The sequence below is a fragment of the Sitophilus oryzae genome, unplaced genomic scaffold, assembly GCF_002938485.1.
Source record: "Sitophilus oryzae breed Bouriz unplaced genomic scaffold, Soryzae_2.0 scaffold_149_pilon_pilon, whole genome shotgun sequence".
Lineage (NCBI taxonomy): Eukaryota > Metazoa > Arthropoda > Insecta > Coleoptera > Curculionidae > Sitophilus > Sitophilus oryzae.
Genome location: NW_022146169.1, coordinates 1569141 through 1713319, shown reverse-complemented (window position 1 = coordinate 1713319; position 144179 = coordinate 1569141). Strand labels below are relative to the sequence as shown.

The window sequence follows — 144179 nt, the reverse complement described above, 5'->3', positions numbered from 1 at the left end:
ATACCTCGGGAAATACTATCAGAGCCTGCATACTATCGATACAGAAGCTGAAAATTTGACTTGAGCCATTCAATTTGAAAAATCCAAACAATCAGAGCAAACAAATTCGTATTCAAATAAAAAAATTAGAAAATCAAGAAAAAAATGATTGAAACCAAAGCAATCAAAACTCAGTCGTGCAACTTTATGTTGATTATGACAATTCCCTGATAGTGGTTATATGCTTTTATGGGTTTTGAGCTTAAGAATAAAGGCAGATATTTTTATTTAAATGCCTCTGTTTAGTTATTATTTATTTATTCCTTGTAATATTAAGATGAGCGAATCAATTTAAATTTGAAGGATATGCATATGTCTCTGATTCAATATTCTTAAAAATTTTATTTGTTCCAACTTTCACCAACGCCCTCCATATTTTACAATAGAACGAGTTAGTCCTTACTACTTAGTAAATTTTACTGTCACTAGCAACTGCTAACAATTATTGGTAATTGTTAACAATACAACGTTTCGTTAAATACGACAATCGCAGTGCTAATGCGTAATTGTTATAGTAGGTATGGGGACACTTGAGCCAGACAGCAGACTTCTACTGATTTTGTTGTCTGCTTTACTGTTTTGTTGTCTGTTTTAATATTTTTACTGCCTGTTTTATATTGTTGGCCGTCTGTTTTACTATTTTTAATGTTTCTTTTGCCGTTTTGGCTATCTGCTTTACTGATTTTATGCTGTCAGCTTTTATACCTCTATAAATAGAGAGCCAAAACCACAAAAGAAACATTAAAAATAGTAAAACAGAAGGTCAAAAATATGAAGCAGGCAGTAAAAACATTAAAACAGACAACAAAACAGTAAAGCAGACAGCAAAATCGGTAGAAGTCTGCTGTCTGGCTCAAAGTGTCCCCATACCTATTTGTTATGCATTTCGTAATGATTGTTAACATTATATTTTCGAATTTCACTATAACATAACAGAAAAATAACGCTACGAAATCCTTTTTAATATATATTTCTTTGCATTAGCTATTTTGGTTCGACGAGCACAAAGGTAATTTTACCTTCTCTTTGTCGGTTTTTTGCATTCTTTTTTTACGTTATTTGATACCCTATACATCGATACCGACAAAAGAGAAATGTATACAATGAATGGAAGCTGTGGAGTGGATATCGATCTGTTTTCGGTGAAGGAGGACAAATGAGCGAAAGAAATAAAGTCAAGCATGCATATGTCTCTGTTTTAAAGATAGCACAGCTTAAAATAAAGATTATTTCAGGACAAATATGTATTACAATATGAAACTAAAAGAATTTCGGACATCCATTGTCTTTGTTATTTTTGATTAACACAACGTTTCGGTCAGAAGGATTATAGACCGTTATCAAGTGTAAGCTAAACTAATTCTTAAAACTACTAAGTGTGAGGTTATCCACTTAGAGTTCCTGCATAGGTGCGTTTTATGAGTGGTTGCCATATCGCAGATATTTCCGTACTAGGATTGCTAAAGATGTTGTTATTGTTTGCCCTCTTTAAATTTACGCTTTTTCCAAATAGGTCACTGTCGACAACCATAGCTTCTGACTATTTATATTGTGCTGTTTTGACCAAACTTTTTTTTTGTTTCGATAGTCAAGCAGTATTAAACGCGATCAATTCAGTAAACATCAATTCGAAAGGCAAAGAAAATAATAAGTCCTCTTACTATGGATACCAGCTCACCTAGGGATAGAATGCAATGGAAAAGCAAACGATCTAGCTATAAAAGGTGCGAACATGCGGCTAACTGGACCAGAATCGTTCTGCTTTCCAAGTAGAAACCAACTCACAGCGGAACTCAAGAACCTGGAAGACTCCATCCGTAACCTGGAATCATAATCCTTCAACGGTCTAAGAAACTCGAGGAAATTTCTGGCAACTTGCGGCCGAGAAAAATCAAAGATTTTCATAGATTTAAGTAAGAACAATCTTAGGATTGTCACGGGGTTTTTAACAGGATACTGTCTCTTCAACGAACACCTTAGTAGAATGCTACTTAAGAAACAATGGCGAATGCAGATTCTGTGGGGAAAGTGGGGAAACACCAAAACACCTCATCACACTGACTGCGCCGACATGGCAACTATTCGTGCCATTTGATAATAATAATAACAATATTCTTTATTCTCTAACAGATTACAAAAGCCAAGTACAAGACAATATTAACTCAAATAGATAATGCAGAGTATAGAAAAACTAAGCTAGATTAAATCACATTGGATTAAACCAAATTAAATCAAATTAAATTACAATAAATTCAAATTAATAGAAATAATAAACAACATATCTAGATGTTCCACCCAACAAAATATCAGTAAAAATAAAATAAACTTATATCAGAAACTAACACCCTAATGAGGAATCTCAAGATTTCCAACCCTTACCGCTCTTTTAAGTGAGACCAATGAGTAATTATGCAGATCTATACTATTATTATTATTATAATTTGCTAAGTTGTTCAATAGGAAGCAAGAACGGTATATGGGCGCCTTCTGCTGCAGATTTGATGTCGCCAATGACTGGTTCACGACACTGTCGAGTAGTAGCAATCGGGACCGCAAAGATTACTTTGTTTAACAATTGAGTACAATCTGGCAAGTTATATATTATAATATACACACATCAGGTTCAAATTATTGCATATATCGTTTAAAAATATACGGAAAGGAAGATTTTTTTTATACATAGATTTGATAATCTGTAATAAACATTTTTTTGTTAAAATGGATTTGGTAAACAATGTTTATCGTTCAGACCCAATAATATTACAAATTCTTGCACATTTCGATTTGTGGTCTCTTGAGCTTCAGAAGATATTTGATCATTGTTTTGGCCTTAAAATGCATAGAAACATTATTTCACAGTTTATAGAGTCAGAATAGTAACACTGTCTCAACAGGGCTACTGGCACGTTGTAATAGCTGAAACTGTAGGAGTTAACCAAAGCGATGTTTTGCGAATATTAAAAAAAATCAGGGAAACAAACGAGGTTACAGACCGGCTTGGAAGAGGTAGAAAGAGAGTTACTACTGCTGTGCAAGACCGTCAAATATCCCTAATTGCACGACGCAATCCCCTGCTTTCTAGTACTGCTATTAAAAATGAGTTAGCTCGCCTTGAAGAAGTAAATGTTTCAAGAAAGACCATAGCAAGAAGACTCCATGAGGATTACGTTTAAGGAGGCCTCTACGTGTCCCGAAGCTTAATTTACAGCACAAAATGACGCGACTACAATGGGCTGAAGAGATGAGAGCAAATGGACCTAATTGGAATTTCGTCATGTTTAGTGATGAAACAAGAATAGGCCTAATGTTAGACTCGCGACGAACTTTGGTCTGGAAAACATCTAGAAGACGGCACCTCATATACTAGAGACGTTTTAGAGCCTATTGTGCGTCCATTTCGAGGGTCAGTGGGGGATGAATTTGTTTACATGGACGATAATGCTCCTCCCCATCGCATTTTTGCGGTTTGCGACTTTTGTGAGGAAGAGGGTATAAGAAAACTGGGGTGGCCACCGATGTCTCCAGATATGAATGTGATCGAGCATGCTTGGGACATGCTAAAACGCCATATTTACAAAAGGAATGATCCCCCCGTACCTTAAATGAATTGAAAATTGCTGCGCGCGAAACATGGGAAGCCATTCCTCAACATCTTCTGGACAACTTAATTGAGAGCATGCCACGGCGTCTCACAGCTTGCATTGAGGCTCGAGGAGGCAATACAGACTATTAGTTGTGAGAAATAATTAAAATTTTCTTCAATATTTTCTGTTTAAAATGAAATTTGTTTTTGTTGATTTTCACTCATTATGAAATAAAATTATAATAACAGCCTAGTTGCCCTAAGATTTTTAATTTTATATTAGATAGTCGTGCAGTAAGCCAATATGCCCAAAAATATAAAAAGAATCATATTAGGTCCAAAATAAAAAAAAATATCGTTATATGCAATAATTTTGGCCATCTGTAATTTTGGCCATAGTATATTATGTTTATTTTTGTTGCATGATAGTAATTTAAAATCAAAAAGCAAAGTACAAAAAAACGAAACTTTTTTTTTCACATGGTAATATAAAAGCGATCATAGATAATAATATCAAAACAAGCTTTATCTCGTCGCCTGTATTATTAAATCCGCCAAAATATCTTTGTCGTGGGCGTTGTAAACACGGTTAAAATGTATGAGCAGCTGTCGCCAAAACGGCCATCGTTAAATTGAACGGTTCGAAGTGTGAGCTGCGAGGGTGTTTTAATGAGAGATAACCGGATATGGCTTTTATAACGGATTTAAACCGAAACTTTAGTACGATTTGCTGTTTTAACGAGGACGTATTAAGTTCCGATAACTTATCGATTCGTTAAAGTAAATTATACAGTAGGAAATTTGAATTATACATATCTTTATTTTCTACTAGCATGTACCCGCGACTTCGTTCACGTCGAATTAATCATTTGTAATTTGTAATGGTGATATGATAAAGCAAAGCAAGAATTTCCATTAACATACAAACTGGAGCAGAATCGTGGTTAATCAATTACCTAATTTTTTGGAACACCCTGTATGATTTTTTACAAAAATTTCAAAATATGTAAAAAAACAAAATAAATTATACGTGTCCAAGCGTTTTCCCGAAAGACTAACCGTTTTTTAAATAACAAATATTGTAATATTTGAGGGGCGTTTTCACCCTGTTGGAATTTGAGATTCGAGAAACCCCTCCTTATCGAACCTCTACACCCCACAGTCAATCCGTTTGCCAAAATCAGCTTTAAACGTCAAGCAGTTTAAGCAGAATCGTGATTACTCAATGGTTCTATTTTATGAAACACCTTGTACAAATTTTTAAAAAATTTTAAAGTATGTAAAACAACAAAATAAAATATACGTGTTTAAGAGTTTTTCCGAAAAACTCACCGGATTTTAAATAAAATATATTCTAATATTTGAGGGGTGGTTTCACCCCCTTAGAATTCGAGTTTGGAAAAATCCCCTCTTATCGAACCTCTACACGCTAAAGTCAATCCGTTTTCCAAAAATTAGCTTTTTACGTCAAGCGCTTTAAGCATGATCGTGATTAATCAATGACCAGATTTTTCAAAACACCCTGTATACATTTTTAAAAATCTTAAAATATGTAATAAAAACAAAATAAAATATACGTGTTCAAGCGTTTTTTCGGAAACTTGATCGTTTTTTAAATAAAAAATATGGTAATACTTGCGGGGTGGTTTCACCCCCTTGGAACTGGGATTTCGAAAAATCCCTTCCTATCGAACCACTACACCTTAGAATCAACCTGTATGCCAAAATTGAGCTTCTTACGTTGAGTGGTTTGAGCAGGATCGTGATTAATCAGTGAGTCACTTAAGAATTTTATATATTAGTATAGATTATTTGGGGGGCGTTTTCACCCTCTTGGAATCGAACCTCTACACCCCACAGTCAATCCGTTTGCCAAAAATCAGCTTTAAACGTCAAGCAGTTTAAGCAGAATCGTGATTACTCAATGACCATATTTTATGAAACACCCTGTATACATTTTTAAAAAATCTTAAAATATGTAAAACAACAAAATAAAATAAACGTGTTTAAGAGTTTTTCGGAAAAACTCACCGGTTTTTAAATAAAAATATTCTAATATTTAAGGGGTGGTTTCACCCCCTTAGAATTCGAGTTTCGAAAAATTCTTTCTTATCGAACCTCTACACCCTAAAGTCAATCCGTTTTCCAAAAATCAGCTTTTTAAGTCAAGCGCTTTATGCAGGATCGTGATTAATCATTGACCAGATTTTTCGAAACACCCTGTATACATTTTTAAAAAATCTTAAAATATGTAAAAAAGAAAATAAAATATACGTGTTTAAGCGTTTTTCGGAAACTTGACCGTTTTTTAAATAAAAAATATTGTAATATTCCACCCCCCTTTTTACCCCCTTAGGGGATGAATTTTAAAAAATCCTTTCTTATCTCACGTAAACATCATAAAAGGAACCCCTGTGCAAAATTTCAGCTTTCTAGGGTCAAGGGTTTGGTCTGGGCGTTGATGAGTCAGTATCAGTCAGGACAGTCAGATTTATATATATAGATATTTTGTTCGATAACCAGTTACTTGGAACTTGGAAAAACCTATATATAATATAGTAAAAGCTGGCAAAGGTTAGTCTTGGGTCGAGATTTCCCTATGTAAGAAGAGTACAATGCCGTTCATAATGTACTAAACAAAGAGAGAACAGTAAAAACGTTGCCAAACGTATGAAATAAACCGAGAAACTGTGCACGTTGCAAAGAGACGTGGAAGGGGATATAACAGATTCGTCACGGTCGACCCGGTCGACCGGTCGACCCAATCAGTACTTAAAACTCTAGAAAAGTGTGTGAAATTATTGTGAAGTGAAATTATTTAGGAAACATCGTGCAACCTCACGATTTAATTACGTCTCGTGATACTTTATGTGTTTATTAATTAACGAGTCGTAATTTTACCTAGAACTTGTACATTTTTAAGCGCAAGTTAGAAACACTAGCACTTTTGGTAAAAATAAGTGGAATTGAGTTGTTGTTCGACAGTGGTCGCGCTATTAGAACTGTGAATTCAAAAATCGCCGATATCTCGAAATCCATTTGAAACAATTGATTGTAGTTTTTTAGCCGACCATGCCAATAGGTATGGTAGGCAAAAAAAAAGTTTTTTTAAAATGAGTTATTTGGGTCATAAATGACCTAAATACAAAATATTTTCATGGTGTCTGTCTGTCTGTCTGTCCGTCTGTAACACGATAACTCAAAAACCGCTAAACCAATTTTAACCAAATTTGGCACAAAAATACTGTGCCACCCGAGAATCTGACCATTAGTTTTGGTGGGGGTGGGGGTTTGGTCAGGGGGTATGGGAGGGGGTTAAAAATTTTAACAAATCGTAACTTCAAAATTACAGTACTGTAGCTAGTGAAACGCGGTTTTCAATTTAAGATTATGCAACAAAATTTGTATTAACAAGAAAATCAGTCAAAGTCGCAGTTTTTGAAATAAAAAAAAAATGAAAAAAATCCTTTATATGACGCGCGCATGGCTTTTGGTTGTTACATCTCTGGAGATTCCTTTCTAGGATCAGTAACAGAAGGAAGAGAAAACTTTGCAGCCATCTCAAAACTGGACCAAAATAACCGCGAGTGGAATGGGAGACCTCCAACGGTCTAAGACACTTGAAAAAGTTCCTCAGAAGTTATGACCGAGAAAGATCAAGGATTTTTTTTGATTTAAGTAATAACAATCTTCGGATGTCACGGTCTCATTAACGAACACCTCAGTAGGCTGAAGCTGAGGAACAACGGCGAATGCAGATTCTGTGGGGAAAATGGGGAAACAGAACTCCTTATCCCTGAGTGAACCGAGACGACGACCGTTCGTGCCATGAACTTTGGTACGGCTGATGTCGAGGATAAAGAGCTCGCCTCTGTGAAGCCGTCTCAGATACTGGCTTTTGTTAAAGCTCTTAGACTAAATGATGAGTTATAACTCGTTATAACTCAAGAAAAGAGCACACACAATAGATATGTAAAGTCGCGGTGATTAACTCCCCTCCTAAACATACTACATTCTACTAGCGGCGAAATACAGCAAAGAGCAGAGTTAATTAAAGGAAAAAAAAAACATTCCCGCTTCCACTTTAGGAGATGCGCCCGGCGGGTCTAGGTAGTAGGAGTAAGGGGTGAGGTTGTAGTGGGTATTGTCCTCCAGTCAGCCTAACGAGCGAGTGAGTTCCACCAAAAAAATTTGCGAAAAGCTCAATTGCTAACTGTTATAGAAACTAGCATTTTTTAAAATTGTAATATAGCTCTTTATGTAACAAGTTGCGAAGAATGTGTTTTAAGCACGGGACGAATTTCATACAAGATTTTTTGTGAAAGCGGATAATTTGAGATTTTCATGCTATTATTATTATTTATTTTTAAACATTTTTTTAAAATGTTCTTGTAATCGGTTTCTAAGACATTGTTTATGCATTGTTTAATGACAAAGTTCTGTCAGGTTCAAACGTCGCCGTATTTCCTGTAAGTTTTGTGAAAAAATTAGTGATAATGACGAGTCTTTGGATATTCAACAAGTTGCTGAAACTGCGCTATCCACGTTAGTGCCCGGGAAGTCGAAAAACTTAAACGAGACCACCTACAACAACTTTGAAACCTGGGTCGAAGAAAAAAATGTTGAGAATTTTGCAGAAAATGTATTGCTAACCTATTTCCTGAAGTTATCCACTGCCTTAAAGCCGTCAACTCTGTGAAGTAAATATTCGATGCTCTCCGCACCATGATATATCTGAACAGAAACGCAGATATTAGCAAATTCACAAACCTTATTGCATTTTTAAAAAGAAAAGTTTCCGGATATCACGCAAAGAAATCAAAAGTATTTACAAAACTAGTATTTTACAATATTTTCATTGTTTCTAACGTTTCATTTTTTACTTTGAGATACTAGTGCCTAAAGGAATGTCATTTCGAATCTCAAATACATATAAAAAACTGTCAATTTCGAAACGCTTTCACAAAAAATATTTTTTCAAATATATTTTTGTATATGAGCCTTGTAAAATGTAATAAAAAATATACAAGAAACATATTCTTTTATGTTTTTTACTGAAATATCCGTTTAATACATAATTCAAGAATGTGTCAGGAAAGTGGTGATATATGTGTACAAAATGAAATGTAATAAGATTTACAACTGTGAAAATTATATATTGGAAAACGCTTCTTCTTGAATATAAAAACTAATCCTGCTGGCATAAAATATTTTGACAAAACAGGTTGAGATAATAAATTAGAAGATTTAAGCTCTTGTCAGATATGGGATTAACAATAACCCAACTTGACCTAATACAGGAAGTACCGGGTGGCCAACAATGGACGCCGGCTGTATCTCAGAAACTACTTATCGTATAACTTTGGGAAAAAAATTCTAATAAGTAAATCGATCAAGAGAAATTGCTGCAAATTGCTGGCTATGAAAGTTCGAAAAATGTCCGCGCAGGAGGCGTTTCTCTGATAGCCAATCAGAAAACAGGGGGTTTCCCAAAAATATGCAGGTATTTTAAATATTACTATTGTAATCATCGAGAAATTTGCAATTTTTTTGATATAGAGTATTTTGCTCTATCTCATAAAATAAAGTGGTGGGGGAAGTTTAAACTTGCTTTTAATAAAATAAGGACAACTTCGGTTTGGGTTACCCGATTTAAACAAACTAGGGCTCGTTTAAAAGAGCTTTTCTTCCTTAATGATCTCCAGTATAAATTTCGTTTCCATAATTTTTTTCGTGGTAGCTAGAGGCGCTGTTTGACATCATAACAGATATTGCGCTTTTGCGTAAACAATTTAAATAGGAGGCTATATATCTCTTTACACAGTTAAATAGAGCACAAAATTTCCAAAATATCAGCGCAAACCGCAACTTTCTCTCTTCTCTCTAACCGGAGATATTAAGAGAACAATTCATGTTAGGCTGCCGCTTAGGATTTATATGGTCTAAAAATTATAGTAGTAGGCTAGGAACCAAAAGAGGTAAATTGGTTACGTTAAAATATTAAAAAATATATTTTAATTTCATTTTAATACCATTTAATTGTTATTTATCCATGTTCGTTCTTGATTCGACCCCATAAATTAAGACCAGGCATATTGAATTCGATGACCTAGCTGGCCATTGAAATATGCCGCTCCAGCGTCTCTATCTACTAAAGTAAGTGGTGTGCAAGAAGCCCCACACATTCATAGCAAAATAAGCGGCACAACTGCATCATCATGTTGATGACATTGCAACAAATGCAATTTCATCAAGATGGATCCCCTAACAAAATTGGCAATTAATTTCTTAGAAATTATGGATTGTTCATTTCATTCAGATATTTAAAAAAGTCCATTTATTCGCCATCCACTTGCATCAAGGGTAGATTTGGACCAGTATATATTTCGTATGGCAGCAAAGGATACTATTCACAATATAAACAATAATAAAATATACATACAACCACACACACACGTGTTGTCATCAAACATGAAGTCCAAACAAGAACAATACAATGTAAAAACAAAAAATATATGTACATATAAAAATTACAAAATAAAATAAAATTTGATGAAGTGACTGTGGTGGATTAAAGGTGGATGTCTAGAGCCTTCATCTAGTCAACTACCTCCTCGGAAGCTTCATGTACGTCAGACATTGTTCCCGGAAATTTTCGCAAGGGGCATTCTGTGACAATATGAAATGTTGTTTGTTGTTGGTGCCCGCAATCACAGCTAGCATCCTCTGATATTCCCCACTTGTGCTTCATATACTGGCATCTTCCGTGACCAGTACGTATACGGTTAAGGGTCGTCCATGTTCTTCTGGGAGGTTGAAACCCGGGCTTGTGTGACGGATCGATAATTAAATTTGCCGAGTCGGGGTTTGACGTAAACCATTCATTCTGCCAGGCTGTTTGAGGTAAAAAGTCTTCACGGATTAGTCTTTCGCCCAGTTTCCAAGAAGGTCTCCTAGACTTTAGCCTTTGCCTTTGGTTATCTAGGCAATCCTGGTGTAATGGTAAGTCAGGATCTGTAGAACATTTTCCCCATTCTTTTTTTAGTGCTGCTTGGCGACGTATTTCCGGGGGCTCAATATTTGACAGAACAGGCAACCATTGTGTCGGTGTAGACTTCACTGTGCCTGATATAGTCCTCATAGCTTCGTTGAGCTGTGTGTCAATAATATTTGTGTGAGCACTATTGGCCCACACAGGACAGCAGTACTCAGCGACTGAGTATACGAGTGAAAGCCCTGTAGTTTTTAGGACTGGTGCGTTTGCTCCCCGACTTGTTCCAGATAGTTTGTGAAGTACGTTGTTTCTAGTTTTCAACTTGGAGGCCATTTTATTTAGATGTTGTTTATATGTTAGGGAGCGATCCAATGTCACGCCAAGATATTTTGGGAGATGGTTGTATTGCAGTACATGATTTCTGAATTCAATCTGCGGCCTGTAGTTCGCATATTTATTGCTTAGATGAAACGTAGTAGATTCTGTTTTATTTACGTTGATCTTGAGCCTCCATGTATGTAGAAACGTTTCTAGCATTTGCAAATCACTAGTGAGCACTGCCTCCGAACTGTTAAAATCATTCGATTGGGTCACTAGGGCTATGTCATCGGCGTAAATAAACTTTCGTGCTCTCGTTTCCGGTAGGTCAGAAATGTATAAATTGAAAAGTAGCGGGACCAGTACTGATCCTTGTGGTAATCCGTCATTTAAATTTTATAGCTTGCTTACATTTCCATTTAGGTGAACTTGGAACTTCCGGCTAGACAGCATGCTATTTAGTAGTTGTGCAATTAGCTTACATGGTATCACCTTTATGAATTTTAGAACCATTCCCTTTCGCCATACCGTATCGTACGCCGATGTTAGATCGATGAACACAGCCACAAACTTCTTCTCTTGAAATCCCCTCTCTATATGAGTTGCTAGCGCTAGAACTTGGTCGCTGCAACTTCGGTTTGGTCTGAAACCGGCCTGTTCCATAGGAATCTGTTCTAAGATAGTTGGTGCTAGTCTATTATACAGAAGTCTCTCCAGCAATTTGTAGCAAACATTCATGAGTGCAATGGGCCTGTAATCCTCAGCGTTGTGTCCAGGTTTAGATGGCTTTAAAATGGCTACTACCTTTGTCCTTTTAAATAGCTTCGGGAGCCTGCTTGTTTTTATTATTTCGTTGAACAGTTCGGCCAGCCACTGCACAACATTAGGGCCAGCATACTTGAGAAACTCGGGGTAAATGCCGTCAAAACCAGCTGCTTTACCTAATTTTATATCACGTATGGCTAAGCGTATTTCTTCTGAACAGATCTCTCTTGAAAGTTCGGATGGCTGCGCTTGTAGCATTTTGGATAGCTACCACGAAAAAAATTATGGAACCAAAATTTGTACTGGAGATCATTAAGAAAAAAAGACTCTTTTAAACGAGCCCTAGTTTGTTTAAATCGGGTAACCTAAACCAGAGTTATCCTTATTTTAATAAAAGTTTAAACTTCTCCCACCACTTTATTTTATGAGATAGAGCAAAATACTCTATATCAAAAAAATTAGAAATTCCTCGATTATTAGGTATAATAATATTTAAAATACCTGTTCACCTGCATATTTTTGAGAAAAACCCTGTTTTTTGATTGGCTATCAGAGAAACAGTCACTAGCGGACATTTTTCCAAATTGAAAATAATTTCCAGCGATTTCTCTTGGTCGATTTACTTATTAGAATTTTTTTCTCCAAAGTTATACGATAAGTACTTTATGAGATAAAGCCAGCGTCCATTCTTAGTTGGCCACCCGGTACATTTTATAAGAAACTTAATCAAATTTTGCTGTTTGGAGATAAATGGTTAGGTCCAGGGTGTTTCAAAAAACATATGGTACATCCTTGGTGAATATGTTGGCATTTTTTTATATATTAAAATATGTAGCACTTATAATAACCTTCACCCTCAAAATTTAATACCAATCACTAAAAGTTGGAAGAAAATCTTAAAATATAGAAAAAATTAAAACTTTAACCTTCTGTAGATACCAATCAACGCAGAATCGGATCTCTGTTAATATCAAAAATAAATCTTATTTGTGGGTGAGGAATCTCTCCACTTTTGAAATACCCTGTATAAGTATTTGTGTGATATTTTTAAAAATAACGATATGAATTATTTTAAACACAACTGGAAAAATCACTCTGAAAATACTCTGATACTTTTTCAAATACTTTCCAGAGTTGATATTATTTGAAGTTGATATGTCGTATCGCGGTAAAACATAAAACTTGTTTCTTATCTCTACTTCTCGATGGAAAATATTGAATTTCTGCCAGAGAAATCTTTATTCGCTCCATTACCGGTTGCCTTTCCGATGTCTATCAGAGAAGTACGTTCGAAAAAAAAATTAATTTATTTTCTTTCTGGCTTGTTCTCCATCACTTATTTTCCGATTTTTCAGGATTCTGTCGTTTGACACACTGATGTTTTAGTCATTTTTTTACTGAAGATGTATTATACAGAGACTGAGGACTTATATTTAAAAATATTTCTTCCAACATATTTGGAATATCGAAAAGTTATTATTACCAACCAAAGGTATTTAAACTGAAGAGATACAATTGTTTACCTTTTTCCTTCATCGGCCATTATTCTATATTTATTATCCCATTTCTCTTTCCCATTCACCGAAAACATTTGCCAGATTTATCTGTATATTGGTATTAGTATTCGATTAAATACCACAACCAGTTATGAAGTAATAAATAATTTCGTTATATTTCTATAATATATCAAGTACATTCATTTGCTAACGTCAATATTTTCATTTAATGCTTAACTGCTTAACTATTTTAAATTTTATAATGGAATAAAAATATCATGGTCGTGTTTCTTTTAATAATAAAAAGAAGTTTGACAACGTCTGTTTTAGAAATATGCCGGCGTAGTACAACGGATTTCGAGGATGAATGAAAATTCCTAGATTCTACTGTTGCGATGTTGCTATGCCGCCGTTCAAGCTCCGTATTCTTTATTTGCAGTATTATAGTATTTTTGCGTTATTTTGTGTATTATGTTAAAAATTAAATTTAAGTTCTATAAACCGCCTGTAATTTATAAAATTACGAACATCTATTTTCGAAAAACCGTACTTTCTTATAAGAATATATCTAATCTAGGTACCTACTTGGGTTTAACAAACCATTACCTACCTTTTGTGAATATTTTATTGGGGTGTATCAAAAATGGAATTTTGCAGCCTTACTTTTCTGTTGCCATTACAATTTTATACCGTTTTCGTTTTAAATCTTTTGACATAAATAAAATTAATATACTTATTACATGAATTTTATGACTTCTTATATTTTGTTGTATTTTTACACTTTATTGTATTGAAATTCTTTGCACATGCACTTTTTATTATTAATAAACAATATGAATTTACCTTTGCAAACAAGAGAAAAAAAATAAATATTTTTTAAAACTAAGGGAAGAACCGTTTACTAAACAATTACTATTTTATTTTATTTATGATTTTGTAAATTATCGCTAGACTTTTCTGATGACTGTATTATAATATCAAATAATTTTGTATAGATATACACATATGATATACATATTATATTTTGAGTTCTGATTCACTGTGTTTGGAACATCTTTAAAATGAAAGTTAAGGTATGAAAGTAATGTTAAAATAAATGTTGAATTTTCTTATTTCTTATTTCCTCATTACTGAACAATTGTGAACTAATAAAAATTATAAGGCACATTTTAAATTTTATTCACTGTTTTTTATTGTGCAAAATTCATATATATAATAAATATACATATAATAATAAAGTTTTTTTCAAAAATATGTGAACTCTACAAATATTAATTTTTGGTAAAATATTGTGTTACTAGGTTAAAATAATTATTTTATTTTGTTATTACTAATAGAGTCTCATTCGCCGGAGACGAACAAGGTCTGGAACAAGATATTGGAATTGCATTTACTAATACACAATACTAAAATTTGATATTTTATTTAATAAAATAAAATAAAAAAACACTTAATGCTTTTAAAAATTCTTATGTAAAAAGCCATCTTGTAATAAAAAATTTTGCCGGTTTTTATTTATTTTACTATCCTCCCTCAACTTACTTTTTTACAATGCGACAAATATGTTTTACTATTTTTTCTTAATTTATTCAATAAATTATTTGAATTTCCTTAAAATACTGTCGGTCCATCGGAACGCCACCTCGAACGTCTAATCTTTGTACACACCTACATTGTTGTCATCACGCAGATGCCCTATTTCCTTCTCTATCCATTCTCTCTCGCACTCGCTGATTTTCGCAAACCAATGTGTGATGAAGTTTTACAGCGTTTTATGAATGGATCATTGTATCTCCCGGGTTTAAATATCTTTGTTACCAACTTAATATTTCTATTTACTTATTGAAAGAAATACCTAAGGAGGCAATACAGAAAGAGACATATATCCTCTATTTATAGATCCGGCACAATACCGATATCAGGTCTAGGAAGAGTCCAAGTTAAAGAAGTGGAAAAAATGAAGACTAATCCTCCAGCCTCCTCCTCATCCGACACACGCCGACCACCAGAACACCAGGTCGGTAAGGTCTTTAGAAGATTTTTTAACCCTCTCAAAAAAAATCCTCCAGCCTCCACCTCAAGGGTATCTCAGCCGGAGACTATACTATATTTTAGACCTTTTTTTTTATGAATTGCTAAACAACTACTTTCCTTTAATTATTCAGTTCTTCTTACTATTTACGTGCTTAAAAATAACATTAGCTTATTTATTTCTGTTTATTTTTGTATTAAATTTAACACCTAAGAAATTTATTGATAATTGTCAGAAACAAAATATCAGATATATTTGTTTAAATTAATTGATGTGTTTGGATTTCAACATTACTGAAACTAAATTCAGCTTTAAATGTATTAACTTTTGGACCCTACGCATTCTACGCACATACCATCAAATAAATTCTATATCGTCAGTCTTTCCATAAATGCTTCTCTTTAATTTTAATCAAATTGACCAAAAAATATTTTTCTATTTTTCTTTATATTTTTTCTTATTCTTTTTTTTTGGTCAATTAGATTCTTAAAATATATATTTTGTACTTATATTTATACAGATTATGTTACAATAAATCTTATAGGAAAGTAAATTATAGCTACATTTGGTTTTATTAACTTTTAAACTATATGCGAGGAAAAATATTACTAAACGATCATAACAATTGACAATACTAAATGAATAAAAATACTGAATTAAAATATTATATGATTGGTTATATTAAAATTTATATTTGGATGATATAAAAAATTCAAAAATATTATGTCAGTGAATACTGTTATATTTGTAATACTTTTATGTAAACTACTTTCTGAAAGAATAATGCCAAAAAGAGGGCTGTATATGTTTGCTTGATACTAAACTATTCAACTAACTTATTTTTTTGATTAACCGGTAAAATATTTTCAATGTATGCATTTCATGCACTGTGCATTTTTACTGTGTATTTTTAATTATTCTTGTATTATACAGTATGTCCCCGGATTGTCTTTACAAGAGGAAAAAACTTTTTATTATCGATATTTTGAGAAAAATATACTTCATCATTCTAAAACAGTATGGAAATTTGGGAAAATGTAGACCGGGGGGATTAACCATTTGTATGTTGTGGGATTAACCATTTTAGAACAAGCAAACATTTCTATGAAGAATGCATTTTTCTCAAAATTTCAATAATAATAAAGTTTTTCCTGTTGTAAAGACAATTCAGTGACATATTGTGTATACAGAACTTAATATTTTTGTTAAAAAATATTCTTTACCAGAAAACGTTTACCTACTGGCTTTCCTACAAGACTTATTATAATAGTAGGTATATTATTAAATATTAATCCCTACAGTTTAAAAGTTAACAAAATCATATTATTTACATACGTATTGAATAACACTACTGAATACACGTGTGACTTAATATCAGAGCTCAAAATGGAGTAATTTAGCTTTAATACAAATAATTTTGTTGATTTATACGATTCGCTTGCCGGCGTTTGACAAAAATCCAATGGGATAAAATAAATTCTACAAATGGAAATGTTCAATTCTATCAGTTATATAGGATTACTATACATTTACAATGGAATTGAATAGAACTACTAAACGTTGTCTTGTATTCAAGTTATAAAACGATAGAAACGAAGTGTTAATTACATATTATGTGCGATTTAATTGATTAGGACTAATTTAGGTTAAAACATCTAATTTAGTTTAATTGATTTAAATACAATACAATACTTTTTATTATCCATATTTTATATTTATTTTTAACAGAACGTCAACGATTTCTTGAAGACGTATCTGTTTTAAAAAGTAAAGTGTTCTCGAATAGTTCAATTCTAAATAGTTTAAATAGTTTTTTTCTTGATTCTTTATATTTTTTTGCTTCCGACGACGGAAAGAGAAAACTTTCCGAAACGTTAAGCATTTTTTTCTTTGTTAGGCAAATTTTTATTACTGTAAACACAACTTCTGACAAGCAGCGTCCGTTTAGGTTTAACGCAGAAGTGTTTACAAAAAATAACTATTTTATTTTGTAGATTTTTCTTGCAGTGCAGTGGCGAAAAACCCATAAGGATTTTTTTGGATAAGTTATACAGGGTGAGTTTTTTACGATGTTCTCTATGGATATCTCGGAAACTACTGAAACTAGACAGTCGGTCAAACGAGAGAAGGATTGCAGTTTTGTGAGGAATGAGGACAAACATATGCCCCTTTCGGATTTTTGAAAAAGTTTCTGGCTTACTAGATATTTCAACCAAGGCAAATTTCGGCTATTTTAAAATGCTCCCTAATTCTATTATAATCTTTTTTAAACAAAAAAATTTCAGATAAGACATTTGACATTTGACACAAACATATTTTTTTAAATGGAAACTATAGTTGACCATGACTTTATAAAAAAAGCGCCATTTTTTAAGATTTTCGTCGATATAAGCTATAATATATTATTTGCGATTTTTTATGCGATATGGTTAACAACAAGGTTTACAAGAGAACTTATGAATCAAGAGAGGCGCTTGAAGAGGCGGTACGGGAGAAGTTTGATAATGTGAACAGCTGTTCTGGGAGAAAAGCTTGTAACTATTAATAAGCAGTTTAAAAAAACGCATTTTATATACTCAAAACAATGTAATGGAGGATATTTTGAAAAAAATAACTTAAAGCGTTTGTAGTGATATAGTTTTTTTTTTAAGAAAGTTTAATGTAGGTATATTATAAAGTACCGTTTAATAAAATATTCTGTCTTTTTCTTAAATATAAATCATAAGAAGGGTATACAATTAAGAAGCTTAATAACCAATACCATGCCAACTAAGTGAAATTAGTAAAAAAAGATAAGAATAAGCTATAATTCATTCATTTTTCGAAAAAAAAAACTGAGAAGCTTAAAAAATGGTACTTTTTATGAAGTCATGGCCAGCTATGGTTTTCATTAAAAAACACGTTTTTTTTAAATAATAATTAATAATAATTTCTTTAAATAATACCGTATGATCGAAAAAAAACGGCGTCCAGTTGGCTGGGAAATGAACATCAATGACATTTCCCATATAAATTTACATTTAAAATGACAGCGATCTTCATTCCATAGCCATCGCTGACGCCGTTTTTTCTCGATCATCCTGTACAATCTCATTAAGGATGGAGGATGTGATTATCTACAACTTTTATCTGAAAACTTTTTCTCTAAAATAGATTAAAATGGAATTAGGGAGCTGGTAAGCCCCAAACTTTTTCAAAAATCTGACAGGCTCATATTTTTTACCTCACAAAACAGCAATTCTTTCCCAATTTAACCGACTCTCTATCTTCAATAATTTCCGAGATACCCATAGAGAACATCGTAGGAAACTCACTCTATTGCTTTGTGTTTCAAAAAAGGGGGGACGTGCATATGGGTTATCACTGGTGCGCCGCTGCTTTTTTTTATTTAAGTAGGCCGTCTAATGCCAATTAGAAGTTATCTTTTGATATTTTGTCGAATTCAGCCTCCTTGATGAGACAAACACAATTTTATTAATAACATTTGACAAAATTAAAATAAAATAAAATTAATAAATTATATACCGGGTGCGTCTCAAAAGTGGCTCACCAATTTTTTTATTTTTTCAGTTAAAAAAACGAGATTTTGTCTGTTAGTATATGACATAAATTAGGATTGATTGACGTATTCAATTGTTTTTGGTCACTTCCTGTTTCACCGGAAATGACTACAACTTTTGATTTTTAAATGGCACCTTGGTACTTTTTTACTTTATTCGAAAGAAAATAACACTCTGAATAGAATGACATATCATATGTCAACTTTTGACATTCTGGCATATGGTATATTTAAAATTATAACTTGCGGTTCGTAACGAAAATTTGACTCGAAATACGACATGTGTGGTATCTAATTATTCGTAAAAAATGCTTTTCCGAAATATGCTAATTAGCCACCCTCGTTCTATTTGAAAAAATTGAGATATGATTAAAAATACGATTTCAGCATTTTCTAACTGGCCAGGACAAGCCACTAAAAATATTAAACGATCCAATCTATTTTTCCAAGGCTCCTTGATTAAGAATTAGTGTTTTTAACATAACCATAGCACTCTAGATTGAAATTTAAAATTCGTTTTAAGCGAAAATGTCAAAAGTTGATATATGATATGTCATTATATTCAGAATGTCATTTTCTAACGAATAAAGTAAAAAAATACCGAGGGTGTCATTTAAAAATCAAAAGTTGTAGTCATTTCCGGTGAAAAAGGAAGTGACCAAAAACAATTGAATACGTCAATCAATCCTAATTTATGTCATATACTAACATACCAAATCTCGTTTTTTTTTATCTGAAGAAACACAAAAGTTATAGGGGTGAGCCACGTATGAGACGCACTCGGTAAATTGCCTAATTTATTATTAAATATTATTACTATTAGTTATGATTACTAACCCCCAACCTACATCAATTCCAGATAAAAAAAATAATAGTATATAAAGTAATTAAGATAATAACAGAAAAAAACTTTTAAAAAGTTTTAACATCCTGTAATTCTAAAACAATGCGTTTCCATGCCCCTGTTTAATGGAACTTTTCTTCATATTTTTTGACGAGGAATCAATGAGTACTTATTTAAAACTTTCGCAAGTTAAAGATATTAAACTTTTTTGAAGGTTGTCATTAGAAAATTGCGTTTATGTTATTCTTACTTCTTAAGGTGCGTATTCATTATCCGCACGAACGAACGAACGAACGAACGAACGTACGCTAGTGGTATGGACGGGGACCGCACGATAGGACCGCACGAGAAGACCGCACGCATTTCTTCATTCGCGCGCCAGTTCAAATCGTCAAGATATTGTTATAAACCTGTTTTTTTTTTGTTTATATACCGTCATTGAATTATCGCTAAGCAAGTTACTATGGAGCAGTGCATAAGGAGTCGGGCTAGGAATCGAGAGACCGGAGTTCGAATCTCGGCCGGAACATCACTTTTTATTTTTTTTTAAATACTGTTGTATTCTATAGTTTATTTTTGTAGTATAAGAAAAAGAACTATTTATTCTGTTATTTTTTAATCTCCGTTATTAATATAAATTGATTGTTAGTACAATACCTCATTTAATATAAAATAATATTCTACTTTTTGAAATGTATCGGGCCCTAATTGTACCTAAAAGTAATATATTTATAGTGATTTATATATTATATTTTTAGTGATATACCATATTGTAAACTATTTAATATTTCAGTCGCTTAAAAGTTAATTTGCATTGAATAATTGCCTACCATTAAAGGAAATTTGAGCTATATAACCCTTGATGGGCATATTCTGGGTATGCAAATACTTCCTTTAAATTTTGGGTGTGGTTCAACCGATTTATTCTCAAAACCAGAAACATCTACATATAAAAAGAAGCACAGGTCACTAATTATAATAAACTTCACCCTTGGTATTACTTCCACTAATTATAATAAACTTCACCCTTTGGAATTACTTCTATCACAATTACAATACGTTCATCTGCATTGGCATTTTCTACTTTTCGATGGGAAACAATAAACTTCCCAACATTTTTTAAATGATGTAACAATTCCTCTTGTGGTTACTTTTCCATAGATATCCTCATCTCTGTTCTCATGTGAATTCAGAGGCAATAAAATGAAAATTATTTACCATAAACATCGCAAACTAAAAACCTAATTAACAATTTTATACCGAATATAGAAATAAATTTAGTATTTTTACCTATTATCGTCCAAATCCATGTTAATAGATAATTATTATTTTTAAATATATTTTTGGAACTGCTGGTTTTAGTAATTATTAAATTAAACGAACTAAAAAGTCTTAAAAATAAACAATTCTTAACCATAACCTCAAAAATGCAGATCTCCTGTCAACTTTCTTTATTTTTTATTTATTCATTATTTTCCTAGTGACGTCACAGGTGGTGGGCGCGAACTGAACGAAATTGGAGCCGCTATCGATCATACCTTGTATTCTTTGTACCTTGACGTCTAAACGCCTTTGATGTACCGACTCGAAGCGGATGGTCGAGCGCACGAACGAACGAACGGCCGCATGCGTTCGGTCCCCGTCTAAATATACCGCACTTTCATTCGTTCGTTCGTTCGTTCGTTCGTTCGGTCGTTCGTTCGGATAATGAATACGCACCTTAAATCTGAAAGCGCACGCAGGCGAACGCCTTTGATGTACGGACTCGAAGCGGATGGTCGAGCGCACGACCGAACGAACGGCCGCATGCGTTCGGTCCCCGTCTAAATATACCGCACTTTCATTCGTTCGTTCGTTCGTTCGTTCGTTCGTGCGGATAATGAATACGCACCTTTACAGTGCCATACTCTATACAGAGCGTCGGCTACCTCTCGCATGTACCTGTGATGTGTGTCATCAGTGTTTCACAAGTATACGGCACCTACATTTTTTTACCTACGTTTATCGCCGAACCCGAACGGCACTATTTAAGAGGCTGTACAAGGCAAATATACTCAAGGTGGTTTGCCATTGCCTTCCTTGAGGTGGCGGCTCGCTGGTCGGTCTATTTAGATAAATAAATATTTTTATTTAAATAAATAAAGCGACCGTACTGGCTGAGGATCGAACCCAGTACCATCCCATCTCTCACACCGCAAATCGACACACTACTGCTTGCACTACGGCCGACCTTCATCTCATTAAGGAGGCCTAAATCGACAAAAAATCAAGAGACCACTTTAATCGGCATTAAACTGCTTACTCTATTTCGCTAACAAGAGAAAAATGTAAGTGGCGTACATGCTTTTTTTAAGAAAAATATTCCAGTGATAACCCATATGCACGTCCCTGATGAATATGTCGACACTTTTTTAGCGATAAAATAAGTCGCATTTATAGTTTACCCTCAAAATTTCATTCGAAACGCTAAAAGAACTTGGAAGGACATTATAATAAATCGAAAAAATATTAAGATTTTAACACCCTGTAGCTACGAAACAAAGCAGAATCGGACCTATGTTGATATGAAAAATAAATCTTATTTTTACGTGAGGAATTTGCCCACGAGAGATGGCATATGTGTTTTGAAACAACCTGTATAAAAAAGCTTTATAATAAAGGGTGTATTCCGTTGCTTATCTTGGTTATGGTTTTATGTTCCGTTTCTATCGGTTTCCTGAAAGTTTTCTTATTACGGAACACGGTTCCTGAAAAATTCGGCTATAACTGTCATCAAACTAACCAGCGCGAGAAGGCTGGTTTTTCTGGTTTTGTGTGTCAATCAATGTCATTTATGTGACAGAAATCAAGCAAATATTGAAAGTTCGAGTGAAATTCTCATTTAATTTCTAAGATTTGTAATAATATTTTGTATTTATATCCGAAAGCACTGGAGGTAGGCAGTTAAATAAATTTCATTAACTAAATAGAATGACTTTTTAGGACCATTTAAATTTATCAAGCAGCCATTGTTTATTAAAGTAAGGAACATTTAAAGAAAACATGAAAAACAAGACAACAAGTAATCGTGAATGTTTTGTAAGCTATAAAAATATAAATATTGATTAGATTTGTTTATTTATTATTGATCCGTTTTAAGCTACATTCTAAATCAATTCGTTGGCCGAGTCGTACTTTGGCACGCAAGCTTATCTTATGTACTTCAGTGTACTCATTCACAACAAAATTCGACGCCAGAGTGCAAGTTGAAGCTGGATTGAAAGCTTGCAAGCTGCAAACTTCCACTTCAGCACGGAATTTTCGTTTGACAATTATGACAAATTTGACATTTAAATCCTGTGAAAAGTAAATAATTATTAAAAGAAAAATGAGTGAAGGACGCTATTCTTATTTTCTTAGGACTTGTGGCTTTGCTGTTAAAAAAAACGGCTATTATTGTTGCAGCTCAATAATTAGCTTGACCGAAAACCAAGGGGTTTACCAAAACCCAAAAAATGGGGTGTCCGACCCATATTAATGGCGAGAAAAAGTTTTCGGTGCTTGAGACACATTTTAGAAAAAAATCATCAATAAATGACGTTTTTGTTTCCATTTTTCTAAACATAAAAACTTGGAAAACTTAATTAACAACTGTCCCGGATTTTGACTCTTCCAAAATCAAAACCAACAACTAACCTAAAAAATGCCAGGAGAACGTTTAAACACGCATGCGCAAAATTCGAATTGAAATTTGTTGTGAATGGTTAATTTCGTGCCGACTTTAACGTCGAAGTGCCACTCGGCCAGCGAATTGATTTCGAATGTAGCTTTAATATTGGACCTGCAAATCTTCACTTGAGCTGTCTAAAGAGTTTAACAGTTTATTAATAAAAAGTACTGTTCACTATTAAACTCCATTGAAAATAAAAAGCAAACGTAAAAGGAGAGAATAGGTACATTAAAAATGCATAAAAGATAAATTTTATAATAGAGGTATTGAAATTTAGAAAACGTCAACATTTGACGTTTCCAGTATTTTACCAAACCATTCCGTATCAAACGGACGTTTTTCAGAAACCGCTCTTTACCGTAGTTTACCGGTCTGGTTCGCCTGGTTTTGGAACGGAATACAGCAAAAGTGATTATTAACTCTGACAACTGATTGACATTATTATGTTAAATCATTAATATTCGGAATATAAAATACGATAAATATTTCCAAAACAAAAATTAACGTTAAAACTTATTGGTTCATATTTATTTTTAATACCATAAGCTCTAGAAAATGTTTAACATTTTCTAGATTTTTATGATTAATAATAATCCTTATCATTTAAATCAGCGAATATTGAAATGGAAGAATAAACCCTACATCTATCACTACCTACGAAATCAGTCTGATCTAAACAGCAGTCGCCCTACACCATAGTGTCCTGCAGGTGGTCGTAGTCCTGTCAAATGTCGTTGATGTCATCGCCCAGAACGTCGGCCGCCGAATTGACCCTCGTCTGCCTCACCGATTCGCAGCTCAAATGTTCGCTGGAAAATTCACCGAACGAACCGTTCCGCCTCGCGTTCACCACCAGCGTTTTCGTGCCGTAATCGGTGACGAACTTCTCGTTATTGATGGCCACCGATTGGTAGCCGCACTTGCACCACTCCGGGTACTTGGCGGTGAGGATGCGCTTGAACGCCTCCCGGAACTCGGTGTTGAAGATGGAGTAGATGATGGGATTGAAGGCGGAGTTGGAGTAGCCGAGCCAGGTGAGGATTTTGAAGGTGATGTCGGGGATGCAGGTCTTGCAGAAGGCGGCTACGATGTTTATGCAGAAGAAAGGGACCTGGAAATATTAGTTTGTATAAACAATATTTTTAATTATAATAAATATACATTTGAGTCAACGTTGTGTCACCACTATTTTTTTAGTTTTAAATAATAGTATGTTGTAAGTAAAGTAAAGATTTCAGTTAACGTCTCCTTTTTGCTGCCAGGGCTAATCTGGACGGGGCGAAGATTACTACGAAAGGGGAAAGATGTAGAAACAAAATATTTTATGGATATATGTGGGGAGAAAATGTGCACAATTTAAACTTATTTTGAAATATACAGGGTCTTTCAGAACTAAGATCCATACCAAAGTTATATTTTTTCTTATGGAACACCCGGTATTTTATTTCATTTTTGGATTCTTGGGCCCAAAAAAAGGCATTTACTATAAGGGTTAAATATGTTTAAAATCTTCAGTTTTTGAGATATTTAAACATATTTAAATTTGCATGCTAAAATAGAATAGACTATTACCACCCTGTACATTACTTTCCAGAATTAATTTTTATGCTGAGTTTAATGGTAGAAAAATAAAGTTTACTGAAAAATGGTATTGGTTCCTTAAATTTATACAGGGCTATGAAAAGTTGCTGATCTATTTTAAGGATATATTTTATAAAAAAACTTCGTTATTTCAAATACAACGCCCTGTATTTTTTTAGATAAATCGAAGCAGATTCAAATGCTCTTTCAAACTGTATTAGGGTTTCCTATACCTATCTAGCTCAGATTTTGAATAAAAAGCGATTTTTAAATAAAATTGCAATCAAGATGGCTGGTGTGATTTTCTAGTGACAGTTAGTAACTATTTTCAAAGTCGACATTAGTTTATGGACATTATTATTTATAATTTATAACAGTTTACTTAAATTTACCTACAATAGTTTAATAACTAAGTATCCATTATTTTATCAAGAAAAATAAAGCAGTATCTGCTGACGGAACGAATAGATATGTTACTAGTGATATTATTTTGTGAGGAAAATTGCTCAAGGGTTTATGCTCAAAGATATCCAAATAGGAATATTCCTGATAAGCGTTTCTTTGAAAAACTTCTTGTCCTATTTCGCAGAGCTGGTAGTGTGGTTTATAAAAAAACTTATTAGATTCGGCAGAGACCTGTCGTTGGAAGTGAATAAAATGAATTTGCCGTAATTGGCTATTTTATAGAAAATCCATATATCTACAAGTCAACGTAAAATAATTCAAAGAACTACTTCTTCGTTTTTCTTGATAGAATAATATACAAATATTTAATAAATACTATTTATTAAACTACTGTAGGTAAATTAAATAAAAGTAAACTGGTATAAATTTAAATAAGTCCATAAACTAATTCCGATTTTGAAAATAGCTACTAACTGTCACTAGAAACTTGCCATGACAATACTAGCCATCTTGATTACAATTTTATTGAAAAATCCATTTTTATTCAAAATCTGGGCCAGATAGGTATAGGAAACCCTAATATAGTTTGAAAGAGCATTTAAATCTGCTTCGACCTATTTAAAAAAAACATAGTGTTGCATTTGATATAACGAAGTTTTTATGTAAAGTGAATATTTAAAATAGACCAGCAATTTTTGATATCACTGTATACATTTAAGGAAGGAATAACATTTTTCTGTAAGTTTATTTCTCTACCTTTAAACTCAGCACAAGAACTAATTCTGAAAAGTAATGTACAGGGTGTCAATAATCTATTTTATTGTAGCATGCAAATTTAAATATCTTTAAATATCTCAAAAACCAAAGATTTTAAACATATTTAACCCTTATAATAAATACCTTTTTTGGGTCCAAGAATCCAAAAATGAAATAAAATACCAGGTGTTCAATAAGAAAAAATATAACTTTGGTATGGATCTTAGTTCTGAAACACCCTGTCCATTTCAAAATAATTTTAAATTGGGCACATTACCTCCCCACATATCCCCATAAAATATTTTGTTTCTACATCTTTCCGTTTTCGTATAATCAACCGAGGCGAATGAGGTGCGCCACCCTGTATATATACCACTATACAAAAGTGCTTTGTTTCTTCGTTAGAGGGCATCAAACTTAAAAAAAATAAACACATTTTTTAATATATTTTAAGAATCGATATTCTGATTTGAATGATATTTGGGATGCCTATGTTTTGATAAGTGCTCTAACATTTGACTTTCATAAAAATCAAGAAAAATTAGAGATAGATGAGAATTTGTGACGTAGTAAGCTTCTCAGCAAAGCAAAAATATATTCTTAGCGCTAAAAATAATTTAAATACACTTTACGGTGCTACGTTGCCTTTTATGATTAAAATTGCGTTATGATTATAAATGGTAGGAGGTACTTAACATTTTATATGAAAAATTATATTAGAATTATTTTAATTTCCAAAGTATTATAAAACTTTTGGTCAGACGGTAATTATTAAAGAAAAGTATTTAAAATTAAGTAGACTTCTAGAAATTTTTCTTACCCAACAAACTAGAAATACTCCCATAATGATTCCCACTGTGACTGCTGCTTTGTGATCGCTGACATGATACGGCGAACTCTGATGATTGTGCAAGTGAATATGAAGAGCCTTGTTCTTCTGTTTGATGCTCTTCTTTTTGGTCGTTGAATTTGGTAAGTCTATGGGCCTAGTCACTGCCCTGATGCTTTTCACGTGTTTTTGAGCATAACAATATAATCTACAATATATACCTGCAACAAAAACAGTTTACTGAACTAATAATATTTTTTTGTAGACGGTACATGGAATACATGTTGAGATTAATAAGTGATATTAAAAAAAATTGGCGCCGGGAGGCACGTACAGCCGTCCATACTAAAAAAATGTTAATAAAAAGTTGGTAGGCAGTTCTTTTAGTTAGTAAAGTAAAGGAATTTCTCCAATTTTTTTTATCTCAAAAACTGCGACCTTGACTGATTTTGATGTTATTACAAATTTTGTTGCAAATATTATTTCTAATCTTAAATTGAAAACCGCGTTTCGCTAGCTGCTGTAATTTTGGAGTTACGATTTTTTAAAATTTTTAACCCCCTTCCATACGCTCCCCACCCCCACCAAAAACTAGAGACAGACACCATGAAAATATTTTGTGTTTAGGTCATTTATGACCCAAATAACTCATTTTGAGTGATTTTGCCTATCTTGATAGCCTACCATACCTATTGGTATGGTTGGCTAAAATATAAATATGAAACTTCAGTTCTATATCTTATAAATGTCCTAAAATTATTATGTCAATATAATTTTTCAGTGCAATATAACGACAACCAGAAAGAAGCTCAAATAAGCTAATTTATTTTAATTTATACCTCGATTCGGTGGTTAAAATATTAGTAGATATTAAATTAACATTTTATTTATAACTAGAAAAACAATATTTTTTCTTTTATGTTAACTATAGTGTTATAATAACAAAAAAAACATTGATCTTGACAATCTCTATTGATAGAAAATGATTTTAAATAATGATATTCTTGCTTTTGTTGTCGATGTTAATTAATTATTGTTATTGTTGCAATTATTAGAGAAAATGTTAATCATATAATACTAAGTTATGGTAGTAAATTTGATTTTGAAAATTTATGGGATAAAAAAATTAGCATAATAAATAAGAATGAACATAGACAGAATGGACATTTGCCATATAATTTATTGTTTAATACATTGGTTTTAATAATACCAATTAATTACAAAAAAACGCATGGAAAACGATTTGAACACAAACTTCAAGAATTGTTATTAAGTAGTTATTACAATTATTACTTACTTAAGTAGTATAAGTTCTTCTTTATAGTCAATAAACCAATAGCGATACTCAACCTAATTATTTGTGACAAACGAGTTTTTAATCCTTATTAAATAATACATTCTATACACACACAATAATTATTGTTTTCTAAATGAAATTTTAATTGTCAATTTACGAGTACCTAATCTATGTTATTTACCTATAACTACCAATATCAAACTTTAAGAATATTAGTAACTTTAATCATAGAGACACTTTTCTTTAAATTTAATATTTTAAATTAATTACCAAAATAAAATATTTTGACTTTATCTTATACATAGTTATTTTAATATAATATGTTTTTCTTTCTCATGAAAAAATGTGAATCCTACGTTATTAAATTATGCTAAGTTATGGTTTTCAAAGCAAGAGTAATGATATACAAGGTGTCCCAGAAATAAGGGCAAGTATTTTAACTGGTGTATGGTTCAACCCCAGAAACACGCTAGTTATTTTAATATATGTTTTTCTTTCATCTTCTCTTTAATTAATATTTTTCACTTTCAGTGTATTTTACATTGAAATACAATGTAGTATGTTTAATTTTCTGGTAATTATACAGGGTGAGCTCTAAATAAGTACAAATAATATGATTGCGAGGTTTTCTACTCTGGAAAATTTGGAATTTTTTGGAATTTTTTTAGTTTTTTTTAACAAATATAATTTTTTTATAATATGGCAACATAGGTAGTAGATTAAACTTACAAGAAAGAAAACCCAGAAATGATCTAGTATTTGTCAAAATTAAAAAAAAATTATTTTTATAGGAAATTTTCAAAATAACTGGTTCATTTTGGACTTATTTGATAAACGGTACAGAGAAATAATGTTTTTAACCGAGATCTACCAACCCTAAAAATATTTGCACTTATATAAAACTCACACTGTATAATAATAAACAACAATATTTTTAGTGCCGCTTTTTATTTTTGTATATTTCCAATTATATTCCTTTTAAAAGCAAAATCAATTAGCATAATAAGTATGTACAGGGTGGGTCAAATTCGACGCTTTTAAATGGAAACAACCTTTTCTATAGGAGATAGGCAAAAACTAATATCGGTGTCTGGAGCTCAATTTTTGTGAAAAACATGATGGTGAAAACCGCATATCTGTTACCGTTTCGGAGTTACGGGGTACAATCTGTTACCGTTTCGGAGTTGGTGGTGTTTTTCAAAAATATGTATTTTTAACAAATCGCTGTAACTTTTTTGCTATGGAAAATTTTGTATTTTTATGCAAACATTTCCAAAGCACATTTTTACGTAGAATTTAATGGTTTAAATATAATTTTTTTAAAATTAATAATTTAAGAATTATCAACGGAAAATTTGATATTTTATATGGGACACCCTGTATATTTTTAATTAGCTTAAAAGAATTTAAAATTACCTTTCCAAAAATATAGCACACTTGATATTTTGTTATAATCCCCTTCGAAATACAGATTTTTTAAAAGTTCGCCACTTTTAACTAGTAGGCTTTGGACCCCTCATTGATGATATGCCCTTAAGGGAACTCGAAAACATATTTTTCCTGCAAGACGACGCACCGCCTCTGAACGCTGAAGTTATCAGCAAATTTCTGCAGCCAATTTCAAGAATAATTGAATAGCTGACCAAGAACCCAGCCGTTGGCCGTCGAGGCCGCCTGACTTAGTGCCCATGGATCTAATCCTATGGATATATTTGCGGAAGAATAAAGGTTCCTTATTCTTCTGTATAATCTAGACAAGAATTAGAAATACTTAGCAGTTATGAGAGGGTATCTTTCACCCCCACTGAGTTAATGAATTCCGCAAGAAATGTTCAAAAACTGCCCCGTCTGTATATAACAGAAGACGGTCGATATGTCGAACACCTGTAGCAAAATCTCATGTCCTGGTTTGCTATTTATTTTTATTGTTGTGAGATATAGTTTAAATGTGTTGATGTTGGTTAAATATATTTTAAATTGTTATAAAATTCTGCATCTCTCATAGCAAATATTATTTTCGTTTTAATTGATGCTCACAGCTAAAATTTTTTTTGCATTACAGCCGGTGCCGTTCAAAGCCTACTTATTTAAAGCGGGCGAATTTTTATATACTCTATATCTCGAAGAGGAATCGAGCAAAATATCAAGTGTGTTATATTTTTGGAAAGGTAATTTTAAATTCTTTTCAATAAATTAAAAATATACATGGTGTCCCATATAAAAAATCAATCGACAAAAGCGTCGAATTTGACCCACCCTGTACATCATACCTGATTGTTTTTAGAGCAATTTAACACGAGGCACTTAAATAAATAAATTAATAAACAATATTAATTTTAACAATTTTGTTAATTAGTTGACACTCAAAATTACCACAATAAATAATTAACTACTAAAATTAGAGCAATAAGATATCTTCCTTATATATGTCTATATCTCTCATTTCTAATTGGATAATAATTCTCTCCTTTCGTAAAAGCCGGTAGTAGTTTTAAATTCGCTCTATTTTTTCGACAGCCTGTTAATCTTGTTCGGCAAGATTGAAAGCAACACTACTCTGGTAGAATTTTAGTTAAATACAGCTGCATGCCAGTAAAGACAGGTTGGTAATTTTTCAACGGTTACTGCCGTAACAATTTATTTTAATCATTTATCGCAACAAATGCAATTTCAATTTACTGGACATAATTAAAAGAAAATACGTCAAATTTAGAAACTATTAATACAATGAATATTAATTGGTAATCAAATTGTTGCGTTTAATATTGATGCAGAATATTATTAGGTAAAATGTAAATCACATGTTTCTGGTTATGGTAGTAAATTTGTAAGATATAAGAGATAAGCTAAATTCTAATTTGCCACAATACACCAAAATACTCTATAACCATATTCCTCTGTTTCGGGCTAAATTATCACTTACCTTAGTTCTTGCATTATTAATTATTAATGCAAGAACTGATATGAAAAAATGTTAATCATATGTTATTAAATTATGCTAAGTTATGGTTTTCAAAGCAAAAGACTAATTATATATAAACCAACCTCAGAATTTCCAATTGACAAGGGAGTACAACAGGGAGACGCAATATCCTCAAAACTGTTTACAGCAACACTAGAAGAAATCTTCCGTCAACTGGACTGGACCAACAAAGGATTAAAAATTGATGGAGAATATCCTAATCATTTAAGATTCGTTGATGACATAGAGCTAATTGCCAATAGTCCTGAAGAACTATAACCACAACTTAATGAAATGCAGGTCATAGATGTCATTCACAGAGTCAAATCCCTCAAATGGCAATTGGTAGAACACCTGGTATTTTTTTACCTGGTAAGAAGAACGGACAACATGGTACCGACGAGGAATTAAAAGACCTAGAAGAAGACCGAACCTGAGATGGGACCATGATATTAGGAAATTAGAAGGGATAATTTAATAGACAACAATGGGCCCAACCGCAAAGAGAGTACCGAAATATGTGAGGGTTGGGTTGAGTTCTTATTATGTTATTAATTGAATGCTGTAATTGTCTTTCATACATTACTGAGATATGAATAATATAGTCTAGACTTTTATTATTTATTTAATCATATTATCAGTAGAGTACAGCAATCTAAAATTATACTATACTTAAGCCTATTAGACATCCTTTAAGGGTTTGGGTCACTAGTCCTGAGAAGGTAAGCTATACCATAAATTTAAGGATCGTATATTATTATCTATAAATAATAAATTATTAAAATAAAAAGATGTTAAAGGGCTAGTAACAAGTGTGGGTATTTATATGCGTTTAGTTAATCATATCGAAAAAAAAACAACCAATAAATTAATTATTATTTATCTATTTGTTATTTATACAGGGTGTCCCAGAAATAAGTGCAAATATTTTAACTGGTAGTATAGTTCAACCCCAGAAACAGAACTATGAGGTATTTTTGCGAAAAAAAAAAATTGAAAATTCGAAGTTTTTTGAAAAATTTTTTGGAATTTTTTTTAGTTTTTAGTTAAGAAACATAATTTCTTGATAATATGGCAACATAGGTATTAGATTAAATTTGCAAGAAAAAAATTCCAGAAAAGATCCAGTCGTTCTCAAAATTTTAGCAAAATTTTTTTTTTTGGAAATTTTCACTAGTAATACCACTAGAGGTCAAATTATTTCCGGAAATTTTTTCGAGCCCATGAATATTTTGAAAATAATCCCGAGTCGAAGACGAGGGATAATTTTCTAAAAATATTCATGAGCGAGAAAAAATGTCCGGATTTAATTTGACCTCGTGTGGTATTCGGTAAGAAAATTCCACACCAAATTGTGTTTGAAAATCAAATAATTAAAATGTGTTTTTCGCTTTTTGGTCGAATTTATTATTTAGTTACTATGACAACTAAGAGACACCCAAACTTAAAAACTATTTCAGTTTTGAAGCTGTCAAGCGGCACGGCTTAAAAAAAATGTTTCGCTTCGGTCATGAAAGCAAAGAAAATATTCGCCAGGAGATTAAGCAGTTGACACCCGCGAATACTAGGAAATCGAAGTCAAGCGTATGGAAGCAATTTACAAACTTTCATCTCAGCTTTGTAATTGAAATGTATCAAAATTATCATGTAAACAAATAAAAACCAGACTCTCAAAAATATATTCTGTCATTATAAACGTCAAAAAATTTCCAGTATAATTCGCTGTTGGGTGCCTACAAGGAAAAAATTTTCACTAAAATTTATCCGTTGCCATGGTGATTTATCAAAAAAACACGTTTTGATTGGTTAAAAATTACAGGTGTGGAATTTTCAAAGTAATATAACTCCGTTATTTTTGGCTTATTTGAAAAACGATAAAGAGAAAATATGTTTCTTTTATCAAGATCTACCACGCCTTAAAATATTTGCACTTATTTCTGGGACACCCTGTATATCCCTTTTGTTAAACCTCAGAAATTATATTACCATACATATCTTAAGGGAAAGAATTAATTATTAAAAGAAGGAGGGTTTATAAAAATTTTAAGAACTTGAAAGAAAATTTCTTAGGTATAGTGTTAAACAAAAATTGTAATAGATCTTAAGTGTAAATTTATCTAGACATAGTCTGTAGTCTATTTATGAACTTTAAAAGTAAAACAATATTCTTGAAATTATTTTCCATACTTTTGTCTTAAAACAAATTACCGGAAATTGCATTTTATAAAATAATTTTATTTTCAATATTTTACTATGCAGACACTATAAACATAAGAAAAGGATAACATCAGTCTCTAGGGAAATATAGAGACGCTTGCTATACGGCAGAATATTTTCCCAGATTTGTTTTATTTTTCTTTGTTTTATGTCCTTTTTATATTGCTAGTATTTTTAAAATTTAAACATTTATCATCCTAATTTTTTGCGGTTTTAAAATTTAAAATGTTTACCTTACAACATATGTTTATATTCAAAAACCTTTTATATGGAACTATTTAAGTACCAGAGGATAAAATCAAATTTGTGAATCCTTGAAAATAAAGATCGATGGCATTTAGATATAAAATTATGTATAGAATATTCAGAAAGCTCTCTCAATCACTTGCCAGCTAGATGAAAGAGATTGGTAACAATGGTCATTGTCATTTGATTTGGGATTATAATTTTATTGACGCACATCGATCAATGTCAAAATTAAAATTTGATTGTTGCTGTAAAACAAAATTAAAATATTTTTATTGTAAAAATGCGCCTAAGGTTTAACCAAAATAAAAAGAGCTCATTGCTAAGCTTACAAATTATTTTTCTCGAGAAAGACGCTGCTGGTAGAACCATAAAATAATTAACTAGAAAGAAGTCAACTCTGTGTTAAAGAAGATGTCAACTCTGTGTTAAATCGTGGAAACACGATACGCCACCGAAAGCCTTCGTTGTCGTCTGGAGAACTAATTTTCCAATTGACAGGTTGACATGATGGCTTCATTTTTATTTCCGTTTCCGGTTATTCAATGGCTTCTTTTAGTTTAAATGTATTTTGTACTCTTTCTTATCATAAATAAAACAAAACAAAATTTTATTCAAACATATTTATTTGGAATATGAGACAACGTGACTAAATAAATATAAAAAATAAAGAATTGAATGATTTCTACAGCAATTACTTAATTATATGCAATTTTAATGTAAATTAGTAAGGTATAAGCATGACTTACAGTAATTTGTAAATAAATACACGTATTCACAGCCATCAGAGACAGAAAACTGGGGCAGGAACATGAAAACGGGAGCCTTATACAAAAAACTGAAAACAGAAAAACAATTTTTTTATACTAAAATTAACAATGTAAAAATATCAATAGGTATAAAACATAAATATACTGTTTAAAAAAAAGTTCATTATTCTCAAAGAGGCCTGGCTTATAAATCAAAAAGAAGCAAAAAGAGACTTTTAGTCGGATAACATAATCAGATTATCAGTCCGATTTATTGCATTACTGACAATAAATCGCACATACTCGAGGTAACTAATGTTGGCTATAGTTAAAAATGATCTTACCTTGCTGTAAATTGTTTCCATTTTCAAAAAAATCGCCGATCAAAGAGATTATAACACCATTTTCTTGCATCTAAAAAATGTAGAAAATGTTTATTTTCTACCTATTTTTCATATACATGGGACATACCTACTACTGCAGAAACGTCATTTTCTCCAGGATTCTTCATGTAATATATATTTTATATACTTTATTACCTTTATATTTATAAATTTCAACCAAAATATTAAATTGAACTTCCAAAACAAAACTAAACGGAGTGAATTAAAATCTGTTAAAATGGCGTCGAATATTTTCTAATTTGTTCTAGAACAAATCTGAAGTTGTCTCTGAAGCTGAAATCTGTCAATTCTAAACTGTGAAGTTAGGCAATAGTTAGACAGAAACATTGCTGTCCTTGTCAAGGCGGCCATACTTGTCGTCAGGAGAATGACAGGAATGACACTAATGACTGTTTCCAATTTTTCTATTTCACTGTCACCCTCCTGGGTAGAACATCCTTGCCCGTGGACGCCATATATGAAGTAAGTACATTGCAAATATGTAATATTCCAACTGCTCCATAGATAATCATGGGTCTTATTATCATGTGCAAAGGTCTTACATCCAGTGCAAAAGGTTAGGGGCACAGTCCAATCTATTTTTTGCCAGTCTTTTGATGACAGCCTTTGTGGCTTTGCTGGTAATATTTTTAATATGACTGTTCCATAGAAGTTATAACAGATGTAAGAGTTGTAACAGATGTTAAACAAAAAATGTTCAACATTAAGAGTTCAAACAGATGTTTGCATACAAAAATATCTTGTAAAAACAAGATATTTTTGTATGCAAAGACAAAAAAATCATATAACAAGAAAAAATAAAGTTGAAAATGTCCTAAAAAGCGTCTCGCTTTGGCTTTTTAAAGTCACAGCCAAACCAAACACATCCCATATGATAATATTGGAGAAAAATCATGGAATAATAAAAGCTAACGTTTATATCGCTTGAAAAAAGCGTCAGAAAAAACGTCCATTTATCATTTTTTACGTCTCATCACTTTTTAAAGTCATAACCGAACGAAACAGACCGAAGCCCGAATTTTTAACCGCTAATATCCTCACGGTATCGAAATATGTTTTGTGCCGCTGCTAGTCCCTGCTGGGAACGTATCAGCCACACTCGAAGTAGCAAAAACGTTCTGGCCCTTTGTATCCATAATTAAATTCGCCGGCGTATGTTTTGATGCGAACGAGTTCTGGAGAAGAAACGCCCGTCGAGTACGAAATGTTTACTTTGATTTTTTGCTAGGGAATATCAAAAGAATATGAATGACATGTTATGAAATAGGGTCAGGAAATTTAAGAAATAGCAAATGTGTTTTGAATGAGAAATAGCGGGAATATTTTATTAGAGTTTCGAGTAGTGTGTTATTGGCTGTAACTTATGATACACGTTGATTATGTCAAGAGTATAAGCTTTATAATTTTTAATAAAAGTATTGATGCTGCTGTGATGAACCGCCTATTTAAAAATAAACACTCTGTATACATAAATAAAATTATTGATTTTTAAAATATTATTCAGAAACTAGGGAGAGGGAAATCAGGCGACGAACGGAGATGATAGTTGTTAGATAATAGCTTCTAGACTACCATTCGAGACGCATTGATATTATTTTGGTTCTTGAGTTTTGTGACAAAGAATGTTATTAAAGGTAAAGTAAAAGTTTTCTCATTATTTAACTAATGTTAACTAAATCATATTATTTTGTTTTCCTGTTGTAATTCTGTTCTAAAGCATTTCTATATTTATTTGATCTGACAAAGCAAATATATAACATGTGTATGCATTTAAAATGGAATATATTTATGCTGTAAATAATTTCAGTTTAAAAGTAATCTAAATAAAATCGTTTACTGTTAATTCGTGCCGATGTTTGTGGTTTGTGAGAATAAGGGCCTTGTTGAGTGTACTAACCATTTTCGACCGTGCATGGGCGAATATCTTAGCTCGCAAAAGGGCAAACAAAAACAACAAATAGAATATCTTATAGAATAACTTATAATTTATTAAATTATAAGATATTGGTACCAAACCTTCAACTTTAGCGTCGATTCCGCAACAAGGGACTTCGTACCTACGGCTGGGGACCCGTTAAAGTAACAAAAAACTCTTCAGTTTTGACCGATATAAATGTGGCATGTTTTGAATGTATTAAACTATAAACCTAGGTATGAGGACAGTTTCTATATTATTATTTCTCTTTTATTAAAGTTCACGGCAGCATATTTAGATTCTCTGGAATAGTGATCATAGTTTTCTCTGCCGTGCTCTTTTACATGTGAATTGCAGGCAGAGTACGGCACTCCTTTCATTTCATTTAATAAAATAAGTAGGGCTATTTACAAATCTAGCGATTTATTTACGTAACCTGTTCTCCTCAAATTTCCGAAAATATTGCTTCTGTCGAGGCGCATCCGAGGTAATCACAATAAAAACAAATATTTAACACAATGTAGATTCCTTTCTTTCATTTAAATTTCTTGTTATACAGTTGGCCAAAATATTACCTCTTCAACTTTGTTGACGAATTTGGGCTGTTACACTACAATGCTTTTTTTGAGGATGTATAATTTTGGTTCGACGTTACTGGTAGCAATGGTGCGATTCTAGTATCCTATGCCTCAACCTATCAAAAACTAAAGTTTTGTCATATAAAAGTACTTTAAAACCTTTTGTACTTAATAACGCCACTATTACTGACGTCATGAACTCTGTGAAATTTTTAGGACTTGTTGTAGACAACTCGTTAAAATGGAACTTGCACATTAAAGCTTTATCAAAGAAATTAAGCGCTGCCTGTTTTTGGCTAAGATCAGTTTCTAATGTAACTTATCAACCTCTAGAATAGCCTAATGTAACTTATCAACCTCTAGAATAGCCTCTCCCTTTTTGAGTCACATCTTCGTTATGCACTTCCATTCTGGGGTACTTGCTGCGCAACAAAATTTGATCGTATTTTCAAACTTCAAAAGAGACAGTTCGATATTTATTGACACTGAACAGTAGAACTCACCGCTAGAATTTCTTTAAAAATTTCAAAATACTGACTCTTCTTTCTTTATTCATTTTTGAATCCGTTTGCTTAATCCGCAAGCACATATCTGCTATTCCCGAAAGGCCATCTCATAACTATCCACTTAAGAATGCGTAGCACGATCTTTATCTGCCAACCCCGAGCTCAGAACTAGTTAAAGGTTCAATACTGTACAATGCCAAAAAATGTACAATCATCTGCCTTTGAATATCAAGTCGCTTTCATTCTTTTCCGCATTTCGCAAAGCTCTGAAATCATACTTACTGGACAGAGCCCTATATGCGGTAAACGACTTTTTTGTTGATGTTTAATCATGAATAATTTTGAATTTTAAAATTTTGATCATCTCCACACTGGTTAAAGGTCTAGTATTTAATATTTAATATTTTATAAGTCTTACATGATTATATCCATTTACAATTTTCCTATTGTAAAATTTTGTTGATACGCCTTTTTTGTGTTCTGCAATGTCCATGTATGTTTTATTTGTAATTTTAATGACGTAATTTTTTTTTGAATTGATTTTTATTGTATGATATTTTTTATTATTTGTATATTTTTTGTGCTTTTGTTTGTTTTGTAAATGCTTTGTCGATGAAGCTATTTTGGCTTTTTGTAAAATAAAGCGTTATTTATTTTTATTTATTTTTTTTTTAATATAAATTTTACATTAGCACTAAAAATATATTGTATAGTAAATCCCAAGGGTAAAGTTTTATTCATGCAGCATGAGTGGGGTTTAAAATATTTAAAAGAAACACACTTGTTGAATGTCCTCAAGCGTTTTAGCTCTTTGGAGTTCGATAGCTTTTTGGTGCAATATGTATATACATTTCAAAAAAAATGGAAACACTATAACGCTGAAAATAACTTAAATACATGAGGTGTCTTTATGTAAAAATGTAAATTTTCAAAAAAATTCTATCAACGGTTCTTCATTAAACAGGAATTTAAATCAGCTATAATTGAGCCCTCACCGAAGTTTGATGATATATTCCTTCCATAATCTTTTTATTCGAAGGTCCTGTATATGGAGGGTAGAGATAAGGAGAAACATCTTTTACGGGACTTTATTTGAAAAAGTGGTCACTAAAATGGGAAGAATAAGTGTTCATTAAATAGCCACAGTGACGCTAATAAGGGTCCGAACTAAACTTAGCGGTTATAAATAAAGAGAATTTAGTCAAAAAGGGAGGCAACACGCGCCTTCAGAAATCGCAAATGTAGAACTTTTGGTACAGCATCGCCATCCCTGTTTGATGAACAATTTTCAATATACGGAGATAATTCTCCTTATCTACCCTCCACAGTCCTGTATTCATCCATTTATATAGATTTTGTTCTATTAAAAATTCATATATGGTATTGTAAAACTGAAAACAGAACTATTAGATTTTGACGAAACTGTATTGATTGTTTTTAACTCCCTCAACCATTCATATTTATTATCTTACGGACTTTAATTTATCGCCTTTTGAAATTCACTCCGCCTATCTCACTCTCACTCGCGCCTAAAATCTCGACGTAATAGGTTTTTTGATTAAGCAATTTACTTGGCAATGTCGTTTGTAATTAAACTCTTAAATGATGGCTTGTCAAGTCGAAAACTGGCTTCGAGCACCTCGGAGGCACGTATTAAGTTCGCCTAATAATAAGGCCATATTTGATGCTGAATGGAACATGTCGGGATTCTGCAGGTCTTATAGGTATATTATAAAATGTTCTATAGGCTCGGTTTCTTCTTGTACTCGATAGGGGTGGTTAAAAAACCAATTAACCTTACCTTTAATCTCTAACTACTAATGTAAACTCATATGCAAAAAAAAACGCAACCGATAAATCTTAGGTTAAATTTAAAGTGTTACATTTTTGTTATTTTCAGCCCTATTTTCATGAATTTTTTAGCAAGGTGTATATAATTATATCAACTTAAATTCGTAAACTCAGTTTTTTATAAACTTTAGTTTTTGGAATATTTTACAGGGTTAATCGAGGGGGTTGTTTTGCTACCCCAACTTTAAAACACCCCGTGCAATAATTTCGTGTGTAAATTTTCCTAAAATATAATTTTACGGTCAGAACCATGTCTCCTGAGCATTTTGTTTTTTGGATCATGTCAACACATGCCTTGGTTAATTTTTAAGAGCGAATTGAACTTGTCACCTACAATTTGCAATTTTTTCAATTACCATTTCATTTTGAAGTTATTTTTCAGTATGTATGGTATCGCTTTTTGATTTTAATGAACATAACATAGATAAATATAACATAAGTATGTATGTCCGGTTTTACAGCGTCCTTCACCGCCCTCCGGTCTCCATGCACCACCTCCGTCTATTGTTCCAATCTCCTGGTAGTAGGTTCCTTTTCGACATGGCTCTGTCGATTCCTTGATTCCAGGAGAGTTTAGGTCGGCCTCGTTTACGTCTGTCTGTAGGTGTCCACTGCAACACTTGCTTTGGTATTCTATCGTCAGCCATTCGTTGTACATGGCCGTACCACTGCAGTTGTTTTTTTTGTATATCTTGTACAATGTTACTCTCCACCTTCAGTTTTTCACGTATTCTCTCGTTCCTAATTCTGTCTAAACGGGAGATACGGGCTGATCTTCGCCTGAAGTCCATTTCGGTCGACAACAACTTCTTTTTATATTTTTCGCTTAACTGCCATACCTCAGAGCCATATAACATTACACTTTTCAGAATCACGTTATAAATAAGTTTTTTTCTGTGATCCGAGATATCCCTAGACCAAAGCACCGCGCTCATCAGCGCTGAAACAAAATATATTAGGTTACTGATTATTTGTTGTTAAATTGCGGAACTACATGGGAATATTTTAGTGTAAATGTAGTAAACCTTATTAACATTCAATGCGTTCAAAAATGCGTCGCCGCTTATACCCATTTTATTAAATAAATCTGGTATGCGGATAAAAAATATCTTCGATTTAAGTAAATTTATTTCTACATTTATTCTTAACTTTTGCAAATAACGGAGGCAGCCTGTGGTTTAAAATTTCACCATACATCTTATTAGTTATTATATTTTGTATGAATTAACTTGGTGCTAGGTAAGATTTATCCATAATATTTAAGATCAGCAAATCATTTATATAATTTTCTAGCCATTATAGCAAAGTGTTACAAAAGAGAGAGAGAAATACACGAGGAACTTAAACTATCGCCTTTTACTTCATCAAACCGACCCTCAAAATTTCCCCCTGTTACATCTTGGCGCCCAACTAGAGACAATACAATAGAAGAACTACTGACTACGTGTATTTATCTGAGATGAATAACGGTGCCACCCCAAGGACTCACAGCTATGACCTTCGTGGTAAGGGCCAGAGTCGACTTTTGAATCTACGAGGTCGACAATCTCTTTCGGATCCCATAACAAAATCGCCCACAACGCCTCAGGGGCCGGTACCAACTACGACAGCCACGACGGTACCGAACACAAGTTCAACGATACAAGGTAGGGACTTTCCAAATTCTGTATTATCTGGACCGTTTATAAGAGGCAATAATAACGAAGGGAATCAGGGAGGCAACTTTATGTTTGTGCCGCCACCGGCAGTTCATATGCCAGCGGCAAATTTCATGCCACCGCCATTTTGTAATCCGACGACCTGTTCCATGCAGCAAGAAGATTTAAAAATGATAATTTCTAGTGTTATTAATGAAGTACATAAGTTAAATATAAATAATAATAATATCAATTCTAAACAGGGCCATTTTCAAAATATTTGTACTTTTAAACTAAACGCTGACGTTCCTATTTTTGATGATAAAGGGGATATACACCCTGTAGATTTTTTAAATCAAATAAAAACCATGTATAAGTCACAAAATGTTTCTGTAGATCAGTTTTTAGTAGATAGTATAACTAATTTATTCTTTAGAGGAAACGCAAAAATATGGATGAACGCTTTCTTATCAACTTTCACTAATTTTCAAGATTTTAAAAATCAATTCTTAGCTCAATATTGGAGTCAATCTCAGCAACTTAAGATTAGACTGAAATTAGATTCGGATATTTACCCTATAAATGGCAGCGCTACATTTACAGAATATTTTAATTCCTATGTAGTTTTGGCTAAACAGTTAGAACCTGCCTATCCGCCCCCGCAATTAATTCAAATTATTGCGCGACATTTTCCACCAAGTATTTCTTGTACGTTAATCGGCGCAGTTACATTTCAAGATGCCCTTCAGCGTCTTAGACAGGCCGAATATTATTTTAGTGCTAGTACGACAGATTCTTTTTCACATTCAACAAGACCGGACAAAATTATTTTCATAAACAAAATAATTCTAGACATGGATCACAATCACAACAGATGTCGGGACAAAATCAGACAAAAAACTTATCTAGTATGCAAACTGTGGATAATGTTGAATGTGAGGAAAATTCGGAAAACTAGATTGCTTTCCACAGACGAGCCCGGCTGTGGAAAACGTTTTAAAAGGGGCTTTTAGTTTTAATAATAACGTTAGAAATAAATTACTTAAAGATGAGTGTAGCTTTAAGCACGAAATTGTTAATTATAGATCGCCGATTATCGAAACGCAATTGTATAGTTATTCTTTTCCCGCTTTAATTGACACTGGAAGTGAAATCTCCGCAGTCTCTGAACTGTCTCTGGAACAGTCTCTTGGAACTCTTTTTCTGATAAAATTAAAAGTGATTCCATCTTTTTCGTGTTCTGGCATAAGAGTTATAGGGCGTTTAAATAAAATCAAAGAAAAATACAATTACAAACTTTAATTTGTTTTTCGTGTGAAAATAATATTTTTTACCAGGATTTTTTTGTCATACCCGATCTTGTTTATTCAATTATTTTAGGAATTGATTTTTTACGAAAATACAAAGTACGTATCGATTTAAATATAAATAAAATATTTTGTTCGGTAGGCGATGAAGAAATTGCTTTATCAGAAAAAAATTATTCTCACGAATATGATGGTAGAGAATCGTTAAATTTGCGCAGTTTATCAAAATACGAGAGTTTTGTTACAGCAAATGCAGTTGTGCAGTCAACTGATATACAGAGTGTCACAAAAAATACAAATTTAAGTTTTAATGAGAAACATATGTTTAAAGAATTGATTAGCGAATATGAATCGATTTTTTCAAATATACCGGGTCGTGTAAAAAATTATAATCATCAAATTAAACTTCATAATACCGATCCATTTTTTATTAAGTCATATCCGATACCCGTAGTTTATCGAGAAGCCGTCAATAAAACTGTCACGGAAATGGAAAATCTGGGTATAATTGAACGTGCTGCAACTCCATACATATCACCCGCCATAAATTGTGTGAGCTATATAGTTATAGTATATATATTGATACTATTTATTAAATTTATAAATTATGTGAACCTCGTGTGTTCTTCGATCTCTCAGTTCACAGGGAGGCAGATGAAACAAAATATATTAGGTTACTGATTATTTGTTGTTAAATTGCGGAACTACATGGGAATATTTTAGTGTAAATGTAGTAAACCTTATTAACATTCAATGCGTTCAAACATGCGTCGCTGCTTATACCCATTTTATTAAATAAATCTGGTATGCGGATAAAAAATATCTTCGATTTAAGTAAATTTATTTCTACATTTATTCTTAACTTTTGCAAATAACGGCGGCAGCCTGTGGTTTAAAATTTCACCATACATCTTATTAGTTATTATATTTTGTATGAATTAACTTGGTGCTAGGTAAGATTTATCCATAATATTTAAGATCAGCAAATCATTTATATAATTTTCTAGCCATTATAGCAAAGAGTTACAAAAGAGAGAGAGAAATACACGAGGAACTTAAACTATCGCCTTTTACTTCATCAAACCGACCCTCAAAATTTCCCCCTGTCACAGCGCTCCTATTACCTTTCTGCCTTTAACAATCCGTTCTTGGATTTCCCTTTCGCATCTCCCTTTGCTTGCGATTTTTACCCCTAAATACATATATTCTTCGCAAGCTTCAATTTTTATATTGTTATTTAATACTAGGTCTTCCAACTCGCCACCAACACACATATATTTTGTCTTCTTCTTGTTTAGCTTCAGTCCACATTTTTTACGTACTCCTCTATCAGTTTTCTTGTCATGGATTCTAGATCTTCTTTGTCTTGGGCCATTACTATCTGGTCATCGGCGAAATGCACAGTATACAGAGAAAGGTTTTCATTAATAGGTATTCCCACTTGAGAGCACTTCTGGCGCCAGTGCTTAAGAGCTTCTGATAGGTAGATTTTAAATAAAGTTGGGGACATTCAACAACCCTGTTTTAGAATTATTGATATTGGGAATAATTCGGAGAGTTAGGCCTATTTTAATTCTTGCGGAACAACTGCAGTAAAGTTGCTGTACCGCTTTTATTAGTGTTATATTTATTGGGCTTTCTTCGAGAACTTCCCATAGTTTCTTAATTGGTGCCGTATCATAAGCCTTACTAAGGTACACAAACAGGAGATGAATTTGGTCGTTATTCGTTGCCGTCTTTTTCTCAATGATCTGAGTTATTGGAAAGATATTATCAATGCACGAGCGGCCTGCCCTGAACCCGGCTTGTTCTTCAATCTCATGGGGGTTAAATTAATCTTCTATTAGGGTTTTAAGTATTTTTTCGTACAGTCTGCTAAGAGTGTCAGACACAGCTATACATCTGTAGTTAGTGCAAATATCTTTCCTTTCTTTTTTGTGGATCGGAGTTATCCATGACGTTTTCCATGAATCAGGTACGGGCTTCTCGTTAATATATGTAGTGAAAATACAAGCGAGAAATTTTCGGTCCGCATTTTAGAAGTTCCGCTGGCATTCCTTCAGGACCACTAGACTTTCCGTTTTTCATTGCAATTAAAACCTTTTCAACCATATCTACACTCACCGTCATATATGTTCCTCGAGTTCTATATGCTGTTGGAGACATAATTTCATATAAAGGGCGACTTTCTTACAATTAATTTTTATAATGTTCTTGGAATTTATTTAGGCTGATAGAAGGTATATTTTCTTTAGGTGATTTATCCGATCTAAGGTGATTTATAAATTTCCAAGCTTCATTTGATCTTGAGCCTCCTAGAAATGAGTTAATTTCAGCACATTTTCTCTCCCACGTTTCATTTTTTTTTATTTAACAATTTCTTGAAAGTAGCGAGCTCTTTTTTGTATTCTGTCCTGTCTTCAGGTGATTTTGTACATATCCTGTGTTCCATCCATCCATATAGCATACCCAAGTACCATTTGGACGTCGGGACAACGTTGTGTTACGCGACCAAACGTCGGGGCGCAACGTCGGCACACCCTCGTGCCAACCCTAGTCTGCACTAGTTTGAAGAATAATTTTTGGGTCGAAACGACGTTGGATACCGACGTTGGCTAGCAGCCTAATTTAGTACAAACTGCAACGTTGTTTAAAATCCTAATTCACAGAAATACAAAACTATAATAATATGGCGTCTAAGTCGCGTTTTATCCTAAATTGGGATAATTATAGTAAAAATATCAATTTTGTGATTTAGTTAGAGACATATGCCAGATGGCAGTAAAGGAAAACAAAACAAAAGTATTTAAGTGTGGAGGATGTTTGAAGATCATAATTATTGAAACAGTTTAACCGACTCTGTAACTCGTTACCCAAGACAAAAAAGTTAAACACAAACAACTTTATTGATAAATGTATTGTTTGTACTTTGAAAAATACTAATGGGCCTTAAAAGTAAAGAATTTCTTGATTTTTTTTTAGTAAAATGGGAGTAATTTATTCGCAGTCGAAAAAATTGTTTCCGCGTGTTGTTTAGGGTCAAATATTTCAAGTTAATGTATTCAAAAAGCAGGAATTGCTATTTTAGGAACGAAACATTTTCTTATTCAACAACATGGCGGCTTTCACTTTGTTGTTTTGGAAAATAAGATGGAGTAGTTCGATTAGTCGCATACTGGACTAATAAAGTCGCAGTTCAGCCTTAACAGGTAGTATACTAGTCGCAAGATTGCCTAATTTAGTCATCCTAGAGTCTAGCTTGTGCCGCCCTCTATATTCTAAATAAACGAGGGAGTGGATAAAGTATCGGTAATATGTCGATGTATATTTAAATTTAATTTTACATTTACCTTTCTTATGGTCCATTTTAATTAAGTTTTTTTTATAAAAACAAAAACAGCACTGAACTGTCTGACTGAACAGAACAATGAAGTGAAAATTTAAGATTTAAGGTTATGGTTCAATACAGTTGCAAAAAGGTAGTGGCTCGACGTCCTACCAACGCAAGAATAAGGAAATCTAAACAACGTTGGAATTAGTAAAACAGACAACGTTTGCATAACGTTGGAATAGGTCCTAAAAGTGACGTCGGAAAACTCTTTATTGCCCAACATTGTAACTACGTTGTCCGAATCACCTAAAGATCACTTAAGCAAAAAAGGTTACAAGACAACGTTTATTCGACGTAGCAGAAGCTTTTACTTTGTTGTAGTACTAGTTCAACGTCGGCACAACGTTACAACAACGTTTACATTTATTTTAATACCCAAGGTATGGAGCTAACTATTTTTTGTAACTAATCCAACGTTGTGTTTAGTAAACATGTGGTCGCAAGTCGTGAAAATGCTACTTGGGTAAGTAAAAATTAAAAACAAATAAAAAATAATCATATTATACAGAAAATTTGAGGCTTTTTGGTTTTACCTCATTAAGTAATTGTTATTAAATAACAATTGTTAATTTAGAAGTTTAACATTCATAACAAGTTTAATGTCATTTAAACAATTTACCTAAAAACAACGGTTTTTAGAAGTATCTGTAGAAAAAAAAACTAAAGTGTTTTTAAAGAGTTTTTCAATTTTTACTGACAATTTGGTCTCCCTTGGATTAAGGCAGCAGTGTTTACAAAAAATAACTATTTTATTTTATAGATTTTCTTACAGTGCAAGTGGCAAAATACCCAAACGACTTTTTTGAGGAGATGAATCCGCCACAGAGGCACAGACAGTTTTCATCAATTAAATCATTACACCAATCCATAAATTTCAAGTTTATAGAATGTATAGTTCATATTACTTACTCGAGTACTTTATTGTCTTGAATACATCACATGCTAGATTATTACATATAGTTGCAGTTTGCCAATATGCACGACTACACATCCTAAAAGCTTTGTTATAAGAAGTATAATAAATCATAACTGCCACAGATTTATCCTCCTAGCGTAAGTTTAGTTCCTTTTTCAATGAGGTCGTTTTAATCAATCATTAAGATTTATTGGCAGAATTATCAATATAGATTTCTTAAATATACTGCATTTTTAGTGTACAGTATGTCCTAAATTGCAATGTCAGTCATAATGTTAATTGCCAAAAAAAAAACGACCAACAAATAAATTAAGTATTTCTAATCTAATAGTCTAGCGACAACATATTACGATGTTTTTGTTTTGTCAATATATTTCGTATTAGAGATGGGTATACCGGTTCCATATGAGTCGCGTTACAATAGCGACCGTTCCAAAGAAATACCGCGATTTTGTAACCGAGGCTCCGGTTTCCAAAGTGTCGCTGTTCCCGCCTATGCGATATTTCTGGATATGGTACTATGACCCAACCTACTCCCATCCCTGCCGTTATCTCTGTATCCGTGCAAATTCATAAATAATAACAATTCATAAACAAAATTTGTAAATAATAAACAACATGCAGATGGCTAGAAGAATTCAGTTATGTTAGCTTCCAATTTTGAAAATAAAACTATTAAAAGATACAAAATAATACTAGCCTTTTCCCCGCGCCTACGTTCGCGTTATACCTCGAATCGCTCATGCATTGATTTAAATGATTGTTTACTTCTTTATAGATAGAGCTAGTGAGCCTTACAAATGCACTATTTCAACTATGTTTTTAAGTGTTTTAGAGCTACTCGTATTTCATATGTAAGTTATCAATTATTGTCGATTTTCTGGGTATTATACAAGGCAAGTCTGAAAAAAAACATATTTTCTCTTTACCGTTTTTCAAACAACTCCAAAATAACCATATTATCAAGATATTATGATTTTTGACTAAAAACTAAAAAAAATCCAAAAGGTTTTTCAAAAAATTCCAAATTAAAAAAAAAAAAAAAAATTCGCGAATAAACTCATAATGTGTTTATGGGGTCAAATATACTATACCGCTAAAAATAATTGCACTTATTTAAGACCCGCCCTGTATATCCTTTCAAAAAATCGATTTTGTTATTTTTGACTTATTATACATTTTTTACTTAAAGTTTATAAAAAGCCATCAATATACCAATTTGAAAAGCATTTTTATTTTCTTTAAATATTATTATGTATTTAAAAATTCCGGAAAATTTAAAACCGTTTTTTTTATTTTTTCATCGCCTGTATATGACTTTATGACACACTTTGTATACCAAAAATAAAACTTTTGATTAGACCCGTCTGAAATAAATAATCTTAATAATTTTAGAAGTTATCGAAATCAAAGTATTTCAAAGGAGTTCAATTTTGGCCCCAAAATGTTTTTGAAATCTTGCTTTTGAACACTTTTTTTTCAAATTCTACTTCCATTGACTGAAACAAATTATGTATGGTTTGATAGAGAGTGGACTCTTTTATGGCGGTTTTTTGTTTCTTAATTATCTGTAGGGTATTTTAGAAATCGAACCAAAGTCGAAATTTTGCAAAATCTAAAAAACAGAAAATCTGCAAAATAATAAGTAGTGAAATAACTATTTACCCTCTAAAGATAGAACCTTACCTATTGCCCCATATAAACTGTATTACTAAAATAAATAGTTTTGACATATGAAGTTTTGAATTGAATATTTGAAGTTTTCATTTGTCGCTTTTCTTCATATTTCTTGATATTTTTTTATTTTTCATCTCTTTTTTTATTTATTAAGAACACTAATACTCTCTTTATACGTTATTTGTTATTCTTTGAAGGATAATCAATTGAAGAAGAAATATTTCGTTATGATGTCACTAAATAAACCCTTGTATAAAATTTTATAATTTTTGTTTTATAATGTTATAATAATGCATTTTCATACAGCAAACTTTCATTCCCTATTCTACTCCCTAAGGGTATAAATTTCATAAATTCACTTTATCTTTGTGCCAATTTTTATGTGTATAATCCAGAGGACACCTTTTACTAACAATTTTTAGTAACTTTACCCATTTGGTTGATGAATTTCAAAAATGTCTTCTAATTCTTTTTGCAGGATTTCATTCCTTCTAGACCAGATAGTAAGGAAATTTCATACAACAAACTGTTCCGACGTAATTTTACTCTCTAAGAGGATGAATTTCTAAAATCGCTTTGTGTAGCTAATTCAGTAATGTCGTTTAAACGAACTTTTGTGCTAATATTTATGTCTCTAAAGCTGGCGGTATGAACTGACCCCTAAAATATCTAAAAACTTGATATATAATCTAACTGACACACAACTGACAATGACTAATAATTTATTTCTGGAGGTATTGTGTGTAGGTGTTTTTCAGGTGTGTTTGAATATTTAGTCATTTTACATAAAGAAATAGCGATTCAACGATATAAAAATACTTTATAACAAATCTACACATATATACCTTTCATTTAAATAAAGAATCATCAAGATTGGTGAAGCGGTTTCGGCGGGATGGATGTAACAAAAAAAAACTCTTGAGCTTTTATATATGTATGGATAATTTATTGGTACCTATTCAAAACTTTTATTCGCCAACTTTTCTTCTAGTTCAAGATCCCAGAGCGATCTGACATAACTTATTTTCACAAGGATGAAATCTTAGGCTCTCAGTAGTGCTCTCATGTGCTTTGAATACCGGCGTGTTTGAGGAGTTCGCCCTGTGATACCTTGGCAGATACCGGGTGAGAAAGATAACTAAAAATAAGAGTTACTTAACTTAAATTGGTATGGCTGATTTTTGTATAAATATTTTAGAATATTACTCTGAAGTAGTGTCAAAAGTATCAGACACTTTCGATGCACCTGAACTTTTATCAGACGATAGTAAATCAAAAAGTGGACCTTTGATAAAGATATACTTTATCAAAGCTCCACCAAGAATAAATCAACTTTACTTATTTTTGCTTGTCTGATTTTTACATATGTTATTAAGACAGCTATAATAAAGTTATATTTAATCAGTCAGACAGATTGTAATGACCAAACATCGTCTAAAATCAAAAAATATTCAGTCGTGACTATGAGCGCGGGAGAACTATGCACATGCGTTTCCGAGTAAAGTATTTAAATATTTTAAAAATACTTACTGCTTTCGATTATTTTTGCATAAGATGAGATGTCCATGGAAAGTGCCTGATACTTTTGATACTACTTCAGAGTGATATTCTACAATATTTATACAAAAATCAGCTATACAAATTTATGTTAAGTGACTCTTAATTTTAGTTACCTTTCTCACCCTGTATCTGCCAAGGTGTCACAGGGCGAACTCCCCAAACGCGCCGGTATTCAAAGCACATGAGAGCACTACTGAGAGCCTAAGGTTTCATCCTTGTGAAAATAAGTTATGTCAGATCGCTCTGAGTTCTTACTCTATTCAGACTGCAAAATAGCTTTTTATAAGTTTTATATTTTTTCCAATAATATTTAGATTTATATTTTTCTGATACGCGTTATGACCGTTAGAATTTAAATTAAAATACATACATTTGTAAGATAATTATATCTTTTTCCTTAAAATTTCTTTACTTTAGAAATATTTTAGCTTAAACAATAAAAAGTAATATAATTTGAATCATTATTCGAGATACCTACGCCATATGCTATTTTTTTTATCCATTTGTATGTTTTTATCTACGTATATTCCCTAAAGTTAGAAGTAAAATGTTCCCGTCAGATAATTTAAATAAAATTAGTCTTACTTTACTCCCGTGTGTTTGTAAAATGTAATTCTCTTTTTTTGCAGACCATATAACTGTAATTGGGATTATATTTTTAATCAATTGTAAATAGCTTTACAAATTTCCTTTTTTTCGGTTATACTTCTTTGTTTTTTTTTTTGTTTCTTATTTTTGTAAAAGTGTTTATTTGTAACTATCTAATGTACCTAATATGTATTTATTATCAATTAAAAATGTCTAGTACCTAGACCTACCAAAAATCACGATCTTGAGTGCAACAAACAGGGACCGACAAAATCGCGCGACAGACGAAAACTCGACCGAAACACGTCACTGTATAGGTCGTTATCAGTTATCTCTTCGCGACAGACAAACACGCGACTCTAGGAGCGCGACGGCTCGGCTGATGCGAAACAGGTCGCTACGTAGTTCCAGTTACTACTGTTTTCACGACCGACAAAATCGCGACCCTAGGAGCGCGACGGCTGGAGCAAAACACGTCGCTATGCTATTACTGTGGCTCGAGACAGCTCGAAGAGCGATTATAAATAATATTTTAGCAAATTATAAAAAAATGTGTTAGCAAATTATAAAAAAAAATATAATTTCTTCGTTATTATGATCGTCGTTCTTCAGTAACAGGTTCCTGATTCGTTGTGGAGTGCGACGCGTCGTTACAAAAAAAAACCGCTCTAAAATTGCGTTCCTCAAATACCGACATATCATTCTTTTGGATACAATTGTACAGGGTGGGTCAAATTCGACACTTTTAAAGGAAACCACCCTTTTCTATAGGAAATAGACAAAAACTAATATCGGTGTCTGTAGCTCGATTTTTATCCAAAACAATGTGGTGAAAACCGCATATCGATATCTGTTACCGTTTATGAGTTACAGGGTGTTTTTCAAAAATGTGCATTTTTAACTAATCGCTGTAACTTTTTTGCCATGAAAAATTTTGTACTTTTGTGAAAACATTTCCAAAGCACCTTTTTACGTAGAATTTAATGGTATATGTATATTTTTTTTAAAAGGATTATTTTAAGAGTTATTAATAGAAAATTTAACTTTTTATTTGGGACACCCTATATATTTTTAATTAAGTAAAAAGAACTTAAAATTGTCTTTCCAAAAATATAGCACACTTGATATTTTGTTATAGTCTCCTTCAAAATACAGAATTTTTAAAAGTTCACCACCTTTAACTAGTAGGCTTTGGACTCCTTATTGATGATAATGCCCCTAATAAAACTCAAAAACATATTTTTCATAACCCATGATAAAGATAATGACTACATGAAAAAAATAAATAAATTCTATCGCAAAAACTTTTAAAAACAAAGCACGGCTAGAAACGCAAGTAAGACTATATAATACATTAGCGGTACCGATAGTATTATACGGAAGTGAAGCCTGGACTACCACAAAAGTTAAAGAACAAAGACTCAGAACAACGGAGATGACGTTCTTACGAAAAATAAAAGGAATAAGTAGAGAAGATAGAATAAGAAATGATACAATAAGAAATGAACTAAGAATACAACCTTTAGAAGAAAAAGTGAGAGTATATAAAAACAAATGGAAGGAACATGTAGAAAAAATGTCAGATGATAGAATTCCATAAAAAATGCTACGATATCAACCTCCAGGAAGGAAAAGTATTGGACGACCAATACAGAGACGGTGAAGCGGAACAGGTTTGGTTTGGGATAACTTCACCGCCTCAGAACGCTGAAGTTATCAGCAAATTTTTGCAGCCAATTGCGAGAATAATTGAATAGCTAACCAAGATTCCAGCCGTTGGCCATCGAGGCTACCGGGGCCGCCGGACTTAGTGCCTATGCATTTTTATCCTTGCAGAAGAATAAAGGTTCTTATTTTTAAATTGCCCGTATAATCTAGACATGAATTAGAAGTACTTAGCGATTATTGCGAGGTTATCTTTCACTCCTACTGAGTTAAATTCCGCGAGAAATGTTCAAAAGCGGCCCCGTCTGTCATAACAGAAGGCGGTTGACATGTCGAACACCTGTAGAAAAATCTCATATCTTGGTTTGCTATTAATTTTTATCGTTATTAGATATAGTTTAAATGTGTTTATGTTGTCAAATATAGTTTAAATTGTTATAAAATTCTGCATCTCTCATTGCAAATATTATTTTCGTTTTAATTGCTGCTCACAGCTAGATTTTTTTTGCATTACAGCCGGCGCCAAAACTCCAAGGGGAATCGAGAATATATCAAGTATGCTATATTTTTGGAAATGTAATTTTAGATTCTTTTCAATTAATTAAAAATAGGGTGTCCCATATAAAAAATCAAATTTTCTGTTGATAAGGCTTAAATTATTTATTTAAAAAAAATATTCTTAAACCATTAAATCCTACGTAAAAAGGTGCTTTGGAAATGTTTTATTAAAATACAAAATTTTCCATAGCAAAAAAGTTACAGCGATTTGTTAAAAATGCACATTTTTGTAACTTCGAAACGCTAACAGATATCGACGTGCGGTTTTCACCATCACGATTTTGATAAAAATTGAGCTCCAGACACCGGTATTAGTTTTCGTCTATCTCTTATACAAAAGGGAGTTTCCCTTTAAAATTATTTAATTTGGTCCACCGTATACAATATGTCCTAAATTGCAATGTCAGTCAATGTACAACTAGGAGAGATAAGTAGAATTTTAATTGTGAAATAACACGACCAACGAATATTTTTGCTAATCTAATAGTCTAGCGACAACATATTGCGGTGTTTTTGTTATGTAAGTATATTTTGGTAACAAGTAACAATGGTACGTCCTTTCGACTTCATTTTAACACACTGGGCATTAATTAAATCTCCGTTTAAAAACCAGCTCGACCAAACGGCGAGCAAAGGCAGAAATGCAATTTGTTTGTCAACCGTTCGGCCAAAGTTCGCCATTGTCGCTCCACATAAAAACGGTTTAAATTGCTGCAAATACAAACTGCATTTTCTGTTCAATTTGTCCGGAATTTACTGAAGGCCGCATTTTAATTCTGGAGGATTCCCACAGCAAACTTTTAAACAATTGTGCGGGTATGTGTGTTCTGACTGCGAACAAATAACAGTATAATAAATATATTTAGAGGGAGCGTGTGTATATAAACTGTCAGCGCTTTAAAATATTCTCTCTTCGCGTTTTAGTTTTTCTCTAGTTTAATTTGGTTTCTATTTAGTCCGCTATTCTTGCTACTAGAGGAAGGTTTAGTTTTGTTGTTTATTTAATATTGCGGCTTAAAATGATTATTCGGTATATATTTTCGTACATTTTCTATACAAGTAGAAAATTTATGGTTCAGTAGTTTATTGTCCGATATAAAATAAAATTAATAAATTTAGCAGTAATGTTGGTATATTTTTCCTAATATTTGAAGTTTATAGCCTGCAATAAAAAAATTGTATATGCACTGTGTGAGCATATTTGAGTGAAACTTCTTACTAACAGCAGCTGCTAAATCCGGAGTTTAACCATTGTTTTTTTATTGCAAATAATTAATCTTCATACACTTTTATGACACCGGTATTTTTTTATTTTACATACTTCAATTTCATCCCACTTTTTTAAAAAAAATAATCAATATTAACAATTTCAAATTTATACTTTTGCAATCTCTGACGTCACCTATCAAAAGTGTCACGGTTTGCCACCAGAGACGCTGGTGGCCGGTGTCGAAGCGGTTTGGCATGTGTCATTATATTAATAAAAAATTTTTTTGGAGAGCTTTCAGAGTTATTTAGACGGCCCTTCGCAAAACAAACTTTAACACTCTTCATTACAAAAATAATAAAGAGGGCGCAATAAAACAAAATTGAAAACTCAAAGTATTTAATGCCAAACGCAAAATCCACAAAATACAAATCTAATCTCAAACCCTCGAACGCTTCCAACATCCGAACAACTTTGGTAGTGTTTAGAGCTTCGATAAAAATGGCAGTAACCTGTTAATTATAAAAAATTAAGTTTTAATTTCTAGTAGTAAAAATATAAAAGTAAATTTAATATTGGTGTAACAAAGAATAATCCCACATAAAAACGTATTTTTTAACGATCTTAATAAAAATAGAAAGATCTAACGTGATTTTAAGATATATGGTGTAAATACGGTAGCAGAGAACTAGACACGCCATAATAGTATTCTTCAAATACGTTTAAATAAAATATACGACGGCCTCCCCATAAGAGCAATGAGAGGATTTACGTCCCAGTATTGAAGGACAGAAAATCGAGTCGAATGGTTTCAAGCCATAAGTTCATCCTTGTTAGTAGTCGCACCTCCTACAACAAGGATAGACTTATGTAGGAAATGCATTGAAATTCTATAGCCATCCTTCAATATCGGGACAGGAAGTTAAGCGGTACCCACCGTATATTTTATTTTAAACGTATTTGGTATTCTTCAAAGGCTCGCACCCTTTGTCAACTATTTAGTCAAATGCTGAGAGATGACGTCACAATTTTCTACGCGTCATTTCAAACCAGTGAAATTTGTATTGAATTTGATTTATTATTCATTCCTTAATTGAGGGAATACTTTTTAATCACTTCAATTGAATTTTATATTAAAAATAACAAAAATTTATGGTTAAACACCGGATTGAAGGATTTAAAGGGCATGTTTGAAAATGTGTAGTTTGAAATGTTGAAAAAGTAATAAATTAAAAATTAATTAATAATTTGATTTACTTTCACAAAACTTGTATTAAAATGACCGCCTGTCCGTCTGAGGACTTCCCATTCGGGTAAATCTATAAGTTTCAATCGACCTATAATTAAGAAAAATCCTGATGATTTCGTCCATTTAGAGGCATCGATCGGTTCAAAATATCGAGGGCATCATCCTGTAGCCCGTCCCCGTTTAAGTCCCGTTGGACAGCTAGAAGAACTAAATGAGCTTGACATAAGGACTTGTCTGAATCGCATCATCGAGTTCTTAGAACACATTGCTCGAAGATCTGCCGACTTCTTCTTTCTCTGCTTATCCATTAATGGATGTTTGCGATCACACTTTCTATAGCTTCCCTATCTCTGGCTGTGTGGATCAATGTCTGTATGTTAAAAAATTATATTAACTGGTGATTTCCAAGGAAAAAGATGAAGGGGTAGATCCACAACAAGATTGATCCATCAAATCAGACAAACAATGGGTCTACTATAGACAAACAACACTCATCTATCCATCGAGCTGAAGACAGATTAGTGTGGAAAGGACTTATTAACTTAAAACTATTCTCTAGAAGTCACGATCCTTAGAAGAGGAACGAATGAAGAAAGAGGTCTCCGGTCTCCAAATCCAGTAATTTATCACACTTTCGAAAAAAAAATATCGCTAGTTTTTTTACTTACACACGACACACAATCAAAATGATTCAATGGGTAAACCTATCTCCAACACGATGCCTCTTTTTGTAATATCCTTTATTACGTCACCATTATATTTGGAAGATCATTAAAATTGCTTTTATTACTCTAAGTTCACGTTTTCCTAATCAAGGCCAATAAACCATTTTTGTCTTTGTGCCAAATATACGGACAACAATGCCTGTATATCATAAAAATTAACTTACTATCTAGGTAGTACTTCTAAAAGTAATTACAAAATATAGGTAATAAATAAAAAGTAATCAAATAAATATCTATGTATGTAAGTGCTATGTTTAGATAATATGGACAGCAATTATAAGTTAAAACTTTTATCTATTTTGAATATATCACTGGATAATATAATATTGCTTTACAAACTATAAGGGCGCTAACTAACTTTGCATTAAACTTCTAAAACAATCCTCCTACGTAGAGGCATTATCAATTGCGAAAGTAAACTTTGCGCAAATCTGTATTCTAACGAGCAATTAATATTTACCTAATTTCCTTAATTATACCGAAGTACTAAGAGCAATTAATTGATAATTGATGCGGACACTATATCTACCACAACAGCTTGAAATATGAAGAGTTTATTTCATATTCTTATTTATTGAATCTTCAAATCATGCATTTATTTTATTGTGGGTTACTGTGTGTTGCTATTGATTGTACTAATAATTCAAAAAATTGTGCTTTGAATTTTTTTTAGAGTCCCATTTGTGATCAGGTTAATTTTCTCATGACTGATTACTACTTAATAATTTGATAATATTTTCATTTAAACCTCAATTTTTTATCGATTTTACATTTGACAACCATTCCTTGCATGCTGTTTAACGAACTGCACCATCATTGACAAAAATTTCCTAGTACTGGAAGTACCGAAATAAAACTGGAAATCCCGGTTCCTTAGAGGCATGGTACCGAAATTACCGGTTCCGAAAATATGCTCCGGTTCCGGAAACGCTATAACGTACCAGAACCGTGAATCGCCCTATATAGGGTGAGCCCTAAATAAGTGCAAATATTTTAAGGGTTAGTATATTTTGGCTTCAGAAATATGAGGATTTTTTTACGCAATTTTTTTTTTGAAAAAAAAATTGAAATTTTTTTTAGTTTTTAGTCAAAAAACATAATTTCTTGATAATATGGTAACAAGGGTTCTTTTATTAAGTGAGAAAGTAGTGATGGTATTTCTCATTGTTCTTGCTTCTTTTCTCTTTCGAAATTTCTTTAATAATTATTAGCAATTGTTGAAGTTTAAATATGTTATTTTATTATTTAGTAAAAGGTACTGTTCAATGTATTAGTTATCCAATGAAAATCACCTAACCAATATATTACTACAAAACAAACACATTAATATTAAAATTAAACTTGTTTTAAATTAAAAAAAAGTTGTAGAAAATCTTTGAAATAGATAATAATATAAAAATATGTCATATATTTTCTCCGCATTTCTTCCCATCAGAAGATTTTCAGATACAGAAAAATTGTTACTTACCTACACGAAATGTGAAAATATTCTGTTTTTAAGCAAATTTTTACTCGATGATCATTTTTTTTTATTTTATTTTATTGTGAACTCATATTTTCCTAAATACAGCTCTGTGAAACTATGACGAGTGCCACGACTATACTTTGCCTAGTTATAGACGACGACTATACAGTTACGTCGGTGGTCACGGGATGCGAGAACAAGGTCATATAAAGTGGCAGAAAAAGAACAAAGGATTTGATAAGGAGTAAAGCTACTAATTTCCTTATACTATGGTTATACATGCATGAGAAAAGCTTTAAAGAACCCCTCAATCTGATTTAATGGAGGGATCTAGACGGTACCGCCATATAGTGGGCGTTAAGCCACATAGAACATATGTAATGAATATACATAGCTTTTTTAGATTTGACGTAAAAATAATTGATTGAAACTATGTTATGCGACATACAGGGTGGTTCGAACTGTATTCCGGAAACTTCGGCAACGTATTCTCCAGATAAAACTAAGTAAAAAAGTTCTTAGAAATGCTTAGTTTCGGAGATACAGGGTGTAGAATTTTCATTTTTATTTCGATTTTTTTCCAAATAATTTCTGAAGTAACGTCAATATTTGGATGAAATTTGGTGTCTGGGAATTTTTTGACATGAGAAATTTGATTTCGATGTCAATATGGCTCCTACTTGTAGAGAGCGCCACCTACATATTCTTTAACTGGTTTGAAGAGTAACAAGTTTTCATCCGTACCTGTATAAAACTAGTTATTTAAAAAATATCCATTTACGATGTTTTTTACTTAAAAAAGGTCTCGGTAAAAATCGCGGTTCTCGAGATATTTAGAATCGAAATTATCAATATCTGTCATCATTGACATAAATTAAACATGTTGACTAAATAGTTATTAGACTAAAATCATAAATTTGAAATGTTTTTGAGCTAAAAGTTCAACAGAAACTGTTTATCATCATTTTTTCGAAGAAAAATTTATGATTAGATAGTTTAAAAAAAATAAAAAGTTTCCAAATTTCTCATTTTAGTCAAATAACTGTTTACTCAACATGCTTATTTTTAGTCAATAATGACATGTATTGACTATTTCCATTGTAAATATCTTGAGAACGGCTGCTTGTAGCGATTTTTGCCAAGAAACATTTTTTACGTAGAAAATCACGGAAATGTACATTTTTTCACTCAGTAGTTTTCTACAGGTACGGACAAAAAGTTATTACTCTTCAAAAGAGTTAAAACACATGTAGGTGGCGCCTCCTACAAACAGGTGTCATATTGACATCAAAATCAAATTTCTCATGTCTCAAAAAACTCCCAGACACCAATTTTCATCTAAATATTGACGTTACTTCAGAAATTATTTGGAAAAAAATCGAAATAAAAATGAAACTTCTACACCCTGTATCTCCGAAACTAAGCATTTTAGGACATACATTTATATGAACTTTTTTACTTATTTTTATCTGCAGAATATACTGCTGAAGTTTCCGGAATATAGTTCGGACCACCCTGTATAATCGAAATTATCCTAATATTTAACCGTTTACTCACCTAACATGACGATGCAGGGCACGTAGAACGAGATGCAACTGGACACGACCGCGTAGGTGGGGGTGAGATCGAGGGCGCAGGTGGGGTAGTTCTGTCCGCCCGATTCGATGACAAAGGGCTGGGGTGGTCGATGTAAGCCCAACATAATGGGCACGAAGGAAATGAGAGCGGCCAGAAGCCATATGGTGGCGATTGTGGCCAGGGCCACTCTTCTGGTCACCCAGCGGCCGTATCTGGAAAATAATGAAACGGGAAATTAATAATTATTATGGGTAATAATCCCATAATAATTAATCTGGTCGTGTGGCTTTAAATACAATGAAAATTCTATTAATATTGTATTTAGATATTTGAGTTTATAGAGAAGTTTTTTTATAAAGTTTTATTTATTATTGTGTGATTCCATTTCATTGAAATTAATCTATACTATTAATGGTGCTATATTATAATAAATAAATTACAAATATACTTGTAATCATTTAAAACTTCCCAAAATGGCGGACTTCAGTATGGGAGGCTTAAAAAACGAAAATATCTAGACTGGAATCGACTGTAGTTCAAATCGTTCAAATTGGTAATCTGTGATAAATCTAATTGAACTCTGACACTTGACTGACAGTGACGTTTACGTCCCCTTTTTCTAAATATTTTCATTATTTTTTTTTTCTAGTTTCTATTCACAGATTCTACTTGATTTTGTTCTTTTATTTAATCTGCAGTACTAATTATATAGTTATCAATAATCTTTTCACTGATCAAGAACTGAGGAATAGCCTGGAAGATATTCAAAATGTATAAAACGCTTAAAAATGTATTAGAAACCATTGACTCGTCCACAAATTCGTGAAAATAAATTAGTCCACATGTTTGTAAAAAGGTCTCTAATTATTTTGAAAAGTTTCTTCGAATCAGTAATTTTCGGCTTTGTAATATATAAATGATAATAAATAGATTAAAACTTATATTTCAGGAAACAGCGCGGGCATTAAAGATTGTTGTAAATCAGTTTTAAAATATAAAAGAGGTTTAAAAGTTGAGTTAGTAGAGAAGACCTCAAGAAGGTAACGTTGGTAATAGGACCAAAGATCAAAAATAACACTTGAAATATATAATATGTACAATAAGTGTAAGTAGTTTTTATGAATCTGTTTGATATCTTTGTATTTTTTTTGTATTTTTTGAAATATATTTTTTTTTACTTTACAGGATACACAAAGAATAATAGAAAGTACAGTTACTCACTAAAAGCAATTAAGGTTTGTAAGAGATGTAGTTAGAATATCAAACACCAATCCAAATCTAAAATTATGTTTTATTTTACCGGCATTCCTCACATTTGAAAGGAAAGTTACTTCATAAATAGCAGGAAATCGTATAGTACACTCTATATTAATAATTCTTGTTTATCCTATACTTGTTAGTTGACGCATCACTTACTAGGTATAAAATTTAGTACTGATTCCAAACCTATAGTTGTGGTTGTGACATATTCTGATGTGTTTCTGGCAATTTAAAATAAGTTAATATTTAAACAAATATTAACTATCATTCCTGACAGAAGTGTGAATACAAATTTAATAAAGGTATAATGTGGATAATGTTCTGATAATTACAGTTTGCATAGATGACTATTTTTGTATGTTGTTATTTTTAATAAAGTGTATTTAATGAGTTTTGAATATTTTTTTTCCTCAGAGGATTGTGTTCTAATCTTTATATATAAATTTTGGAAAATTATATCTAAAAAATTTATTACCTTATAACTTTTTGCTAAAGACTTTGTAGATGATACAGTTTAAAAGAACTATCTAAAAAAGATTTTTAAAAATATATAGCTGTTTTTGCACAAATATCAATTCAATTTATGATTAACTGTACTGAAATAAAAATATAAATTAAGAGAAATGGGGTGATCTATCAACTATAACATGAAACCCATCATCCTATCTCCAAGTCTTCTATTAATTTCACTTATTAAACAACTATAATTATTCAATAATATTGATAATTCTAGGAACTCTCGAATATCGTCAAAACATGAAAACAAAAATTCACTTCCTTTAGTTCTTACGTCCGTTTAACTGAGATATAAAGAACAGCGGAGTTAATATTCTCACTGAGAAGGTTTATAAGATACCTTTAAGTAAAATCTCTTCCGATTTGCGGTAAAATACCTTTATTCTTATTTAAATAATTTCAATAATCTATGTTTTAATTTTAGACAACCACCTAATAACCTAACTTTAACGTCAACTTGACAATCCTGAAAAATGTTGTTATTAACCATAGAGTAAATAAATTCTGAATACGCTAACGCCAACTTATTTTTCATTAAAAAAAATTACCAGTTTTCGTAACTAGGTCGGCCATATTGAGGAACTTTTAAAAGAATTGTACTATAGTCACAAAAAGGTAAACTAAAACACTAAGTCATCACAATACACCAAAACACTTTACTTTTACACTGGAGTGACTGGAGGCGCGTTCCGCTAACCATGTTAGCATAATTAGAAGATGATTAAAACTGACTTAGTTTTAATAATCTGCTGATGATGCAAACATAGTGTGTTGATGGTGTGATGACGTGTTTTGATGTATTGTAGGGAATTACTTTGCTTTTGTAAGACCAAAGGTTCCAACACTTAACTATAATTTACAACTAGGTGTTTAGTCATTGTATATGAATAATAGACTATATTATCATATACACATACTGGGTCCTGCAATTTTAACTTCTTCAGAGTGGCTCAAAAAAGTGTGAGGGGATCGAGATCATTTTTTTTAATTGGATCACCCTGTACATTATTGCCTTTTTGTCTTACCTTTTGATCATTCTACATAATCCTAAGATATTATTAAATATGTTTTGATAGTTTTATAGACTTTAAAAATAAATAAAAAATTTATTATATTTTCAGCATTTTTTTAAAGAAATTATTAAAAATACAAGAAATGTCCTGAAATGAAAACTATACTACTTGGGTATTTTTTACTGATCTGTACTTACTTTGCTATAAATATTGTAGCATTAGATCATACAGAGTATTCAAAATGTCACGCCAAACTCTCTAAAATATAAAATACTATTTCTTCGTTTTTTTTTAATGAAAGACTTATACCATACATATGTTATACAACGTGAGTCTTAAATAAGTCCAAATATTTTAGGGGTGGTATATTTCGATCCCAGAAACTGGCCGTGGTAGTGGCCGTAGTGGCGGCCGGCCGTAGCGCAAGTAGTTAGTGTGTCGATCTACGGTGCGAGAGATGGTACTGGGTTCGATCATCAGCCAGTACGGTCGCTTTATTTATTTAAATAAAAATATTGATTTATCTAAATAGACCGACCAGCGAGGCGCCACCTCAAGGAAGGCAGTGGCAAACCACCTTGATTATACTGGTTGTTAACTGGACAGTTACTTATAAGGGAACAGAATGGCAACACTGCCTATTAAGAACGCATGCCTTATAGGGTTTTCTGTCGGCTCGTCCCGTCGCATCGTCTATCGACGAGCGGGCCGAGGTTGCCATATTTCAACCATAAAGCTTGTAGCGTTTTTTTTATAAAACATTACCACTGCGAACGGCAGATCTTGACAGCACGCGCCTCCACAGAACAGTGAAACGATAGCAGGGTTGGCGACTAGGGAACGTAAAAATTACACCAAGTGTGCCAAATAAATTATCAGGCCTGAACGATACGGAATTCGGTGATAATAGGCCCAGACATCATATATTATATATAAAAAAGACATGTAACGAACTAAAAACGTTACAAGCTCTTGCCGCGAGTAATAAACAAATTAACAACCTGTATTTGCCTTGTACAGCCTCTCAAATAGCGTCATTCGAGGATTTGGCGATAAACTGTAGGTCCCATAGACTTAAAATAAAATATAGACTGAGCATCTCATTCATAAAGAGCTGGAACATGCGGTCAGACAATGTCTTGTTATTGTTGTGTTATTGTTTTAGGTTATAACGAGTGCGACACGAGCGATAGATAGGTTGTCTCTGTCGTAACGGTCGTTCCCTGACGACTCTGCCGAGAAACACAACACTGTCTTTTGTTTCTCAAGTACACCTGAACCCTCCGTATCATAACCGGGTAATTTTTTTTTATTTTAATGAAGCTATAATTAAATTAAAAATATATCGTATTTAAACTTTTTTATATTTTATTAAGATTTAGGACAGGTTTTTTAAATAAAAGTTTAGAAAAAAACGTCTTAGAGTCCAAAAAGGATAAAAATAATAAAATACACGTTATAGAAGAAATTTTATAATCGAAATTACGTAATTTTTGAAATTAATAATAAATTATTAATTTTAGTCAAACATTTACAACCCCTAATATTAATCAAAACAGGATCTATTCCACAGATATAATAGAATCGACGACAGGGAGAGTTAAGTGATGTCTTATTATGTAAAGTAGAGAAAACATAAATATGATCCATTAAAGCAAGGAAGGTGATAGGAAGTGGATAAAATGAAAACTACATTTATTTAACTCGGTACTGTTTTATTATACCGGGTGCGTCCCAAAAGTGGCTCATCCCCCATAATTTTTTTATATTTTCAAATAAAAAAACAAGATTTAGTATGTTAGTATATGACATAAATTAGGATTGATTGACGCATTCAATTGTTTTTGGTCACTTTCTGTTTCACCGGAAATGACTATAACTTTTAATTTTTAAACGGCACCCTCGGTATATTTCTACTTTATTCGATAGAAAATGACACTCTGAATAGAATGACATATCGAGAATCGAAATTATGTTACCATATATCATAAAAACTAGCGATGGGAACTATCGAATGAATTAGACTATCGAATAGTTACTGAATGAATGATTTCAACTATCGAATGGTTTTATTCGAATAAAATCATTCATTCATTTGTATACTAAAGCATAAGTGACAACCTCGCCGTGCGACTAAATGGTTATCGTTGCGCCACGAGCCACCACTATCGAATGTTTTTGATAAATGAAATTTAGTATTCGTTTGATTTTTGTGTGCGTCAGTGCATTATTAGTTCTTACAAATTTTTATAACTTCACCTTGTAAATACTATGCTATTTTTGCGTTTATTAAAATATTTAAAATACTAAAATAGTAGTTTTTTTTAATTGACGATTGTGTGCGAAGTGGTCAAAATTTTTCCGAAAATTTGTGTGATTTTCCGTAGCCCGATCTTTCAATTATTTAATTTTATATGGTATATTATGGTTAGGTTAGATTGCATTTTTTTAATGGGAACTTTTGAGAAGTAACAATTTTTCAGAGAGATGAGGTGAACTTACAATTAATTTTAAAAATACATATTTGTATTTTGGATGTTTTAATAATATGAATTAGTTGAACTTAATAATCATATTTAAGGAATGTGGTTAAGTAAATGGGGTTATTGAACTCAAATTTTGGGGTGAGAAAATTAAATTGAAAGTTTTACACGTGCCAATTTAAAAAAAAAGTTAACAATGTTTGTATTTTGTTTATGCTAATTCTCTTACATGTAGTTTTTTGCGAAGAAATATTTCATTTATTTTTTAAAGTAAATGCCAGTTAAAGTAAATATTATTTTTAAATAGTAATATAAAGTAATAAAAAGTAATATAAATAATTTTGATTTCTAATTTTTTATTTATATTTTCTTTCCATTACACTGCATGCTTAGAAAATTAATAAATGTTTATATTTCATGGTTTTAAAATTTGTTGTTAATATAACAAATTAGTTCTGTAACTATTATTATTTAATAAACCTACGTTGCCATTTAGAGACTATATTCTTTTTAAATAGGATCTAATATAAATACTTTTTATTTCTATTTGTTGTTTATTTTTTGCTACTACTTAAAAAAAATGTTTATATTATTAAATGATTTTAAATTTTGTTGTTGATAGGTATAACAAATTATTATTGTTATTATTATTTATTAAACCAGTCTTTGCTTAAAAACATTAAAAATCATTTTCCTACATCCAAAATAAAAAGTATTATTGCAGTGTAATAACAGAATATTAATAAAAAAATGCAAAACATTAGACATACTATCCCTAACTAACTAATGCTAAAGAATAATATTCTTTGCTAATACCAACTAATACATTATTATAATATATATTAGTATTTTCTATTTTTATATATTATAATAATATTAGTATTTTCTGTGTAAATACTAGCACCTCAATAAAAAAAATAATGTGTCCTTATCTTTATTTGACTCCGCAAAAAATCAAAGATGCCGGCTTCTTTCATAGCATTGCCACCGACCGCAGTCGGGTTTCTAGGAAAGAAACCTACGTCGCCGGACGACAACTAAAATCCAGTTTATATTTCATTAAAATCGATCCTGACGAATAAATGAATTTGATAAATGAATGAATTTTATAAATGAATGGTTTTTGCTGCCGAATTACTAGAATACGATATTTCAAGGCAGATGACGCATCTATTCGATAATTTTTATTCGAATAGTTTTCGACGAATGTTTTCTTACTAGCTATCGAATTATTCGAATGAATGGCAACTATCGAATGTTTCGATAGTATTCATTCGATAGTTCCCACTACTAATAGAAACGCCTTCTAATTTAGGACTTCACAATAAAATAAATTCTTCTTCTGGGAAAATTCACAATATTTTTATGTGTTTTTTTTTAATTTGCTCTCAAATGGTATGAAAATTTGGAAAAGTATAAACGGCATTAACCATTTTACAACAAGCACATATTTTTGTAAAGAATGCAATTTTCCCAAAATGTCAGTAATAAAAAAGTTTTTCCTCTTATAAAGATAATCCGGGGACATACTGTATATTATTTTAATTGCATTGAAAAATGTATAAATTTATTAAATCCGACAAATAATTTTATACACGTATGTATATACTAATTGGACTCTTGATCTGCATAACAATGTGAGACATATTTCATGATGTCATATTTTATAACACGCATTCCTAGCGTTATTCATAAATTGTTTATCTGGATACGCTGCATAGGGGCTTCATAAATCATTTTAACATTCCGTGATTGAAACTTTTTACCCTCACGTTTAAAGCTGATAAATATTTATATGTTTTTTGGAAAATATGTATTAAATAATATTTGCTTTTTATAAAATTATATTCTATGTTTGAAATCCGTGACATATATGCGTTTACATCATACCGGGTGTTGCATCGTCGGACGGGACATAGGAAATCCCATGTAAATTTTAATGGGGTCAATTATCAGCTTCCTTAATTATTTTAGAGAATAATTCTATTTAGGTTTACTGAAGAGCACTAAAACCCACATTTCAAAAGAATAACTTTAGATATTTTTGATTAGCTCGTTTACGAGTTATCGCCGATTTCTTTTTAAATATTTCTCCTTTCTTATGGCCCTGTATTTACTTATGAACATCAGTCAAGGAAAAAGATAACTGTCAAATAAAGTTGTCATTTCAGAAATGTACCTATTTAGTGCTTTATTACTATTGAAAACTCATTCCTACATCGGAAATCTTAAAGATGTATTTATAAATACAAATTAATATGAATTAAAGTAAAATAAAGTAATCAACAGGGTGTTTCAAATTGCACGAATTGATTTATTTTTACCTGCAGAATATGCTATCGAAGTTTCCCAAGAACAATTTGGTCCAACCTGTATACAAAATTTTTTTTAAATTTATACTGCCATTTCCCTCATATTAGATTGGAATGAAAATCTCGAATAGAAATTCGGATATGGAGTTATTTTGGAACACTGTGTCATCCTGGATATTCATTAGTATTATCTCTTCCGCTTACTTTTTTACTATTTTTTTCTTTACCAAAATGAAATTTTAATTTATATCCCCGAAAGGTTAATTACTTTTTCCAGTGACACTCCTAATTATAATAAATTGTTATATTTAATTAACTTGTCACTTCCCTCATTTATTTATTTAGAGTTTCGAGCTGAGGTAACACGGAAATTGTAAATAACATCTGGCAACATCTCGTCGGGTATGCCTGATTTATTAATGACAAACATGAAGATGAGAGAAGGGTAGATTTTAGGTAGGGAGCTATTTTCTTAGGGATCTACAGTAATAAAATCAAATGAAATTAAAATAAGAATATTTAAAATATTAACTAAATAATATTGTGCAATAATTCCCATAGGATACAAGAGCATTTTCTTTATTTTATATTCGTGTTAAGATAAAATATATAGTAGGTATGTCCTCGGAGTCTTTTCAAGAAGAAACACTTTTTTATTATATATAACTTTTTGAAATTTTTTTTATTATAATATAACTTTTTGAATTACAATTTAATAGTACCTAAATTAATAAGTTATTGAATATTGTAATAATACTATAATTAACCTTGTAATTGATTTCCGATGTAGGAATGAGTTTTCAATAATAATAAAGCACTAAATAGGTAAATTTCTGAAATGACAACTTCATTTGACAGTTATCTTTTACCTTGACTGGTGCTCATAAGTAAATACAGAGCCATAAGAAAGAAGAAATATTTAAAAAGAAATCGGCGATAACTCGTAAACGAGCTAATCAAAAATATCTAAAGTTTTTCTTTTGAATGGGGGTTTTAGTGCTCTTCAATAAACCTAAATAAAATTATTCTCTAAAATAATTAGGGAAGCCAGTAATTGACCCCATTAAAATTTACATGGGATTTCCTATGTCCCGTCCGACGATGCAACACCCGGTATGTGCAGCATATATGACGACACCGTATATATATTTATCCGTTGCGTATCTGATAGAGGTGTGTAGTTCGTGAACGAACTAGTTCCAATGAACTATTCCGACCCCGGAATGAAAGGAACTAGTTCCTGGTTTCAAAGGACTAGTTCCTCAGGACCTATTCCGGGATCGAAACTGTGTCCGATATAGAATAATATGCGACGGTGACGGATCGGCTAGCGCGCGTAGCCCGATGGTAGGCAGGAGTGGGGAGTGCCAGACGTACGTTATCGGATCCGGACCTAGAGGAACTAAACTAAATAAAAGACTAGTTTACGTACGAACGGATCGGGCCAGCGCGATCGATGCTAGGCAGGAGTGGGGAGTGACAGCCTTATGCCGTATGTTATCGGATCCGGACCTAAAGGAACTAGAGGAACTAAATAAAAGACTAGTTTACGTATGGATCAGCCAGCGCGATTGATGCTAGGCAGGCGTGGGGAGTGCGAGCCGTATGTTATCGGATCCGGACATAGAGGAACTATTAAAAGACTAGTTCACGGGAATCTATTCAGTCGGCAGATCCGAGACATAATACAAGGCGACGACGATGGATTCGGCCTTGCCTATTGCCGCACCCTGCGCGGCGTAATTACCACAGAAAATTGTCGTGGATACTGTTTATGATTTTTAGTTTGTTTTTTAAATATTTTATGGGAATGTTTCACTTTAGGTACCTAAAATTAAGAAATATCTTATAAAACGAAGTAGATATTCTGAATTTTTAGACAAAAACAAAAAGCTTGAAGTGAGGAAAAATGCAATTTTTCCTAAAATTTTTGTGATATTTGCTCCAATTGATTTGTGATATAGTTTTTTAAATTCTGATTTGAGTTTTTTTTAAATTTTTTTTATCTGCTATAAAACTTACCTATATGTTTTTAACATACACAATTACACGTCTCGTTATATCTCCGTACATTATAAAATTATACAGATCATACTGTGAATAGTTCTGACTGACAACGAAACGCATTAGCAAGCAGAGGAGATGTCAATGTTAGTCGGGAACTATTGTGAACTAATGACCTTGTTCAAGGAACTATTCCTCTGGAGGAACTAGAACTAAGGAACTAGAATTCCCACCTCTAGTATCTGAGGGACAAAATTTTACGACCTACATCGACAATGCTTTGAAATAAACTAATTCAAGCGATCAGGTGAATCGCTCGCCGCTTGCTACTTGCCATTCATCACTGCGCACGCAACTTACTGCTTGGCGCTTGGCGTTAACGAGTACTTACAACAAGCGATGGGTGGAAAAACCGTATTTTTAAATACGAGTGATGTTTCGCGCGAGCGATCACTCGGTTATTGCAATCGCTTGAAACTCGAGTACTCGGTTATTGAAATGAATTGTTTTTTCCCATCACTAATTTTTATACCATGTGATAAAAACGGCGTCAGAGAAAGCCTGGAAATGAAGGTCGTTGTCATTTTGTATGTTAAGCTATATGACGAATGTTCTCGATCGTCATTTCCAAGCAAACTGGACGCCGTTTTTTCAATTATACTGTACATTTAACGTGGCTTTAATAACCCGATTACAATGGACAATATGTCAAAAGCAATAATTGCATTTTGCCATAGAAGACAGCCGACATTCCGTCGATGGTTTGACAACCGCGAAACGGAGGCTTCAAAATTCCTAATTCAATTAATGAAAATGTTTGTGTGCCTGCGTACGCTTGTAACGACTGGCCCAGTTAATTACGGTTAATTTATGGGGGAAATGTTTGCGGACATCGAGTCCATTCTACAAGTGGCACGCACCATTGGTCGATTGTTAATGTTGCCCGGCTCGGTTTGTAATGACATGCCGGGATGGAATAATGTAATAAATTTGGATTGAATTAAATTGGAGCTTAACAAAGTTATACTATATCGATTAATATTTGATTTTTAATACTTTGATATCCATATATATTTTTATGATTGGTTAATTTACTAGGATTGCTAAAGGTCTTATTACTGTTCGCTATAAACACGGCATAAAAATACATTAATAAAAAAAACGACTATCCACCATATTTTATTGACAAAACATTAAACGAAATACAAACCCCAAATCATAGACACAACGATAAGAATACACAATATATACAACTGACAATTCCAGGTCGGTCAAGTTTGCCCCCCGTACTAGAGGAAATTCAAAAAGAGATATACCCCTATTTTGCACACATTTTGCACAATTTTGCACACTATAAATGATATTTTGCACACTTACCTAAGAGAAACTAGAGCCGTTTTTTAAACGGGGGACAAACTTGACCGTTCCCCCCCCCCCTTGGTTACGAAATTGATTTATTTCTATGTACATCGATTCAACTAATTTTGCACATCAATTTTTAAATTTTGCACACCCTCCTGACGAAAGTTATAAGGGGTTGAAAATTTAAAATTTCCCTCCATCTGTGACTAAATTGAATTTTATTTATATCAAACGAATCGGCTAATTTTGCACAATTTTGCACACCTGTTTTTGAATTTTGCACATTCTCCTGACTAAAGTTATTGCGGGTTTGAAAATTTGCAATTTCCCCCCCCCATATGCTACGAAATTGAATTTCGTTTATATCAAACTAATCGGCTAATTTTGCACAATTTTGCACACCTATTTTAGAATTTTGCACACCTTCCTAACGAAAGTTATGAGGGTTTGAAAATTTGCAATTTCCCCCCCATCTGCTACGAAATTGACTTTTGTTTATATCAAACGAATCGGCATATTTTGCACAATTTTGCACACCTATTTTAGAATTTTGCACACCTTCCTGACGAAAGGTATGAGGGTTTGAAAATTTGCAATTTCCCCCCCATCTGCTACGAAATTGACTTTTGTTTATATCAAACGAATCGGCATATTTTGCACAATTTTGCACACCTATTTTAGAATTTTGCACACCTTCCTGACGAAAGGTATGAGGGTTTGAAAATTTGCAATTTCCCCCCCATCTGCTAAGAAATTGACTTTTGTTTATATCAAACAAATCGGCTAATTTTGCATAATTTTGCACAGCTACTTTCGAATTTTGCACACTCTCCTGACAAAAGTTATAAGGGTTTGAATATTTAAAATTTGTCCCATTTTGTTGTGAATTGTCCCATTTAAAAAACATAAGTATGAGTCATATTTGAAAATGATAGATCTCAGGGACGCGACGTGGAAAACTGTACGGAACACAGACTTCGCCTTTTCGATAAGTTATAGGATAACCGAGATATGAGGGTTGTCGAAAAATGCAAAATTTTCAAATTTGCCAGGTATTTCAGGAAGTAAGAGGGCTAGGACAAATCTGTGTGTGGAATCTTTAGTTTCATAAATGTTCTTCTATGTAAGCTATAAATTATCGAAAAGGTGAAATATAAGTTCCGTGCAGTTTTTCACGTCGCTGAAATCTATCATTTTCGAAATATGACTCATACTTATGTATTTTTAAATGGGACGAGTCCACACACACAATGGGATTTCAAATATTCAAACTCTTAAGCAACTTTTGTCAGGAGAGTGTGCAAAATTCGAAAATAGCTGTGCAAAAAAAATTAGCCGATTCGTTTGATATACACAAAATTCAATTTCGTGACAGATGAGGGGGAAATTGCAAATTTTCAAACCTTTGTAACTTTCATCAGGATGGTGTGCAAAATTCAAAAACAGTTGTGCAAAATTGTGCAAAATTAGCCGATTCGTTTGATATAAACAAAATTGAATTTAGTCACAGATGGGGGGAAACTTTCAAATTTTCAACCGCTTATAACTTTCGTCAGAAGGGTGTGCAAAATTCAAAAACATGTGTGCAAAATTAACCGAATCGATGTACATAGAAATAAATCAATTTCGTAACAAATGGGGGGAAATGTGGTGAAAATAGTGGTATATTTATTTTTGAATATCCTCTAATACGGGGGGCAACCGACCTGACAATTCCATACATACGAGGCGTTTCGGAAAAAATAAGAAGTATAGGGAAACAATATAACATACGAACATCTTTCAAAACACAAAATACACTTAGATCCATTTTATCACATACTAAACCAATGAATACAGAACAACAAACAAAAAATGTCATACCCTGTGAATGCGATAAATTTTACATTGGTCAAACATCTAGACCCTTAAATATTAGAATTAAAGAAAATAAAGATTATTTAAGAAAGGGAGATTTTCACAAATATAAGATTTGTCAGCATTCATGGGACACAGGGCACAGAATAAATTTTAATAACGCCAAAATTATAACGAAAGAAGCGATAAAAAAGAAAAATAAAAGAGGCTTTTTTAATTCAATCTAATAAAAATAAATGTATTGCTCATGCATCTGTAGATGTTAGTAATGTATGGCAATCGCTTCTTTGATTTTAAAGAACATAAATATACATAACATACGTAAAATTTAAAAATAATCATACAGAAAGTTTTTGTTTTTTTGGTTTTACCTTATTAAATAATTGTTATCAGGTAGTAATTGTTAATTTTGAAGTTTAACTTGATATAATGTCATTTTAACAGAACGTCAACGGTTTCTTGTAGACCTAACTGTTTAAAAAAAAGTAAAGTGTTCTCGAATAGTTGAATCTAAATATTTTAAATAGTTTTTTTTCTTTATTCTTTGTATTTTTTTGCTTCCGACGACGGAAAGAGATAAACTTTCCGAAACGTTCAGCAATTTTTTCTTTGTTAGGCAAATTTTTATTACTGTAAACATAACTTCTGACAAGCAGTGTCTGTTTAGGTTTAACGCAGAAGTGTTTACAAAAAATAACTATTTTATTTTGTAGATTTTTCTTGCAGTACAGTGGCGAAATACCCACAAAGGATTTTTTTGGAGAGATGAATTCGCCACATAGGTATAGACATTTTTTAAGAGTTCAACATTTATCCAGAATCAGAAAATTATGAATTATTACCCACACAAATTTCGCGCTGCATCTCAAACCCTCGGCTACGACAAAGCTACGGCAACTAAAACTTTTTTTTCTATATTAAAAATTTAAATATTGATTTATATTTACTAAGCCAAACATACGCGAACAAAAATCTAGGTTGTTTTATAATTTGAGTTTATATAAACACCCAAACTGCCCAAACGGCGAAATTTTTCCAGCGATATGACTGTAATATATTTATATAGAAATAATGCACTCGATATTTCTTAATCAACTATACTGATTCTCAACTAATAAAAAATATTACAAATTACAATAATAACACCCTGGTTTCTAGACAAAGACAAAAACCGCCACTTTTTATATCGTCTGTCAGTAAACTACCAAATACAAGTGTATATAAAGTTGCCTATCTTACAAATCCTTTTATGAATAACGCGGTCAATGGCCAATATAAACTATATCTATCGCACCTTAACCCATTATATTTTCTATTCGTAGTATACCTTACCATGTTGGCGTCACGAGCACTTGGTGTTTAATACTTTGAATAAGAAGACTAAGGAAGGAACATATATAAAATCTTAGGTACACTGCGATGGGCCTCAAATATGGCCGACTTAAATTCCGGTATATCAGTTTCGTTCTAATTTTATTTAAAAAATGTAAAACTATGATGTAGGGTAGACGTGGGGTAGACGCAATAATTGTTGTTTTATTTTACGTTGTGAATAAATGTTGGTAATTATTAAAATTGTTATAAAAATATATAATTCTAATAAAAATAGATAAGTTATAATAAGTATTTATCTTTGAATAAGAAGACTAAGGAAGGAGCATAATGCTATCCATGTATTCATGCATGGTGGGCGGAAAAAGCTCTCTAGGGTGGGGATCCTTGACAGTTCTGTTTGACGATTCATTTGACACATTTGAATTTGATTTGAAATTTTGTGGATTTGTCAGTCTTTACGGAGCTTATTTTATGTTATTTATTATTTATTCTACTACTGATAGTTGTATAAAGGTAGTAAATCTAGATGGAAATTGTGCCAGAACTTAAATTAAGAGTGACACTATCGCGATTTATCGAAAAAGACTCTAAAATAGTTGGTTGTGTAGCGTGCGGTAGATCTCGGCAAAAATTGAGTGAAATAATTCTTTAGTCTTCTTATTCAAAGGTATTTATTAACACAAACATCCGAGACGTTACTGAAGCAGGTAAGTCAAATTAACGTATCTAAATTCTTTGACATCTAATCTTTGACATCTAATCTTTGACATCTAATCTTTGACAAGTAATAAATAAAAGCTAAAATGCAAGAAAAATATATAATTTAGTTAATTTAAGTGAATTTCATAAATGATCGGTTTACTACACGTATGTATATTATATAGTCACTTACTAGCGAAAAGTTGTTCCATTATTTCACTCAATTTTTGCCGAGATCTACCGCACGCTACACAACCAACTATTTTAGAATCTTTGTCGATAAATCGCGATAGTGTCACTGTTAATTTAAGTTCTGCCACAATTTCCATCTAGATTTACTACCTTTATACAACTATCAGTAGTAGAATAAATAATAAATAACATAAAATAAGCTCCGTAAAGACTGACAAATCCACAAAATTTCAAATCAAATTCAAATGTGTCAAATGAATCGTCAAACAGAACTGTCAAAGATCCCCACCCTAGAGCGCTTTTATGGTGCTTTTTCCGCCCACCATGCATGAATACATGGATAGCATTATGCTCCTTCCTTAGTCTTCTTATTCAAAGGTTTAATACGTGTAAAACATAGAGGGAACGAAAGACAAAATGAAATTTTGACCGGCAGTAGAGAAAATGGGTAAAATATTTTTTTTTCAAGCGAAAATTGGACAAATTGGGAATAGTTTTGAATATTTTAGGATGAAAAAAAGTGATTTACAAAAATGTTGTATGTTTCTAAAAGGCTATTGGGTTACAGATTGGGGTTTTAATCATCTGCTGATGATGCTAACATGGTTAGCGAAACGCGCGTCCACTATAAAAGTAAAAGTGTTTTGGTGTATTGTGGTGATTAGGTGTTTTATTTTGCTGATGCTATTTGGTATCAATTACTAAACTTGACTAAAATCCCTAATTTTTATGCATTTTCTAATAAATTATCTTTAGATTAGAGAATACACTATCTCTAATTGTATATTCGTCAAGCGTATCGGAAAATGTTGGCAGACGTTTTATAAAATGCGAATTTAATGCCTGGCAGCTTCTTGTACCATCCAGTGTAATACATAATCAATAAACTTGTCTTGGAGCAAACGCCAATTTCCAAGAAGGCTCTTCCGAATCCATGACGTTTCATGAAATACCTATTAGTTTCGATTTATCTCGCTAGAAAACTCAAATTCTAAAAATAAATATTTTAAGTTTTTCCTGGCAATATGAAAAATATAATGATTATTTGAAAATGAATATAAAAGAGTTAGTTATAATTACTAATATACAGGGTGGCGCCTCTCATACTCCGCGGAAGCTCCAAGGAGAACGGTAGATTATATCGAAATGAAATTTTGGCAGCAGATGTAGGTTAACTGAAAGTATTTTATAAAAATATAAAGAATTATACAGGGTGTCTTCAAAAAAAGTTACACATCAAAGTTGTGTTATTTCTAATGGAACACCCTATATATTACTCGATTTTCGGATTCTAGGGAAAAAATATTGGTGAGTTTTCTTAAAGAAGCATATACCTAAAATCTAAGGATTTTGACATATTTCACATTTTGTGAAAATGAAGAGAAAATTTTAAGTTTCGATAACAGCTACCTAAATCTTAGTTAACCTTGTATAGCCTGATATTTAATTACAGTAACCATTTAATGTTGAACCAAATTGAAATTTGACTCAAAAAGTTATACAGGGTGAGACAAAATTAATGTGGAACATTAGTCACTTTTACAAGCAAGTTACTCCTTTATTTTAAATGGAACACCCAGTACATTTTTCCGGTGTTCACTGGGGAATTTATATATCTTCATAATATTATTAAGGTTGCCTACCCCTCAGACAAAGATTTTCCCAGGTATTTTAATTTTTATGATTTTGCGTCAGTAAATCTTTATTATTTGAAAAAATCTAGGTAGCTGTGTGATATACTTTTTGTTAATTTAATAAAAATTAAAGATTGTAGAGTAAAATACACAAGGGTAATAAAAAGATACACGTTTAAAACATATTTTAATTATTATAGAATTAAAGCTAGATTTAAAACTATAGTTATGCGACAAAAATTAGCTAGATGAAATCAAATGCTCAAAATGCTTCCTTTTTTTAACTGCATAAAATGATTGTCTTTTCAAAAGGATCTTTCCATTTTAAGAGGCATATGTGGAGTTCTACCTCGAAAAGCAGCTACAATAATTTCTCTCATGTTGTCGACACTAGTTGGTCGAGTTTTGTAAATACTCTCTTTAACATATCCCCATAAAAAAAACTAGAATTGAAAAAATCAGGAATATTTAAGTATTCTATTGATTGCTAAATACACACTGCATTCACCAACTAATAGAATCATATCAATTCTCTCTGATGTAGGATAAGTTTGCATTTTCGGCAAATTTCTGAGAATTTTTTTTTGTTATAACTGACACAAAATGATAACTAGTTGTTAAAGTTGGAATAATTAGACAGCTATGTTGAAGTAACGTCAGACATATCGCAGCCACCTAGATTTTATCAAATAATAAAGATCTACTCAGATCAAATCATGTAAATGAAAATATCTATGAAAATCTTTGTTTGAGGGGTAGGCAACCTTAATAGTATTTTGAAGAGACATACATTCTCCATTGGATATCGGAATAATATACTGGGTATTCTATTTAAAATAAAAGAGTAACATGCTTTTAAAGGTTACCACTGTTCAATATTAATTTTGTCTCACCCTGTATAACTTTTTAAATCAAGTTTTAATTTGATTTAAAGTACAATAGTTAATTACATATTAGGCTATACCGGGTAAATGCCAATTTAGGTGGCTTTTATTGTAATTTAAAAATTGTTCTTTATTTCTAGAAAATGTTAAATATGTCAAAAACCTTACATTTTAGTCATATACTTCTCTTATAAAACTCATCTTTATTTTTCTCCCAGAATCCGAAAATTAACTAATATATAGGGTGTTCCATTACAAAAAACACAACTTTGATATGTAACTTTTTTTGGGGACACCCAGTAGAACTCTCTATATTTTTAAAAAGTGTTCTGAATTAACCTACCGGGGAGCCTCCGCGGCGTATGAGAGGTAGAGGTGGGAATTCTAGTTCCTTGGGAGGAACTAGTTCCTTAGTTCTAGTTCCTCCAGAGGAATAGTTCCTTGAACTAGGTCTTTAGTTCACAATAGTTCCCGACTAACATTGACATCCCCCTTGCTTGCTAATGCGTTTCGTTGTCAGTCAGAACTATTCACAGTATGATCTGTATACTTTTTAAAATATACGGAGATATAACGAGACGTGTAATTGTGTATGTTAAAAACATATAGGTAGGTAAGTTTTATTGCAGATAAAAAAAATAAAAAACTCAAATCATAATTTAAAAAACTATATCACAAATCAATTGGAGCAAATATTACAAAAATTTTACGAAAAAATGCATTTTTCCTCACTTCAAGCTTTTTGTTTTTGTCTAAAAATTCAGAATATCTACTTCGTTTTATAAGATATTTCTTAATTTTAGGGACCTAAAGTGAAACATTTCCATAAAATATCTAAAAAACAAACTAAAAATCAAAAACAGTATCCACGACAATTTTCTGTCGTAATTGCGTCGCGCCGCACACTGATCAAAAATCGCAAATTCGTGATCGAAATTAAGATCTTCTTAACGAAGCAATATAGGTAGGTCAAATGTCAAATACATTATGTTTAGAAATATATAATATAATGCAGATATCTGTAATGCAATTTTTTGTAAAAGCCAACCCCAAGCGAAGGGCGAAACTCTTAAGGAGCGTTATTGTAAATTCATGGCCGAATACCATACCATTAATACCATCCATATTAAGACAGACTTATAAAAAGGAGATTTTCATTAGCGTAGAATTTACTAATTTTACGAAAAAAAAATGTTCATGGCGAGTCGAAAGGTGTGATATAATGAACACAAAAATGTAAAGTTAGTGAACTTTCCAAATTGGAAGAAAAAAAAAGAAATATATCTATAGAATAGATTCGTTAAATCCTCGTTTACGTTAAGCGCATTAAACTTCCTTCTGAAACTTTCTCTGTACCTTCTTATATCCTTGTTTTTTGATTCTTGGGCTTCTTCGGACAATTCTCCGATAGAAACCATTGCATTCTTCACAATGATTGACCCATGAATGAGAATTTTGTGGACTGTTGGGGGCAAGTATAGTTATTGATGCATATCAACGCGATTGCGTTAACGCGCAGGAACAAATGAATCACGACTGTCTTACGCATGGGGCAGACAGTGGCAGCTGCACTAACAATTATGATGTTCATAACATTCCAAATAATATAGTAATGTAAATTTTAGCATGTCATCTCGTGTCTCACTAAAGATATTCTACGATTTACTCATACATTTTACGTAGATGGCATGTTATTAATTAATTAATAAATTACACAATTACTAAATGACATTGTTTTATTTATATTGTGCAATTCAAAGAAAATTATTGATTTTTGTCAACTTCGAATATGCAGAAATATTTTTTGGGAATTGAATTTCGTATGAAGAAACTGAATTCTTGAATTTCGATCACGAATTTGCGATTTTTGATCAGTGTGCGCCGGCTGTTGCAATAGACAAGGCCGAATCCATCGTCGTCTCCTTGTATTATATCTCGGATCTGCCGACTGAATAGATTCCCGTGAACTGGTCTTATAATAGTTCCTCTATGTCCGGATCCGATAACATACGGCTGGCACTCCCCAAGGCCTGCCTACCATCAATCGCACTGGCTGATCCATACGTAAACTAGTCTTTTAATTAGTTCCTCTAGTTCCTTTAGGTCCTGATCCGATAACATACGGCATACGACTGGCACTCCCCACTCCTGCCTATCATCCATCGCGCTGACCGATCCGTCCGTATGTAGTCTATTTTCTTTAGTTCCTCTAGGTCCGGATCCGATAACGTACGGCTGGCACTCCCCACTCCTGCCTACCATCGGGCTACGCGCGCTTGCCGATCCGTCCGACCGATTCTATATCGGTCACAGTCTCGATCCCGGAATAGGTCCTGAGGAACTAGTTCTATGAGAAACCAGGAACTAGTTCCTTTCATTCCGGGGTCGGAATAGTTAATTGGAACTAGTTCGTTCACGAACTACACACCTCTAATGAGAGGCACCACTCTATATGTACGTTATCAATCGTGCTAAAGCCGCTTCTCAACCCTGCTTGTTCTCGTGGTTGTGCAGCTACTAGTAAATTATATTATTTGTCACGGTTACGTAAAAAAACTAGAGCGTTGTATTTCGGATGTATTTCAAAATTCATTATCGAGCAAAAAATAGCAATCAAATCAAAAATTTCCGGTACAAAAAGACAAACAATTTGATAGCGAGCCGATACATTTTTTTTCCGAAACGCATTACAACAGATGATGAAATTTCAAAGATGAAGGCAATCGATTGAAACGATAGGAAATAGCAGTAGCGATGGCCGGTCGCACAAAAGTGTCACAAAAGCTGCATCGCCATTATGATGCGCGGAGTGGAAAATTGGCCAGCATACGGATATCACGTTTCTGTTTTTAAAAAGCGTTTTAAAAACGGTCGTACCTTTCCGTGTTTCGTTTGGCAGAAACACGACGATAATCGAGTGTGTCGCGTGATGAAAATGGACGTGAAAAGCAATAAGCTTCAAAACAAAAGTGTCGGGAATTTATAGAATTTGTAGCGCCATTTGAAACAATATAAAACTGTTGATAGAACAATACATTAAAACGGATTGCAATTTTGAGAGCTAAGTAGATTTTTTTAAATAACCATCAGCAAATGCGGTATACCGGGAGGTATACCTCAAAAATGGCTCACCCCTATATTTTTTTTATTTTTTTAGATAAAAAAAATTGCTATGTTAGTACCTATATGACATAAATTAGGAATGATAGACGACTTTAATTGTTTTTGGTCACTTCCTGTTTAACCAGAAATGACTACAACTTTTGATTTTTAAATGACATATATTTAAGATATTTTTTTTTACTTTATTCTATAGAAAATGACACTCTGAACAGAATGAAATATCATATGTCAACTTATGATAAAAAAAATGTCTATACCTATGTGGCGGCTTCATCTCTCCAACAAAATCCTATGTGGGATTTCGCTACTGCACTGCAAGAAAATTTACAAAATAAAATAGTTATTTTTTGTAAACACTTCTGCGTTAAACCCAAACGGACACTACTTGTCAGAAGTTATGTTTACAGTTATACAAATTTGCCCAACAAAGAAAAAAATGCTTAACGTTTCGGAAAGTTTATCTCTTTCCATCATCGGAAGCAAAAAAAAATACAAAGAATAAAGAAAAAAACTATTTAAAATATTTAAATTCAACTATTCGAGAACACTTTACTTTTTTAAAACAGATACGTCTACAAGAAACCGTTGACGTTCTTTTAAAATTCACATTGTTAAATTTTTCATTTTAACAGAACGTCAACGGTTTCTTGTAGACGTATCTGTTTTAAAAAAGTAAAGTGTTCTCGAATAGTTGAATTTAAATATTTTAAATAGTTTTTTTCTTTATTCTTTGTATTTTTTTTTGCTTCCGACGACGGAAAGAGATAAACTTTCCGAAACGTTAAGCATTTTTTTCTTTGTTAGACAAATTTGTATAACCGTAAACATAACTTCTGACAAATAGTGTCCGTTTGGGTTTAACGCCAGAAGTGTTTACAAAAAATAACTATTTTATTTTGTAGATTTTTTTGCAGTGCGAAATATCAACTTATGATACATCATTCAATATGCTAATGAACCACTCTTGTTCCGTTTGAAAAAATTGAGATATGATTTAAAATACGATTTGGGCATCTTTTAACCGGCCAGGACACGACACGAGAAATATTAGATGATGAAATCTATTTTTTGAATTATGCTCCTGGATTAAAAATTAGTGATTTTTTACACAGCCATGGCACTCTACAGTATGTCCTCGGATTGTACAAGAGGAAAAACTTTTTTATTATTGACATTTTGAGAAAAAATAATTCTTCATAAAAGTGTTTGCTTGTTCTAGAATGGTTAATCCCGTTTATACTTATCCAAATTTCCATACCCTCTTAAAGAAAATTAAGAAAAACATGAAGATAAGGTTGAAAAAATCAAAAGTCGTTTCTATGTATTTTTCTATTATTATTAATTTTTATTAACGTCATATTCTTTGCTGTTGGTAAAGTATTATATTATTTTCTGATAACTATCATCATCCTTTCCTTAGCATTGAACTAAATAGATTTTGTGCTTCTTTAACATTTTAAAACAGCAAAAAATATGACGGTAATTAAATCTATCAATCAGTCAGTCCATCAAAAAATGAAAACGAAATTATTACCATAGAAACGCGTTTTAACAATATTTTCATATTTTCTTTAATTTTCTCTAAACGGTATAGAAATTTGGAAAAATATAAACGGGATTAACCCTTTTAGAACAAGCAAAAATTTTTATGAAGACTGCATTTTTCTCAAAATGTCAATAAGAAAAAAGTTTTTCCACTTACTGTAGATTGAAATTTAAAATACAATTTTAGTTATAAGCGAAAATGTCAAAAGTTGACATATGATATGTATATTATAGAGATATTATTCAGACTGTCATTTTCTGTCGAATAAAGAAAATGTATACAGAGGTGCCATTTAAAAATCAAAAGTTGTAGTCATTTCCGGTGAAACAGGAAGTGACCAAAAACAACTGAATACGTCAATCAATCCTAATTTATGTCATATACTAACACACCAAATCAAATTTAATATACTTATATCGCAATACATTCATCTAATCATCTCATTACAATAGACAGCTTACAATATCCTATCACGACAACAATTCATCACATTGTAACTATCCATGCTGGTGCGGTTTCGTATGGCTTTACGCCATCCTCAAAATGCATCGTCTCTTCCATTGTTATGCCGAGTGGCTCGCGGAGTTAAATGCATGTCGACATATCCTAAAGTGCCCTTCCAGTAAATAATGCCATAAATCCACTTTAGAACATCTTATAAATGGAAGACGACGCCGCAGTTCGAAAGGATGTTTAGAAATGTAATTTGGGAGAATAACTCGGGGTTTAACATTCTCAAATTTTATTATTTCAGTACAGTGAGAAAAAACGAATAAGGAAACTAGTTTTTCTTTTAATAAAAATAATAAACTATATCAATATCTAAAACAGGCGCTACATTATCCCCGAAATGTTTTACGAAATATTTCACATTTCATTTAAGGAGTTATATTTTTGTATCCGGGTTAAGGTCATTTCTTTTTTCTTTGTGGTTGTTTGCTTCTAACGACGGGAGGAGATATACCTCCTGAAAAGTTATGCATTATTTGTGCATTAGGCAATTTTTTTATAGAAAAATGTGCTGAAAAGCTGATTTTTGAGTTCATTAACACAGTAGTGTTTACAAAAAATGACTTTTTTCTTTTGTAGATTTCTCTTCCAGTGGTGTAAACCCCAGTCGTTTTTTTTTTCAATATATCAATATACAGGGTGGTCCGAACTACTGTATTCCGGAAACTTCGGCATATTCTGCAGATAAAAATAAGTAAAAAAGTTCGTATAAATGTGTGTCCTAAAATGCTTAGTTTCGGAGATACAGGGTGTAGAAGTTTCATTCTTATTTCGATTTTTTCCAAATAATTAATAATATAAAGTAACGTCCATATTTGGATGAAAATCGGTGTCTGGGAGTTTTTTGAGAATTTGATTTTGATGTCAATATGACTCCTATTTGTAGGGGGCGCCACCTACATGCGTTTTAACTGTTTTTAAGTGTAGTAACATTTCGTTCGTACCTGTTGGGTGAAAAAATATACATTTCCGTGATTTTTTTACGTATAAAATATTTCTTGGTAAAAATGGCTACGAGCAACCGTTCTCAAGATAGTTAGAGTAGAAATAGGGAATTGATGTAATTATTGACAAGAAATAAGCCGAGTAGATATATTTATTTGACTGAAATGATAAATTTGGTAACTTTTTATTTTTTTAAATTAATCATAAATTTTTCTATTAAAAAAGTGATGACAAAAAAGTTTCTGTTGAACTTTTGGCACAAAAACATTTCAAATTTATGATTTCACTCTAATAACTGTTTATACAACATGTTTAATTTATGTCAATGAAGACAGGTATTGATAATTTTGATTCCAAATATCTCGAGAACCATTACTTGTACCGTTTCTTACCATTTTTACGTAAAAAACGTCGTAAATGTATATTTTTTACTCAGTAGTTTTATACAGGTACGGACAAAATATATTACTCTTCAAACCAGTTAAAATTATGTAGGTAGCGCCCTCTACAAGTAGGAGTCATATTGACATCAAAACCAAATTTTTAATGCCAAAAAACTCCCAAACACCAATTTTCATCCAAATATTGATGTGACTTCAGAAATTATTTGGAAAAAACTAAGCATTTTAGGACATATATTTATACGAACTTTTTTACTTATTTTTATCTGCAGAATATGCTGCCGAAGTGTCCGGAATACAGTTCGGACCACCCTGAATTATGGTTAGTTTATAATACATACATGTCTATGGTTAAGACCGTGTCATTGTGGCGTTTCATCTTACATCAGTCCTTCTCGTTGCCCGCACATTGCAACACTATTACTATATCTCAATGTATCTAATAATCTATAATAGAGTATATAGTGCATAAATATATCTTCGCGACAATAATTTATCATTATATTATCCATGCTGGTACGCTTTCGTTTGGCTATGCCACATCCTCAAAATGCATCGTCTCTTCTATTGTTATGCCGAGTGGCTCGCGGAGTTAAATGCATGTCGACATATCCTAAAGTGCCCTTCCAGTAAATAATGCCATAAATCTACTTTAGAACATCTTATAAATGGTAGGCGACGCCGCAGTTCGAAAGGATGTTTAGAAATGTAATTTGGGAGAATAGCTCTGAGTTTAACGTTTTCAGATTTTATTATTTTGGACATACACGTTATTGAGTAGATCTATATACTAAGAAAAAATAGGAATAAGAACACTTATTTTTCTTAATAGAAATAATAATCTTGAATAAATTTTCTGAGACATCCTAAAATCATGAGTAAAGATCCAGACCTTATCTTTACCATAATTGAGAATTGCAGCAATTGGAGAATGGGAATAAATACGATAGATAGTACCCTAATAGATAATAGCGTAGACCCTAACGCATATAAAAGTACTATGTAACCTTTTGTACTATATTTATCGACGTCGTGGACTCCGTGAAATTCTTAGGACTTGTTGTAGACAACTCGTTAAAATGGGACTTGCACATCGAAACTTTATCAAAGAAACTAAGCGCTGCCTGTTTTGCGCTAAGATCAGTTTCTAAGGAACTTAACTTATCAACCTCTAGAATAGTCGATTATGCCCTTTTTGAGTCGCATCGTCGTTATGCCCTTCTATTCAGGAGTACTTGCTGCGCGACAAAATTTGATCGTATTTTCAAACTTCAAAAGAGAGCAGTTCGATATTTATTGGGATTAAACAGTAAAAGTCACTGCCAGAATTTCTTTAAAAATTTCAAAATATTGATTCTTCCTTCCTTATTCATATTTGAATTCGTTTGCTTAATCCGCAAGCACATATCTGCTATTCCCGAAAGGCCATCTTGCAACTATCCAGTTAGGAATGCGGAGCACGATCTTTATCTGCCATCCCCGAGCTCAGAACTAGTTAAAGGCTCAATACTGTACAATGCCAAAAAATGTACAATCATCTGCCTTTGAATATCAAGTCACTTTCATTCTTTCCCGCATTTCGCAAAGCTCTGAATTCATACCTCTGGAGAGAGCCCTATATGCGGTAAACGACTTTTTTGTTGATGTTTGATCATGAACAATTTTGAATTTTAAAATTTTGATCATCTCACACACTGGTTAAAGGTCTAGTATTTAATATTTAATATTTTATAACTCTTACATGATTATATCCATTTACAATTTTCCTATTGTAAAATTTTATTGTTACGCCCTTTTTTGTATTTTGCAATGTCCACGTATGTTTTATTTGTAATTTTAGTGACGTAATTTTTTTGAATTGATTTGTATTGTATGATATTTTTTTATGATTTGTATATTTTTTGTGCTTTTGTTTGATTTGTAAATGCTTTGTCTTTGCTATTTTGGCTGTTTATACAATAAAGTGTTATTTATTATTATTATTATTCATAAATACCCTAGATTATATGATAGGTAGCATGCGAAACTGTTTTTTTTTCAAGAACAAGTGGCCGTCCTCTGCCGGAAACACTGCGACCTGTGAGGCCTATTGTGTTTGTCCCCCTTCTATATCTGCACCCATTCTCCTATTCCTGTGCCTTGCACTAACTTATGCAGGTCCTTGTGCATATTTTCTCCGGTTCTAGCCTAGCTTTCCTAATAAAAAGCGTCGCTTGCGATCCAGAGCCTCGCAGTGACATATTATGTGCTCCGCTGTTTCAGGATATTTATCGCAGAGTCTGCAGCAAAGACTTCCTTGATACAGGTTGAGCTTGTTCAGGCAACACTTGACAGCCATGTGTCCTGCTAAGCATTAGCAGTTCTTGCGGTTTTAGAGCTAGGTTCTTGGATAAAGGCCTTGCTGTGCCTGTGCCCCTGTCTGTTTCTCCAGTGGACATTCTGTTTTTACCCTGATCCAGAGTTTTAGTGCACTATGGGCCATCCATTTGGATATTCCCAATACTGGCTCTAAACCAAGATGGAATGCCGATGATGCTTGCCTAGCTAGCATATCGGCTTTTTCCTTGCCTTGGATACCACTGTGGCCCGGCACCGAGAATAATTTAATTCTGTTCCATCGTGCCAGAGCTCCCAGTCCACCTAGGCATTCCCAGACGAGTCTCGACAATACGTTTGGGTTCATAAACGCCCCAAGTGCTGCCTGACTGTCTGAGCATATATTGATGAGCTTACCTTAAAAAGCTCTTCTAGTGTTTTCTCTTGCACGCATGCCGAACTGTTTGAAAGAGTGTATTAATGCCCGAGGAGAAATTACATACTATTAATTTCAACATTTTTTCCTTGTATTTTGTTTTTCCAATTTGAATTTAGTTATTTTAATTTTTAAACTTTATAAAGCAATTTTTTCAATTATTTATTAAATTTACTTGTAAAATACAGAAATAACTTTTTCATTTAGTCTAAACTAGGTAATGATTAACTTATAAATTGATATTTCCTTGAACAACTTTTGATTTTACCAAACGTGCATATGCAATAATTTTGGACATATGCGTATGTTCCTCAGCTATTGAAAAAAATATGGTATAATCCTGTTCTTTATTCTATTTAAACATTGATTTTGCATACACCTAACAAAATTACTGCAAAATCCAAATAATCTGGACAAAAATGTTACGCTCCAATAATCCAAACACTAAACGTTGAAGCAAAACAAATAGACCATTAATTCAATAATACCGTTAATTAAGAGTTGTTTTAAAGCTGGCGAGCAGATAAAAAGTGGGAAAACGGAGAGGTAGAAACGTAATCCACTGATTCTATTACAGAAACGAGTTAAAAATAATCTTGTAATGAACAAATTAGCTGCAAGCAAAATTTTCTGCGGTTTTGATCCCGTATTTTTATAGACTTCTGAGCAATTATCCAAATTAAAAGAATTTCAAGGATAATTTTTCATTCAAAATGACATTACATTTATATATTCAAACAGTATTTTATGAAATTTAGTATTTGAAGTTTTATGACATAATATTTAAAATAATTATTTTAAACAGCGTCTCTTTCATTGTCTGTTAGTACAAGATCCGGCTACAGGATTTTTATTTCATCTAATTTTTAATCAAAACATAATTACTTATATTTGTGAATAGGGGAATACACTTTTAACAGGGTTTCAATCAAAAAGTCACCGCAAATAAGGTTTGCCACGCCACACAGTGTAACGAAATCGGGAAATGCGGGACATTAGCCCAAAAAACAAAAAAATTTAATTTATCAAGTTTTTATATAGATGGATAAAGGACATCCCAGACCCCCCCATGTGAGACATTTCTTGAGTTGACCTCTTAGTCGGGGAGTTATGGCGGGTTAAATTTATGGTTTCTTTAATTTACCAAATCTGTACAAAAAATTCATAAAATGAAATTTATTATTTTCAGAAGTTTCCTTGTGTTGTTCAATTCCTACAATTTTTTCCGTAAAGAGAGGTATTTTACCAACAACAAACTTGAAAAAAATGTCCCAATTTTTTTCAAGTCTAGTTTCTACATGTTTATTATGACTTTCAAAAAAACGCTTACATTCGCGCAAGGTTATATATTCAAAATATCAAAGAGTGAACCTTCTAGTATACTGTTACGTATAAATTTCATCCACCTAGATCCGAACCTGGAAGAAAAAAATAAATTTCTTCGGCAATAATTACGTTTTCCATTGATTCGACCGTAGTTTTTATCCGTAATTTTTTCTGCTATAATTTCTTTATTGAAAAAGCTATACGCTTGCTATGAACATACTGAATGCTATTTTAGGGGCGAGGAACCATCCTCACATTGGGGTGGGGGACAGTTTACAATAATTCAGAAAATCTCAACACCTGCGTCATTGTTGGTGCCAAACTATTGAAGATATATTGCACAACTTATTGATATATTCAGATCCTCTACTTTCACATCTGCGACCAAAGCACTCTAAAAATAAAAAAGTAGACTTGTTTCCGGAAGCGAAAGAGCTCTTGTATATGGATGGAGAAGAAATTGAGAATGATTTTTAAGCATGTTTTATGTGAGTACCTTACATATTATGTTATTTTGGAATAATATACACCCCACATAAAATTATCGCATCACTTATTAATTTGGAAAACTGCAAAGTATTCTTAAATTCTCATGGTTAACAATAATCTCAAAAGTTATTTGCATTAATAGCAACTTGTTAAGGAATGGAAAGTATATCATAACTCAGGCAGACCTTAGATTTAAGTTTTTCGCATAAAAATGTTTGAAGCGTTTCAAGAATAAATACTACGAAAAATATAAGTGTTGCGAAATTTTTTGTGAGGTGTGTATTATGGTTTCCTTTGTTGAAGTTGAATACGTTTTTTTCGCATATTATTATATTATTTAATACTGTTAAATGATATTTGCCACTTGTGTCGTTCTCTTTGAGTTTTGCAGTCTTATCTAATTTATCCCTGATTATTTGAATATTTAGGAATGTTGATTGAGTTTTGATATATTAGCGGGAGATAAATGATTGTTCGACAGTAATTTCATAACGTTTTTGGTCTATAAGAGCTATAAACTCTTCGTAAATATAAAAATATACCTGTAAAGTCCTTTTATAAAACTTTTTTTTTGACCTTCCAATGCGCCTTTTTTACTCTTTTCGCCCTGTAGCAAAAATTCCTAGTCGTATTATTTAATTTCTGTCAAAAATTGTCAGCAAGAATAGTGATAACTGAAGAAAAATGCCAATGTCCCACTATTTTAGTTTTCATTACACTGTGCGCCATGGTTCAGAGTTTTTCCTGCTACTTTATATGGGTCCGGCAACAATGCTTCGGGCATCTGTAGCTCCTAAAACAAAAAAACTTAGGAATTTTGGATAAGTGCAAACCTAAAGTATGTATTACAATGTATTTCAGGAAAATATTTCAACTTCTACGAAAGTGGCTCAAAAAGTGTGAGCCGATCGGGATGATTTTTTTTAAATGGATATATTTTTGCATTTTTGGCTTCCATTCTGATCACTTCACTAAATATATTTTGATAGTTTCAGAAATATTAATAAAGAAATATAAAAAAAACATTTTTTTCAGCCTTTTTAAAAGAATATTAAAAATACAAAAAATGTTGTGAAATCAAAACTAGGTATTTACTATAGTTGGTCTGTACTTACTTCGCTACAACTATCGTAATCTTAAACTATAGAGGGTGTTCAAAATTCTATGCCAAACTTTTTAAAATATAAAATAGTTCTTTCTTTTTAAATGGAACCGCTAAAAATACATTAAATAGAAAAAAAAAATGTTTTAATTCTCCATTTAATAAAGAGATAGTAACAGGGTGTTCCATGTTAAAAGTATATTGCCTTAAGCTTGATTTTCATGCATCCGTTATACGTTGATACGATGGTCCGACGGTGCTCTGATTGGTCGTAGTGTTTTCGCGCCACTTTTCATCCGTAAATATTTTACTTCAGCCCGTCAACGGACCCGTTCATACGATAACGGACGTTTTGACACTTTTTTAACAAATTTAATCTAACCTTAATAAAAATATAAGTAAAATAGCAAAATCGTTATGGAAACGAAAATATAAAATGACACCAACGTATATCCGATAAACGGAGAAATGCTATAAATTTAAAAATGCTATAAATTTAAAAACTGTGTTATTTTCTAATCAATCAAAGTCATTAAATTCTACTAATAAAATTAATATCGTATCAACGTATCGTCGGACAACGGATGTATGAAAATCAAGCTTTATTCATAGATATTCGAAAAAATTAGGATTTTATTTAAAATATGATGAGCGTAATAATCCTGTACCGGATGTTAGACTCTATATTTCCGTGTTTAATTTATCTTTGAATTAATCTGTTAAAAACGAACAAAAGCTCAATTCAAAAGTGTCAACATTCTAAATATAACTATATCTAGACACTTTACGTAAATATCTTATAGACAGGTCTATTAAATATTGACGTTCTGATAGACAGTCGTTACACAAAGTCGATTTTGATGCTTAAAATTAGCTCTATCTAAATAACTATTTCTTAATTAGTCAAGAGCAAGAAGCTTTGAAGAATTGCCCATTTATAAAATGCCCATCAAATTTGCCTTTGCCAAAACGAACAAAAAAAAAGTATTGTAAGTTAAGCAAATTTAATGAATATCCTTTAATGCGGGAATAGACACAATATCGTCATAATCTTGTATTAATTTTTTTTTATTTTAAAATGTTACAAATAGGGGGGTGACATGTTTCGAGACGGTGAGGTCCCACCTTCAGGCCCTAGCTAAAATATAATACAACAAAGTCAAAGAATTAAAAACTTCATAAAAACGGTCAAATAAACAAAGTCAAGCAATAACAGACCAATACAAATTACATATCCAATACAGTGGCGGGTTAACCATGAGGTCAAATGGTCAAAAAAAATATCAGGAGAAAATTAGAAAAACTTATTTAAATTATACTTTTTGTAAATCACTTTTTTTCTCATCCTAAAATATTCAAAACTATTTCCAATTTATCCAATTTTCACTTGAAAACATTTTATTTTACCCATTTTCTCTACTGCCGGCCAAAATTTCATTTTGTCCTTCGTTCCCGCTATGTTTTACACGTACTAAACTCCAACTGCCGCGGCTCGTGACGCCAACAAGGTAAGGTATACTACGTATAGAAAATATAATGGGTTAAGGTGCGATAGATAAAGTTTATATTGGCCATTGACCGCGTCATTCATAAGAGGATTTGTAAGGTAGACAACTTCATATATACTTGTATTTGGTAGTTTACTGACAAACGATATAAAAAGTGGCGGTTTTTGTCTTTGTCTAAAAAAAAATCAGCGTATTATTATTGTAATTTGTAATATTGTTTATTAGCAGATAATCAATATAGTTGATTAAAAATATCGAGTGCATTATTTCTATATAAATATATTACAGGATTTCAGTCATATCACTGGAAAAATTTCGCCCTTTGAGTAGTTTGGGTGTTTATAAAAACTCAAATTATAAAACAACCTAGATTTTTGTATCCTTTATCGCGTATCGCGTATAATGTTTGGTTTAGTCAATGCAAATCAATATTTAAATTTTTAATATCGAAAAAAAAAAGTTTTAGTTGCAACAGCTTTGTCGTAGCCGAGGGTTTGAGATGCAGCGCGAAATTTGTGTAGGTAATAATTCATAATTTTCTGGTTCTGGATAAATGATGAACTCTTGTTGACTGATTCTGGAATAGATATTTTCAACTAGACAACATATGGTGTTTAGTTTGTAAAATCGTGCGGTTAAAAGAAAACAATTGCTTAAATTTCGAAAAACGTTTAGAGAAAAATTGACTTAAAATATAAAAAAAAATGTGAAATAAAACTTTTAGAAAAGTGTATTTGTATATTGTATTGGTAGCGGTCTTAAAAAAAATCGACGCAATATTTCTATACATGACCTCCCTACAATAATAACCACGAGCCGACACCGATCCAGTATGTCCCCAGATTGTCTTTACAAGAGAAAAAACTTCTAGAGAAAATTAAAAAAACAGTGGCATTTTACAAGAAGAAATAACTTGTATATACATTGACATTATTTTTATTTTAATATTTAATTACGAATATTAAATTTAATATAATTTATTGAAACTCTTAATTACCAAACCGGCCTTATCCATTTTAAACAAAAGGAATTAGTTTCAAGTCCAGTAAAGGACAACCAAAGCCTCGACGAGACGCGTCGAGAATTCACCTGAATTTAGCAAAGAGCTTTTGCTTCCTTCATTTCCGTTCGAGCTGAAACTCCGAAATAAATTTCTACGGCTCCCTTAATACGTTAAATAAACACCATAAAAGACGAAGAGGATATCTGGAGGAATGTTAAGTGGTGGCAGAAAACTACGCTGAATGCGAGTGGGAACTGGGGACTTACGTATGCAGATAGATTGGAGTGTTTTTGCATGAGATAACATCATTTAATGGTAGCACAGTTCTCTGACTTTACATTGAAAGGTAAGGCTTCTAATAAAAATACCAAAAATTTATTAATTGTAAAAGTGCATCAGTGAGCAAATTGTTATTATTATTGTATAAACAATATATTGAATAAGTATATCGAATAAGTATATTGGATAAGTATATTGGATAAGTATATTGAATAAGTATATTGAATAAGTATATTGAATAAGTATATTGAATAGGTATATTGAATAAGTATATTGAATCAATATATTGAATAAGTATATTGAATTAGTATATTAAACTAGCGTGTACCATCGACTTCGTTCGCGTCGAATTAATTATCGCATTTGTAATGGTGATGATAAAGCAAAGCAAGAATTTCGATTAACATACAAACTGGAGCAGAATCGTGGTTAATCAATTATCCAACTTTTTAGAACACCCCGAATGATTTTAAATGAATTTTAAATGAATTTAAAAAAAATATGCGTGTCCAAGCGTTTTCCCGAAAGACTAACCGTTTTTTAAATTAAAAATATTGTAATATTTCAGGGACCCTCTTAGAATTTGAGATTCGAGAAACCCCTCCTTATCGAACCTCTACACCCCACAGTCAATCCGTTTGCCAAAAATCAGCTTTAAACGTCAAGCAGTTTAAGCAGAATCGTGATTACTCAATGGTCATATTTAATGAAACACCCTGTATAAATTTTTAAAAAATCTTAAAATATGTAAAACAATAAAATAAAATATACGTGTTTAAGAGTTTTTTCGAAAAACTCATCGGTTTTTAAATAAAAATTATTCTAATATTTGAGGGGTGGTTTCACCCCCTTAGAATTCGTTTCAAAAAATCCTTTCTTATCGAACCTCTACACCCTAAAGCTTAAGCAGGATCGTGATTAATCAACGACCAGATTTTTCAAAACACCCTGTATACATTTTTAAAAAATCTTAAAATATGTAAAAAAAAATAAAACAAAATATACGTGTTTAAGCGTTTTTTCGGAAACTTGACCGTTTTTTAAATAAAAAATATTGTAATATTTGAAGGGTGTTTTCACCCCCTTGGAACTCGAATTTCGAAAAATCCCTTCTTATCGAACCTCTACACCCTAGAATCAACCTGTATGCCAAAATTGAGCTTCTTACGTTGAGTGGTTTGAGCAGGATCGTGATTAATCCGTGAGTCAGTCACTTAAGGATTTTATAGGTTTTATAGTATAAATAAGTATTGTAACGTTTTTAGTTCGTTACATGACTTGTATATGATATATGATGTCTAGCGTATCATCACCGGATTCCGTATCGCTCAGGCCTGATAATTTACTTGAAGCGCCTGGCGTAATTTTTACCTTCTCTAGTCAACAACCCTGTTATCGTTTCACTGCTTCTGTGGAGGGTTGTCAAGATCGTTTCAACGCGCCTCTCCGCGCTTAACTTCACTTTGGGTTTAGCCGCCGGCCATCTCAATAGTCCCGACTGAGAGAAATTGCAATTATTTAAATCTTGCTGTATAATTTGAATCGGCTGCCATTTCGAAGCTACAGGTAAAGATGAGTTATCTTTTATAGATTTGTTATTATTACTGAGTATTTTTAGGGTAGAGTTTTGGATTGGCCCACCTTAACTCGTATTTGTATTTTGCTGGTATATTGGTGTTCTTTCGTTTTGTCCTCCAGAATGTTACATGGAAGAAAGGACAGCTTCTTAGTTTATTATTGAGCCCTCAGAAGTATTTCGAGGTAGGTTTATTGTGTTTATTATACCTGGGCAGGTTTTAAACACGAGTTTCATGTTTTTAGGGTCCAAGGTTATGGTCCAAATTACGGACATTATCTTTTGGTTGGATGTCCAAGTTACGAACATTATCTTATGGTTGGATGTCCAAGGTACGGACATTTTCCAAGGTACGGGTAGTGTTCCTATGTACAGATGTCCTGTGGACGAGTGTTCCATGTAGGGATGGTTGATCTTATGTATAGGCCCCAGCGTGGATATAGCGTAAGCCATATGCTGTTTCGTTCGTGTTTTAAGCCTAGTCGACAGTGACGGCTGTATTGGTTCATGGTGTCCTCATCCTGGCCCCTTTTGTTGCATTGGCCGAGAGAGAGTACAGATATACGAGTCCCACCTCACGCTGCTACTCTTTGAAACAGGACTGCCTCAAGAACAATCAGCTAAGTTTAGTGCTGGTTTTACGTTTTAGATTTACATTTTCAGTTTTAAATAATAACATACATCTTGAATAATATCGTACCGACTTTACGTCTAGTGGTCAACCTTCTTATGTCAGATTAGTATTTAAAATATGATTTAGATCTTGGTTTCCTTGCGAACATTACGTGTTGTAATAGTATTACTTTCTATATATAAATAGCAACATTTTGACAGATGAATAACCGAACCGATTCTAGAATCTACAGCTTGCAACATCTTAGATTTAATATTGTATAAAATTTAACAAATTAATTAAAGTAATGCTACTTTTTATATATTTTCTATAGCCTTATCTATATTGTATTCTTCCATAGTCTTTTTCATTAAACATATTTAGTACTATTTTTTACATCACTTTCTTCGACATATAACCACTATAATTACTAGAATTTTACAATGTTATTTACCATCATAGAACATCATGAATAAATAGAGTCATTAGTTTTAAGTAATATACAACTGTGTTTTCTTTCTCTGTACATGCCTGGCGCCCAATATCTATTTTTTTTAAATTTATTGTTATTAATTAGTTTTCTTTCCAGTGAAATACCTTATCCACGACTGCTCTCCGATGAAAAGCTAGTGGTTTAAAAAACGCTATAGTATATTGAATAAGCATATCGAATAAGTTCACTGAATAAGTATATTGATCGTCGTTGGAAGTCTGTTGGACATTCTTCAATGGAACGATCAAAGAGCATTTTTAATACAAATATAAGCCTGTGTTATAAAAATTAGTTCCCACGCTTCCTGAAATTGATCGAGACGCGCTGTGATTGTGTTAATGTTAATCCAGATTAACAATAAAAATCAAACCACCAATCACGGCGCGTCTCGATCAATTTCAGGAAACGTGGGAACTAATTTTTATAACACGGGCTTATATTTAGCGTACCATTTCCAATTTCCAGAAATGATTTGCAAAATGTTTCACGAAATATTTCAAGCAATATTTCGTAAAACATTTCGGCGATAGTGTAGAGGCTGTTTAAGACCTGCTTCTTTTCTTTTATAAAAGCACTACGGTTTTCTTTATTCTGTTATTCCATAGACCTTAAATTTGCTGATCAATTTTCGAACCTTAAAGAAATAATTTAAATTGTACGCTCGCGAGTCACGTTTGGCATAAGAGACTTCATTACGGAACGTATTTTGCATCTCAAACGAATATTAGATTTTCTTTCTGCAGCATAAGAAAATGAAAATCGAAAACCATGCACGTTCGAATTAGTTAAAGAGATTTTCACTTCTGTGGAAAATTTTGAACTCGGTTAACGTTTTAAATAAACAGTGCAGAATGCGATAAATGCGTCTTTGGAGAGACCGAGTTAATGCCGAAGAGACTGAAGAAAACAAAATAGAATTAAAGTTTGTAGGTGACTTGAAAAGTAATTTACTTAAATAATTCCTTTAAACGTACGACCCTCTCGGACGAAATCTATATGTCGGTGTCCTGAAATACCTAGTCAATTGGCGTATTGCTTTGAAAAAACTATTTACGACTTATAGTCTAAGAGCTAGCAACGTTTTCGAGAAAATATTTTAGGACGTCTGGCTCTCTGATATATCTATTACTATGCTCTCTGGAACAGCATGTGACCCGTCTGGCTGCCGATACCCGTTGCGTTCACTACTGCGCATCGGAAGAAGATCCTATATTTTTTTAAAATTTAGTCCTATATATTCTACTATTGAATATAAATCGAACATGTCTCCATAGCGCAGTGCATAGAGTTTCCGACTACGAACCGATGATTAAGAGTTCGAATCCGGGTCAGGGGCCCTATTCTGTATCTTTTTCGGTTTCGGATCCGAAAATTCGATTCGGTTCACTACCGAACGATAGAGCTGTCGAATGTTACGTTCACTAGCGCGCATTGCGATTCTGTATCGCTTTTCGGCAACCGTTCGGTTCGGTTTCGAAGCAACCGAAAAACAATCATGGTTCTTCTTCTTCTTTCTTCTTAAACTCTCCTTTTCAGGAGAGAGTTGCGTTGCCTAGGCTGCCAGGACCATTCTGGCAAAGTACTTTTCTGCTTTTCTTTTTTCTTTTTTTTTTGGTGGTCACGTTTTATGAACTTTCACCGATTTATCTTTCTTAACGACTAACAATTATTGAGGCTATTAAACAGGTTGCTTTAAGCTCTGCAACTATTCAGTTATGCATGCATTCTACGATTGAAGCTGCAGCTCTAAGTCCCAATAATTACTGTGCATTTCAAGAAAATGTGATTATGACATTTCCAATTTACGGCTAGTTTTTTTTTCTTGATTATAAAGTTAATGTTAAGCTTGTTATTAGTAAATATTTAGAGTTTTAAATGACTAACATTCAAAAACAAAGCGATTTGTTTTATGTGTTCTGTCTTGTTGAATTTAAAAAGGATGTCATGCATGGAAATCGGTTTTTGCTCTATCTCATTGTCGAAATAGGAATATAAGATTTTTTGGTGATTATAATTATGTGGACAAGCAATTATCAAATGAAAGACATCAGCAACCTCTCCACACTTTACGAGGGAAAACAAAATGTTGATATTTTGGTGAAAGTTTGAAACACCCCGTGGAATATGTTAACAAAGCTAGGAATTTAAAAATCATTTTATCATTTAAGTGTATCTTTTCCCGATAGTTTGTATTTTTTCCATAGCAACTGTTAAAACTGCCTTATATCTATCAAAAATAGTAGATAAAATAGTATAACATATATAGAATGACAGTAGGACGTGTTAGTGACAGTGACGCATTCAAATTTTGTATATGTTCAAATTCACCTTTTTATAACGCTTCTGTTCAACTTTTTCTAAAGGTTTGAGGATAAGTAAGCGATGACAGATTTACAGGTAAATAAGATCCTTTTTTCCAGAAGGAGTAAGTAATAATAAATATTCTTTTAGGCCCCGAAGGGAATCTGTATGGCTATGCACCAGAGAGAAGTTTCGCTTCGCTTTATGTAAGTACATGAAAATTTTGCCGAAAAAAGAAGAATGCTCGCTGTTGAATCGTCTTCGGCAATGTAGGAAAGGCAAGACAGTTGCTGTTGAGAATGCAGCAACTACCATTGCGAATATTATGAAGATGTGAATCTGATAAACAAATATACTTTTAAAATATACATAGTGTACAGAAGCGTAAAATATACATTTTTTTTATAAAGATATGATTTTTTTGAGTTTTGGCAATTTATAAATAATAAAAGTAAGTCTCGGTCGTTTCCTGAACAAATGAAGTTTAATGATGTCGAACTCAATGATACAAAATCAATAGCAGATGCATTTGCAGACTTTTTTCGATCGTCCTATATTGTATCAGGTAACGGTCATATTCGTGAAGGTGGCACTGAAATTAATTCTTCCTTTGGTGATATAACACTGAATCGGGTATCGGAGAGAGATATCTTGCAGTGCTTAAAAAAAATGAAGCCCACCGGAGTGGTAGGACCCGATAAAGTACCCTCATTTCTGTTGAAAGATTGCGCAATAGTTTTTTCTTCCCCACTAACGAAATTATTTAATCTGTGCCTGAAGACAAATACGTTTCCTGTTATCTGGAAAACCTCAAAGATCATCCCAGTATTTAAAAAGGACGATAGAAATAATATTGAAAATTATAGACATGTAACAATAATTTCTAATTTTTCCAAATGTTTAGAAATGGCTCTCTATGGCGCATTGGCGTTCCAGGTGGGAGGTAGAATTTCATCAAATCAGCATGGTTTTATAAGGGGTCGGTCGACGACAACTAATCTTTTAAGTATTACACAATTTATTGCTGACTCTATTGATACAAAGAGTCAGGTCGACGTTGTGTATACTGATTTTTCTAAAGCGTTTGACCGACTTGACCATGGGATCCTTCTTTACCATCTGGATCGGATTGGGTTTTCAGCTAACTTATTAATGTTGTTTGAGTCCTATTTAAAAGACAGATTGTTGAGGGTGGAGTATTGTGGCCAGAATTCGGTCGAACTGTGCGCTACTTCGGGTGTACCCCAGGGGTCTATTTTGGGACCGTTATTGTTTAACATTTTTATAAACGGTGTCACTGATATAATTGATTTAAGTGTCTTACTGTATGCAGACGACATGAAGATATTTTCCCGCATTGATTCGCCTCATGATTGTGAACGGCTTCAGAGGTGTGTTGATCGATTAGTTGCATGGTGTTCATATAATAACTTACCATTGAACGTTGAAAAATGTAAAGTCATGTCTTATACCTTGAAATCGGAAACACAAATTTATAATTATTCTATCGGTGATACGATGATAGGTAGAGTATCTGTTTTTAAAGATTTGGGTGTCACATTTGACAGTAAACTATCTTTCGTTCAGCATATATCTGAAGTCGTTCAATCTTCGTTTAAGGCCTTGGGATTTATTGTGCGTAATACTAGAGATTTTAGCAATAGTAACACATTAAAACTACTCTATTATGCTTTTGTAAGATCAAAGCTAGAGTATGCATCAATTGTATGGTCGCCGTTTTATGCGGCACATATTAATGCTCTCGAGCAGGTACAGCGTCGTTTTCTGAAATATCTGAGTTTAAGAACTGATGGGGTTTACCCGCAAATTGGCTGCTGTCACAGCTCTTTATTGCAGAAACATTCTCTAGATTCCTTGGAGGTTCGACGGACAAATTCAGAGCTGAAATTTTTATACAAGTTATTACATAATGAAATTGATAGTCCGGATGTTCTCAGTCAAATCAATTTTCTGGTCCCACGTAGCTCTCGGTATAGCTTTACATTTTATGTGGCCTCCTCGCGCACAAATGTAAGTAAATATTCGCCATTGAAACGTATGCAGGATGCATATAATTTATATCAGTGTAATTTTGATATTTTCGCTGCAGTTTGGTTTCGGTTGTGAGTTCAGTTTAGTGGTTTTTCTTGGTTTATATTGTTGTTGTTTTTTTTCATTGATATGTATTTTTTCTCATTGATGTTATTTTTTGTTTAATTTAATTATTTTGTATTGAATTTTTTTTTGTGTGTAACCCACTCTGTAATTGGCGTAAGCTGTAGAGTGTTGTAGAATAAATAAATAAACAAATAAATAAATAAATTATATGATATAATATGATTAATAGTTCATTTTTTCTTTTCAGGCTACAAGATGTCGTGAAGATGTGGGCTGGAGAAGGAGTGAAGTTTTTTTTTATTCAATTTTGTTTAATATAATGTTTATAATAATGTTTAAAACAACTTTTTTAGAATTACTTTATATTAAAACTTGTGTTAAAACTTAATAATTGTATTTATTCTAAATTAAAAAAAGCCTCTAATAAATAATCACAATATAAATGTAATAAAATACAACATGTTAATAAATCGAAAGTATGTTTGGTGCTCTTCTTAGCTTGTTCACCAACCTCTGCGCTGATTTATATTTAACACTTATTTAACACTTTACCATCTATTCTTTTATTACTTAATAATATACTTTCGAGTGTTTCGCAAATCCTTTGCAATAACACGAAGATTCTAGCACACAAGGGGGATGTTTTGTGGGTTCTAGCCTTTTCTGAAGTTGTCAAACCCCTGACAGAAAAATGTATTGTTGAATAGAATAATTATTACTAGTTACCAAGACGCTTAGAGCTTTCGGTACAGAAACCGAGGATTCGGTAGGGTTTCCGTTCGGTTCGGAGCTTTGAATAAGAAGACTAAGGAAGGAGCATAATGCTATCCATGTATTCATGCATGGTGGGCGGAAAAGCCACCATAAAAGCTCTCTAGGGTGGGGATCCTTGACAGTTCTGTTTGACGATTCATTTGACACATTTGAATTTAATTTGAAATTTTGTGGATTTGTCAGTCTTTACGGAGCTTATTTTATGTTATTTATTATTTATTCTACTACTGATAGTTGTATAAAGGTAGTAAATCTAGATGGAAATTGTGGCAGAACTTAAATTAACAGTGACACTATCGCGATTTATCGAAAAAAGACTCTAAAATAGTTGGTTGTGTAGCGTGCGGTAGATCTCGGCAAAAATTTGAGTGAAATAATGGAACAACTTTTCGCTAGTAAGTGACTATATAATATACATACGTGTAGTAAACCGATCATTTATGAAATTCACTTAAATTAACTAAATTATATATTTTTCTTGCATTTTAGCTTTTATTTATTACTTGTCAAAGATTAGATGTCAAAGAATTTAGATACGTTAATTTGACTTACCTGCTTCAGTAGCGTATCGGATATTTGTGTTAATAAATACTTATTATAACTTATCTATTTTTATTAGAATTATATATTTTTATAACAATTTTAATAACTGCCAACATTTATTCACAACGTAAAATAAAACAACAAATTATTGAGCCTACCCCACATCTACCCTACATCATAGTTTTACATTTTTTAAATAAAATTAGAACGACACTGATAAACCGGAATTTAACTCGGCCATATTTAAGGCCCATCGCGGTGTACCTAAGATTTTTGATATACTCCTTCCTTAGTCTTCTTATTCAAAGGTTCGGAGCTACGGACTAGCTTTACGTGCTACCGAATCGAAAATGTCGTCACAACCGAACAAATTCTACCGAATCGATCGGTAAAATACTTATAGAATAAGGCCCCAAGGCAAAGACTTTTTTATTTTATTTTCGTTTATATTCTGATAGTAAGTAATATTAAATAATTCTGGTGATTCAAAAAAAAATAATACTTTACTATCAGAATATAAACGAAAATAAAATAAAAAAGTCTTTGTTGTGACCCGGATTCGAACTCCGAATCCTCGGTTCGTGATCGGAAACTCTACGCACTTCGCTATGGAGACATGTTCGATATTCAATACCAGAATTTAAAGGACTAATAAAAATATAGGATCTTCTTTCAATGCGCAGTAGGGAACGCAACGTTTACCGGCAGCCAGACGGGCCGCATGCTGTTCTTGAGAGCATAGTAAAAGATATGTCAAAGAGCAAGACGTCTTAAAATACTTCTTTTTTCGACGTTGCTAGCTCTCGTACTATTAGCTTTAAAATTAATAGGGGAGCTAATATTTGGACAGTTCAAAATTTGCATGGTATTTTCTATAAGGACAGTGCACCACCCGGTATAGTATAATTAAATATCAGTTGCGTTATATTCTAAAGTTTTGATTTGAATGTAGAATTATATTACAACCAGTACATACGATTTGAATTTTAGATAAGCCAATGAGCTTAACTTGATTTATTTTCCCCAATACAAATTACACACTGGGATTGGAGAAGCGTCGTAGAATGCATTAATCAGCTAACAAGCTACAAGTCGCTTATAATTGTTTTGTTCCAGAAATAGAAAACTAGATCTACTCTATCTGGCTTTTAATCATCTTCGTATTATTCTGTATGAGAATTTTGCAAATAAGCTTTACTTATGAAACTTAGAAATACCATCGTTAGTATTAATTTATTTCTATACAGGGCGAGTTATAAATAAGTGCAATTTTTTTCAGGACTGGTAGATCTCGATAAAACAAACTTAGTTTCTCTTTACCGTTTTTCAAATAAGTCCAAAATAACCGAGTTATTTTACTTTAAAAAAGTTTTTTGCTTGAATTTTGAGAACCCCTGGACCTTTTCTGGGTTTTCTTTCTTGTAAATTTAATCTACTACCTATGTTTTTATATTATTAGGAAATTATGTTTTTTAACTGAAAACAAAAAAAAATTCCAAATTTTTTTTTCAAAAAATGGAATTATTTTTAAAATCTTCTTTTCTCGAAAAAAAATCATAATCGTATTTCTGGGATCGAAATATACTACCCCTAAAAATATTATTTGCACTTTTTTAAAACTCACCTTTTAACAAGAAATATTTTTTTTTGGAAATTTTCAAAGTAAGATATTTTGGTTATTTTAGTTTTATTTGAAAAACGGTAAAGAGAAAATATGTTTCTTTTATCGAGATACCAGCCCAGGAAATATTTGCACTTAATCAAGACTCACCCTGTACCCTGTATTTTTCTAGTTTTTAGATCGCTTTCTTTACTGAGTATTTTTTTAACCAAATTTTGTCCTTTGGTAGAGACTACGTGATTAAACAATAATGTTTAATGACTAAATAAATGCTAAATAAAACTCCCACACCTCTATGATATACAGGGTATCCCAGGCTGAGGGCGCATTAGAAGTTTCTAGAGTATTACAACATCTAGCTCGGAGATTTTTTGCACATCATAATTTCACAACGAGATCTATCGATTATCCAAAATACCGGAAGTTGACAGCAACTTTCTTATTTTAAATGGGTGCCCCATTTTTTATTACATACATAAATTCTCTGTAAAATTTTATGAATTTTGATATTAAACACTCTATACCTAATATTGACCGTTTCTGAGAAAAAAAATATTTAAAATTTTTGAACAAAAAAAACTGCCTGTCAAAAATATGTGTATAGCCTAAACGTCAAATTTAGTGATTATCACAGCCACTGTGCCATAAAGGGAAAACATGTGGCTATCTATTTCAAAAATTAAATTGTTCGAGTGTCATATAATAATGGCCGCAGCTGTCATAGAATTGAGCGATTAAAAAATTATCATGAATCATTTTTTTCAAATGGAAACGCACTTTTTTATTTCACTAGTAAAAAGAATTTTCAATTCGTTACTTTTTGACTATACATTTTTCTATATCTAAAATAAATCGTTTTAAGTTTTTTAAGATTTAGTTTTATAGCATATATATTTTTCTTGATTTTAACCAGTAGCCTAAAGTACGATATATATATTTTTATAAATACACTTTTTAAACTCTTGGTAGGCAGTATTTATAATAAAGGAAATTCAAATAATTCGTTTTCTGACAGATGGAAATAAATTGTCTGACCGTTTGACACTTCTTAATTTCAAAGGAAGCTAGATAAAATCAAGAAAAATATAAGTTTTCAAATTAAATCTTAAGTAAATTAAAAACGATTTATTTTAGGTATATGAACATGTATAGTTAAAAAGTAACGGATTGATAAAACCTTTTCATTAGTGAAATAAAAAAAAGTGGGCCTCCATTTGAAAAAATTGATTTATGATAATTTTTAAATCGCTCAATTCAATGACACCTACCGCCATTATTATATGACATTTGAACAATTTAATTTTTGAAATAGATATCTACATGTCTTCTCTTTATGTCACAGTGGCTGTGGTAATAACTAAATTTGACTTTTAGGCTATACAAATATTTGTTTTCATCCAAAAATTTTAAATATTTTTTTTTCTCAAGAAAGGTTAATGTTAGGTATAGAGTGTTTTACATCAATATTCAGAGAATTTTACAGAGAATTTAAGTGTGTAATAAAAAATGGGGCACGCATTTAAAATAAGAAATTTGCTGTCAACTTCCGGTATTTCCGGAAGTGCCGCCATATTGAAAATATTTTTAATCGATAGATTTCATTGTAAAACTATGATGTACAAAAAATCTCCGAACTAGATATTGCGGTTCCCTAGAAACTTCTAATGCACGCTCAGCCTGGGACACTCTGTATAGTTTATCTACTAATATTATTCATAGTTAGTATTCAAAAAGTCAAAAAGGAATTAAAATTATCGACTAAGTATTAATGACACATTCATTTTGGACTTACCTTAATGGGTCTTTGATATGTATGTACCTATCTAACGATATTGCACAGAGATTCAATATACTAGCCGTAGAACACATGACGTCGAAAGCAATCCACGTATCACAAAACTTAGTTCCAAATATCCAATAGCCAAGAAGGTCGTTAACACCAGCAAATGTCATTACCTGCAATAGAAGAAAAATACTCATGTTATCTAGGTTATTCAATTAAGTATAATTAATATATTAATAATATGATCTACAGTTTTCAGGGCAAATATGTGTATGTTAGTATAAGGCAAGTCCAAAACTTCCAATGAGTATGCAAACACAAACTACTAGTAAAATAAACTTCAAACAGTATACGCAAATTTCAGGAACAGGTAATCAATCAAAAGATAAACTACGATAGTTTAGGTAATGTTGGTTAGTTTCCAAAACTGTCAAACATTGCCGTTTTATTAAACCAATTTATGCGTCTAATTAACTAGAAGTTGACTGTAGGATATTCGACGTCTCAACAAGCCCTGAGGGACGGAACATACATTCCAACTAAAGTTTTGCATTTTTAGTTACTACTCATGCACGAGTTTTCATAATATGTACCGAAGTTCAGTCAGACGGCTTGAAAATAAGTATGTATACAGGGTGGTCCGAACTGTATTCCGGAAACTTCGGCAGCATATTCTGCAGATAAAAATAAGTAAAAAAGTTCGTATAAATGTATGTCCTAAAATACTTAGTTTCGGAGACACAGGGATACATTAAGCATGTTGACTAAATAGTTATTAGACTGAAATTATAAATTTGATTCTTTTTTGTGCCAAAAGTTCAATAGAAATTGTTTTTTAATCATCATTTTTTCGCAAAAAAATTTATGATTAATATAAAAAAAATAAAAATTTATTATTTCAATCAAATAACTATACTCAACATGTGCTTATTTTTTGTCAATAATGACATGTATTGACTAGTTCCATTCTAAATATCTTGAGAACGGTTGCTCGTAGCGATTTTTACCAAGAGACATTTTTTACGTAAAAAGTCATGGAAATGTATATTTTTCACTCAGTAGTTTTATACAGGTACGGACGAAAAGTTATTACTCTTCAAAACAGTTAAAACAAATGTAAGTGGCGCCCCCTACAAAGAGGAGTAATTTTAACATCAAAATCAAATTTTTCGTGTCGCAAAACGCCCATACACTTAAATTATATACACATAATTTCAATTTTCATCCAAATATTGACGTTACTTATTTGGAAAAAATCGAATTAAAAATGAAATTTCTACACCCTGTATCTCCGAAACTTAGATTTTACGAGGCATTTTAGGACATATATTTATATGAACTTTTTTACTTATTTTTATCTGCAGAATATGCTGGCGAAGTTTCCGGAATACAGTTCGGACCACCCTGTATAAAATTTTGCATGCTGTCGATAAAAATATTGGGTTTTAGATAAATTTACATCAAGGATTTATGAATTTTTATTAAACTTAACTCTAGTTGATAACTGGGAATTTACAATAAACATTAAAAATATACGCAACAAGGACTGTATTCTCTAATTTATAATGATTCTATGTAGTAATTTTTTGAATGTTGCATTAGAAAAACAGAAAGAATGTCTTCTGCATAAAGATATTGCATTAAGAAAATCAAACTGAAATACCATTAAGACTTCTAAAAGAGCTGTATTGGGAAGTCTAATAGCCGGAGAGCTGGCGACATATTTAGAGAACATATTTTAGGTAAGTTAGAATAACAAAAAAAATAAAGTTTAATAACTTGTGAACCCAGAATCCTAAGTCTGGCAGGGGGGTTGGGGGTATTTCGCTACTGCGCAACCAATAACATTTGCAAAAAAATAAATCCAAAAAACATTCTTTAGGCAACTTGAAATTTGTTTATTCTTAAATTTTAGCATCTATTTAACCTAGAAATAAGGGTGCCAGACTTTTTTTTCGGGTTTAAATTGTAACCAGACCATTCCAAATATGTTGAATTATTATACCTGGAAAACATACTTTAGGCATTCTAGAATTTTTACAGCGTGTTTATTAGATGATATTAAAAAATATGTGTTAATTGCCAGACGAATTCAATGGGATTTAATACTTGCCAGACGCGAATAAAGATTTTAAATGAGCGCGACAAAAAAGTCTGATGAGTATCTATAAGCGCGAGAAAGATAGTTTGGTACATGGTACCCTTTTGTCGGGACTACATTTTCTGGTAAAACCACTTCTTTAAATTTTAAACCATGTTGTTGGCGCACTTTTAAAAATTCTTTGCATTTGTGTAGTCTGCCTTCATCAAAAACAATAACTTTGTCTGGCAAGTATTAAATCCCATTGAATTCGTCTGGCAATTAACACATATTTTTTAATATCATTTAATAAACACGCTGAAAAAATTTTAGAATGCCTAAAGTATGTTTTCCAGGTATAATAATAAAACATATTTGGAATGGTCTGGTTACACTTTAAACCCGAAAAAAAAGTCTGGCACACTTATTTCAAGGTTAAATAGATGCTAAAATTTAAGAATAAACAAATTTCAAGTTGCCTAAAGAATGTTTTTTGGATTTTTTTTTTTGCAAATATTATGGGTTGTGCAGTAGCGAAATACCCCCAACCTCCCAGCCAGACATAGGATTCTGGGTTTACCAGTTAATAAACTATACATTTTTAGTTATTCTAGCTTGCCTAAAATATGTTCCCTAAATATGTCGTCAGCTCTTAGGCCATAAGGCCGAGCGCCCACGGTGCGACTATTTATATACAGGTTTTAGAAATTATATTTTATTTGACAAAAATTAAAAACCTATCATCAGTACTTTCAAACGGATATTCAATCTTGTATATTTTTGTCTCGGTTGAGCATCACAAAAAGTACAGATAAAGGTGTACCCTTTTAATACAAAGATGACATTCCATAATTTCTAGCAAGTCGATTGTTTTACTAATTTTAGAATACGCTGCATAGAATAAAAGCGTATATGAAAAATTTAAATTTTCAATTATTTCCTAATATTGTTTACCTTGAACTATTAAGGTACGCGCACACTGACCAGAGCCGCACGCGCCGCAACGACCGAAGTAAAAAATATTTTTTGTGTTACTTTCAATGAAAATTAACGAAAATGCGGCCAGCATTCTTGGGCCAGAACGTTTTTCGGTCAATGCGGCTAGTGCCGCTGACGTCACACGCAATTTCTTCCACTCTACACGGGTAGCTGAATCGAACTAGCCGAAGAGGAGATTCCGGAAGTTCGCCGAAAGTTAGCAAATTTGTCATCGCTCATTTTGAAATATTGAAAAATGTTTCGTTCGTCCTCAATTAAATATGGTAATAATGTGTGGAATTTCCCTCCTAAAGGTAAAATTTTTGCAAACATTGTAAACCCATAACTTTCGATCATTCCTCGTGAATTCTGCTTCCTCTATTAGCAAGGAGCAGACTTGGGTAGTATTCGAATACTCGGTATTCTGAATCCTATTCAGGATACTTTTGACTGGTATTCGAATACTATTCGAATACATTTGTGTATTTGGTATTTGATATTCGACTGAATACTTTTTTGGTCAGTAATCAGTATTCTGGATTCTGAATACCGTTTTTGAATCCCAGTATTCAAATCCTGTATTCGAATCCCGATATTCGAATCCTGTTTGATTTTGTTTATGAATATTGCGTTACGCTTTACGCAACATAAGCTTGTTAAAACACGTTCGCGGGGGTTGCGGACGGTTCTCAATTCGCGATGCCGACAATCAGGTTAAATTTAATCATCGCCAAATCGTGAGACGAGACAGGTCGCTTAAGGATCACGATTAGATATTACGTGTGCACTTGTGCAGTATCGCCATTCTAGGTATTTTATTATAAATTTTAATACCTGTTATAATTTGTGTGTGATACCAGACAAAGTACCGGGTGGCCAACTAAGAATGGACGCGGGCTGTATCTCAGAAACTACTTGTCGTCTAACTTTGGGAAAAAAATTCTAATAAGTAAATCGACCAAGAAAAATCGCTGGAAATTATTTTCAAGCTCGAAAAATATCCGCTAGGGGGCGTTTCTCTGATAGCCAATCAGAAAACAGGGTTTTTCTCAAAAATATGCAGGTGAAGAGGTATTTTAAATATTACTACTATAATCATTAAGAAATTTGTAATTTTTATGATATAGAGTGTTTTGCTCTATCTCATAAAATAAAGTGGTGGGGGAAGGTAAATAAAAATCAAGTTTAAAGTACGGATATGTTTTTGTTGTTGGAATATTCAAAAAGTATTCATATTTAAATGAATCCAGGTATTCAAATACAGCGGTATTCGAATATTTTTTTTTCTTTATATTCGAATCTTGAGTATTCAAATACAATTTAGAATACAGTATTCAGGATTCATATTCGAATACCGGATTTCAGTATTCGACCCAAGTCTGGCAAGGAGGGCATAATTAATTATTGCTTGTTTTCCATTCGTTACTCATTGTCGAGAAATATTAAAAAAAAACACGCTTCTCACTGCAGACAGAACTCCGGAAGCGACTTTTGAGAAATTCGATTGACAAATCCGGGTGTAGTATGGGCAAAAAGAAACAAAAGAGTGAATAATGCGGTGAGAGAAGCGAATAGTGCATAGTAAAAAAACGAATAGTGCGGCGCGTTCGGTTCAGGTCAGTGTGCGCGACAAGAAAAAAAGTGCGACGCGTGCGGCGAATGCGGCGCTGGTCAGTGTACGCGTACCTTTAGGATCTCGATTTTTAATTGAAAAATGAAATTTTAAAAACTTGGTTAATTAAGATACTATCATTGATATTATATTGTCCTGTTACTTATTATATAATTTCAGTTACTTATTGTTTCCATCATGAAATACATTTCAATAACAGTCGAACAAAATGTAGGTATTTGATAGTAGTAGCTAAAGGACTTTCATATTATGAAATATAAATTGCTGAAACTAATTACAGTCGTATTAAACATAAATTATACTTTTTTTATATATATTTTAGCTTTTAGTTAAGCTCAAATCTAAGAATCTAAAATTGAGTTAAAATAATATGCATACAAAGATACGCTTATTGAACGAATTATTGAAATATTTGCCTAAAATATATTTTTTAAATTTCCTTCAAATATTCTAAAAATAATTTTAAATATGTATCGCATGACAACTTTAGCTTTATCTATTGTATTAAGGAAAAAATTAGGCTTAATGTCCTAATTGTTAAGCCGATGATACACAAAATTGAACATCTACTATTTTTTACAATTACAAGTAAAATACCGATCATAATCTATCAAAATAAATTTCAAAATTCATTATTTACATTTATTTAGCTAATAAAACGTTATAAGCAGATAAAAATTCTAATCTTTTGTTTATCCGCTGATGATTGACATATGAACAACTATGCGTCGAAAATTTAAACAGTTTGATGTATTGAAGTTAAATCATAGTATAAGGAAACTAGTAGATTTACTCCTTGTCAAATCCTTTGTTCTTTTTCCGTCACTTTATATGACCTTGTTCTCGCCTCCCGTGACCACTGACGTAGCTGTATAGTTGTGGTCTATTAACTAGGCAAAGTATAGCCGTGGCACTCGCCGTAGTTTCACAGATATGTATTTAGAAAAATATGAGTTCCCAATAAAATAAAATAAAATAAATTGATCATCGAGTAAAAACTTGCTTGAAAACAGAATGTTTTCACATTTCGTGTAGGTGACAATTCTTCTGTATCTGGAAATCTTCTGATGGGAAGAAATGCGGAAAATATATATAATGACATATTTTTATATTATTATCTATTTCAGAGATTTTCTACAATTTTTTTTTGATTTAAAACAAGTTTAATTTTCTGTAGAAAACTAGATTCTATTTAAAGCACACTGCGGTGTTGCCATTCTATTTCTTATTTACTAAAACTTTGGGGTTAAAAACATTATATATGAAAAGTGGGAAAAAACTAGAGTGAATATAACTTTATTAATACTTAGCTATGTTTTCTTAAACATGACAAGGACACCAGAATAAATTCGTGTAGAAAAATTTACTTTATCGTATACAGGGTATTTTTTATGGCGTCACCAAAATCGTAATATTTAAAATGTTGTATCTCATTTTTTTTTAAATGCAACACCTAGTATATTATTTTTCTTTCAGATGTAGAATTAAAAAGTGAACATTTTTTGTATTTAAAGTGTTCTTAAATTTTAGGCGTTTTGCAAATATTTTCTGTATTTCATTACATATGGGATTCTCAACGATAAAATATTAGACAAAGATCATATTAGGTGGCTTTGATAAAAATTTACTGTTGAAAGAGCTATATGTAATATAATACTGCGAATATCTGCGAAACAGTTAAAAATTTAGAGAAACACTTTAAATAAAAAAATGTTCACTTTTTAATTCTGCATCTGACCGAAAAATAATATACAGAATGTTGCATTTAAAAAAATTGAGATATACCATTTTAAATATTCCGATTTTGGTGACGCCATCGCCATAAAAAATACCCTATATAGAATAATGTATATAGAATGATAAAATTAACTTTACCATAACTTTTTTGTGACACCCTGTATATAACAAAATATTTTAGGATACGACCCTTTATAAACCTTGAAACATATGAATACAACTTTTTTCACATGTTCGACGAGAACGACGATATTGGACTTCCTCGCAATAATGGGCCACCCTGTATATTTTCGGTGGTTTAAAGCTAGGTGTGGCACTTTTCTTCCCTCAAATATAAACTCAATATTTTGTCTATAATATTGTGAATATTGTTAAATTACGACCACTTATAATAAAAAATAAAAAAACATAAAAAAATACAGTTCACTAAATTTATAATAGATTATGCTATTATCAAATTCTTTCATTTAAAAAATATGAATAATTTGCGGAGACTTTAGATGTACAAAATATTTACTCTAAAATTGTTTCAAAAACCAATCTATATAAATTATCTCGTAAATTATTATTGGAATGAAAATTTTATGGCAAATCCCCTGACCAAAGAATATTTTCATGCGCATATTTGAGACAACCTGTATATCTAAAAAACTATTTCTAAGATTTGCCCACATGCTAAAAAAAATTAATAACATTTAATTAATTACATAATATCTCAGCTTCTAAAATAAACAAATATAATTAAATGATTATTGATAATTACTATCAGCTTGCCGATTTACATCCGATGGAAATCTAAAAAAAAACTCTAAGAAGAATTTTTTGAATTATTACTACAATTAATAGCAGCACACAGTAAGGCACTCATTTTTTGTCAATCCGTTTCTGTGCTGGGACGCAACGCTCGAACCTCGCAGTTCGACGGACGGAATTCAACTGAAACGCTTTGCAAGCTGCCGATATTCGACAGCTTGCAAAAACTGGCAGAAAATATTTGCGAGAGTGCAACTACTCTTTTCCTTAAACTATGGTTAAATTGTGTAATTTTCCAAAATCAAGATTGAATTTTAAAGAAACCATTCTAAATTATAAATTTTTTGATGATGTAAAATGACAGCGATCTTTTTATAGCCCTGCCTAACGCCGTTTTTCTTTCAATCATATTGTACATTTTCTAATCTACGAGTACTCTATACTATATCTACACCATACATTACAAATAAAACAAAACACACAAAAAGTAGTATAAAAGCGCATAAACATCTAATTCTACATGCAATAAAAATAAAATATGTTACCAACGAGGCCACGAACAGGTCGGCGATTGCCAGCGATGCCAGGAAAAGGTTGCCGATCCTTCGCAGCCCTCGGTCGGTGTAAATGGCAATACAGACCAGGATATTGCCGGCAACGGAGAGGAAAATTAACAGTGAGAGAAATACGCCTGAAACAAAAATGATTATGTCGAGCATTGTGGGCAATGAGAGCAAATTGCAGGTCTTGAGCACGTATTGATGTCTGGAATTGTTTTCTTCAAAAATTCTATTGTGCGGAAGAAATTAAATTAATGTTTGTGCCTTTGTAGGTTGATTATAGCAATATTGCGGTAGAAACTCCTTATTGTTTAAAGGAACAGGTGCAATAAATTCGAGAATTATTAATTGCTTTTTATTAAAATTTAAAGTTTATTTTTTATGTAAATATTTTCGGTTTAGTGTTTGTCTCTAACAAACTTATTTACTTAAATCAAAAGCATAAATTACAATATACATATCATATAATATCTTTACCAAGTAAAGAGACTAATATCATATGTGACATATCGAATACATCAAATGAAGCTAAAAAATATGACAGACACCTACTGTTAATGAGTTTTCTTTTTCTAAGTGGTCTATGTAGAAAAGAAATATAATACTGGGTGAATATTGAATTATTGAAATAAAGGTAAATTTGATGCAGGTTTAATACACTTAAACCTTACCGTTTTTGAAATATTTTCAATTTTGTGAAATTGCAATCAAAATTTTAAGGCTTCATTTCTCCAAGAGTATCAAAGTTTTTAATACTAAATATTTACTGAAGTTTATTTATTGATCAGTTATTGTGTTGCAATAATAAAAATGAGACTCCCTTATACAGAGTGTTTAAAATTTTATTTTAAATAATTACTAGCTTTAAACGGCAATAACTTGTTTAATTTAAATGGAACACCCTGTATATTTTATGAGAGTCAGATGCACAATTTAATTGTCTATCAAATTGTATTATACCATTTTTTACCTATCTCTTCAAGTTTCTGTAGAAAATGCATTTTCTTGGAATTTAAAACTCATTTATCAACATACCCATGGAATACTGACATTTTTTAGATTATTTTTAAAGATGTACCAAATTTATAAATACTACAGATACTAATATTGTCGATATAGTTTGTTTATTTCATTAAAAAATAAAAGAAAACTGTTTAAATATTTGTTAAGGAGGACCAATTAATATGATTCCAGTATTCAAACTACATCAATTGACCGTTTGCGTTGATTAATAATAATTGGTCCAAATACTAAAAAACTTAATTTTGCATGTGTATTAGACAGTGTGGTAAAAAGTAAAACCTTAAAAATTTTATTTCATTTTTTGACAAACATTTATTTATAACAACAGAGACATTCGCATAATTTATTATTTCATTGATTTCTGATTCAAATCCACATTTATTTAGAATAATTTATTAACGAACATAATTAAGTATGTAATTAATTAGTGTTTGGGCGGAAATAATGGTGGTATATTTAATTAATGGTATACTCTTTTATAAAGATTTAAATAGTTTTCTTTTTGCATACAAATGGGCTAGTAATATTATCATTTTACTAAAAACGATAATATTATTAGCCTGTACATTTTGTACATTTGTTGCTTTAAAAACAATCTTAAATGTCAATATTCCATGGGTATATTGATAAATAAGGTCTAAATTATAAGAAAATGCATTTTCTACGAAAACTTGAAGGGATAGGTAAAAAGTGGTATAATACTTTTTACCTATCGATTACCTATATATTACCTTTAATTTAATAGACAATTAAATTGTACATCTGATTTTCCTAAAATATACAGGGCGTTCTATTTAAATTAAACAAGTTATTGCCGTTTAAAACTAGAAATAATTTAAAATAAATTTTTAAACACTCTGTATGAGGTACTATTATTTTTATTATTGCAACACAATAATGGATCAATAAATAGACTTCAGTAAATATTTAGTATTAAAAACTTTGATACCCTTGGAGGAATGAAGCCTTAACATTTTTACTGCAATTTCACAAAATTGAAAATTTTTCAGAAACGGTAAGGTTTAAGTGTAATTAATCCTTAACCTTAAGGATTAACCTTAATCAAATTCACCTTTATTTTAATCGTAGAACCTAAAAATGTAATAATATACAGGGTGTTTAAAAAAAATACAACTTTGATATTTTTTATTTATTTGGGACACTCTGTATCTGGTAAAAATATTTTTAAATTGTAGCTCTAATAGTCCTTCAACGAACCCAAAACTTACAATTTGTAAAAATCTAATCATTTAGCTACAATACTCCGTGTCGTATGTGGTGAACAACCCTGTATATCAACAGACTAAATCAAGTTTTTATCTAAAAAAATAAAAAAGTTATAGGGTTGAACCACTTTTGAAGAACACCCTATGTAACTGGTAAACAGATACCACTGCTAAGTAATATGATAAAGTTACTGGAAAATATTTATTGTTAATAAAACAAAGTATACTAAATCCGAAATAATAAAAAATAACAGAGAACTAGCAAATTTGTTTTTGAAGTGTAAATAAATATTTATTAATAATTCAATATGAATAAGGTTTTAATTTCCAATGAAAATGCTGTAGAATTATATTATATTTAATTAAAAGTTGTTAAAATCTAATTCGCGTGTTTAATTCAATAATATTTAAAATTAATGAAAATGGATTTGTAATTACATTGAGGCGATCACAATGCTTTCTGTTGTTATAAATATTTGTTTTTGTTTTTATCAATTAAATAATTTAATATGAATAGGTTTATATTTAAAAAAAAAACTAGGTTATATACCCTGCTGGCAAGCGAAACTTTGGGTCGGCGTTTACATGTATAGGAGTGAATCGCTATGGCAATCTAGTAAATCGGAGAGAGCAAAAAATATGAAGTATTTATTACATAACCACTTAATCTGACGATAGATTCCATGCGCTTGGGAAAATACTTGCCTTCTGTCTTTATTCAGTATATCTTATTTTGCTAAGCGTATTGGCCGTACTCTTCGTACACACGAAAATCGGCACCCAAGACCAGAAATGCCAGCCCTAGTATAACGAACATAAAAATTAGTCAAAAAAAAAATTGTTTGTCATAATATTTGTGGTTATGATTCACCGGTTATTGATAGGAAGTTATTAGATTAGAAGCATTTTTTTCATATTGATAGGGTACCTACTATTTAAAATCTAAAATTTATTTTAATTTACTATTATTTATGTATATAGGGTGGTGACAATTTCGATGCTCAACATTGGCATCTCAGAAACTACGAGAGATACGAATTCGGTTAAATGCAAAATTGATTTCGAAACAAAATTTTTAAATGCGAAAATGATTTCGCACAACAGTCAAGTTTTTGTTATCTTATGGCCGCCATTTTGAATTTTTATACTATTAGATGAGCAAAAAATAACTATTTTAAAAATAATAATTGACAATTATTTATATAACAGCAAATTAATTTTTGTTTACTCTATTAAACGTTGTCCAGATTTGACATTACAGTAGTACAAACATTTATAGTAGAGAGTGTAAAGTGTATAAAGCATTGTATCCTGAAAGGACACAGCCTCCCCAAGTAGCAAAAAGAAATTCTAAAAGGATTGAATTATTTTATAATAGTCGAATAGCGTTGTGTTAAGGACTGCTTCATTTTATTAAGCGTTTGGTTTCGTCCATTCAGTTTTTTTATAAAAGTTGTCATATTAAACTATTTTCTAGTGGTTTTTACAACGTATCCTATAACGCATTAAACGATAATTTCTTTTAGTATGATATAACACTTAATAAGACAATGCTATATGATAACAAACATATTATTTTATTAGACTCTTATACCCACCATGTAAGAGTTCTATAATATTCATATAACTAGTAGTCACAAGATCATATAATAGTTACTTAAACTTGTCTTATTAAAGTTGTATTACATTGTATGATAGAACGTTTTATTGCGTTAAACTACGGTGCTGTATACAACACAATTATATAGCCTTATATGATAAGATTGTGATTAACAAAATAAATTCGCTGTAATATCTGCATTATAAAACTGGTAATGTATAATATAACCTCATTTTAATTTAAATGGTATACCAGTATACCTAGTTATTTATTTTCTTATTGTTATTGTTGCAAAAGTAATATCTACGCATGAGTATAATCAATCACAGCTATTATGAATTCTGGACAAAGTTGGAAAAAACTTAACAAACGCAGTGGTAGTTATAAAGAGCATGCAAGAAAAAACTCCTCGAAATTACGGTAAATAATCCCGAGAATTCTCTAGGTTCTCAAATTGCCAAAATCTCTCGGGTTGTCTGGCTTCTTCAAAGCATTGTTGCCACGTTGGTGTAAAAGTTTTACTGTAGTAATGTTTGTATTGTTTTATTGTTGTTTTTCCAAATCCTTAGGTTGCTCACTCGTCGGGCACGCATGAAATGCATTGCGTGCATGAATCCATAAAAATCTGATCATGTTTGTTAGTTTAAATACTAATCAAATGAGATTTGGCAACATCTATTTGTCGCAAATCTCAATATGTCCAAAATAGTTCTATAGTGCCTGGAAATTCTGCGTAATGATAGATATTTATCCTATACCGTTTTATTTTAAAACAAAGACTTATTTAAGGGATTCATTTATAATAAAATGGTTGCATTATAATTCGCCATGTTTAAGGCAGAATTTGTGTATGGCCTATGGCCGCCATTATATGAAGCAAAATTAAAAACATCAAAATACATTGTAAAATGTTATTTTTGAGAACTATTTTGTGATAAGATTCCCACATACAGTAATAAAGTGTTTAATTAAATTAAAAACAAGAATTTTTGAAAATTTTATTTTATTTTATTGTTTAAATTTATATCTAAACCTTAATCGAAATTAAAGCGCTTTAATTTTTTGCCAAATACATACCTATAATCTACCAGTAAAATTTTCGGCGCAACAAAAATTGTCCCTACTTTTCAAACCCTATTAATGATTTTTTATATTATATATTTGTTGTATTCTTCTGTTTGTTCTTCTGGCTCTACCCGCCATTTTCATTGTCGAGTAAAGTCTCCTTTTTAACAATCCACATCCTCTAGATTCATTTTACGACACGCTTAAAATATAATTTGCTGCTAATATTCTTCGGTAAAAAATAAAATACTCTTGTACCTCGCTAAATGATCAAATGTTTTTATTGTTCTGTTTCTTAGATGTGATCACGTAATACACAATAAAACAAGTTTTATAATAGTCATATATTGCTGTGTAACATAGTTTCATAAGAGTTGTCTACCTTTATTATAGAACTTCTATACTACTAAACGGTTGTATAAAAATGGGCCTTTTTTGGTTGTAAAGCTATCATATTACGGTCATATAGCACGTTCTATGAATTGAGGTATCCTATAAAAATTATCACATAGCTGTTTATACAACCTTTATAAAATAAAATTTGCTACTTGGGTCATAGTACTATTTTCGCAAGGAATTCAAGAAATTTAGCAGTTGCTGGTAGCTTTAAAAAACAAGAGGGCAATATTTTAAAAGGCTGATATTAATGTGCCAGCTCAGATTGAAATAAATCCGGAAAGTTCTAGCAGTAAAATAAGTAGCGAGTGTTGTATAAGTGATTCTTATGTAAGGAAAATTATCAAAAAATATAAATATCACAACTTTAAATTTAAATGTGTACCAAATTTACATTTTTTTACATGCTGGTGATCACGAGAGAAGTTTACAATTTTGCAAATGGTTTCGGGAAAGTGTTCAAGAGAGCCCTTTTTTCTAGAAAAATAATATGGAGACATAAATCTTTATTTACAAATTCTGGTACATTTAACAGAAAAAAATTACATTATTATGCAAAAGAAAATCCTTATTTAGTTAGAGAAACCAGACCACAAATATGACATTTTTTGAACGTCTGGGCTGGCATTCTTAACAATAAAATTTTAAATTCTGTACTGACCTGTATTGAACTCTACCATACAATTTTTGTGCATCCAGATTTGACACTTAATAGAATAAACAAAAAATAACCAGCTGACATATAAAGTGTCAAATGGATTTCCAAGGCATACTTGATCTTGGGCGAATTTTTAAAAAATCAATTTTTTTTAATGAATTTGCACAATAATTAATAAAAATTAGACACCTTCGTATAGACTTTTTTTCGCTCTATCTAATAGTATAAAAATTCAAAATGGCGGCATATGTAATAAAGTGTCAAATGGATTTCCAAGGAATACTTGATCTTAGGCGAATTTTTAAAAAATCTATTTTTTAATGAATTTACACAATAATTAATCAAAATTAGATACCTTCGTATAGACTTTTTTTCGCTCTATCTAATAGTATAAAAATTCAAAATGGCGGCCATAAGAAAATAAAAACTTGACTGTTGTTGTGCGAAATCTAGAAGGCTTAGACATTTTCTGAAACCGGCATTTAATTGGCCCAGGTCAAAAATATAAAACTACCAACTTACGTTGCAATAGGTACAACAGTTCTGAAGAGATTGTTATTTAAAATAAACGTACTATTTTCATTTTTTTGACATAAATTTGAAACTAATCGAGATACCGGGGTTTTCTTCATAGGTGTTTGTCAAACTTCTAATTACGCAACTTTTGTCCCATCTAACCGAATTCGTATCTACCGTAGATTCTGAGATGCCAATGTTGATCATCGAAATTGTCACCACCCAGTATATTAAGCGGATATGGCTTTTCAGTTTTATATTCTGGATACCACAACATCTATATAGTATCTTCAATTGAAGTGTAAATTAAAAAATAATATTTTTTAGACATTTTTACATTTTAGCAGAGTTGGCGGACGTCGAGAATGTCACCATGACAATTTAATTGTTGACTTTTCAACTATGGTGTCAACGTCGACTTATTAAGTGAGATAACAGATAAAGGAAATAAATTTAGATTGAAAAGCCCGTCAAAATTTTAGGTCGCGAAATTGTTTTGGGTCTCTGCCGCTGCTATAACCGTTGCTAAGAACAACCGCCAAATAATAACAGAAATAATTTTCTCTTGTCAAAGTCAGAATCTTCAAAAATTATAAAATCTTTCAAAATTTAAACAGACCTCATTGAGAAAATACCGAAAAGTATTTAAAGCCTCCATTCTCAAGGTAATTATTGCTATCTTGTGAGTTTAATTTAAATTTTATTTACTCAAACCCGTGATAAGTGTGAAAAGGTGGCATTAAAAACTTAAAAATCTGTGCTGTGAACTGCAAAAACCATCGTGGATCGTGGCATAACGTCGGTTTCCAATGTTTCATAGGTATTTCATACATGTCCCTATATAAAATAAAGTTTCTAACATGCAACGCACTGTGTTTTATTTATAAAATTAAAAGAAAATAATAATAAATTTGAATAAATAATATTTGGCGACATAATTCCGGAAAAAGCCGAACCGCTCCGAAATTATCAAAAGCTTTGGGTCGCGACCGTTGCAAGAATAGCGCCAAATAGTATTTACATTTTCCTTATGGGCACATCGAGTATCAGTATATTCTTATAAGTATCAGTATATTCTTATAATAATGTACTAACATTTTTGAATCTTTAAATGACAGTCTATTTCGGAGAAGTGTGTGTATCTCCAGTTTGTTAATAATTACTCAAGTCAAAAAGATATTTTATATTTACATTTTTTAAACAAAAAATACTTACTGATAATTTTAGCAAGAAGGAAAAATGTGAAATATTAATTAGGACTACTGATATACAGGGTGGTCCGAACTGTATTCCGGAAACTTCGGCAACATATTCTGCAGATAAAATTAAGCAAAAAAGTTTGCATAAATTTATGTCCTAAAAGACTATATTTCGGAGATACAGAGTGTAGAAGTTACGTTTTCATTTTTTCCTAATAATTTTTGTAGTCACGCCAATATTTGTATGAAAATTATTGGTGTTGGGTTTTTTGATATGAGAAATTTGATTTTGATATCGATATGACTCCTACTTATAGAGAGCGCCACCTACGTATTTTAACTAGTTTGAAAATAAATAACTTTTCGTCCGTACCTGCATAAAACTACTGAGTAAAAATATACATTTATGACGTTTTTTTGCGTAAAAAAGGTATCTTGGTAAAAATCCATGAGATATTTGAGATTGAAATTATCAGTATCTGTCGTCATTGACAGAAATTAAACATGTTGACCAAATAGTTATTAGACTGAAATCATAAATTTGAAAGGTTTTGGTGCCAAAAGTTCAATAGAAACTGTATTATCATCATTTTTTCGAAGAAAATTTATGATTAATTTAAAAAAATAAAAATTTCCGAAATCTCCCATTTTAGTGATAATGAATAACTATTTACTCAGCATGTTTATTTTTTGTCAATAATGATATGTATTAACTATTTAAAATCTAAATATCTTGGGAACGGTAGCTCGTAGCAATTTTTATCAAGAGACATTTTTACGTAAAAAATCACGAGAATGTAATTTTTTTTCACCAATTATTTAGAATATATATTCAGAATTTTGTTCAGAAATTATTGGGAAAAATCGAAATAAAAATGAAACTTCTACGCCCTGTATCTCCGAAATTAAGCATTTTAGTACATACATTTATACGAACTTTTTACTTATTTTTATCTTACAGTTGTGGGTTGGAACCTATGGTGTTACACAGCAAAATAAAACACCAGAACGCTTTTTCTTTTACACTGTCTTTTCAGTGTAAAAGAAAAAGTGTTTTGGTGTATTCTGGTGATTTTGTGTTTTATTTTGCTATTTTTATCTGCAGAATATAACCCTCGCTTGTGACATTCACAGGATAGCATAAGTCAAACTAAATATACAGGGTGGTCCGAAGTGTATTCCGGAAACTTCGGTAGCATATTCTGCAGATAAAAATAAATAAAAAGTTTATATAAATGAATGTCCTAAAATGCTTAGGTTCGGAGATATAGAGTGTAGAAATTTTATTTTTATTTCGATTTATTCCAAATAATTGCTGAAGTAACGTCAATATTTAGATGAAAATTGGTGTCTGGGAGTTTTTTGACATGAGAAATTTGATTTTGATGTCATTATGAGTCCTATTTGTAGGAGGCGCCACCTACATGTGTTTAATCAGTTTTGAAGAGTAATAACTTTTCGACCGTACATATATAAAACTACTGAGTAAAAAATATACCTACATTTCCGTGACTTTTAGGTAAATAATGTCTCTTAGTTAAATTCGCTACAAGGAACCGTTCTAAAGATATTTAGAATAGAAATAGTCAATACATATCATTATTGACAAAAAATAAACACTTGAGTAGATTATTATTTTATTATTGTCGTAAATGTATTTTTTTTTTACTCAGTAGTTTTATACAGGCACAGACGAAAAGTTATTACTCTTCAAAACAGTTAAAAAAGATGTAGGTGGCGCCCTCTACAAGTAGGAGTCACATTAACATTAAAATCAAATTTCTCATGTTAAAAAAACCCAGATACTAATTTTCATCCAAATACCGAATTTAGTTCAGAAATCATTAGGAAAAAATCGAAATGAAAATGAAACTTCTACACCCTGTACCTCCGAAACTAAGCATTTTCGGACATACATTTATACGAACTTTTTTAGTTATTTTTATGTTCAGAATATGCTGCCGATGTTTCCGGAATACAGTTCGGACCACCCTGTATACGGAGAAATGAATAATCCTACACCTGTAATTTTTAAAATTATTTGGTAACCTACACAATTATGACCGCGCATAAACCTCAATTATTGATTACGTACTTTAAATAAAGACTATACTTTTTTATGATTTAAAGTCCTACAGCAGCGACATTCTTCACATTGTTGACATTTACTACATAGTCAGCGTATTGTCAATGTATCGAGGTCAACAATAAAATCCTGTGTCCGACCCCCCAACTCATGAATTTCATTAATATATAATTTTAATAAAAGTAAGTAGTTCTTACCTACTAGAAGAATCGACATCATCGTGACGGTGTCTTTTTCCGATATTTCCTTTTCCACAAACGTATCATTGTTGACTATCTGCAATAAAAAAACGACTATTTAGAAACCAGTTTTATCACAACATTCTTTTTTACAACATTATTTCAGAGAATAAAAGATATAGCTTTATTTAAGGAACATTTACTTCCAACGTTTTTTTCGAATGAAAGGGTTTATATTCTTGGAAAACAGCAAACGGCCTGCTCCTCATTTTGTGAATGGCGAAAACGGTACTTTTTGACTCTGCTCTTTAGGATATTAACTTTATCTTTCCATTAGAATCATTTCCTAAATCGTTTGGCGTTAGTTCGCACCTTTTTTTTAATGTAATTTAAAAGATAAGGCTTTAATGTTCGGTTTGCGCTCACTTAATTTGAAAATGAGGTGGCAATGTGCCACTTCATCTAATGTAGATAGTATTTGTAATATTTTTATAAAGAACCATATTTAAGTATTTAAAAATATAATAGTATTTTCATGCAGTGGTTGGTTATTATTTATTATTTTTGGAGTTATTAATTATTAAAGTAAAGATTTCAGTTAATGTCTCTTTTTTGCTCCCAGGGCTAATCTGGACGGGGCCTACTTTGTTTACGCGGAATCAGAACCGCGATCCTCGGCCATATCATGATCAATGGCCTACCGACTTGGCAAGTGTCTAAATCGACTCTTACTCACGAGATATCCGATCTCATCCGGCCTCGAACCGGCCTGAATGAGCAGTGTGTGTCAATAGATTTTACACATTTACCTTTTTTGGACAACAGCACGATACAGAGTATCGAACCGGTCACCCGTCCATCCGCTAGTATCCCCTTACGTCGCTTAACTTCGGTGTTCTAATGGGAACCGGTGTTTCGACGTAGCCTGGGCCGTTGCCAATTTATTAATTATTATTGTTAGTGATAATAATTAACAGACTTTTTTTTATGAAAATTTATTTTATATAGTATAATACAAAAATAAACACAACTATTTGTTATTTAGAGCTAAACTGTTACATCCGAAGGCCTAAGACTGACTAAAAAAGAACTTCCAATTATTAATGTTATATCCATTAAATCTATATCATATTCCGTTTAAACATATTTAGATTGCAAGGCAAAAACAGGAGAGAATATTAGTTAAACGATTCTGTCGTTATTACGTTTTAGCCGTTGGAGGTTTCTAATCAGTTGCATTTCCTTTTTATTTTGGTTTTATTGCAAAACACAATGGCGTTTTTGTAAAGGACTGGATCCCTTGCTTTAATGAAAATATTTTATGATTGGCTTCAGACCATAAAGTTACTTCTTTATTTTTCCAGCATTTGGGCATTTTAATGAATGAATTTCAGAATAATTAAAACCGCATATTGGGTATGCTCCATAATGCAATAAAACTCTTGATCAGGGAAAAGCAGAATGTCCAATGAAGAAACAGACAGAAAAAGAAAGAAAACAGTAAAAGCAAAGGTAAACTCTAGTCAATATCTTCAAAGTGAAGGCAGAAGATTCCAGAGTCGCAGGCTCAGAGGCTCACATGCCCTATCAGCAAGGACTTCATCCAAGGAACCAATAAAAAAGAAATAAAGTGCCGATTACAAAGGGTCTCCTTACACACACATGTGGCTATCAAGGGCTAGCTGAACAAGCTCAACCTGTATCAATGGAGTCTCTGCTGAAGATTCTGCGATAAAATATCCTGAAACTGCGGAATATTTTAATGCGAGGCTCTGGATCGCAGGAGAAAAAAAAAATGGTAAAGGAATATGTGATGTAATATGTATATAAATTAAAGTAAGCCTGACAATATTGTATCTATATTTGTTTATGGGCGGGATCATTCCATGTTTTTTGTGGCATGTATATATCTCTCGCAATAGTAGTTATTATTATAGTATTAAACGAGGTTTTGAAAAGTTTAGTATTTTATTTCGATAATATTTTATAGCAAATTCTCTAAAATATTACAGTGGCGACGAGAACGTAAAATCGGGTTTCATATTAAACTCTGATTTTATCTGAAAAACCCACGATTGTGTCGATTAAGTGTAATTAGTGTTTTTCGAGGTGTTTTTTGAAGAAAACGGCGAGAACTACCACGCCAACCTCAACCGAAAATGTCGGACATTAGCGCGAGTTTGATCCTCTAAATTCCGACTGGTCAATATATTAAAGACGAATTGAAAATTATTTTTCGGCTAACGAAATTAAAGACGCAGTTAGGAAAAGGGCAATTTTATTAAACCTTTTAAGTGAAGATGCCTACAAGTTGGTGTTTGATCTATGTTTACCTGAGGAACCAGAAAAAAAAGGGTACGATGTGCTTGTAAAATTAATCACCGAACATTTTAAGCCCCCTTCTTCAATTTTTGCTGCAATATACAAATTTTATCGTGCTGTGAAAACTCAAAACAAAAACTCTCTTGAATGGGCAGCCCGGTTACGCAGTTTAGGTTCACCTTGTGACTTTGAAGCTGGACAACTAGAGTTAGTGTTGCGTGACATGTTTGTAGTGGGGTTCAATCCTGGGCCAGTGCAAGATAGGCTCATGGAAGAAAATAAGTCTACCATTCGTCACACCATTTGCGGTCCAAAGGTCAGTTCGCTGGTCAATTATCAGCCAAGAAGGATGTGCGATTCTCCAGCACATCAGCTTGCAAGGTTTGTGGTCGCAAAAACCACGAAACAGGTCAGTGTGCGTTTAGAGATTGTTTTTGTCATTGTTGTAAAAAAAAGGGGCATCTTGCATAGGTATGTCCCAATAAAAATAGAAATAATGTAAACAAACCGATGTTAGTTAGCCATTCTCAAAATTATTTAGAATCTGAAGATTATTGTTGTTGATTATTATGATTGTACAAATAATGCAATTTTAATTAATTTAAAAATTGAAAACCTTGATGTTTCTTTTAATTTAGATACAGGGTCTAGCTATAGTGTTATTTCAGAAAATTATTATATAGATTTTTGCAGTTTAGTATTATTGAAAATGTTACAGTTAAGGATTACAGAAATGTGCAAAAACCTACTTGGATACGTGGTAAAATTTATAAAAAAATAGGAAAATGTATGTACTTGGTAAAAATTCCTTCATTAAATGACATTATTTGGAAGCGTCATTTAAACTAGATAAAGAAATTTTTTATTAATGAATCAGCTATTTCTAAAAAATTAATTGATGAACAAGGCGTAAGTCATAATGAGGGAATTTCTCAAGAAAATTCGATTTTAAACTCAACATCTCCTGATAAAGTTGAAAATATTAATTCTGATCTCAGTGAAAATCGGCCAAAACGTTTAGTGAAACCAGTGCAACGTTTAATGTATAATTAGTTTTTTTTTGTAGGAGGGAAGTGTGATGTAATATGTATATAAATTAAAGTAAGCCTGACAATATTGTATCTATATTTGTTTATGGGCGGAAGCATTCCATGTTTTTTGTGGCATGTATATATCTCTCGCAATAGTAGTTATTATTATAGTATTAAACGAGGTTTTGAAAAGTTTAGTATTTTATTTCGATAATATTTTATAGCAAATTCTCTAAAATATTACAGAATACTAAAACCGAAGAAACAACGCTCGAATACATCAAGGAGCTACCACATGTTTGTGCATGGTACAAGGATAGGATAATGAATACATCGAAAGGGGACAAACACAATATACCTTATAGATTTGCAGCGGTTCCGCCACAAGACGGCCCCTTTTAGTATTTACTTTATTTTTTTTTACTTGAAAAGCAACTTACAGTATAAGAAAAGCTTTATACTGTAAGTTACTTTCAAAATTCCGAACTATGGTTTTTATGACAGTACTAATCACATCTTTGTGACTGAAGAAAGTTTCTAAATTCATTGTTTTGTATTGAGGGAGAAATTTATCTATCAACTATACACTCACAGGCACGAAAAACGGGAACCTTAAAATTTTGATGCATTGTAAAATTTTATATATCGTCTTCTACTGGACCGATTTTGATGATCTTTTAAGAAATTTCTAGCTAAATTATTTGACATTTCTCTGTCAATTATACGAGAGAACACAATAAAAATATAATAAATATAAATGTTATTTTGGTACCCCGTGGAATATGTTAAAAATTCACAGTCCTTTACAAAGATGCAACCGGGGGGCATTGAAAATGATGAATAAAAACGTAAAAATATGATTAGTATTAATATGAGTGTATTACATACATATGTTTAAATAACGAACTTAACAAAAAACAACAGATTTAAACATTCACTGAAAAACTATAGTAGTAAAGAAAAGTAGTTTAGAACTCGACCTAACCTAACCTAACCAAAGTCGAGATTTTGCAAAATTTCAAAAAAGATCTTTCGAAAATAATAAATAGTGAAATTACATTTACCCTCTATGGATAGAACCCTACCTATGGTCCCATATAAACTGTATTACTAAAGTAAATAGCTTTTACATATAAAGTTTTTAATTGTCGCTTTTCTTGATATACTGCCCTGATTTTATTTTATTTTTCCAGAGCACTAATACTCTCTTTATATGTTATTTTTTATTCCTAGAAGGATGATTTGAAGAAGAAATATTTTGTTCATATTATTGATGTCACTATAAATAAACCCTTGTATAATATGTTATACTTCTAGATGTTATAGTAATGCATTTTCGTACAGCAAACTTTCATACCCTATTCTACTCCCTAAGGGTATGAATTTCATAAATTCCTATGTCCAAATAATTAACTCATGTCTTTTAAATGATCCTTTGTGCAAATTTTTATGTGTATAATCCAGAGGTCACGAAGATTTATATAATTTTTTACTAACTTTACCCTTTTGGTTGAAGAATTTCAAAAATCTCTTCTTATTCTTTCTGTAGAATTTCATTCTTCTAGACCAGATAGTAAATCATTTTCATACAACAAATCGTTCGACATAATTTTACACTCTAAGAGGATGAATTTTGTAAAATCGCTTTGCATAACTAATTCACTAATCACTAATGTTCTTTAAACGAACCTTTGTGCTAATATTGATGTATCTAAAGCTGGTGGTATGAACTGACCCCTAAAATATCTAAAAACTTGATATATAATCTCTATAATCTAACTGACACACCACTGACAATGACAAATAATTGACTTCTGGAGGTATTTTGAGTAGGTTTGGTATGTTTTAATATTTATTCGTTTTACATAAAGAAATACCGATTAGACGATATAATAATACTTCATAACAAATCTAAACATATATACCTTTCATTTAAAAAAAGAATCATCAATATTGGTGAGGCGGTTTCGGCGGGATGGATGTAACAAAAAAACCCTTTGAGCTTTTATATATGTATCCCACTTCGGTGTCCAAAGCTGAATTTTTCAGGGAAGGAAGTACAAGTACATGATATGGGGACCCTTATTCCAAAAGTAGTACAAAATTAGACCGGGAAAAAGGGCACTATCATCAAAAATCGATATATTAATACCACCGTATAGAGAAAACAAATACTTATTTTTTGATCCAGTACAAAATAAAGTCTTCGTAGGGAGTAATTTTTTATAATTATTTACAAAAAAACATTTCCATTAGCGCTTATGACCGAAAAAAACTTTAAAACATGAATAACTCATTTCAATCATGCGAAAATTTGGTTTAAAAATTGACTTTTTTAAATATAACTTTCATTTAACGAAAAACGAAGGCCTAAATGAAAAAAAGAAACAATTTATAAGTTTCGCTTATGTCTTGACAAGGTAACAAAACAAACCCCATATTTTTTGCTTTTAAACTAATAAAGATATATCAATAAACAATTAGCGATGTCCGACTGCCGCCGCCGCGCCGGCGCACAATGGATCGAAGCATAGGAAGATAGGGACATTGGCTGTTTTTGAAGAATTCCAAATTTAAATATTTTTTTACATATTTGTGTTAAAGAGATATTCTAGTCTTGTAAAACATATACAGTATGTCTGTTTGTTATTTACTTATTGAGCATATGAGCACCATTTGAAGTAAATTGAAAAATCATTCAAATTGGTAGATAAAGAGTCTTACATTTGATTGTAATTTTAAAATGGATGTAAAAGATATTCGTTTGTTATATATAACGACTTATTAGAAGCGTTCTTGGGCTATAGTATTGGATTGTTAAATTTAAAAAAAAAAGTCACACCAGAAGTGAAAAACTCATTTGTTTTTATTTATGTCATTAAGACTTAAAAATATAAAGTTTTCTTGAATTACAAAAAAATGTAAGCGGATGTAAGTGGAGATATTACGTGCAATGTAAAGAGCCACCTTTACTAGAACATATCATAAAAAAATTGGCTGCCCCAAAGTGCCACTGCAAAAAATATAATGTTTTTAATGTCAAAATCCTTGAATTTATGCAAGGCACGTACAGTGCACCATCAAACAATTTGTAATTTGCCGATATAGGTAAGTATATTCGTCGAAGAACATTGGAGTGGGACTGAATTACACTACAATACATAAGGCATATAGGTTGAAAGGCCCAGAAATGTTTTCGTTTTGGTATTCGGTATTCGGCAATTGAATTGGTATTCGGCAATTTGTCGAGTTTGCCGTGGACGCGCATCACGCGTTGCTTTGCAGAATATATTTGTAATTTTATTTTTAGATTTAGGGAGGAAATGGGTTTGATAGTCGATGTCGTTAAACAGGGATAGGGTACAACTAACGATGGAAACACTGCGAGAAGATTTTTCCGAAACTTCGAAAAGTCATAACAAATAACAGGAATCGATGAATTGATTGCTGGAAAGACTATATACATTACTCCAAGTTTTGGTTTCAGGAAAAAAAAATAAATGCCGAAAAGTTTAATAAATTTGCAAAAGAGACTGCAGAAGAGTTAACCTTTATAGATGGTATTACATGCCATCTTCTCTACACAAAATTTTGATACACGGAGCAAAAATCATCAGCAATTTTTGGTTTCCGATAGGGCATCTGTCTGAAGAGGCCTCAGAGTCTAGGAATAAATACTTTCGGAAATATAGAGAATGCCGTTCAAGAACTTTTGCAAATGAAGACACTTTACATAATCCTTTGTTGTCTTCCGATCCATATATAACTGACGCATATCAGTTGTGATAAAATGACCCCCAGCTGTGATAAAATTCATAGCGATTTAAAAGAGAAAGCAATATCTCTTTTGTTATAATATTTTTGTTTTCTTTTTTATTTAGAGATTAGTTCTTTTGTGAGTCACCCTGTATATTTTGTTAACTATTTGGTACAAAAGGCCATATTAATTTAGATTTAACAGAGAAAGTAATTTCTCATATGTTATAATGTTTTGTTTTCTTTTTTGTTTATAGATAAGCTCTTTTGTAAGACACCCTGTATATTTTTAAAATATCTGGTACAAAAGGCCATATTAATTTAGTTTTAACAGAGAAAGCAATTTCTTTTTTGTTATAATATTTTTGTTTAGATATTAGTTCTTTTTTTGAGACACCCTGTATATTTTGTAAACTATATGGTACAAAATGCCATATTAATTTAGATTTTTGTTGTATTTATTAAAGTCGTACATAAAAAACAGTAAAATAAAAGTATTAATTTCGAAATAAGTTAATGTCCCTATTTTCCTATGCTTCGATCCATTGTGCGGCGCCGCGCCGAGATTTCCTATACGTATACGCGTGATGACGTCATGGTGTGGCAAATGTAGCATTTTAATTCGATTTGGGCTCCCTTATATAGGATAACAGAAACATTTTCAATGTTAAAAAGCAACACATTTGAAAATAATTTTACCATCGAGGTGCATCTTTTCTTGAAAGTTTTAGATTTTTTAGATTCAGATTCTTTAGATTTTTAGGTTCGTCTCAATAACTTTATTTTTGAGATATTTGCTTTTGAAGAAGACGCTAGTCTTTTTTCGTAATGTTTACAGTAAAACTATGCCTTTGCTTTTGGTCCCAGTCAACAAACCTAGAAATAATGTTTATGATTTATAATAATAAAAGCTCCCGTGTATAGCGTTTAACGCCTTGGGAGTAGCAAGGTACAGCTTGCCATACTAGAGCCGTTCGGTATACAAGGAAGGTAATGTGGCTAGCACTACGCTTCAACCGCTTATTATTACCTCAGGATTGTGAATCCCAAGTACTCATTTAAGGCTGAGTCGACCTAGGTACCCAAACTATTTTTATTTTAATCAAAATAGCCGGCTTATGAAATGCCTGGTGTGGGATTCGAACCCACTACCTTCAGATTGGTGACGAGATGTTTATGATTTATATAATGTCATTTCTATTGAAATATCATATTATAATTGTCTGTTGGCTGTGGTATCCGTTATAGTTGCTTTAATTGAAGATGATAGAGGTCAGAATTATGTCGCTAACAGATTTAGGTGTGCACGAAGAACAGTGCAGTCACTTCCTCGAGATAAATTCATATGCTAGACTCTCAGGCAGCTTCGTATGAGAACTTCGAATCGAGACGATCGATTTATTGTAAGTTTATCGATAAGAAACTGCCGTTTGCCAGCTTCTCAAATTTATAATGAATTGCACCAAAGGAACGTACACATGTATACTCTGTTTTTTTTTCTCAGGTAAGATTTCGACAGACGATGACAGAAGAAAAGCAGATGACCCTTATCAATCTATTTATTTTACTAAAAAAAGTTTCTAATATTTTTATATTTTTTAAGTTAACTATGGATAGGTTTAAATATAAATCCGTCATGCGTCGTCTCCTCTTGTTTTTAACCAGTTTTTTTGGTTTATTTCAAAAATGACATATCATATTTCAATTTGATTGGTTTGACGGAACGATGAATGACAAACGAACGCCAATATGTTTAAACCCGCCTTTAGATTTTTGAGGCTTGTCAAAGTCTCGCCAAATTATAGGTTATTATGTCGACTTATGTCAAATATCTGCGTTTTGGAAGATGATGCATTTTGATTCGTGTTATTACAAGGTTATTACGTGTGTTTTGTGTCTTTTGAAGTCAAGTGGAGGAAAAATCGAGGGAAAGTTAACTGTAGACCCAAAGCACAGTTTATAATGCTTAATACTCGCTGCCCAGGCAGAAAGACTTATACACCAATAAAGTTTGTATACCATCTCGTCGTAGAAAAGTGCATCTCGTATATGCTACAAGGATCGTACTAAACATTAACTACTGGAGTAGCTGTAAAATATCGATATCACACGATAGGTACATAATGGATTTTAGTACTGCAGAAAAATAATGTCAAAAGGTAACTGGTTTAAAAAAAATTAGATTAAAGTTAATTAATCAACCTTTAAGGTATAAAATTTGGTAAGTGTTTAATAAAATAGTTTGTTTTATCTATGTTGTTATATTTATTCCTGTAGAATATTACAAATTTCTATTACTATATAACTACTATAATATAAGTTATATTGATAAATATAATAATAAATACGGGAAGTTTCTTGAAGCTTGAAAGTTTTTTGCTATGTGGTGTTCTGTTCTTATTTGTTTTGTATTAACACATACCGTTTTTTAAATAAAATAACTCGATTACATTTTTTCAGTTTTATACAGTTTTTTGTTTTTCAGTTTTAAATCAGTCAAATTTTAAATGTATTAATGTCCTGCTATGCGTTCCAGTTGTACCAACTTATTTCTCTGTAAGATAAAATAAACTACTTTGAAATTAAAATGACAGACACATCTATCACTGTCAAGGATCTTGTCGCTGGATAGACTATAAGTAAGAGGTCGATAAGAAGAATATTAAAAGAAGCAAGTCTTACATCAAGAAATCCTGCTTCGGGATCACAACTTAATAGGTCTGATGACTAAGAACAAAAGCATGGTTTTAATGTAAAAATTACAACGAAATGTTAGTGCCTCCTTCAAAAGCGAATATCTCTAACAAAAGTAAAGCAATTAATATGAACGAAAAACAAATTGTCCAGAAAGGACGTACCTAGATTATAAAATAATTTTTAAATTCCTTCTTTTCTTATAACATATTCCACAAGGTGTTTCAATCTTTCACCAAAATATCAACATTTTGTGTTCCCCCGTATAATTGACAGATGGGAACTTTCATTTTAAATTTAGAAATAGATACTAACAAGCCAAATAATCTAATAAAATAATATTAATATCTATCAAAAACAGTAGATAAATTAGTACTTTAACCGCAAGGATAGATTAAATGACACTTTAACAGGATAGGTTAAAAACTTTATTTCTTCTCGAACGTTTTTTAATTGCATCCATTTTTGATAATTTTTGTATTCCTTTTCATAAGTTATTCGGGATTTAAATGGAAGTATAGGATATGGCATTTGTCGCCTCAGTCTGAATATCTGTTGATAATTTACTTACTTCGTTTTGAGCCATTTCTGGCTCCAATTCAATGAGCAATCGACACGAAAGAGAATTAAACATTTTTGACTCAAAACTGATAATTAAAGAGACAGCTGTATTTATTTGTCAAATTACATAGAAACCAAGGCCAACCCAGCACAATATTTTTTCTACTCGTAATAAATTCCTTGAAATAGTAATTTCTGGATATTTTTTTAAACGTAACTCGCTATGGAAAAATATTGTTTTATACACGACGATAAAATTGCATTATCATCTGCCGAAATTAATTCATTCGTGATTTCATCGCTCGTGAATTAATCTTTTCGGTCGACGATAAAATACCATTTTATCGTCTTGAATAAAAATAAATAAAACTTTAAAATATATCAAAATTTTAAGGCGTTCTTTTTTCGTGCCGGTGAGAGTAGATAATAAACCACCTTTTCAATATCAACATCATCTATTCTATAATATATTTCTCCCTTTTATTATGCCACCATCTCCCTTTTTGTTGACCTACCATTCCCCTTGCGCTTTTTAGTGCCGAATTCCGGTTCGTTGGAAGCTAACAAAACCGGATTTTTGTCGAGTTTCCGAAATAAAACTGCCAAAAGACGTTTCATTAATTTCCTCCAGACTCCGGAGACAGGTAACGACAAGGCTTAATAACCGTTCCGCCGGAGGGGGTAACAAGCGTCGGACGCTTTGTCACATTTAAAACGCTCTCTCGGGGGATGTCGTACAGTAAATTGCCAAATAAAGTCCTCGTTTTTGTTGTTTTTAAAAATTTATACGTTATGCGCTTTTATACGGTCAGAATATTTGTTCTCCTATTTTTTCTTCTTATAATTTTATTATAGCACAATTTATACTAAAAAGAAATGCTGGTAGAAACTGAAAAAAATTCACAGTCCTTTACAAAGATGCAACCGGGGGGGGGGCATTGAAAATGATGAATAAAAACGTAAAAATATGATTAGTGTTAATATGAGTGTATTACATACATATGTTTAAATAACGAACTTAACAAAAAACAACAGATTTAAAGATTCACTGAAAAAGTAGTAATGTTAACATTAAATAAAACATTATCAATAATAATTATGCGATCGCACCTATCCGTAAAACAAACAAGCAAAAAAAACAAAATAACATACAAAACATCAGGTTTCCATGTTGACAGATCATGATCGATGACAGATAAAGAATTCTTACGGAAAGTTACACTTTACGATATAATTTTTTAACTGTTAAAAGCAAACCCCATTTAAACACAAAACTTTTTAATACCTACTACTGTATCTAAAAGGCATTTTTTTAAAATTACTAAATTCTTAGCCACGCTTCTGTTTTTCTGGGCTGTTGTGCGCCAGGTCACAGATTAACAGGCCCACGTTTGCACCACAAGGCGATGCTGCAGACCACTAGGTAGACCGGTCGTAGAAATTTATGTTATACAACTTGTAGTCAATCTACACAAATATTATCAAAAGCTTTTTTTCTTTTAAAATGTGTTCAGATTTTGTAAAAAGTATAAGTCAAAATGGCAAAACTTAAATTTGATATGAGTTTCTTAGTTTTTAACTAATATAGTGGCGAATTACAAAAATTCCTTTTCAATGAAAATTAATGAGTTAAATAAAATAATTTAATAAATTACTAGCTTTTTCCCGCGACTACGTTCGCGTTACACCTCGAATCGTTCATGCATTGATTTAAATGATTTTTTACTAATTTATAGAGAGCTATTGAGCATAGATGTTTTTTATTTTTCATCTTCTTTTTATTTATTAAGAGCACTAATACTCTATAGGTTATTTTTTATTCTTTGAAGGATAATTGAGGAAGATATATTTCGTTATGATGTCACTAAATAAACCCTTGTATAAAATTTTATACTGTCTGGTTTATAATGGTATACTATTGCATTTTCGTACAGCAAACTTTCATTCCCTATTCTACTCCCTAAGTGTATAAATTTCATAAATTCGCTTTATCTTTGTGCCAATTTTTATGTGTATAATCCAGAGGTCACCAAGTTTTATATAAATTTTTACTAACTTTACCCGTTTGGTTGATGAATTTCAAAAATTTCTTCTAATTCTTTTTGTAGGATTTCATTCTTCTAGACCAAATAGTAAGGAATTTTCATACAACAAACTGTTCCGACATAATTTTACTCTATAATAGGATGAATTTCCTAAAATCGCTTTGTGTAGCTAATTCACTAATGTCGTTTAAACGAACCTTTGTGCTAATATTTATGTATCTAAAGCTGGCTGTATGAACTCACTCCTAAAATATCTAAAAAAACTTAATATATAATCTAACTGACACACCACTGACAATGACAAATAATTTATTTCTGAAGGTATTGTGTGTAGGTGTTTTTCAGGTATGTTTTAGTATTTAGTCGTTTTACACAAAGAAATAGCCATTAAGCACTATAAAAATACTTCATAACAAATCTACACATATATACCTTTCATTTAAAAAAAGAATCATCAAGGTTGGTGGAGCGGTTTCGGCGGGATGGATGCAACAAAAAAAACCTTTGAGCTTTTATATATGTATGGATTAATTATTTTTCCAACATATTTTACTTTGCAAATTTTTATAAATATTCAGACTCGCCAATATCGTAGTCCACCGTGTCCAGCCTGTTGAGCCAAACGTAGGCCGATTCCCCTTCGGCGGCGCGCGGCGTCGAGACCCTGGCCGATGGAAGAGTCTTGAAGACGCTCATCCGCGCATAGGAACAAGTTGACTGCGTAGCGTATTACGTATTAATCGATTCTGAAACTTTTTATCTCATTTATAACATGTTGCGCAAGTTTATTATTTTAATCTCGATTTTAATAGATAAATATGTGAAATGACACCTGAATATCTTCCGCCATGACATGTTTTTACGTTTTTGTTATGGTAAAGTGATTTGTATAAACTTTATTTAATAACTTATATTTTCCTCCATTTGTGAATTTTTTAATTTTAAGCGAAAATTAAGTATAACATTTTAGGAAAAAGAAATACTGTAATATTTAAAAGAATAAGAAGAAATTAGTTTTATTTTGAAAGAAAAATATAGAAAAAACTCTTTCTATAGAAAAAAGTCTTTATACTAACCAGAATCCGGTGACATATACGCGGTCTCACCGGAAACATTACTTATTACTTCACATAACTTGAAGAATATCTACTTTTAATAATGAACACTTCAGAAATACACCAGTAAAAACATTTATTATTTGAGATTAAAACTCAAATGAAATTATAAATATTAGTTACCTATGTTGTTATAGCTTTTATAGGCCTGTTTAACGACTTAATAAGTTACCTAGCGAAAAAATCTGTGCGCGTACCTACCACTATTGTTACAGGTTAATTTTTTAAAGAAATATGTTACACAAATTAAAAACGCTAAAATTTTAATGGTATTACTTGTGCATTATTGGCCTTATAATGCAATTAGTTGGAATTATATCTTCTTTAAATATAATTAGACTTTATAACGACTTTTAAGTTACCTAGGAAAAAATCTGTGCACGTACCTACCACTATTGTTACAGGTTAATTCGTTAAACCAATGTGTTACATAATATTATTCGTTGTATTAGTGGTATTACATTGGAATCAGCTTGACATTAGCGGGGCATTATATGAGAAATTTTGGTATTTAATTTGTATTTTTGGCATTACTTTGGCATTAGTATACAGACATTTGTCAGCGGTTTACTCCATGTAGATAATCAAAAAGTTTTTAGATAAAATTTGCTTTTTATGTCAGATCATTTCTATGAAAAATTACATTAGATTTTTATTAAAGACGCTGGGTAATTAAAACATTGACTAATAAAGCTTGTCCACTTTAAATAAGGGGTCACGAAATATCCCCCTTGGAGTGTTTGGGTTAAGGGGTGTATAATAAATTAATCCTTGTTTTATAATAAAAACCATAAAACATTTATTTGTGAGTAAAATAATGCAATGGTTGTTGCAATATCTCTCCTTTATAATTAGGTGACTAAAAATACACTAAAATAATTAGAAAAAAAATCTTGTAATTATTTAGTAATTACGTCATTATTAATTAATTGATTTTCTAGTCTATTTTATTTTATGTACAAATATATTATTAAATTTTAATCTAAGCATTAAGTAATAAAACACTTTGTGGTCACTCGTGGTTACACCCCTTACAGAAAACAGTATAAGGGGTGCAAATAAATTGTATAATCACTATTTTTTATAATAAAAACTATAAAATATTTCTTATTTGTGAGATTAAAAAAAACAAAACAATGCATTGGTTAACATAAGTACATTCAATACATGTATTGTGTTAGATATTTATATGCCCAGTATATTTTTGTATAACAAACCAATCAGGAAAAAATCCAAAACTTACCGTTATAGGAGGTATGAGATGATTAAACTCTTTGATTAAACTTATATAATGACAACTACTTATCGGATAACAAATTAATTACTACTGTCAGCTACTGTCTAGGTAGAATATACCTCGAGTACCTACACCTACCTATGATGTAGGTAGATTAAAGCTTATTTTGACTTTACGTCTCACTTCGGTGTCACAAGCTAAATTTTTCAGGGATGGAAATACAGTACATGATATGGGGACCCTTATTCCGAAAGTAGTACAAAATTAGACCGGGTAAAAGGGCACACTATCATCAAAAATCGATATATTAATACCACCGTATAGAGAAAACAAATACTTATTTTTTGATCCAGTACACAATAAAGTCTTCGTAGGGAGTAATTTTTTATAATTATTTACAAAAAAAAAACATTTCCATTAGCGCTTATGACCAAGAAAAACTTTAAATATGAATAACTCATTTCAATCATGCGAAAATTTGGTTTAAAAATATACTTTTTTTAATATATCTTTCATTTAACGAAAAACGAAGGCCTAAATGAAATAAAGAAACAATTTAAAAGTTTCGCTTATATCTTGACAAGGTATCAAAGTAAACCCCATATTTTTTGCTTTTAAACTAATAAAGATATATCAATAAACAATTAGCGATGTAATGGTTTTTGCGCGCGCTGACCGACTGCCGCCGCTGCGCCGATATTTCCTATACTCTTGTATATATGACGTCATGGTGTGGCAAATGTAGCATTTTAATTCGATTTGGGCTCCCTTATATAGGATAACAGAAACATTTTCAATGTTAAAAAACATATTATGATTAATCGGTTTCTAATAAAATTTATTAACCAAATATTTGACAAAATAACTGGTTAACCGGTTATATACAGTCTGTTGCATCGCCGATCTGGACATAGGAAATCCCTGACAGTGATAGATGTGTTTGTCATTTTAATTTTATTGTTCATTTTATTTTACAAAGAAATAAGTTGGTACAGTTGAAACGCAAAGCGGGAAATTATCTATGGCAGGAAATTAATATATTTAACATTTTAGTGAAAAATGATTACTTCAAAATATCATGAAAAAAAATCTATAAAACTGAAAAATTCTAATCGAGTTAGTTATTGTATTATAAAATAATAAACAAGGTGTTAAACAAAATACCACACACAAAAAATCTATGAAAAAGAACATATTTCTTACTTTCAAAATTTAAGAAATTTCCTGCATTTATTATTATAACTTATGTCCCAATAAAAAAAATTAATATTGCCCAGAAATACATAAAACGAAATATTTTATTAAAAATAACATGAAAAAAAACGCGAAAGAACATAAAATACACATAAAAAAAATATTTCATAATACAAAACAAACAAAGGGGTTAAACAAAATACCACACACAAAAATCTATGAAAAAGAACTACATATTTCTTACTTTCAAAATTTAAGAAACTTCCTGCATTTATTATTATAACTTATGTACACATAAAAAAGTTTTAATATTGCACAAAAATAAATAAAACAAAATATTTTATTAATAATAATTCTAATAGTTTACAAACACTTTGAATTTTATACTCAAAAAAAGTTAGTTAATTAACTTTAATCTTAATTTTTGTAAACCACTGTCTTTTGACCTTATCTCTCTACAGTACTAGAATCTATTATTATTTACCTATCGTGTGAAGTGTTTATTTTACAGCTACATTATTAGTGAGAACAACTTTATTGGCGACTAAAACAACTCTCTGGATATCCGAATATAAACTGTGTTCTCGGTCTACAGTTAATTTTCTCTCCATTGAACTTTAACAACACTAACAGGCGTAATAACACGAACCCAAATGCAAAAGCAATTCGCAAATGATTATTATTTTCCAGAACGCAGATTCTTTGACATAATTTGATACAAGTTATAACCTATAATTTGGCAAGAGTTTGACGTCTCAAAAACCTTAAGTTAAAAGCTAAAAGATAAAGAAAATAAATTTAGATTGGAATGCCCGTCAAAATTTTAGGTCGCGAAATTGTTTTGGGTCGCGACCGTTGTCCGCGATCTGGCGCTGCTATAGCGGTTGCTAAGAACAACCGCAAACAAAAACCGAAATAATTTTCTCTTGTCCATACCTCTTGTCAAAGAATCTTCAAAAATTATAATATCTTTCAAAATCTAAACCGCTCTCATTGAAAAAATTCCGAAAAGTGTTTAAAGCGTCCATTTTCAAGTGAGCTTAATTTAAGTTTTATTTACTCAAACCCGTAATAATTGTAAAAAAGTGGCATTAAAAACTTAAAAAGGTGTGCTGTGAACTGTCAACTGCAAATACCATCGTGGATCGTGGCATAACGTCGGTTTCCAATGTTTCATAGGTATTTCATACATATGAAATAAAGTTTCTTGTATGCAACACACTGTATTTTATTTATAAAATTAAAAGGAAATAACAATAAATTTGAATAGATAATATTTGGCGATATAATTCCGGAAAAAGCCGAACCGCTCCGATATTTTCAAAAGCTTTGGGTCGCGACCGTTGCAAGAATAGCGCCAAATAGTGTTTACGTTGTCCTTATGGGCACTTTCCAATCTAAACTTGTTTCATTTATCTATGCATTAAGTCGAGTTCATACATATCTGCGTTCATCGTTCCGTCGCTCCAACCATGTCGAAATATGATCCGTTATTTTTGAAACAAATCAATAAGACTGGTTAAAAACAACAAGAGACGACGCATGACGGATTTATAAACAAACCCATCCATAGTTAACTTATAAAAATCTTCCCCTAGGAGATGCAAGACTTTGTCGTTGGTGGGGAAGCTTCTGGTCAGGTGCTGGGGGAAATCCCCCCTAGCACTTGGCTTGGTCTAAGAAGCATCTCACTCATCGTCTTGTCCCTGACTGTAGTGTCGTGGCCAGGGAATTGCACCAAGACATATAACGATACCAGGCGGGGCTACGGACAGCCTCAACCTTGGGGCACCGGGGGGCACCCCATTGTATTTTACCCCTTACTTCTACATGCGGGGCTCTGTAGAAGTGGACCGACTGTCCCTAGCGACTCATGGGAACACTAGGAGATTTGGTAATAATAGTAATAAAAACATCACCGGTGAAGCTGTGGGGAAACCCCCTAGCAACACTGGGAACAGTAACAATGAAAGTTCCAAGGGGCCAAACCCAAAGACAACTACAGGAGAAGTGGCTGACACTTGCGTGAGACCATCCTCCGCAAGTGGCATACAAGTTACCACCTCCTCCAAGGGTCGGGAGCCTACCTCCTACCTCTAAACCCAACAGGCGACACAAGCTACCGTTTCGTCTACCCGGCCTGGGGTAGACGTAGCTCCTCGACTGTGAAGGACACGGGTCTCCGTAGGAAGTCCTGGGACTGTATGATGAGTTATAACTCAAGAAAGGGGGACACAATAGATCTCTAATTTCGCAGATATTAACCCCCCTCCCACTTATTCTAAATTCTCTAATTCTAACTTATAAAATATTCGAAACTTTTTTTTAAATAAGTGGATTGATATGGACGTTATCTCCCTTTGTTCTGTCATCGTCTGTCAAAATCTTACCTGAGTCGTATAAAGAGTATATTTGTTTTAAATTCGCTGGTGAAACTATACCTTGCAGCTGTTGGAGGCATTCCATCTACTTTTCGCCATTAGCCACTCCACCATTTCGAACGGCATTTTGTTAAAAATATGTTTCCAAAAGACCCTAACGTTACCATACACGATGTCAAATGTTTTGAAACGAAAAAAATATCGTTATTTTTCCACTTATCTTATGGGGAAAATATTTATCATAAAATTTCCCTAAATGAATGCAGCAAGCGTACCGCGATAGCAGCTATTTAATTGAAAACGCGCTTAAAATTTAATATTAAATTATTAAAGAAAATTAATGTTGCATTAAAAATACGAAACAAACGATTGCGAAGTTTTAACGAGCTCTTTCACTTAAAACACGACGCCCTGAAAGGGTTTTCATGTTTAATGAACGACTGGTAATAAACTTTCGACTAAGAGTAGCATTTATTAGAGGATTTATATTAAAATAATTAGAGTTTGGACGATAACTCCACGAAAAAGAGGTGCCATAATAAGGATTTATTAGGGTCCTAAACAGGAAAAGCTTATGTAAATAATAATCGCTTGAAATCGATTATAATTATTAACTTAATTTAGTTGTGGTCCTTTTCAGTCGTTAAATCTTGTTTAATTAGCAAAATAAATAAGATAATTATTTATTAAAATTTCTATATTGGCACTGAAACAAGAAACTTTTTAAATTAAAATATTTATCTCACGTAAAAGAAGCCCCTGGGTTAGAATCCAAGTGGACAAATTACAAAGCAATTTAAATTTTCACTGGTACATAAACATACCGTTAACTATTAAAAGAGATGTAGAATGTAATGTAGAATGAGTAAGAGAGGGGGTTGCGACCTTAAAGAGATCTATTGTGCTCCCCGTCCTTGAGTCATCACATAATCTGGAAGTTCTTCTAAGAGTCATCACACAATCTTCACAGTTCTTCCTCCGAGGGCACACACCCTTCCACGGTTGGAGTATGGCCCTCCGTGCCGCTCTTCACAGTCGAGGAGCTTGCCTCCGGCTGAGGAACCCGTGAGGTGGAGGCTGGAGGACATGTCTCCATTTTCTCCACCTCTTTAACTTGGTTTCTCCTTAAACCTGATACTGGTGTTGTCCCGTATCTATAATAGAGGATATGTTCCCTCTATACGTATATATATATATATATATATATATATATATATATATATATATATATATATATATATATATATATATATTTAATAGAGGAGATGTTCCTCTTTCTCTATTGCCTCCTTGGATTTGAGGTCAATTCCTATTGTGAGGACCTGACCATGACCCTCCTCCCTCGAGTTGATGACCCGCCAACTCAATGTCCTTACATTGAAATTGTAAACTTGGATAAGGCTCAGCAGGTAGGTGGTGTCTTTTCCCTTGCTCCTCGGCAGAAAAACCGTTATGGCCGCCCCTTTAGGGATGTTTTCTCCCTTCACTGCAACCAGTTCCGACCCTTGCCAATTTTTAAGCTTAGATCCGACTTCCACCAAACCAATTCGCCGATTCTTGAGATACACAATCTATGAGGATCATGCCCACCCAAAAGTGTATCCCCATATGTTGTGTTGCGATCCGATCGCCTGTACTTCGTCCGGTATAGCCTCTTCTAGAGACGTTTGCTGGTCGGTGGTCAGAGCAACCCCTGGGAAATCCTTTGGCGGTACCGCCATTTTCACTTGTCCAGCAATAACGGCAAAGCTGGTGATATGCCCCTGCTTGCCTCCCGGTGTTGGACGGCTTTCCATCCTGGCTTTTTTCTCTCCATGCCGGAGAAGAGGTGAGAGGTTCTCGCTCGCTCTCTTGCCCTTTGATGGAAATGAGTCAGGTTGTTTCTTGGTTTCTTTACTCTCCCCTTTTCGGAGGAGTGTTTTCGCTTTTGCTTCCTCTGGAGCGAGTTCTTCGTGGAGCAGTCGGAAGTATCTCCGTGCTTCTGCTCCGCTAAGACCTACTTTCAGAGGATCGTCTAGCGCGCCTGGTTGACCCAGGCTGGGTAGACGAAACGGTAGCTTATGTCTCCTATTGGGTCTAGAGGTAGGCTCCCAACCCTTACTGGAGAAGGTGGTAGCTTCTGTGCCACTTGTGGAGGATGATCCCAAGAAAGTGCCAGCCGCCCTTCCTGTAGTTTTCTTTGGATTTGGTCCCTTGGAACTTTCATTTGTAATGTTCCCAGTGTCGCTAGGGGACTTCCCCATATATCATCGGCCTCATCGAGGCACCTCTTAATATTCGTATTAAAAGCTCAACTTTACCAGAACTTTTTTCATCATCTTCTACGATATTTTCAAAGTAACTAAAAAGAAAAAATATATTTTTTTTGGTGCACCCTAGTACCTAGTCTACTCTAGTAAGAAGGTAAATAAAAGCTATAAACTAATTCAAAAATATTGTTAATAGAGTGGCTTTAAACCACTCGTTTTTACTTTATTACACAAACCGCACGTGTAATTAAGAACACCAGTTTTCGTCGAAGAGGGCTCTTAGAGGCTCTTAGGGGCTAAGTGGATTAAGTACGTAACAAATAGCTCCGCATTTCATAAGCGGTGTTGCTGCTCTTAATCTAATTTAAGGCATATCTGAGTGCTAAACGAAGCTAAAGAAAATATACAGGAGGAATATGTTTTAAATTTTATTTTTTCAAAAAAATCCTATGGGTATTTCGCTACTGTAAGAAAATATACAAAATAGGATAGCTTTTTTGTAAACACTGCTGCGTTAATCCAAGGGAGACTGTTAGCAGTGATTTGCTAATAAACAAATTTTACCTAAAGGACAAAATTTTGCTTAACATTTCGGGAAATATATCTCCTCCCGTCGCGCGTCGTCGGAAGCAAGAACATAAAACACAAAGAACAAAGAAAAAAACCTATTTAAAATATCTAAATGCAAGTATTCGAGAATACTTCTGTTTTTTTTTCAATCAGATACGTCTATAAAAACCGTTGACGTTCTGTTAATATGACATTATATTATCATAATAATAATCATATATTATATCACGAGACCTATAAATTTAATCGATTAAACTATTGAAATATATTTTGCGCGTGATTTTGCTTGGAAAATAGTTGAATGGCACAATAATTTAATAAAAATCTGAGACCGCGAAGCGGTTGAGGGTTTTTATTCTAAAATTATTGTGCATGAAACAATTTTCTAAAAGGCAAAATCATGCAAAAAATTATTTGGGTAGTTTAATCAATTAAGTTAATAGGTTGAGTGATATACGGCTAGATTATTTCCTGAATGACTTAGGAATGACGCAAATGACTTAGGTTGAAGCAAATAACTATAAGAATTTTATTAACTATAAAATTTAACATTTTCGGACAACATTTTTTTTTACAAACAACAAATGCTAAATTTAAAATAAGATTTAAATACGTTTCAAAATGACGGACGTCTCGTAAATAATGTTTGTGCTTCTGCTACCTTGGTTACGCATCCCAACAATGCATCGAGGACCGTTTCGCATGTCAAAATATCAAATTCTGACGTATTTTTCTTCACTTATTTGTTCAAAATAATATCAAATAAGGGGTTTTCACCGATTAAAATCGTTATAAAGTCATACACATGAGTTGTAAATCAATGTTTTTAAATGAACTGTTGCCAAAATCTCTCAGAATTAGTGATAAACGACAAAAAGAAAACCCAAAAGGAAGCCGAAAAAATAATCGCGGTTAAACTGGTCTTGGGATTTAATCACTTATCTAAACAAAATTTATTCGAAACATTAGATTAGCTGATTGGTCCATTTCACGATGAGGGAAATAATCGTCTTTATTGAAGAAAAGGATGTGTAACATTACATATATTACACATCATGCAACAAGGGTGGTGTAACTTAACAAAAAAATTATTCTTACGTTTAACCACCTATAGCTGCATAGTTGTGTTGACAGCATTAAAATACAATAATACAATAAAGCATGAAATACACATAAAAAAGATATTTCATTATTCAATTAATTCTTATACATATGGCATAATCATTTTAAAAACTAAACAAAAAAATACAAAACCATCATCATGTCTGTGTGTATCAAGATTTCAAAATTAACAATTACTATCTGATAACAATTACAAAGTAAGGTATAACCAAAAAGCTACAAACTTTCTGTATGATAATTTTTTAATTTGTTTTTAATTTTTACTTATGTTTATTTATGTTATGTTCTTTAAAATTATAGAAGCGATTACCATACCTTACTAGAATCTACAGATGCCCGAGCAATACATTTTTATTTTTATTAGATTGTATTTAAAAAGCCTCTTTTATTTTTCTCTTAGAGGCTATCGCTTCTTTCATTATACTTTTTGCGTTATTAAAATCTATTCTGGGCCCTGTGTCCCATGAATGCTGACAAATCGTAAATTTATGAAAATCGCCCTTTGTTAAATAATCTTTATGTTTTTTACTTCGAACATTTAAGGGTCTAGATGTTTCACCAATATGAAATTTATCACATTCACATGGTATTTTCTAGTGTTCATTGGTTTAGTGTGGGTTAAAATGGATCTAAGTGTATTTTGTGTGTTGAACGACGTTCGTATGTTATATTGTTTTCCTATCCTACTTATTTTTTCC

The 144179-nt window shown here is 32.0% G+C and overlaps 1 protein-coding gene across 1 annotated transcript; it reads right to left on the bottom strand.

Moving 5' to 3' along the window:
• Positions 1–24063: 24063 nt before the first annotated feature.
• On the bottom strand, positions 24064–121259 carry LOC115878033 (dopamine receptor 1-like). The gene is made up of 6 exons (XM_030894389.1): positions 121223–121259; positions 111242–111387; positions 103525–103688; positions 59138–59370; positions 26902–27131; positions 24064–24450 (listed from the first exon to the last, which is right to left on the bottom strand). The coding sequence occupies exons 1-6, from the start codon at positions 121242–121244 to the stop codon at positions 24064–24066; spliced, it is 1182 nt and encodes a 393-aa protein (XP_030750249.1). The 5' UTR covers positions 121245–121259.
• Between the last annotated feature and the right edge of the window lie 22920 nt (positions 121260–144179).

Coding starts and splice junctions, on each gene's coding strand:
- LOC115878033 (XM_030894389.1), bottom strand. CDS start 121,244: ATGATGTCGATTCTTCTAGTAG. Junction 27,132..59,137: donor GCCCTGCATCGTCATGTTAG/GTGAGTAAACGG, acceptor TTTTTGTTGCAG/GTATATATTGTAGATTATAT. Junction 24,451..26,901: donor GAGTATTTCTAGTTTGTTGG/GTAAGAAAAATT, acceptor TAATATTTCCAG/GTCCCTTTCTTCTGCATAAA.